The sequence below is a fragment of the Cannabis sativa genome, chromosome 3 (assembly GCF_029168945.1).
Source record: "Cannabis sativa cultivar Pink pepper isolate KNU-18-1 chromosome 3, ASM2916894v1, whole genome shotgun sequence".
Taxonomy (NCBI): Eukaryota; Viridiplantae; Streptophyta; class Magnoliopsida; order Rosales; family Cannabaceae; genus Cannabis; species Cannabis sativa.
In genome coordinates, this window is record NC_083603.1 from 6838131 (window position 1) to 6980816 (window position 142686).

A 142686-nucleotide genomic window follows, 5' to 3' on the forward strand; every position below is an offset into this window, starting at 1 on the left:
GCCAAAAGAATCCACTTTGCAACACCTTGGCAGCTGTTCTAGTTCCACTGAAGTGTCCCCCACATGGTAGAGCATGACAGTGATTAAGAATAGAGAACATCTCCTCTTCAGGCACGCATCTTCTTATTATCTGATCTGTACAGTGCTTGTAGAGGATTGGCTCTTCCCAGTAGTAATGTTTCACCTCAGAAAAGAATTTCTTTAGTTGTTGGCGAGATAGCTCAGGAGGAGTGATATTGGCAGCCAAGTAGTTAACATAATCAGCATACCATGGTACCATTAGGCTTTCCCTCACACTGAAGAGTTGTTCATCGGGAAACTGCTCATTTATTTGTACCTCTTTCGTATTCTGACTTTCTTCCAGCTCTAGTCTTGACAAGTGATCTGCCACCAGATTCTCAGTACCCTTCTTATCTTTTATGTCTAGATCAAATTCTTGCAAAAGAAGAACCCATCTAATTAGTCTTGGTTTGGCATCCTTCTTAGTCATCAAGTATTTGATTGCTGAGTGATCTGTATACACTATTACTTTATTGCCAATCAAGTAGGGTCGAAATTTGTCACATGCAAACACTATAGCCAGCATCTCTTTTTCTGTAGTAGCGTTGTTCAGTTGGGCATCATTCAAGGTTTTGCTTGCATAATAAATAGTTCTGAATACCTTGTCAACCCGTTGTCCCAAAACTGCTCCAATCGCATAATCACTTGCATCGCACATGATTTCAAAAGGTAATTCCCAGTTTGGTGTAGTCACAATCGGTGCTGAGATTAACTTATCCTTGAGAATCTGGAATGCTTCAAGACAATCTTTCCCAAATTCAAAAGGTACTCCACTAGCGAGAAGATTGGATAGCGGTTTGGCAACTTTGGAGAAGTCTTTGATAAATCTTCTATAGAACCCGGCATGACCCAAGAAGCTTCGAACTCCCTTAACTGAAACTGGAGGAGGCAAGTTCTCAATTGTAGATACTTTGGCTCTGTCAACCTCAATACCTTCTTTCGAGATTTTGTGTCCCAGCACTATTCCTTCTGTAACCATGAAATGGCACTTTTCCCAGTTTAACACCAAATTAAAGTCTTCACACCTTGTTAAAACCAATTCCAAGTTGCTTAAACATTGGTCAAACGATGAACCAAACACTGAAAAATCATCCATGAACACCTCGATGCACTTTTCTATCAAATCTGAAAATATGGCCATCATACACCTCTGAAATGTTGCTGGAGCATTACACAGCCCAAATGGCATTCGTCGAAAAGCAAAAGTACCATATGGACATGTGAATGTTGTTTTCTCTTGATCCTCCGGTGCTATAGCTATTTGGTGATACCCTGAGTACCCATCAAGGAAACAATAGTACTCTTGACCTGCCAACTTGTCTAACATCTGATCAATGAATGGGAGTGGAAAATGATCTTTTCTTGTGGCCTTGTTGAGTTTCCGGTAGTCAATGCAAATTCTCCATCCCGTGACAGTTCTGGTTGGGATGAGTTCATTCTTTTCATTCTTCACCACCGTCATCCCTCCTTTCTTTGGAACAACTTGGACTGGACTTACCCATTTACTATCTGAAATAGGATACGCTACCCCGGCATCTAACCACTTTAAGACTTCTTTTCTGACAACCTCCTTCATTGGTGGATTTAATCTTCTTTGAGCATCAATGGTAGGCTTCACTCCTTCCTCCATTAAGATTCTGTGCATTACAGTTGAAGGGCTGATCCCTTTAATATCTGCTAAAGTCCATCCAATGGCTTTTGTATGCTTCCTTAGAATCCGTAATAGCTTGTCTGTCTCTACAGAAGATAGGGAAGATGCCACAATAACAGGAAGTGTCTTATTTTCTCCCAAATATTCATACCTGAGATGCTCTGGTAGGACTTTTAACTCTAGTTGAGGAGGCTTTTCAGTAGATGGGGTAGGCTTTGTTGGTATGACTCCTAACTCTTCATAGTATTTTCTATTCAGCGGTCCATAAGAGTCAAGCCACAAAGCATACTCATAAGCTTCCTTACCGTCTTGTTCCACCACCTCCTCTTGTACCAAAGTTAGATTAAGAGGGTCTTCAGCATGCGTCTTTGTCTCCACCAACTGGTCCACCACATCAATTGCAAAACAGTTGTCACTAGCTGTAGGGTAGGTCATTGCTTTGAGCACATTAAATACAACTTCATCTCCTTGTACCCTCAACTTTAACTCTCCTTTCTGAACATCAATTAGTGCTTTCCCTGTTGCCAAGAAAGGTCTCCCCAGGATGATAGGAACATTGCTGTCTTCTTCCATATCCAGAACAATGAAGTCAGCTGGAAAGATGAACTTGTCAACTTTTACTAACACATCCTCAATGACTCCTCTAGATGAGCTAGTGATCGATCCGCCAATTGAAGAGTTACAGTAGTTGGCTTTGCTTCACCCAGTTGCAGTCTTTTAAACACTGACAAAGGCATTAAGTTTATACTGGCTCCCAAGTCACATAGTGCATTTATTCCTTCAATTTTTCCAATAGTACAAGGAATAGTGAAGCTCCCTAGATCTCTGAGTTTTGGAGGGAGTTTCTTCTGTAGAATAGCGCTACACTCTTCAGTTAGAGCCACTGTCTCATAATCTTCCATCTTCCTCTTCTTTGACAAAATTTCCTTCATAAACTTCACATAACTTGGCATCTGCTCTAGAGCTTCAGCAAAAGGAATGTTAATGTGAAGTCTTTTGAAGACTTCTAGAAACTTGGTGAACTGCTTGTCTAAGCTTGACTTTCTGAGCCTCTGAGGATAGGGTATTTTCACATGATGATCAATGCTAATAGGTGGAGACTGTTGTGGTAGTGCTGAGCTTTCAGTAGCCTTCTCTGATGTTGGTGTTGGTGTTTGCACTGGTTGAGCATTTATTTCTTCATCTACCTCAACTGGTTGTGGTAACTCAGGCCCATCATATTTCTTACCGCTCCTCAGGGTAATTGCTTTGCAGTTTTCTTTGGGATTGACTTCAGTTGTGCTAGGCAAATTTCCTTGAGGGCGGGTTGCTACCTGAGTTGCTAACTGGCCCATCTGAGTCTGCAGGTCTTTAATTGAAGATCTAGTTTCAGTCATAAACTGGAGCAGTAAATCTGTTTGCAAACTAGAATTTCCACCAGAGGCTTGTTGCTGATTAAACTGTTGGTTCTGATTTCTTTGCTGATAGAACTCACTATTTCTTCGGTTGTTACCCTGGTTGAACCCATAATTGTTGTTGTTGTTGTTCTGTGAAAAATTCCCAATGGCTTTAGCTTCATCCATTGGCAAATCATCCACATCTGCTTGACACTCCGAAAAGTGATGACTTCCTCCACATAACTCACAAACAATTTGGGCTTGTTTAGCTTGCCCTGCAATTATTTTTGTCAATGCCTCAACCTGAGCTGTTAACTTTGTGATGACATCAACTTCTAACACACCAGCTACCTTCTTAGATTGACTCCTTTCAGTTGGCCACTGGTGATTGTTTAGAGCCATCTCCTCCAATAGATCATACGCCTCATTAGCACTCTTTCTCATAAAAGCTCCGCCCGCTGCTGCATCTATTAGAGTTCTAGTATTACCAACCAGCCCGTTGTAGAAGTTGTGAACCAGCATCCACTTCTCTATACCATGATGAGGACACCTCCTGATCAGATCTTTAAACCTCTCCCAAGCCTCATGGAGAGATTCATTATCTTGTTGGCATAAATTATTGATTTCTCCTCTCAGCTTTGCAGACTTGGCTGGAGGAAAGAACTTTGACAAGAATTTTGTTGCCAGATCATTCCAGGTGGCAATAGAATTGGGTGGCAAGGAATTCAACCAACTATTGGCTCGTTCTTTGAGCGAGAATGGAAACAATCTCAGTCGAATGGCATCATCGCTAACTCCATTAACCTTAAAAGTTTTACAAAGTTCCATGAAGTTAGAGAGATGCAGATTAGGATCTTCAGAAGGGAGGCCACCAAACTGAACTGAAGACTGCACCATTTGAAGGATGGCATGTTTAATCTCGAAGTTGTTTGCATCCACTGCCAGTGGCCTGATACATGACTGCACTCCCGTTAGAGTAGGGAGAATGTAATCTCTCAAGCTACGGCCATTAGCTTGATCTTCCACGGCACCTCCATTATTACCGTTATTACCCCCATTGTTTCCAGCATTATTGTTCACATTGGCAGCCATGATTTCTGATGTTTCGGCGATTCTTTGAAACTCTTTCTTGCCTCTTGTTCTTTCGATTCCTCCTGCAAGTTTTCTCGATTTCAGGATCAACTGGTAATATGACTGCTTGTCCTTGACGGCGCATGCACTTAGGATTCCTGAAATAGATCAAGAAAATATTGCAAGAAAAAGGTTAGAAAAATCAGCAAGAGAAAATATACCAAAGTAGAAGTTAGTATAATTTTATGTAATATTAATCTTTAACAATTCCCCGGCAACGGCGCCAAAAACTTGTTGCTATATTTTATAAACGCTACGCAAGTATACGCAATCAAGTAGTAAATCTCACACAGGTGAGGTCGATCCCACAGGGAATTGGATTAAATACCACTAAATTATACTTATGATTCTATTCGGCAAATCGAAAGCAATTATGATTTAAAAACAGTAAAATATGAAAGAAATTCAGAAAACTTAATAACACAATTGAAAGTTGAGCAAGATGAGATAATAGGGAGGAGAATCCTGTTGTTTTTTACCCAAATCGTTAATGCTTAATTACTATCCTATTCTTGGAGTGAATGACAGATTATGAAATAACCTAGCTCCTTTCAGATCTTCTAGATTCTAAATCACATGTTATCTAATTAATTCCTTAATTAAACTAACATGAAATCAGCATTAAGTAATAATCTACTCGTCACATAAGTCATGCAAATACTTTCGTTTCACATAGAACATCGATTATCTTAATTTTAGCATTCTCAATTCTCACTTTTCAGATTTCAAATTGAGATCATAGAGCATGCACAAGGTGATCAATCTTAAACATGAAATTAAGAACAAATTAAGATAATTTCACACACAAGAATTGAGGAATGGTAATTAAACATTAACTAGGCAAAACATTAAACAACAATCATCATCCTCCCTAAATGGGAAATTTAGTTCAGAAACAAATCCATAACCATTCCTATAGCAATATTCAACATAAATAAATTAAAGAGGAATAAAGAAAAGAACTGTTGGTGGATGAATTCTGGATCTTCACTTCAATCTCTGTGCTCTTCCTGCCGCTCTCAGCTATATTTTAGGGTTTCTGATCGCTCTCCCTGACTTCCAATCGCAGTTTTCTATTTATAACTAAAATTTAGGGTTCGATGGACGAAAATGCCCCTGGTCCGTACGGGATCTCGCCGCGGCCAAGCTTCCTCTCGCCACGGCGAGATAATGGCAAAATAGGGTGCTCTTTGTATCTCTTAAATGGCCGCGGCGAGACACTTCATCGCCGCGGCGACTATAGCCTTGTAAAACTTCGAAATCTAGCCGCGGCCAAGTTGTGTTTAGCCGCGGCCAGATATGCACAATTACTCAAAAATTGTGTTTTCTTCGGCTCAGCACGTCTTTTATCGAATTTATGCACCCGAGACCTCTTTTATTCCAAAGAACCTGAAAACATAGAAAACAAGCGTAATTCCGTCCCAACACAGCGAAAAACGCACATAAATTAGATCCAAAACATAGGCTAAAAATAGCCTAACCCTTCCCACTTCGGATTGCACCAGTTTTTTCGACTGGTTTTCTGCAATGTGGTCTCGGCATGGTGGCAGTTTCATTGAAGAAATTCTGATGGTAAGTTGGTCCATTTGGAAAGCAAGAAATGACATTATTTGGAACAATCGTACAAGCTCTGCTGCTGCCATTGTTACTACAGCACATCAAACTTTAAACTAGTGGAAGTTTGCCCAGAGTTGCCGATTTGAACCTATACATTTGAACTCCAATTGCTATGGCAGTAACGATTCTTGGACAAAACCAGATGATGGCATGATCAAAGTTAATGTAGATGGAGCCACGTTTGAAACCAGCAACTCCTTTGGGACGGGCCTCATTGCTCGAGACTCAAAAGGGGCTGTCATTTTGGCCTCATCCACATTCTCTAATGGCTTTTCTAATGCTCATTTTGCTGAAATAATAAGCATTAAAGAAGCCTTAAGTTGGATAAAAGACTCTAATTTGTCTAACGTTGTCATAGAGACGGATTGCCTTACTGCTGTCCAAGCTTTGCAAAGTCAAGTTGATATGCCTTCAATGTTTGGAATTGTTGTAAAAGACTGCAAAGATTTACTGTCTTCTTTATTTAATGTAATTGTTTCTCATGTTAAGCGATCTGCTAATAAGGTTGCCCATTGTTTGGCTCGCGGCTCTTGTTTTTGGTCTGATCGTAAATTCTCGGAGAGTACTCTTCCTAGTACTCTCAAATCTATTGTGATTGCGGATTTGATTTAATAAAATTATCCATTCACATTTAAAAAAAAATTAAAAAAAAAATAAAGTGTATGTAACATTTCTCTCTTATAATAATATCACTTTTTTTTGTCATTAATTCAATGGAAACCATCTACTAATATTTTGAGATTCAACCACACACATGTAAAAAACACAATATATTCAAATAGTGATCAGAATTTGAGATTATTAAAATAATTTTTGCAGTAATATTTCAAATAATGTTTTTTTCCACACAGATTGTTTAGTACTGCTAGCTTATAATTTTCTAAAAATATCAATATCAATTTGGATAATAATAATAATAATAATAATAATAATAATAATAATAATAATAATAATAATAATAATAATAATCTAGTGTAGATTAGAAAATGCCAAATTCAAACAATAACAACACAAACGTTATTTTATTTATTTAAAATATTTTTTTCAACTTGAATTATTGTCAATATATATGAAATCAAGTGGTTGAATTCTGGTTGGGTTGTAAAGCAACAGACATGGTTTCTTCAGCCATTAAAAGAAAGAAAAAAAGTAAGTAATAGGACCCATAAAGATAACTAATTACACACCATGGTTAAAGATAAAGTATTAATATTTATATATGGAATATTTTTTAATGGGTATTATCCATGAATGATTACTAAACAAATTTAACTATAAATATTAACTTTAAAAATATCAAACTATCGAATTTTGATCTAATAACGAATAATTAAATCACAAATTTGAATTTCTATGCTTGATTTAACTACTTCATTAAAAAAAATATATCTCTTTTTATACTATATCTCAAAAAAAAAAATGTTCATACAAAAATGTTTAACTCAAACTGAATTTTTTCTTTTCTTATTTTTCTTTCTAAAAAGCTTTTTTTAATTTTTTTTTTTTTTACCGATAGAACAATCTCAGCCCATATGATATAAGAATGAGAGAATTTTTTTATTAGACAGAAAAATTAAGTATAAAAACTCAAAATTTTCTAATTTTACCGATTCATGAGTAATACCCATTAAAAGTGCACCCATATATATATTTATATATTGAGTTTCTTTTTCATTTTTTACCTAAAATTTTTTGTATAGAAATCTTATATATATATGTATAAGATGACTTTTTTTTTCTTCTTCTTAAAAGTACAATGTATGTAATATTTTTCAACTTATACATAAATGTAAAGTATATGAGAATGAGGCATAGATTATTGCTTGTGATGACATTAATTTAACCTATTGTATTAGGGCTGTACAAAAATTTTTGTAAACCGCCCAACCCGAATAACCCGCCCAAACCAAACCGACAAAACCGATAAAAAATACAAACCGACATAATTCGACAAAATTCTAAACCGCCCAATCAGTTAATTGGACGGGTTGAAAATTGACCCAAACCGCCCAATTAAACCCCCCAAACCGATTTAACCCGATTTTTACTTTCTTTTTTATTTTATATATATATATATTATATAATATATACATATAATAATATATAATATATATTAAGAAAAAAGTCCAAAACTCTAAAATTCTTTCTCAGTCCGCCTCTCTCTGGTTACCTTCATCTCAGCCCGCCTCTCTCGATCGTTACCTTCATCTCCAGATTTGGTTTTGCATTTGGATTTGGACAACTTTCATAGATTTATATATATATAGTTTGGATTTGGTAAACAAAGGTCGAGTTTTGGATATATGGAGTTGGATTTAGTGACATCATATGCGTGCCTTTTGGAAATCTTTCATTGTTTACACAAAGTATCTGCACGAATCTACAGTTTATACTTTATGGACACCCCAACTTCAAGTCTTTGATTTCTTAATTGTTGTTGAAGTTGTACATATATTTCATCTTAATAATAACATAACAATTTAGATAAACCCTTAATTATGAGCTGAAACCCAATATATTATATATGTAACATGAATGAAAAGAGGGCAAGAAATCAAGAGAAGTGCTTAAGCTACTAAACAGTCCCTTCTTTACTGTAGAAAGTTTTCTTAAGGATTCATTTATTTATAAAATATAAGTATACACATAAATAAAAACAATTACATACAAATAATAATATTACACTATGTTAATATTTTTAATAAAATTTAGATTTGGAATATTGCTAGTGGTTTTGAAACATATATGTCTAGCAAAAGAAATTAATTATAAAGGCAAGGTTTCTAGAGGTCTTTGTTTTGATTTAATAGTATCTTAAATACCTTTAAAGATGTGATATGAATTGAAAGGTTAGAAAATCGGTTCCTCTAAATTTCTTCTATGTTATGGGTCACTTTCACACTAAATATCACAACAAATTATAAATTATATTAAATGGGCTTCTTTTTATAATCAAGTTCTTTGACTCGGTCTAACCACATTAACGAATTCTGTTGGAAATATTGTGAATATTTTAACAAAATATATAAGTGTCTTAGTGTGTGTGAGTTGGAAAGAGTCCCACATGGGATATGAACCCTCATTGACAAGGGTATAAAGAGTGCAACTTTGGCATTTGGGTTTGGGCCCCAAGGGGTACCCAGTTTTGTGCGAATGGGTGAGGACACACACACTTGACCCACCACACACGCGCGCGCCGTCCGTCCGATCCGAGCCGGGTTGGTGTGACACAATATTATTTTTAATAAAATAATTATTTTTTATTTATTAATTTAATTAAGAAACGTATTTAATTAAACTGATTACTTAGTCGTATCAGTTAATGGGACACGTTCAAAGGACCAACTCACCCCACTTCAGAAAACGTTATTCTTCCCGTTATGTTTATTCAATCCATTCGCCTATATAATGCGATTGAACTGATGGGAAGAAAACATCTCTTTTTCGTATCAGAAAAATACAGTTTTTCATAAAATTAAAATTCCATCTGCGATATCAAATTTTTTGGGTGTATTCGACGGTGCTCTACAGTGCAGTGGGGTTCCGATACAGTGCAACGGCGGGCCATTTTATCCCAGGGACGGCCGCAATTTCGGCCTTGCACACTCACAGGCGGTGCGCGAACGTCTTAAAGAGAGCGACTTAGTCCGCGACTCAACCCAGAATTCTTCATTCGGTAATATCGTTCCTCTTTTATTTTGCTAGCAGTTTACTCAACAAATTCTCATTTTTATTTATTTATTGAACCAACTTTTTGAAAGAAAAATAAATTGGGGTTTATATATGGTATAGATTTATGCACAACTATTTTATGTTTATTTATTTATTTTGAATAATTACTTAAAGTTAATTATTAGTTATTTACAAATATGTTTAAAAAATTTAATGAAAGTGTAAATGAGAATCCTCCAAGGCCGAGAAGTTCAACCAACCAAAATCTGGGTAGAGGGCCTAAGGCAGATTCAATCCTCCAAAATATGTGACCCAAGACTAGAAATAATCTTCAAAATGATTTAAATTGGAGGGAGAATCGGGATGAAATTTTTTTCCCACCGCATAACAACCAACCGATCAATCTAAATAATTTCATCTCGAACTAGAGAGATAATTTTATGCTTAGCAGTCCAAGATTAGTCGATGACTACATAGGCCAGTCAACATGTAAGGGTGCAAGCCCAACTAGATCATCTTAAAAGCCTTATACAAAGCCTAACCAGTTTAAAACTCACCAATCTGGAGCTTAATAAGACTCGAGGTTCGCCATTCACTACACAGATCAATTCTCTCAATCTTCCGAGTTCAAAATATTGACTTTGAAGATATATATACATCGAGAAGGATGATCTATTATCTCACATCAAATATTTTGAGATACAGACGGATTTGAAGGGAGTAAAGGGTGATGTCAGGTGTCGAATATTCTCAGCAACGTTAGCAGAAGCCACCCAGCAATGGTATTTCTAGATAACTCATGGAACGCCTTTGCCTCATAGTTGTACACCTAATTATCCTCCTTTAGACAACTCCCCGCTCACCTTGAAGACCTGGATGAGATAAAAAAAAATTACTGAGAGAGCAATTGAAAGATTATATTAGTCGTTTTATGACAAAAGTAACTAAAGTTAAGGACCTAACTGAAGAAAGACGGTTGGCTGCACTCTCAGGAGGAAGAGAACGTAAAATTAATCAAAAGAGAAATCACAATTATTTTATGTTATTTACGTAACTAAAAAAATTAATTGATATTGCGTAAAAGATTTTCTAAGGATATATTTGTTTTTAATTTTAAATTATTGAGAAAAAAAGTACCATTTACAAAGTAATTACTAATTGTCATTCCTTAACGAAATGGGGAGACCTTTTTTATTCATTTCTCCTTAATTTCGTATGTTTGACAAAATGAATAAAAAAGAAAAAATGAGAATTATTATGTACATTTGATTATCATTACCTCATTATGATATATTTTACATTTTAGGGTTTATTTGGTAAGGAGTACACTCTATTGTATATTTATTTAGTACATTCTATTTGTATGGTATATTATTATAATTTAAATTATATTAATTTATATAAAATTACATGTAATATTAATTTTTATGGATACATAAATATATAATATTTTAATATAAATTAATATTTAACATAATATTATATAATAAAAATATAATATATAACTTAATATAATATAATATAATACAATATCATTTAATACAAGCAATTCATTATGCATACCTAATAAACTACCGTTTGAAATATTCAAAACCCAAAAAATCTTGTAAATTAACATTAAAACATTATATTAAAGATTCAATAAAAGAAACATTATATTAAAGAAGTTCATAACTAACCACGTAGGATAATACTTGACATCATCACTTCACATGCATCGACATTCCAGCTTAGTTTTTAAAATTCTAAATAATAATATAATAATAAAAGAAGAAAAATTATAAAACAGAAAAAAAAAAAAAAAACATAAATGCAGTGGCGGAATCAGACAAAGACTCGAGGAGGGGCCAAATAGGAAGGTCAAGCGAATTGTATTTTTACTTATTTTTCTTATAAAATAATAACAAAATTAGGCTATTTAAAAATTTTATAACCTTGAACTATTACAATGATCGTATCGTACCCCTTGAAATTTTTTTCGCTAAAACATGTCAATGTAGTTGATGTGTTATTGTCAACGCCACATATTTAATTTAAAATTTTAAAAAATTATTTTCTTATTAACTATAAATTATAGGATAAATACTATTTTGGATCCTCTACTTTGTAAAAGTTATCAATTAGACCATCTGTTTTGTTAAATAACAAAATAGACTCTATATTTTCTAAAATGGTAAAAATAGGATCTTAATAAACTCAATTTTTAACAATTTTATTTTTTAATATATCTAACTTTAAGATAATTTCTAATACGAACAGATACAGAAAATGTAACTAGATTTGTTATAACATCTTTAGATCAAATTATTATTAAGTTTTATTTTGACAAAAATCAATTCAGGGTCCTATTTGTACATTTTTCAAAAATACAGGGTCCATTTTGTAATTTAATAAAACATAGATTCCAATTAGTAACTTTTACAAAATACATGATCGTTTTTACCCTAAATTATATGAATAGAAATAAATTAATCTTAAATTTTCTTATTAATTATTGATAAGAAAAGAAATTTCTTAAATTTCAAAATATTTTCTATTTAAATTATACATGTGGCACTTATGTGACAATGACACACAAGTCTTATTACTATCTTATTAGTCACATTGGATAAAACTTATTAGAAGTCTTATATTTCAGCATTGTGACATAGTTCAAAGGGAATAGTAAATAAATTCAAAAGACGATTTGATAATTGTATTAATTTGAGGGACAAATCCTACACGTAGCCTTTAAATTAATATAAGAAATAGAATACACCTATACAACCCATATATAATAATACACATTTATTTATGTACATTGGGGTAAACTAAACTAACTATATTTCTTTAATAACTAAATTTAATTTTTATAAATTATATATATATATTAAAAATAATTCCCCAAAATATTAGGGGGGGCCATGGCCACCCCATGCCATAACATAGTTCCGCCACTGCATAAATGTTAGTCTACATGTTTAGTAGCATACGTGCATGTATAATAATAAATTTATTTATATATATATATTTATTTTTGGTGATGAGGTGCATGTAAGAAAAATTATAAACATATATACATGATTTTCTTATTCTAATTAATCGGACCAACTTCTCAGGAAGATAAATGCTTCTAGAATTTTTGAAAAATCAATACTTTCAAAGCTTCACTCATTTGTCAAAGGTGTGTTTGATAGATGCAAAATTATTTGATAATTAAACTATATAATATTTGGTATGAGAGTTATTAGGATTAAGATAACGTTTTCCATGAATAGCTGCACAATCATTTTTTTTTTTATGAGAAATGTTAATTAAGATATATTAAGTTATATACTTTTGGAAATTTATGTAGTTTTAATGGTTGTTCTAGTAAATTTTTTTATCTGTTTCAGTATTGTTAATCTTGTTTTTAACTAACGATGCTGAGTCAATTAAAACTATTAGAATGAAAAACAATAATTGAAAAAAATTAAGTATAAGAACACAGAGATTTATAAAGGTTCAGTCCTGTGATAATGGTATAATAACCTAATTCTTTTTTACTTGTATTATTTGTGAGAAAAAAAAATAAGAAGTTCTTGATCTCTCTCGAAAGCTTACAATTTTATAATGTAGGAATTCTAGAACAATTGATTTCAGATCCTTGAATAGTGAATGACTCCACTATTATTTATAGGGATGAATTTTATCAATTAGACTTCTCAAAATAACGGAAAACTTGTTTACTTTTCTAAAATAAATAAAACTAAAAGGGAAACTAGGATAATTAATTTCCACTTATTTCTTGTTGGTGTAAATTTATCCCACAATATCAAGGATGTGATTGTAATTTGGATGCCTGAACATTTATGGAAAGTATTTTTAAGGATATTCTAGCCGCATTTATCCTGGCTGGTGTATGCAAGCTGGTTGCGAGGTTGATGTTGGTCGTACGGTGGCATATACCCTGTTCGGATATTCCAGCTTATTACTCTGTAAATTAGTTGTTTCCGAGGAATAATCCACCCTGGTCAGCATGGCAAGGATGGTGTCATTCGTCCAAGTTAAAATTTCGTATTTTAATATTACCAATTTATTATTTAATTAATCAATTAATTAAATGCGAAATAATAAATATAGTACTGAAATAATTATTCTGTACGTAACTACATATAACACAACCAGGGCCGGCCCTGAGCATAGGCGGGCTAGGCTCGCGCCTAGGGCCCACTCATTTTAGGGGTCCAAATAAAAAAATTACCAGCAGCTAGTTCAGGACTCCATTTACAAGCCTCACGAATAATTTCATTACCCTCTTTTAAAAAATATACATATTTTTGTAATAATTTTTATAAATACTATTTATCTTTATAGCAAGGGCCCAAATTTTTTTTTTGCCTATAGCCCATTTTAACTCAGGGTCGGCCCTGAACACAGCTCTATAAACTACAGAATAAAACTAGAAAACAAACAGCGCATAAAAATAAAAACACACAAGATTTTTGTACGTGGTATCAACAATCTTTGCAGATTGTTACTAGTCCAAGGGGTCACGCCCAGAGATAAAATTCATTAGATAGATCTCAAAAATATAAATTAATTGACTTACGCATAAATAGACTCTCTCTTATTGTATGCCACAAGTTTGACGTATTCTACCTTCTAATTGAATCTTGTTGAAACTTCAAGTGCTCGAACTCCCTTCGATCTCCTTGAAGAGTGCTTATTTCCTCCCGAGGCAAAACTTGAAAAACTATCTTCCGATAGCTTGTAGAACCTTCTCCCAAGAGTAGAACTGTTGTTCTTCTTCTTTTGTAGATTTGATTACAGACTCAAGACAATACAAAATACATAAACATAGAGAGAGACGAACACTCTCTTCTCTACAAAGCAAAGACTATCTTTTTTAAAGATATGAGTGAAATACAAAGATGTGAAAGATGTACATGACCTAGCTGCTATAAGGTATATTTATAGTCAATATACACACCTTAATGTCAACTCATACACGGTCTGAAACAAGATCACATCTCACTTGAATACTTTCCTAAAATAATTCTTCTATTAGCCTAGAAATTTTCTATTCTATACCTACAGAATCGTGAGCAGTAAGTGCGACTTTTATTTTATAAAAAATGAAAGCCTTGCATGCTTCGGTTTTCTTCACAACAAATCTGATCAAACATTTTAGAAAACTCACAAAATATCAGATATACACAGCTGGATAGATAGATATTGGTTATCATCAAGCTTACCTTTTATGGCTCACTTTCCATATATAGAAAAGTTAGTCATATTTGTTTCTTTATATAATTCAATCAATACAAAAATATAGAAATCAAATAACAATTCAGTTGAAATTAAAGAATAAAATTATAAAATATTTTTATCAAATTAAAGATGCTCTCCTGTATCACCTAAATAAATACCATGTCACCTCGTGCATAATTTAGGACAACATGCATCTAGGAGAACTTTTTAGTCTATTTTTTTTTATGATCGCATACGTTGTAACTATTCAAGACTACTTTTAAATTTTAGAAAATTTCAGATAATTTATCGTGTTGAAAATAAAATTTAAACAACGATTTACCACATGTATAAGAAAAATAGTCACGTGTGTAATAAAATATATAAATTTTATTTTCAGCATTTAAACTACTTATAAATTTTTAAAAAATATATATGCGATCGTTAAAGAAAAAAAATAGATTAAAAAGTTAACTTGAATGGCGAAACAGATAAAAAATATACCGAAACACCCTTATAAGAATTGCACTATAGACTTATCCTATAATTTTTACACATAATGATTATTATCGTGCCTTTTCTTTTAACTAAAGATAGTTTCAAGTGAGAACCATATCACTTATTTGCTTATATATAATCAAGATTAATAGCGTAATTTAAGTATGTCACAATTATCATTTATATAAAATGTTTAACCACTCGAAAACTAATTATCAAGTAATATGGATATATGGAATGTTGGGACAAATTGAAACAGATCGATTTGATGAGGACAATAACTAATTAGGATTTGGATAGAGGGAAAAGTATTGGGTTGATTGGTTAAACACTCTAAATTAGTTAATGACTATAAAACATTTTTATTGTCAAGTTAACATACATATATATAATTAGAAAAAATATGTATAATTAGATTTGAAGTCTATTTAATAAAGTATTTTGTTTTCTCAGTGCTTTACTATATGTAGTTTAAACATACTATAAAATCATAGAAAGTGAAATTGGTAATTTTTTCTATCAATTTAAATATGTGATAAGATTCAATAACTAGAGAACATTTTTTTTTTTTGAGAAATAGACAAATTCTTAGTTGGTACATATAACATTTACAATGAGACAGAAGTACAATATATGATAAAATGAAAAAGAAAATCATAGAGTGAAAGCAAGTCAATTAGTCAATAAATAATTTATTATTGGGCACGAATAGTACTCATCACTTTCAATAAGTGAGGTTTTATAATTAGTTAATGATGATTTTTAAAAATTATCTTTTGAAGTTATATGAGATTTAATATCTAGTTACACCAATAATACCGAAACAACTTTTAGCATATATATTATGTTTGAAAAATATCATATCTATTATTTTTGAGCATTGCTATTGGACACTAGTAATACTTAACATCTTTAGACATGTCATCTTGCAATTGGCTAGCGATACTCTTTAAAAATTATTACATTAAATCATATGACACCCGATACTTAATTAGACTAATAATAGTAATAACTTAGAAAATATTAGACCCCACTCATACTTTTTACCATTTTTCAATTTTTCCTCTCTATTCTACTAGTAGTCTAGTACCACGTCTTAGCACGTAAAAGTCAAAGGTGTAAGTCCCTTAATACCTAATCAAATTCCATTTTCTTTCTTATATATATGTAATCCTTTTTAAAATTATAATATCTAGAAGAAAGGTCAATTACTCAAATGGGAAAACGATTATTAAATTAAACAATAAACTAAAGAAAAAGTCTTCCAAAATTAGTTGTAGTTGAGTTAAGATTCACCCAACTCCACTCCTTCCTTCCAAAAAAGTCAAAGGAATCTCTTCCAAACAAGACTAATAAATGTTCCCACACGCATACCAAGAATGTGACTTTGCTTTTGCAACTAACCCTTTCTCTCATTTGACTTAAATTTGTGTTTTTTTTTTCTTTATTTCTTTTTTGGTCTTTTTTTTTTTTTTTGAACATATTTTTGGTCTTTTTTGGTCTTTCATAAGAATTATATTGCCACTCAATATTGGAAGATTTCAATTAGACTTAGAAAGAAGAGTAAATAAAAGTTTGCATTTCAGCTAAAAAATTATAGGAGAACCATTTGTGGCAGTACAAGTACAACTTTTGTGTATAACTAAATGTTGCAAAATTTGATGCTTACACTTAATAAGGTCAACTAATGCAGAGAATATGTGTTGAATTAATCTTCTATGTATAAAAATAATGTAAATGCTTGGCTTCAAAGAGAGAGCTATGCTGTTTTTGTAGTGAAGTTGGTTCTCCAAATTCACATGGCAATGTTATCTACATTGGGGGTCTACCTACCTTGATGATTAAATTATTTGAAAACTTGGGTTTGTTTTGCTCATCTTTTCGAATGTACTCAATGTCATCCAAACGGTAGGTCAACAGGATATCGAGAATAGCTGAAAAAAGAGAAGAGAAAAATAATCATAGACAAGCTAATTGAGAGTTTGCTCTTGAACTAGTTACTAAAATATAAAGATTAATTTAGATTTATTTTCCATAATAACTTTAACATGTATTAACTTGTACCTAAAAATTTAAAGTTTGTTAATAATTTTCTCGGAACTATTGATTCAAAAACTTCCATCCAATTTTATTTAATTTTACTAACAGACATCTAACGTAGCGATTGTTTATATACTAAATTGTATCTCTTGAACTTTGACATGTACTAAATCATACCTACGAAATTATAATTTATGAAAACTACCTATTTGTTTTTTGTTTGATCGAATGTTACTTGCAGTATGCCAACAATCTGAGTTTTGTTTGTATACATACATCCATATCCATTCCAAGAGCATTTACCAAATTGCTCTTTATCTTGTGAAATAGAATGAGCATAAGAAGTACTCCTTCCATCTCCAAAAGCAACCTGAAAATGAGTTGCGCATAATTTAGTACCTGAGTTTGAATGTTGATGCAAAATTACATCAAAATGAAATCCAGACAAAAAATGGAGTCATATGACTTCTTATATTGTTTTAACAGGAAGAAGTGAATTTGTTTGTTTTTTCCTGTTGTGAAAACATCAGCAAAAGAACTAATCACAGATCAAACTTCAAAGTGAATCAGTACAATAAAACTAAAAACAATGAGCACAAACATTTCAATTGCTTGAACTTATTAAGAGATTTGCTCAATTACAAAGGGCTTTACAAACCAATCCGCACACCAAAACTTTGTCCACAGAATTTACAAAGCTCGAAGCTAATACTCTCCAAAATAGACTAAACAAAATGCCACCCAATGACACCTCATTCTATTGGAGATAGTGTCCATCTTTATATACTCAAGATCCCCAGTTTGATTATACATCTAATAAAATATCTCTAATAAAATATGATGTCAAAAATATGTAAAGATGTGAGCCTTTAAAAAAGACCTTGCCTTTAAAAAGGCCGGGAAAACCGTGGTAACAACTAAAAAGCAATAACTTAGAAATTTCTACCTTAAAAATAATAACAAAAACAAAATAGAAAAGACCAAACACTAAGACATAAAATTTTCAGTTATTTACTCACTCTCTCCTAAAGTCAAAAAAACAAAAAAAAGATGAGCCTGAAAACCTTTAGCTTGATCAACCAACCTAAGTTGCCACCCAAAACTTGACTCTCCCAAGCCCTGCTGTTGCTTCCTCCTAATCTTCAAAACTTTTTTTGTTTCTTTCCCACCACACAGCTCAAAAAACAGCAAAAATGGAACCAAAGTCCCATAACTATATATATATATATATATCATATTTTTATTCATCACATTTATTATCTGAATACGATCAGGGTGATATTTGCATAAAGTATTGGTATATACCTATTGTCAAATTAATTAAATACCTTTTATAAGACCTAATTAGATGGTAATATGGGAATAGTAATAAATATGTAACATATATTTGACAGTGTTGGTATTACAATATTGTATTGCTTCTTTGTAAAAGCCAAAGTTTAATTTGGTCAAGGATATTAAAACCCAACTGATTCAAAATTACTTTCATAAAGACACAAGGTCTTTAAGTAATTAAATTTGAATTATTTACAATTCTCATCAAATTGAATTGTAATTCAAGTGACTTAAAAATAAGTATCCTTCTAAAATAACTTTATGTCTCTAAAGAATACATGATCACCAACCATATAAACTATGTTCAATTTGATCTCATTGGGTATGTAGGCAACTTCATTGTTAAAATTAGGTATAATTACAAATCCTCAAAATCTTAAATGAGGTCATTTACCTCGTCAAATCCCAAATGAGGTCATTCACTTCAAAAATCCCAAGTGAGGTCATCTACCTCAAAATATCAAAGTGAGTTAATTCTCCACAAAGTTCTCAAAGATACAAAATCTTTTAACACACCTGAACTACGTTTGACTTGATTCTTAAAAAAGGGATACGTAGGCAACTTAGTTGCTAAGACTAAGTGCAATCGTCAATACTGGAAATTAGTATAATACACAAATCTTAAAATTCCATAAAAGGTCATTCACCTATGAATTTTTTCCAAAAATTTTCAGAAAGTGGTCATCTACCGAAATTCTTTAATTCAAATTATAAAATACCTCATTTTGAACTACAAATGACTTGATCCTTCATAAAGAAGATATGTAGGCAGCTCAGTTAATTAATTTTATTGAATTCAACAACAATTCCAAACTCACCCCAAATCTTCCCTAAATTATTTCAATTATGTAATATTATCGTAAATTGAAATCAAAAGGTGTGTCCTTTAAACAAAAGGATTGTAATTAAGATATTATTCTTATAATATTAAATGGGCCGAACTTAAATTAATTAAAATCTTATACTATAAATTTAGCATATATGAAATCATGTTTTACATTTATTTTAATATTCTAAATGTAAAATTTTTGCTTAACATGCACTTTTCTCAATTGTAACATTAAGTAGTGTGTTGCCTTTCAGCCTAGCATACAAAAGATTATCAGCTCATATGTGTAACATTATAGAAAAAAATTGAACAAATAGATTATAATCCATTTTCCAAACAACAATCATGCAGACTAGTTTAGAATGATGAGATGTATAAGCTGTTAGTTCATCTGTGTGACCGAATACATGTACAAGGAGAAGTGAAGAACACAATTTGCTTACTTCTCAAGATTAACAAAACAATCAGATATTTTCCTCTCAAGATTAGCATCAGTTACATTGAAGAAGTTTCAGTTAAACAATTACAATTCAAAATATTTTAGCTTTATCTAACATTTTTTTAATCTCCTCTTAACATTCATCTGGTAATCAAGGCATGACCAAATCTTTGTCAATCTTTTATTTCTTTACTTATAATGATTAGGTAAATAATATAAATAGACATCAGATTTTCATTTACTTATAATTTTTGTCAGCTTCTTCAAGTATTACAGTCACAGTTGCTTTAATATATTTACAGTTTTGATTGAAAATAATAGTAATAATAAAAGCACTGATTTTATTGAAAGAAAAAGAAATAAAAGTACAAAAATGTACCACTTCACCTCCAAAATCAGGGTGCAAATTCACTAATTCAATACATGCATGTAGTAATAAATTGAAGGTTGGCTTTTCTTTCACTTCTTCACTCCTCATGAGGCTGTTACAGATATAAAGTACATAATAATTTTATTGACTTGAAAAAAGGATCGAAATACAACCACCTAGTATCAAAGGGTCAATTTTATACTTGAGTAAACAATGGAGCCCAATGCTTTACTACTTGGGCATAAAAGAGGGTTAAACTCTTTACTACTTGAGCCTGGAAACAAGTCAAGAAAACATAGGTGACCCCTAGTTCTTCTAGTAGTGGATATTGTTCGACTTTTAATCCTCTACTGGTTGGCATGTTCAGCAGTTTTCTTCGCGAACGACGGGCCTGTGAGGCTTCGGAGCATTGGGGTTCCCTTGCTCATAGAAATTGCGAAATAAAGAGATTGCTTCTGATGCCCTTATTCCTCCATTGCATTTGAATCCCTTCCCTTGCATAACTCCACCGCCACCACCGGTAATGTGTGGTTCAGGGTTACTCGAGTGCAATGACAAAACGGATCCACATCCTCCGAATTTCTCATTTGCACATCCATAGAAAACTTCTTTTATGCCAAGAATTGACAAAGCACTAGCACACATGATACACGGCTCACATGTAACATAAAGCATACATTTTGAAAACTTTTCAGCTATTTCAAGCTTTGAATGTCCCATTTTCACCCACTGCTCAAGGAGAGAATCAATTGCTTCCATCTCTGCATGTCTTGTAGCATTTCGTGTCTCATTAGTTCGATTTCTTCCCAAGGCTACGACATTCCCATCTTCAACAAGGACACAACCAACAGGAACTTCAAGGCTGTCTAAGGCAAGTTTAGCCTGCTGTATAGCAAGGTCCATAAATGCAAGAGTTGTATCACAATACTTTTCTTCCTTTGTAGAAGATTCCATCTGAAAATTTTGAATTTTGAATTTTGGGGCTTCTGGATCTTCACTTATTTAAACTTTCATTTAAGTGCGAACCCAAAACATTGTCTTCTGCTTTCATGTATACTATAATTGATCTTTGGTCTTTCTCATAATGTAGAAATCTGTAAATGCTGAATATTCAGCTACATCATTATTCAATACAATATGAATTTGTGAATATAAGAGCTAGAGAAATATGCAAAAATCACTCATCTGTTCAAGAATTAGAGATATAAACAGAAATCAACAAGAGTTTGAGCACAGCAACCGATCAAAAACATCAAGTATAAACAGAAACAAATCACCCACCAACAATTTCAATGGCTTCAAAATCATAAATACCCAAACATTTTAAGGTTAGAACCATCACTCAATAGCAGAAAATCAAACTCTTTGAGAACCTATTATGTTATCACGCTAGCTTTGGACGAATCTAGTGATAATTTTAGCATACCTGAAGAAAACAAGGAGTGGAGACCGGAGAATGTGGAAGCCATCAATGCAAGAAAAATAATTGGTTGCACTTATAATAAAGATCTAAAGTTTATCATGAAATGAGCTGCTATTGAGTCAACTCTAATGATAGTATCAATAGCAAGAAAAATATAGATGAAAGTAAGTTCTAAATAACATTGAAACTCTAGTTTCCCAAATAAAGAGAGGAAAGCACTAAAGAATTTACTTTAAGTTCAGAATCAAACAGAATTTACTTTAATCCAGTATGGAATTAATACTCTATGGGCAAGGGCAAGCAACAGATCGAACATCACAAGACTTGAAAATTAAGTAACCATGTTGATCTAATGCCAAAACAAGGGTCAATGGAGAAGAAGAAAATAGAATGTAAAATACAAACATGTATTCAAATATCTAAATCACCTAGAAAAGGAAAACAAAATATTCATGCACATTAGTGTATATATATTTTATTACATAATAGCATATAAAGTGAGAAAACAAATTAAAAATAAACAAATAGTTACAGAGATTAATTAGTTTCCAAAAATTGTAGTTGTGCCTTGAAAGCAACAAACAATAAACAACTAGCAAAGTATTTATATAATACATCTTTTAATTGTACTAAAAATACAAAAGAGGCTAGTTATGCTTGTGAGTTTTTATTCCACAACACACTGTGTCTTAGAGACATTTTATCAAACAGTTCTTATGCATTATAACTCTAACCATTAGAATCTATAATTACTAATGAAAAGAAACAAATTATACACAAAAGTATATACAAACTACCAACCCATTAAATAAAATACTCATATACATATATGAAAACATGAATACCAATACAGAATTATATGTCAACAGTAATTCAAAATGAAAAACTTTAATAAGGTAAAGAAGACATGTTCCCAAAATCACAAATGATATCAACAAAGCAAAACTTATTCAATTAATCCCACAAAGCATTCAGAAGAAGGAAGAGAGACCTGTCATTGATCTGGTGACCAAGCCAAAAATAAAAGCAAATTGGAGAAAGAGAAATAAGTAAACAAAAAATAGCATTGAGGGTGGGGGCGAGACTTACGAGATTTGTTTGAGACCTGGGAATACCTTTCTTCTTCGGTCTCAACCAGCGGAGAAAAGTTGAGCAACGAACTCGAAATGAATATATCATAATAAAATTATTTTCGAGTAAATATTTTTGAAAAATTTTCACCTTCTCAAAATGGATATATTGATCACCCTTATCTGTTTGCCGAAAACTACGTTCAAACAGTGTGTTATACGTGTGATTATTTTATTTTACACGCGTATAAAATAGACTGTTTGAACATTATTTTCTATAATGTAAATTATTTCGAATTTCTTAATATTTTGTAGGATAGCTTAAATAGATATAACTTACATGAGCATAGAAACAAATTAGACTAAAAAATTTCTCTGGATGTCGAAACAAATTAAGAGTGAATCAGTACATTCATTTTAAACGTGCATTGTATAATCACCCAATAAGTATTTAAATATCCAATAATTAACCCAAAAAAAATTAAACAATTTAGGAGGAAGGAGAAAGGAGTGGCGGCGGCGGAGAAGGAGGTGGGGGTTTGATTTGATTGGTTAATATTATGTGGTTGAATAGTGTTGGAGCTAGATTCAATGGCAGTGCCGGTGGTGCTGTGAGTTCTTTCGTCAGATATTTCTAGAGAAAACGCGCCGAGAATGTGAGAAAAATCAATCGGAAGGTAAGTCCTCAAGAGGCTTCTTCCATTGCTCGCAATCTATACGATGTCATCAAGGAACATGGTCCACTCACCATCCCCAATGCTTGGGTTCACGCCAAGGTCCTCCCTTTCTTCTTCTTCTTCCTTGTATTTGTTGCTATCTGATCTCTGATGAGAATGCTTAAAACATTGTAATCATAGATACATATAACTTTTTCCATTTCTAATAATGTTTTCAAATTCGAACATGGTTCAATTTCAATATTGTCTATTTTAGCAGACTGGTGGATTTGGAAATATGTGTTCTTTGTTTGCTTCACTTGAGTTGACCAAGTATGATCATTTGTGTCTCTTATGAATAAAAATCATGACTTGCCGTTGCCCATTTGTGTCTCTTATGTTTTTTTGTCTACCACAAACCCAATTTGTTGTTTAGACTTGTTGAATATTAAGGGTGGGTAGTTTGTACTGTTTACTGTAAATGTTATTGTATTGATATGCTCTTATCAATTATGTGGTGCTTTGGTTTCTAGTCTATGCAGGGCACTTGTTTGTATGTGTATCCATTTGTAGTTTATGTCAGCTTCAGAAGTTGGGTGTAGATTTAGTTGATGTAATTAGTTTCTGTGTGATTCATCCCTTTTAGTTCAGAGTTAAACATTATAAAGTTTAAAGATGCAAATTGAAGATAAAAAGATGAAGAAAAAAGAAAAATGTTCTCATCCCTTTTAGTTATGTAACTATTTGCGTCTGTTTATTATTTCAGGATTCTGGTGTTGGTGTAATCAATAGCAAAACACATATGAAGCTGCTCCTGAAATGGATGAGGTGTGGAGCACTGGAGTTGGCTCAAGCAAGAAATTCTTGCTCTCTACTTTGCCTGAAGATTCGAAAGTTACTCAAATAAGGAGCGATATGGAAGTTAAAATCCAACACAAGAAGCCTTCTTCGAGTAAAGGGAAAAAGAAAACCAGATGAAAATTTTTAATCTGGGACTGCTTGCTGCTTTGATTCTACAATCTTAGGACATGGATGAAGTAATAAGATTATTTGTTGATTGTGATGTTAAGTTCAGTATTATATCATATGATGAGCCAAAGACTTTGGATCATCAAAATAATTTGTTGTTTTAGATTCCAACATATGACTAAAGATTCAAGTTTTTGTTTGTCAATTTTGTAGTTTTTCACAAAATTTATGCCAATTAATTCCCTTTTTTCCTTGAGAGAAAAATGTCTAAATGGAATGTGAATGCCATGGATAAAGCTCTAAATCTAATAATGTCAATTTTGAAAATACTGAATAAAATAGAGCTGAAATTGTGATTCTTTGATTGTACTATAATTAAGTCAATCAATCAAAACTAAATACTAGCTATTCATCTAAAAAATTAAAGGCATTTTGACAAAACACAAGAATAAGCATTGGATGGAGCCTTGAAAATATGAATGAGAGAGATTGTGAGGTAAGCAAGTAAAGACGACAGAGTCAATAAAAACCAATATAGGATGATATTGTAAGGTACCAGAACAAGAAAGGGACAAATATCATAATATTTAAGGAAGGCACAACACACTTGGATTGATCAGATTGTGCTCCTTTCCCACTTGCTGCAATCAAAAACACAATAGTCATCATCATGAGTTGTGCCAATCATGATCATGAATGCCTAGGTTGGGCAGCTACAGATCCATCTGGTATTGTTTCTCCTTACAAATTCAATCGCAGGTATCAATTGTTTTCTATCACTCTCTCTCAATATCCATTTTTTTCTTTCTTTTTTTAATATATTAAAACTGACAAGACAACAGGGCTGTTGGGAGTGAAGATGTCTCCATAACCATTACTCACTGTGGAATTTGTTATGCGGATGTAGTCTGGACCAGAAACAAACATGGAGATTCCAAATATCCTGTGGTGCCCGGGTAAGAAATAAAATAAAGATCTGATTTTGATTCCATTCATTTGACTATTTTAGTTTTTTACTGAATCTATCTGATTCTGAGGTTTTGGGTTTGGGTAGACATGAGATTGTTGGGGTTGTGAAATCTGTTGGGTCTGGTGTTAGTCGTTTCAAAGTAGGAGACCATGTTGGTGTTGGAACATACGTAAACTCTTGTAGAGATTGCCACTTCTGTAATCAAGGCCTTGAAAATAATTGCCAAAAGGGATCAGTTTACACTTTCAATCATGTTGATGCTGATGGCACCATCACCAAAGGAGGCTATTCTTCTTTCATTGTTGTCCATCAAAGGTACCTCAATTTTTATCTGTTGCAAAAATTCTCCCCAACTATGTAAATCCTTACAAATATCCCTCTCTAGTTGCATTTTTCTCATCTTTTAAAATTATTTTCTTATGTTGCTATAAGTTACTGGTGCACTATTTAATAACTTTAATACTTAAAATTTAATTATAGCTTTCAATAAAACACATGCATACTCTCATAATTCATCGTTAAACTGCTATTTATGTATTTATTTTTTGTCTGGACTCTTGAGTAGGACTAAATTAACGTTGTGTTACTGTTATATCAACAAATTGTTTAACGAAATGAGCAGAAGGCAACTGTAGGGAAATATTTGCAACAATTTTTATAGTTAAAGAAAAAATTTCGCAACAGAGAAAAACAAAAATCTACAAGGGTCATAGTTCGGAGGATTAATCCTATTTATTCTTAACATAATAATAATAATAATCTATGCTGACACCAAAATTGGTTGGGTAATAATCTTTGATCTTTGATCTCTGTCTCTATAGATACTGCTTCAAGATACCTGATAATTATCCTCTAGCCTCAGCAGCACCTCTTCTTTGTGCTGGAATAACTGTTTATGCTCCCATGATTCGCCATAAGATGAACCAACAACCCGGGAAATCATTCGGTGTCATTGGCCTTGGTGGTCTTGGACACATGGCTGTGAAGTTTGGAAAGGCATTCGGCTTGAATGTAACAGTTTTCAGCACAAGCATTTCCAAGAAAGAGGAAGCTTTGACTCTTCTTGGTGCAGACAAATTTGTATTATCATCTGACCAAGAACAGATGAAGGTATAGATAATATAAGAAGAGATGAAGTTGTTATGATCTTTATTCTGATTAAAGTTTGATTGTATCCAGGGTCTGGCCAATTCGTTTGACTTCATTATTGACACAGCATCTGGAGATCATCCATTTGATCCATACATGGCATTGTTGAAAACATATGGTGTCTTTGTCTTGGTGGGGTTCCCAAGTGAAATCAAACTAAGTCCTGTCAACCTTAATTTGGGTACTTAATACATCAGTGTCCTTATCAAATTCAGTAGTTTTTTTTGTCAGTTTTGTGTGTCCCAAATACTTATGTGTGGTGACATGAGACAGGTGATAAAACCCTTTGTGGGAGCACAGTAGGTGGCACAAGAGAGATACAAGAAATGTTGGACTTTTGTGCTGCTAAAGGAATACAACCCAATATAGAAGTGATTCCAATTCAGTATGCAAATGAAGCTCTCGAGAGGCTAATTAAAAGAGATGTCAAATATCGGTTTGTGATTGATATTAAAAACTCTATCAAATGAGACTCTGCTTGATACAACAGGGATCTCAAACCAATTCATAAACACTGTCAAGTGTCTTTAAGTGTTTTGGTTTAGATGAATTTAAGTAAAATAGTAATGGCATATTTTGTGTGAGTTGAGTTGGACTGAATTAGGGGGTGTTGTGTTGGTGATCTCAAAGACAATATAAACATACATAAAGTATACTATCTATCTATCTTTCTTTCTTTTACTTTTGAAATGTAATAGTAATGTAATGGAATAGGAATCGTAATGGTAATTAATTATAATATTTGGTTTGTTGTTAAAATGAGTATTGTAACTAAAATTATTGTGTTTGGTTTAGTATGAGAATGTAATGGAATAAAATGTATATTGACCAAAATATTCTTATTACTTTTATTTTTTGTAATTATAAAATATTTAAACAAAAAGTAAAATAGAGTTTTGAATTTCTTTTATTATATTTTTATTATAATACTATATTAATTTTGTAATGAATTATAATTGTAATGACCATTACAATAGTTTTTTGTTGTTATGAGATAACCGTTGTAATGGATTATAAAATTTAAAAAAGGAAAGCAAACAAAGTAATGGACATGTTGATTACTATTACAATTTCCATTCCTAATATCAGTCAATCCTAATATCAATATTCTTCGAAACTTTAATCCTTTTTTCATATATTTGAAGATAATATATATGCAAAATGAAAATAGTAGATTCTTGGTCTCTTATATCCATTATACAAGTTTACAACGATATTAGTATTAAATAATTGAAATTTAAATACTTTATTGACAAAATTATTAAGAAAGATCAACTATTTTTAAATATTATTAAAAATATATTAGGTAGAACTAAAAAGTAAGAAAGAATTATGGAATTTAACATTAATTGGACACAAAATTCGACAGGTAGTGTTGAACATCATTCATTCCCTTTCTGATGAGCCATAAGTTGAAATTGAATCCCACTAACAACCCAGAAAATGGGCAAAAAAAAAAAAAAAAAGAAAAGCAAAATCTAAAGCACAACAATGGTTGAGAGTTGAGATATACAATACAGGTAGTGCTGCTATGGCTGAAGCAAGTACTATCATCAAGTCTCCCTAAATTTTTTACATATTAATAAAGCAATTAATCCTCGGCCAGGACAATACTTTCAATCAATACACAATCACAAAAAACAAACCTGAGTGAAATCTCCAAACATCTAAGCAAAGCCATATGGGACACAAACGCCATCTCTTTGTAAACCAAGAGCATCTTCAAAGAAGGTTCAGAATCATGGGGTTCTATTTCAAAACCAATTAGTAATGAGTGGAGTAACCCATGTTCTTATATATGGCTTAGTACTTTTACATTTAATCCATGTGGGACAATGTTCTCCAATAGATGCAATCGGAGAAATGCAGGGAAACCAGTACCGGCGTCTTCCATCTCTATGCCCATCATCAATCATTGGAAGACCTTCCTGTACAATCAATTTTTTCCAAGGCTTGTAAGTCATATTGGTAAAAAAATCCAAGGTGTGAAAAAAAAACACTTATGATATTACCTTGAGTTTACTTATAGCTCTTAGGCAGTCATCTTCAGAGACAGCTTCTCGGTCAGTCCTTCGCCTCCTGCTTACGAAGCAGGTTGCAGAGTTCTTGTAAGTTGATCAAACCTCCATTGTGCCAAACAAATATCAACAATTTGAACACCTGTCTACCCAACACGACCATCCAACATATTAGTCTCAGCTTTACGTACAGTACACATTCTTAGTTAAATTAAAATCCATAAACACATTGGTATATATCTCCTTTAGAATTATATTTATTCAAATGTCTTGTTTATAATAGTATTATATTTTTCAATTAATTTGATAAGCAACTTTCAAGGAGAACTGAGCCAAAAGATTTTCCAATTACATTGGCACAAAAAGATTGAGCTGATTTGTTTCCAAAAGTTTGAATTATTACCACTAATCACCAACAATCTAAAATTAGAGATATGTTCTCTTTGAATTAATTTATTCATTAGGCTTATTTTTTTTTTTGTGTATTTGTATATTTATGCGATTTTTTTTTTTTTGATGAATTACTTTTTTTACAAATAAATATGTTTATATAAATTTAAATTTAAACTCTATATAAAATAATATTTTTTTTTAGAAATATAAAGCTACAGACTAATTTCATTAACAATCATCAATATAAAATTTAAACTCTATATTAAAAAATACCTTTTTTTTCTAGAAACATAAAACTACAGACTAATTTCATTAACAATCATCAATATAAATATTTAAGTATGAATAAATCAAAACAATTCAAAATCAGAACAAATAAATATTCAAGTATTTCATTAAATTCATAAATAAATAAATCAGAACAATTCAAAATCTCAAATCAAGAAAATTAAAAGTTTAGATTTATAATCTTTACAAATATGAAAAACTTAAATAGATCTATCTACCATTGTTATTGCCGTTGCTTATAGTCTCTCAAACCATCGACCTCTGTATTTTTTTCAGAAAGAACATCGACTTCTGTTGAATATGAGCAATGTGTCCTCTTAACACTTTTGAGGCATGCAAGACTTGATAAAATAGTAATAACAATTCAAGAACAATGCAGCAAAGAAATGAATAAATGAAAAAAAAAATGCAAAATTAAAAAAAATTCAAGAACAAGGCCCAAAACTGAACTAGAACAACCCATTAAAACCCTCAAAACCCATTGTATTGAAACCTATTCATAGAAGATATACATATACATATAAAATAAAAGAGCAAATTTGTTTTGGGTCTGTTGCTTTCGGTCGTCTGCGATCTCCATCTTCCCCTGCCATTAAAGTCGTCAAACATGATTTTGACTTGATTTGGGTAATATTGAGCATGCTTGCGATATAGAGTATATGCCAATTATAAATATTTCAGATCTGTAAATAAGGAGAAGAAAAAAAAAAGATGATTTTATGTTGATAACAATAACCAACAGGTTTATATGCAAAACAATATTCTCATATAACTCAATCACTCTTTCATTTTTCTTCATCGACACTTTAATTTTTTTCTCTCCAAATAATAACAATGTGTATATTATAGGTTTATATACACAATTATGATATTCTTAACAATTAGTTATATAAAACATATCGTTTATAAAATAATTTACAATTAGTTACTGAATTCTTAAACAAAAATCACTAGAACTTATATAAAGCTAATATTTACGTGGCTCGTCACGTAACTCTTATATTAATAAGTGTATTACAATTTAGAATAAAATTATTAATTTTATGTAAATAAATTTATAAAATATATGTATATATTTTATTGAGATATTATTATTATTATATAAAGGTATATTTTGTTAATAAGGGACTTAGAAAATGTATAATTAATTATAATTTAGAGGTTATTCTTATTTATAATTAGCTTAACTTGGGACTTGATTTTTTTTAATAACAAATTAAAGGTTTTTTTTTAATAAGCCACTAAGGCTAGCTTAGTGGTGAGAGAGGGATGTGAAAAGGGGAGAGGTCATGGGTTCAAATCCAAGACCTTTAAGCTATTAAGCTTATATATGATTGTAAAAGAATATTCTTAAATAGAGGTTCTACGTTATATATAACGAGTAAACATCTCGCACTTCACGACGAATATATAAAATATTTTAAATTATATATTAAAATAAATTGTGTATTTTAATTACTAAGAATTACATAATAAAATTTTAACTTTACTATTAAAAAATTTGTGACATAAATACTTAAAATATTAAATTTTTTGTTAATAAATACCAAAATTCGAAAAATAGTAGCATAAATCTTTTTTTTTTTTTTTTGATCAAGAAGGAACAATCTTCATTAATCACAAACTAATACAAAGCTATACAAGCCTAAAAAGGCAACAAACAAGAATTACAAAAAAATTCTTTCTATGTATCTTTTCTCATGGTCTTTTAAGTTCTTTCCTTTAGCTATATGTAATCTATAATACATTGTTTTTTTGATCTCTTGTATAATCTTTGAAGCTGTGCTCGAGAATTTGTTGAAGAAAGAGTTGTTCCTATTGTTCCAAATGAAGTAAATCACGGCTGCCATGGTAGCTACAAGAATCCGATGCTTTTTGTCCCTGTCGATCTGCAGCAGCCATTGTTTCCAGCTATGGAAACCAGTCGGCCAGACCTTAATTCCCAGCCAGTCGCTCACCATCTTCACCACCTGCTGTGAAAACCAGCAGTCAAAGAACAGGTGGGCATTGCTTTCTGGTGCATCCTCACAAACCGGGCAAAGAATATTGTCAAGCTTGATGTGAAACTGCTCAAACTTATCACGAGATAGCAATTGAGAGTTAATAGCTTGCCAAAATATAAACCTGTGCTTCAGCATGTTAATAGAACACCATATATGTTTGCTGTATTCGAAGAGGGTCTGAGGAATGCTACTGTTATACAACATAGCAACTTTGAACTTTGTGCCTGCCCCTGCTTTGTAGATGTCTTCCCGAGTGAACTTGTCCCTTAAATGACATAACTTCCTCCGATACCAACTAGTGTCACTCTTAAGTTCATACTCCCACCAGTTCTTGCTTTTTAAATAAATGGTATTGACCCATCTCACCCATAGGATATCCCTTTTGGAAGAGATGGCCCAAACATATTTAGCAAGAATAGCTTGATTCCACTTGATAACATCCTTGAAGCCAAGACCACCATAATTTTTTGGAAGACACACTTTCTCCCAAGAAGCCACATGAAGTTTACTTCTACTCCCATTCCAACCCCATAGGAACCCACGACAAAGTTTCTCAACCTCCCTTGTGACACTATGAGGCAAAATAAAAATACTCATCCAATAGTTTCGTAACCCAAGAAGGACAGAGTGAATGAGTTGAGCTCTACCGGCAAACGATAAATGCCTAGTAGCCCAAGTGTGAAGCCTTTGCTTGATTTTCTTGATAATCACACTACAATCCTCCGCTTTCCATTTAGTTGGTCTTAGAGGGACTCCCAAGTATTTAAGAGGATACTCACCTTCTTGAAGGGCCAGCTCTGTCATTATAGTTTTCTTTACATCCCCTTTCACACCACCAAAGTAAAGCTGAGATTTAGTGATATTAATGGTTAGACCAGATTCAGCACTAAATTCATCCAACACCCTCCTTATAACCTGAATGGAAGCAAGATCTCCTTTGCAAAATATCATCAAGTCATCCGCAAAACTCAGGTTAACAATCTTAACACTTTTACATAAGGGATGATACCTGAATTGTGGTTCATGGGCTGCTAGCATCAATCTTCTGGTCAAGTACTCCATAATTAGAACAAATAAGAGAGGAGATAGCGGGTCACCTTGTCTCAACCCCTTCTTGCCTTGGAAACTCCCTTGGACTCGCCCATTCATTAAGATGGAGTAGGAAGTCGATTTCAAACAAGTCATAACCCAAGAGATGAATCTGCCCGGGAGTTTGAATTCATTCAAAAGATTCTCCAAGAATTCCCAATTGACAGTATCATAAGCCTTGCTGATGTCCACCTTAATCGTGCATCTCGGTGATATGTTTTTCCTCTTATAATTCTTCAAGAGATCTTGAAGAATCATGACGTTGTGAGCTATAGATCTCCCTTGTACAAAAGCTCCTTGGTTCTGATTCACGATACCTGGAAGAACTTGAGAAAGTCTTGAACAAAGAAGCTTGGAAATACACTTGTATATGGTGGAACAGCAGGCAATAGGTCTATACTCCACTGCCCTAGTCGGGTTGTCAGTCTTGGGGATGAGTGTGATCATGGTAGCATAAATCTTTATTTATGGTTTAATTTTTATTCTGATGTGTGTTAAGTTTTGGGTTCGAATTTATTGTATGTGTTTTTAATGTTTGAGTTTTAGTGAATTACTAGGGTTCTAATGTTTGAGTTTGTGTTTATGAGATCTGTTTTTTTTTTTATTTATTTTTATAGATTGTGAGAACTTAAAATTTGATGTTGTTTCTATTAATTGAGATTGAAAGTTTAATTTTTCATACGAGAATTAAAGTTTGTCTTTTCGTTTCATTGATTGAAAAATATTATTAGTAGAAAGTTTATGGAATGAGAATTTTGAATATATAAAAATAAAATTGAAAAATAGCATTTAAATCGAGAATCAAAGTTTATTGTTAATCTCCTTACAAAAAAAAAAAAAAAAAATTTATTGTTAATCTCCTTACAACTATATTTGAGATCCAATGATTGTTTCCCTTTCTCCCAACCAATCCTGAGTATTAGTAGTTTAGGGTAAGATCCATTCACATAGAAATATTAATATTTTCAATGTTTCTTCTAAAGCATTTTTAAGAAAGCAATTAAACAAATAATTTAAAACTTACACATATATATGCAATTGCTGGTAGGCATAAATATATAAGCAATACAGCATATAGAAAAAATATAATTCAAAAACCCAGCTTTCTTTTTATGTTTTTGTCATTAAAATGCTTATAGAAATTATACTCAATATAGTTTTACTCTATCAGTTACAACATTAAAATTCCATCATATAATTAACCAAACAGCAATAGAGTCAATGCCCATTTTATTTCATCAATTGGTAAATGATTAAATTGAATCATTGTTTCAATGAAGTTATCATTGCTTAAAAAATTAAACTCATGTTGTATTGTGTTTCAACATCTGACCCAAATGGGGGTCTAAACTCCTAACTAATCAATGTTCCATTTTTTTTTAAAAAAAAAGTATATGAAGAAGAACACTATGCTTCCTCCTCATCACCACAGCTAACTGAAAAATGGCCAATCTTTTTTCCCTCAGATAACATCCGTTGTTTGTTAAGGTGTCGAGTCCTCGCTTTGTTGAGAGCTGAATTCGGCGACTTGAACATCCTCTTTTCACTGCTTGATAAACGATGTTCATATTTCTTAGGAGGAGTAAACCCGAAAACTTCATGAAGGAATTCATTTTCCTGCATGTGTTTCACAAATCCTTCCCCAAGAAAATGCTTCACAAAATTCAGTTGTATTAGTTCAGACCATGTAGATGTCTGCAATAGAGAATCACCACCAATTTTCACAGAAACTTCAGGGCAAGAGCCATTCTCAAAATACTCCACTATTTCATGAAACCGATTCCTCTGATTAGTAAGATCTTTCTTATTAGCACACCCTTTCCCCCCTGCCTCTGCTGAAAGGCTTCTTACTCGATTCATGATTTTCGCCTTCAATCCTTGTTGACTTGTTCCATAACTTCCTCCAATCTCAAAAATTAAAGCCAGTGCTTCACCAGCAGCAATCCTAACAATCCTATCTTCCTTGTCAAGGAGACTAGATAAATAAATTAGTGACTCTTCCCAATCTTTCGAATTATTAACCTTATTCCATCCAACATCTATAGTTGTAACAAGCAAAGACCATGCACCTACCATAGCACTTAGTGTAGCTCCTGAGGTTTTGGTGTCAAGTTGTACATTATTGGCCTTCAATTTTGGATGAACCACTTGCCACATAAGTTGCATCGATCGCTCTGTCTGCTCTGGCTCGCTCCCACCAACAAAAGTGATGATCGCCAAACACTTGAGTAATGCTATCTTTACAGTTTCGGAAGCAGACTTGTTAAGAGCCTGTGTCAATGGAGACATTGATTCTTCCAGTATTTCACCTGCATTATCTCCAAAACCAACACTCAAAGCCAACAACCCAATCATATGGGATGCCAAACATGTCTCCTTGGTAGATCCTCGTTTAAAGGAATTCAAACATTGATGCAGTAAAGTAACGAAATTCTTTTCCATAAACTGATGATGCAAACTGTTATTGAAAGCTACAATAATTGAGGACAGAGCATTTTCTCTAGTGGAACCCCTCTTCTCATACAAAGCATCAAGAGCTTCGTTGAGTAAACTATCATCATCAAATTCCACTTCTTCTTCGATCTCCATCACTGAAAAACGATCAGAACGAATAGTCATCGAAGAACTTACACTACTATTGTCGTCGTCGTCCTCCATATCCAGCATAGCTGCTCCCTTTTTCCGATGAGAATTGCGCTTTCCCATTGTTAACGGCTAGTAGAATATCTCTTGTGGTGATGCTGAGAATAAGAGATGGCTAAAATCGAGTCCAATGAAAGGAAATCTCAAACAAAGGAGTTCAAAATTCAGAAATGCAATGCAAGAGAGAAAGATTAACACTAAGGTTACAATCTGCAGACTGACACAAAATTACTCTTGTAAATAATCTGCATTGACAACCAAATCAAAATTTATTATCCAACACAAATGACATTAACAGTTTCACACAATTTAATTGCATATATATACACAGTGTGTCATGATTGATATTCCCATTTGTTCTTTTCTCAAGAAAAATTAAAAACCACCAAATAATACATACCAGCAAAGAATATGAATTCATCAAGAACAAAAAAGAGGGTTTTGAAAAATATAATTCAATCAAAATACACTAATTAGGTCTTTCTCTTTGGTAATCCAACCAGAAACATTGTATTACGGTTTCAGGTATATGAAATTTATGTATAAACAAAAATTAGAGATACCAAGAAAATATAAAAGTGTTCAAGAATTAGAGATATGTAAAAACAAAAACAATTTTAATGGCCTCAGAATCATGAATACCAATACAAACACAAACAATTTGAATTTTAGAATTATTACTTATTAATAGCAGGAAATTGAACCCTAATAACCTAATTGTTTGTTTTGTTGTCACGCTTTTCAATTGATACACAAATATAATAATTAGGAAACTAGAATTGAAATTGAAAGAGAGAGAATCAAACAAATAGCATAGATAATGAGATGATATAATTTTAAATTACATGAACAAATCATGGAGAGTGGAAAATGTGCATTCCATCAATTCTTGAAGAAGAAGAAGAAACTGGCCATAGATTCGTTAACAAGAAAGAGAAACCAAAAAAAAAAAAGGTATTTTCTTTTAAAAAAAAATGAATGTAATTACTTTTTATTTTTGACAAAATTTTTTTTCTAAATTTAATACCTTTCAAAACAGCAATTTCAGTTTAATTTATAGATTTTAATTAATTGAGTAAATTAAAAAACAATTTCTTTTTAAAGAGAAAATCAAGCTTCTTACCTTTTTTACTATCAAAGATGAGTATCAATTGAATGGGAAGTGTAAATGTGTAATGCGTTAAAGAACACTCTACCCTCTACAGCAACATTATTATTTGAATTACACTCTACACTCTATTTCTATTTATATTTATACATCATAAAGTGAAAAATTAGTTTCCTATTACTATCTGAATTACAAAATTTTTAATATATATGATTACATTTTTATGTTAACCATCTTATATTTTTTTTATCTATATTTCCTTTTTTAGAATCAATTGATTATAGTTAATTAATTATTAGTTTCCCATTTTTTTTTAGAATCAATTGATTATATTCTCCAAATAATTAATTGAATATTTAACAATACCTCTTTCAACAATTAATAATTATAAATAATTTTTTATATAAATTTCTACTATAATTATTTTAACAATTAAATCAATTAATAATAATATATAATATGAAATTTAATTTTTTTTTACCAAAATTAAACTTCTTTTTACACAAATTAGAATTCTCTTCTTATATAATAAATTTTTAAATGATATTAAATTATTTTTTTATAACTAGAAGAACTAAGTATGAGTTTTTCTATTCAAGTTTGAAGTTGTTTTGTTTTCTGGGAAACTTGACTTTATTTTTTGACTCGGGTTTGGTTTTTTGAGTAAATGACTCCTTATAAAAAAAAATGGAAGAGTTTAGCTATTTTTTTTTTTTTTGAAAAATACATTTAACTTATTTCACTTTTACTTTTTAAATATTTAAATAAAAAAACTAATAATTTTAAATTGAAGTTATAAGTATAATAAAATTTTAATTATGAAATTATACGTGTATAATTTTAAATTATAAAGAATTTTGCTATAAAAATTTTAATAATTCAAGGGCAAAATTTTTTTTTCTAAAAGATCCTTATTTAATAATAATTATGAAAAATTAATTAATAATTATAATTAATTTAATTTTAAAATATAATTAATCTTCATTAAAGTTTTAAAAGGAAATAAATTATTAAGTGACTATTAAGTTATAAGTTAATTATTATTTATTTTTATTTAATTTCTAATTTAATCACAACCATTCAATAATAATCTAATGGCTAAAAAAATGTAACATATTTAATGTAACCATTGAAACCTTCTCCATATATATATATATATTTAACAATTTAAATATTTAAAATTAGAAGATAAAAGATTCTACTTTTTTTTTTTAATTTTCAGATTTAAATGATAAAAAAAATATTTAGATTTGACACACAAATTTAATTTTAAATTTAAATAAAAAAAATATGGCGTATTTTCAATATATCCTAGTGAGTGATTTTGTAGGTACTAGATTCACCTAATTTATTACGTGCTCCTTTAGTACACCATATTGTGTTGGGTTGTAATGCAATATAAAGTATTGTAAGCATTAGTTATTTATTTTCTGTTAATTAGTTAGCTATTATGAGTTGTTGATTTTCTTGTTTTCTTGCTTACTCTTGTAAAAAATTTCTTCATATAAATAAAGTTCAGCTCTATTGTTTATGGCTAAGCTTTAAGTTTAGCCCACACCAAGATTGTCTCTATGCAGACCAAACAACGTTTGTTAAAGGTCGGTTGATAGCTGAGAACACGGCTGTTGCAAAGGAAATAGTTCACTCGAATAGGAAAAAACGAGGGAAGAAAGGTTTCATGATGATTAAACTTGATATGGAGAAGGCATATGATAAGATGAGCTGAAATTTCATCTTGGAAGTGCTGGAAATAATGAAATTCGACATAACCTTCATCAGGTGGGTAAAACTGTGCATTAAGGTTCAACGAATGGGGCTTCTGCTTAATGGCACTGTTCAGGGAGTCATCTTGCGATCCTGCGGTCTGCGTCAAGGCGACCCGTTATCTCCTGCTCTCTTCATCATAGCAGCGGATGTTCTGTCAAGGCTACTAATGGCAAAGAATGAGGTGGGTAAGATTGTGGGATTCAAATTCACAGGGGGGGCAGCTATTACCCATCTTATGTTCGCGGATGACATTATTTTGTTTGGAAAAGCATCAGTAAAAGAAGCTAACAATTTCCTTAAGTGCTTCGATGAGTATTGTGCTTGGTCTGGGCAAGCGGTAAACTATCAGAAGTCGACTGTTTATTTTACTCAGGGAGTTCCCAGTAATAAGGCGCAGGAGATTATGAACATCCTGGGAATGAAACGGATGAAAAATGACTCTATATACCTTGGGCTACCACTTTTTAGATCCTTCAAAAGATCTAAAGATCTCAACTTCCTGGTGGATAAAGTAATGCAGCGAGTAAAGAGTTGGAAAACAAGACTTCTTTCCAAGGCGGGTCGAGCTTGTCTCATTCAGTCGGTAGGTTCTTCCCTTGCTACCTATGTTGCAGCCTCGGATGTAATTCCAAAAACAATAGCTAGAAAAGTGGATAAGGAGTTGAGAGACTTCTGGTGGGGGGATACTGAGGCGAAAAAAACTTTTCACACTGTTGATTGGAGCTCCCTTTGTCAATCAAAAATGCGAGGGGGCCTCGGATTCAGAAAAATTGAAACTATCAACTCAGCCTTTATTCTTAAATGGGGTTGGAAAGCCCTAACCGATAAAGAGAGCGTCTGGGGAACAATTATCCAGAACAAATATCTAAATAACAGAAACTTCTTCGATGTGGAGATCAATAGCAGAGACTCAAGCTTCTGGAAATCGATCCTAAGGTCCAGGTCTCTTCTACTCAACCATGTTTGCAGAAAGATTGGTAATGGGAAAGAGACATCTATTTGGTTTGACCCGTGGGTGCCTTCCGCTAATAGAAGTCCCACACCGCTTTTGGATGCAACGCATGGAGTGGCATGGGTGAACCAATTTATAACTGAAGACGGTTGTTGGGATGAAGAGATGGTCAAAAAATGGTTCAACTGAGCTGATGCGAAAGCCATCCTTAACATTCAACTCCCGCAGGAAGATGTGAATGATGATTGGCTTTGGATGGGGGAACCAAATGGCCTGTTCTCAATTAAATCGGCTTGTCGATTTGTAAAAAGAGAAAACTTAGCTACCTCTGTCGACCCAAAATGGAAAATGATCTGGAACTCCAAGGTTCATCCGAGATTGAAGCTCATTTGGTGGCAAATGGAGAGGAATGCATTCCCAACTAGAGGGAAACTTGCTTGTGTCATGGAATTGAATACTATATGCTGCCCTGTTTGTGGAGAGGAGACCGAGACCTTTCTCCACCTAATGTGGAAACGTACTTATGCTAAAGCCCTATGGTTTAACTCTCCACTGGGATTACGAGTGGAACTGGTGGATGCTCATGACTGGGAGCAGTGGAAGAATTGGTTCTTAGAGGATACCAATAGACCATCACACATCATCTTCTTAGAGATTATGGTTACTGCACTTTGTGTAATGGAAGCTATGTGGAAAGAAAGAAACTCCATTGTCCATGGCCAATCAAAGAACTCGATATGGCAGGTATTATCCATCATAAATACAAAAATCAGGGAACAACTCCATGTAGTCTCCAATGAAGTGGAGGATTTCTGTGTTGGACTCCGCCTCCGGAGTCATGGCTTTGCTGCAATTGTGACGTTTCCTGTGATGATGAAGGAATGGTAGTAGCAACAGTGGTTCGTGATGACCAAGGAAGGATTGTTACCATCAAAACTGAGAGAAACCATCTAACAGACCCTTTAATTGGAGAAGCTGTTGCCGTTTGCATGGCTGCTGAATTGATGATAGACAAGAAGGTTGCGCACGTCGTATTCCAGAGTGACAACATTGAAACAGTCGAGGCATTCTCCAATGTGACTGGTAGGGATTGCAATTTCAAATTGGTGAACCTTAGAAGTCGCTTTCAACAGCTCTGCAAGGGATTACAGAACTGGGAAGTTGGACATGTACCGAGAAAATGCAACTTCATGGCTCACAACATTGCCAAATGGGCGCGGGAGAATAGTGCTACTGGGATCATTCTTTGCAGTGACCTGACTCATGATGTAACACCCTAACTATCTTAGGCGTATTACGTGATTTTTAAACGTACTGTGCAGCTCGTTGCTAATCAACGAGGTTTATGGAAAAACGTGATTGATTAAAATTTTGCTTTTTAATTAAACTTATAAACCATATTACAAAAGACTCGGGATCCCGATTATAAAAATATTTACAAAAAGGTTTAACTGTTTAACTGTTACATCAAAATAAAGTCGTCTAACGACCAGTTACAAAAATTCAGCCTTGCTGTCCCGAGGATCGTACGCTCCAGGCCTAACCGCCCCGACATGTACAATCTCATAAGCTCGCTCACGGTCCATCAGCTTTAGCCTTGCCTTTACCTACACATAAACGTAGATCTGTGAGTCGACAGACTCAGTAAGAAAAGCATAATAATACTCATACATAATACTAACTGTCGTGTCCAACACGATACTGAGTCCCGCTACTGCCATGTCCAACATGGTACTGAGCCACTACTGCCATGTCCAACATGGTGCGGGAGTTCCGAACGTTCATAGGGACGATTACTATTGACACGTAACAACTGATCGGTCGAGCCGGTCATACTCCGCCTTGGTCATACTCCACATGTACCGACGTGTTACTATATCCTCTGATCGGTCGAACCGGTCATACTCCGCCGCTGGTCATACTCCGGCTGTACTGACGGGATACGTCAATAGAACGGAACCACCAACCAAGTGTCGGCTGATCGGTCAAGCCCGGTCATACTCATTTCTTGGTCATACTCCGGCACATGCAGACGTGACGGGGTTGGATGGTTCGAAGCCAACATACAACTAATGTAATCTAATAGGCTTCCTACATGCACGCTAAACATGTAATCTACATATGCATACTGTTATACTAATCTTACACGGATTCGATTTCAGTGTGCGGTCAACCCGGGGCCCCGAAGCCGAGCGCGGCGGATTGCGCTCCTAAACCATAAAAATCACAACGCTATAAGTGACACGCTAAATCACTTCCCGGGGACTAAAACTAGGAACTAAAAGTTTCCCTATCGATAAAAAGCATGGCAATACCCCTAAAAACATAAAAACGAGGAAAACTAGGGTTCGGAAAAATTCCCCAACCGGTAGACCGGTTGCCCAACCGGAATTCGGTTACGGGAATGCTTGGACACCCATCCGGAATTCCGGTTGCACAACCGGAATTCCGGTTCCTCGTAGGAATTTTTCAAAAATTCCTAACTCGACCAAATCAAACCCAAATCAATCCAAACCTTCCAGACCTGTTCTATATGCCCCAAATAACCATTTAAAGGCAACAAATTCACCCAGAACTCACAGAGACAAAATTCACCATTAAAGACCAAGCTTTGAGTTCCAAAACTCAAACTTGGTTAAATCCACTAACATGCATCCAAACCTAGTTAATTCTACTCAAATAAGCTTGAAATAGCTTCTGAAATCAAACAAAAACCTCAACAATAACCCAGCAACAGATTCAATCAATACTCTTTGAAAATCAAACTTTTGCATAATAAACCTCTAGCATGCTCAACCTAGGAATCATACTTCACAAGAGCTTAATTACCAACTAAAAATCATGCTTTAAACCACAGAAAACATCAACAAAATACAAGAAGACAACCTCAATTAATCATGCATGCATCATCATTTTTCATCATTTTTTTCAAGAAATTACAACAAGAAAGGTTAGAGACTTTACCAAGGATTAGAAGAACACTTAGATTGGATGAAACTAGCTTGAAAATTGAAAGAAAACCAGCCCTTGAACCCCAAGCCTTCAGCCGAAAGAGAGAGAGAGAAAAGAGTGTGTTTTCCTTTTTTCAAAGTTTTTCTAAAATATGCTAAGTGTAAAATTTGAGAGAAAATAAAGTTTTAATGCATATAACACCTTATTTCAGCCAAAACAATTATTTAAAATAAACATTTAATCCATTTAATAAATCACATAAGACAAAATACTAATGGGGCAAAAAGACCATTTTGCCCCTCCACCATAAAATCATGGAAATCATACTAAAGGGGTATTTTTGGGAAATTCTAAATTCCCGGCCATTCCCGACATTCCCAATGTCTAACACCCGTCCCCAAACCACTAACATACTAAGTTGTGATTTCTACTGAGCCAAACGCCGAGTTCCAAAATACCGGACACCGGAAATGCAAAATATGAAAAACTACTGATAACATAATCATGCATTTCTGAATCCCATAAATAACAGCATAATAAATTATTTAAATAGCTATAAATAATTCCATAATTAATCATAAACAACTGCTAATTTCCAAATTAACTAAGCGAGCTTTACACATGAGGTGCTGAGTGATTATGTCGAATGGAACAAGCACGCAGGCTAAGATGGTGATGAAATATCTTTGTTCTGATTGTCTGGTTTTGATGATAGTTGATGTCTTAGTTTTTATAGTTTATTTTCTGCTGTAGTTTCAATTTCCTGGTGTTTTTGTATTTTCTATCCTGTAGACATTTTTCTTGGTTTTTATTTAATGAATTGGGGTGTCTAACACCCGCTCCTTCATCAAAAAAAAAAAAAAGATTGTCTCTATGCAAATTTTTTGTTCTTGGCTCTGCTATTTTTGTATCAATCACTTTTGAGTAGCGTCCATTAACTAAACTTTTGATATCCACATCGCAAGTGGCACCAAGGGTCATAGGTCACGATCTTGATGACATTCTATTCACAGGTGTTCCTCCTCCTCAACCCCATGTCACAAGCGCAATCAATCCCTCTTATTCTCAAAGAAAATGAAAATTATTAACTTATACTTTCTTGAATTTGATCCTCCATGATCGAGGGTATTTTGGAATTTGTGGCAAATTACCACACCTCCTACATTGTTTGGTGTTGTCTTGAACTTAAATTCTCGAGTCAAACCAAGGCTCATCGACTTTAGCTGAAAGGTCAATTTCTCAAATTCAAAAAGATAATCTTACCATTTCTGACTATGTCGATAAGGTTCAATCCATCTTTAATGCCTTGGCTATTGCTAGCTCCCCTATCAATAATCAAGATGATGATTAAGAATCACATTCATGTAATGAACATGAATTTTGATAATCAATTCTCTTACATAATCATGTCTTAGACTTATATGTCATCTTAGACTTTAGCTTATGCGGCTTCTCACAATACCATAATCTAATGATACATAAATCCGGAAATGTCTTCGGGATATCCCTTTGTCAATCAATCTCTATTGGTTTTCACTAATTCTATTAATATGATTTTTTTGGTAGTGTAAATTATATCTCTATTTCTGATAAGAAACTACTCTTTTTTAGTAACACTCAACTAATAGTATTAGTAGTTGTGATATTCTGAATTCTGTGTTATAGCTAATATTAAATTATTAGAGTTCATTAATTATTTAATTTTAGATCATGCTAGCTTGACATGGTTACATCATATGTGGTAGATACACCCTCAACAAACTAATATAATAACATTTGTATCCTTTTTTTTTTTCACTGCACTATAAATAATAGTTGTTCAAATGTGTATATATGTAAAATATTTTTTGGCAAGTTAGATGTCAAAATATTTTTTACTTTGTGGTAAGATTTATTTGCATTCATAACCGATTTTCTTACCTTGTTTATTCGATTTTTATTGCTCTTTTCTATGTTAGAAAAGATGCATTTTTCAGCTGAACTTTTCTTGTATGGAAATTTCTTGTAAGAGAAGCAATTCTTTTATAGAAAATTGGTTTTTAAAGGAAACTTAAATTATTACCTTTTTCCTTATTAAATTTGATTGTGTCTTGATACAATCAGAATATACAAACTGTTTATGGCAGGTATCAAGATTCAATACAAGATCGGACTCGTTTATGACAAGTTTCCTTTTCTGGTCTGATTTGCTGCGTCAGGATCCGTTTCTGATGCTGCAGATCAAGTTTATCTTAGGAAAGTTTTGTACAGCTGTAGATTCGATCTTGTGGCTGTCTCTAGAGTTTCTATGTTCTATAAATAGAACCTAGAGAGCAGCCATTCGAATCAACTCTTTTAGTATTCATTTTTTGTATTTTTCTTATTTCTGAGAATAGAGTTTTCTTTTTGTGAGAACTTAGTTGTTCATCTAGATTTTAGTATTTTTTTTATATCTATTCTTACTATGTCTTAGAGTTTGTTAGAACGACTTGACTGAACAAGAGAGTGGTGTTCGGGAGAAGACTTGTTCAAGCCTTACTTCGGGAGGAAGCACGCACACTTCAAAGACGAAGGGAGTTCGCTGTTCGGAAGTCAGATTCATAAAGTGCATTACAAAGGATTGCGACAATAATTTAGAGGGAATCTAAACTTGTATAAGTCAATTGTCTTTATAATTATTGATACTTTATTAATTGATTTCATTCTCTGAGCGTGGACCCGTGAACTAGGAGTGTTCGAAAGAACACTGATACCACGTACAAATCTCTTGCGTCAAGTGATTTAATTTTCTACAATTATTTTTATATTCTGTCTGTTTTGTTTTGTCGCTGTAAAACTGGTCTCTGCAGTAACAGAATTACATTCTGCTTTTGCAAACGTATACAATTTTACATTTTCATATATATTATTGACATTTGCAAAAACTTGGTTTTTCAATATATGATGATGCCAACAAGCTATTATCATAGTAAATTTGAGCCATCTTTTCATTACATAGTGATATAACATTGAACTGTAAGAGGAGTAGAACAAAGCAGTCATTTTAATTGAGGCTTACAATAGAAAACAGGCTAAGAAATTAGATAACAACCTTAACAAAAGGCATAACACCATGTCCTAAGAATGCAAATGGTTACAGAAAAAAAAAATTGATTCTTTTTATTTAATATAGCAGTAATAAAAAAACATGTAAAAAGTACAATACTTAATAATTCACAAAACCTCTCTCTTTGAAGAATTCAACAGTGTCCCTTAGACTCACTTCTAAAGGAATGAATTTAACCCCCAAACTTTTGGCTTTGTCCTTTGATACTTGGTGAGTTGGTACCTGCGGTTTCTCATCGGCACATCTGCACAGAATATCATGAATGTGAAATAAAACTAACCAAGAACATGAAAAGCCAGCCTTAAAATGCTATTGTATGTATAACAAGATGATGTTAAAAAATTAACGCACCCTTTACAAGTATTTAGAACTTTCTAATCATTTTGGTAATACTATAAAACTATTTAGAATCATATAGAGTTAATATTCATAAGGAAGTTTCAAGAAATTTTTTTTTTTTTTTTGAGAAGTTTCAAGAAAGTTTTAGTCTATAATAAAGTAAAATTCGACACAACATTCTAGCACAATAATCCACCACATCCTTGAGGAGTATAAAGTTTGTGGAGTCGAGTAACAGTTCTCAAGTGTGTTGCAAAGTGTCCAAAAGTGTGTTGTAGATATTTTTAGTAGTAAAATAAAAGTGTGAGTAACTGTTGAGAATCATGTGGTTTCATCTCAAAACTAATTAGCAATGAGTGGAGTAGCCCATGCTCTTCTATATGGCTTAATAATTCTCTACCATTTATTCTATGTTGGACAATTTCCACAACATTCTCCCTCTAGATGATGGCTACTTTTTGCTCATCAATCTTGAACCGTATCAGAGTGGATATGGTCACTATTTGTATAGGTGCGAATCAGATAGGATCACTTGCCCACAAGGGATATGGTTCTGATACTTTGTTGAGAATCATGGGGTTCCATCTCAAAACCAATTGGCAATGAGCAGAGTAGCTCATGTTTTTATATATGGCTCAATAATTCTCTACCATTTATTCTATGTGGAACAATGTCCACAACAGTAACTGGAGTATTGTGGTCTAATAAAAAATATTGAAGTCTTAATGTAATTACTTTTAATTATATTTTTCAGGTGTTGTAGTGTAATGTAACTTACATTTTAGGAATGGTCAAAGTTGGGTAAAGTTGTTGTAAAATGTTCATAAGCTCAGAGCTATGGACAACATGTCCAATTAGACAATATCTTCCACTAGCCGAAACAACTTCAAATGCTTGAATATGTGCTAATGCAACATCTCTAACATCAACAAATCTATAGATTCTGTTGGGAAAAGTTTGATCAACTCCTACATCCAAATGAACAAAAACTTATAGATTTGCCTTTAATATGTAATAACTTAGTAAAGAAGAATTAGATTCTAAAAAGTATACCATTTACTTGATTAAGAATATTTTTCACAGTAATGTTAAGAGTTGATTGTAAGGCAGGACCAATCACAACTCCTGGATTTATAGTCACCAAATCAATCCCATTCTCTTTTGCAAACTTCCAAGCACCCTCTTCAGCTAAAGTTTTTGCAAGTGCATACCAATCCTTAAACAACAAAAATGACTTAATTATATTATTATACTAGAAGATAATAATGTCATTTCTTCATTGTGGTAAATCTCACCTTCGATTTTTCGCAGAAATTAGTATCCGAAAACCAAGTTTCATCAGCTACAACATCTGGTGTGACAAGTCTCCCATTGGCAAAAACTGCTCTGCTTGAAGATGTAAAAACTACTCTCTTTACACAACCAGCTTTTGCACATGATTTCAGCACATTAAGCGTTCCCTTCACCGCAGGATCGATCAATTCGGCCTGAAATAGAACCTCTGTTAATATTCAAAACAAAAATATACAACCTGTCAAGTGGCGGACCCAAGATTTAAAGTGAGGGGGCGTAATTTTTTTATTTTTCAAGGCAAGGGCAAAATTAACTATTATACCAAAATTATGTTTATAAATATTATCTTTTATTAAAAATATATGTCGTAACTAACTGAAATGCATATATATTTTTTTCTAATTTTTTTTTTTTTTTAAGGAAAGCGACTTTCTCACCTCGTTTTTATGTGAGTCTTGTCATGGCTAAATTTTAATACTTTAGTTTATTATAACTTTTAAATAAGCAAATTATGAAACTAATTTTACCCAAATTTTCAATACTAAAGCAATAGATGAACCTGTGGATTATTCACTGAAACAAGAACAGGGGAAGCAGTGTGGAAAACACCTTCACATCCATCAACAACAGAATCAAAGGACCCTTCTTCTAATAAATTTGCTTTGAACAAGTGAAGCCTCTCCTTAGCTCCATCAAATGAAAGCAAGTGTTGCATTTTCTTTGAATCATCTGTATTGAAATTAATTAATATTCATTAACACAACCCAAAATGAAGCAATATCATGTTTTGAATTGAAAAATAGAATACAAACTGAGATCTCTAACAGTGGCTTTGACAGTGTAACCATGTTGGAGTAAGAGGTTGACAAGCCATGAAGCTATGTAGCCTGAACCACCACTCACACACACCACCTTCTCTATTCCACTCATCACTATCATCTAATTCTATGCAAACACATACCAAATGATAACACTTTATGAGCAATTTTACATATGGAGACATGACATGCATCATGCATGAATGTGACATTTTATTTGGTTGTATTTGTATTTCTTTATTATTATTATTATTATGAGTAAAGGGTAGCATGCATAATGCACCATGCATTAGAGATAATTAATTACGTGTTGTTTAGTAATGCATTAGTAAAATGGCGTGTATAATGGGTACACTACACATTTATCACAAGTATAGTAATATTTTTTTTCATCATATGCATGCTCTATTTTATTTTATTTTATTCTATAATGTAGATATTTCTCATCATATGAATTAAATGTTCATTTTGACAACTTAATTAACATAATTATCTTTTAAAAAAGATGTTTTTAGAATAAGAAAAGCACATTCCAAAAAAATGTTCCCATTCTTAAAAAGAAAAAAAAAAAAGGAAAAAACAAAACTTGACTTAATTAAAGCAAGCAACACTGCAACAGCCACTAGTAATATACTAAAAATCAATGCCAAGCAAAAACTTGTACTGCTTGGTCCAAAGAGTAAAGCAATACTTACTCAAAAACCAATACAGAGTGTATATCAAAACTCTTCATCTTTAGCTATTAATTCTGTTCTCCAACAAAAATCACAGAAACAAAGTTTGAGGAGCCTTAAGATATGGCCTGTTTGCGTCTAGAGGCGTTTCACATTAGGCTAATGTTGGGTTCGGACGATTATGAGTTTCTGTATAAACTTGCCCAACTTAAGTACTGGACAAGATGCAATTTGCCAAGCAGAAGATATTGTAGACGACATGTCGTTTCATTGCTCAACTTTTAAATTGAACTTGTGTTCTTGTACATCTCTGCAAGCAATACCATATCATATAATGAGTCCCAAATAACAGATTGCTTCCCTTTTAGAAAGGAAAAAAAATCACAAAAGAAACAAGTATTTTCATCTCACTAATGTCTGTATATATATTATGATGCTCATAAATAATAATATTGTGTTTATTAATATGCCTAATACAAGATAATGCTCAGGGTATCAAATTTCAGTTAAAGAATCAGAATTCAAAATGTTTCAGCTTTTTCCAACATTTCCCAATCTTCTCATTGTCCTTAGACTACCAAACAAGATATAGTTCAGCAAGAGTCAAACCAAACTTCACAAAATCAGTATGAAGGAAACAGGTTTTGAACTATAATATAACTCTAGATTCTAAAGCATATAACTACGGCTTCAAATGATTATAAGATTAAGCAAGTTCAGATCAACCTATTGCTCAAATCTCAATTGTGCAATTACTGTCAAAGATCCAATAACCAACAAAAAGTCATGAGAAGATCCATCTTGGAATTGAAGCACATTAACTTGCATAAAAAATTTAAAAAGGACCATGACATTGATATTATCATTTACTAATGCATTTCTGTCACCATTATAAATATCAATCAAAGAACATACGAATGGAAATAAAAAATGCAGATTTCAAAGCAATAAAAGTGCAAAGACGTACCGCTAGAGTCCATTCCATCTAATATGAACTTGAGGCTGACTGCTGAGGGATGCAACAAATCTTCTTGTAGTACTCTTCTTCCTTCCATTCATACTTTGCTTCCAACAAAGAGCAACCACATATGATAAAACTTTCAAAAGAAGGTGGCAATGAACTTTCAAAAGAGGGCGGCAGCCCTTTTACTGGAAGTTCCTGCAAGTTGGGGGAGCCATAGATGTGCAGTTCTTTCAAGGATGTGAGCTCTTGAAACCCTTTGTCGTCTAAGGTTTCAAGACAAGCAACACCGTCAATTTTAAGGAAGTTAAGACTTGTGGGCAGCAATCCTTGCTCTAGAAAGGACACCATATCTTCACCTTTATACCATCCAAAATCAAAGCTTATCAGATTGGGAAGTGCTTGCAAATTCCAATTCTTTCGAGATGCAATCACCTTGTCACAGTGTTTAACGGTGAGCTCACGCAAACTAAGAGGCAACCCTAATCTCGGAAGAGACTCTAACTCTGGACAATCATAGATAACTAGTTCTTGTAGAGAAGGGAGGAGAGTGGACAGTTTCTCAGGGAGAAACCTTAATTTGCTGCAATCTGAGAGCTCCAATTGAGTCAGAATTGGACAATGGAGGTTGCTATCAGGTAATAATGTGAAGTTGGGGCAGCCATAGATAGAGAGAGTTGATAGAGAAGTTACAGGGCTATGAAATTGTGAGAAAGACTCCACATTTTCACAGTTCTCAATTTCAACCTTCTTGATGTTGGGAAAGGAATCTATATGAAGCAATTCGAAGGAGCTGGAAAAATTTTCAATTGAAAGTTGTTGGAGGGATTCATATTTGTAGGGTGGTAAAAATTCTATGTTGTCACAATCTCTGATAAATAGGCTTCTCAAGTTGGTAGGAACACACCTTTTATCAAAATTTTGAAGACCATAGCATGATTTGAATCCTGCAAGCTTCTCACACATGTCGATTTTCACTTTACTGACATTCGGCATCATTGGAAGCGAAGAAACAAGCTCTGGGCATTTAAAAATATCAAGCTCTATTAACGACGGTAAGAGGTAAGGCAAATCTCCCGTGAGGCTTTGACACATGCTTATTACAAGTGATTTTAGCTTTGGGAAAGCTTGAACATTTTCTTTTGGCATTGACCATTCCTTCCACTTTGACATTCCTCTCAATTCCAAGATTTCCAATGATGGAAATGGTGTAGAAGTTGTCCCATAAAACTCAAGACCTACAGTCCCCATTGCATCACAGTGTTCAATCCAAAGAGTTTCAAGAGCAGGTAACTGCCCAAGTGGTGGCAAACTACAAAGCCTAGGACAGTTGATGTCAAGATATCTCAAACTAATGAGATGATGGAAATTTTTGGGGAGCTTGGTGAGATCCTTGCAGCCAAGTAACTTTAATGTCTGTAAATTGAACAGATTGGAAAAAGATTTGGGCAACTCTTTGATTGAAGTGTACGAGACATCCACGTAGCGAAGGTGCTTTAATTCACCTACTGACTTAGGCAATTCACTGACATGTATATATCCCTTTAGAGATAAAAATCTCAAACGCTTCAACTTCAACAAATCTTCCAACACGAATTGCTGCAATTTGCTCGCTTCGTATAACAATGAGACAATAGGCAGAAATGTACGCAAAGGAATTGGTTTAGAAACTGACTTGAATATCTCATGGAAATCTTTATGCCCATCTATGGCAATGTGTCGTGTTCGCTTTATCAATTCAATTTCGTACGACTTGTTTATCTCTAAGTGAATAAACTTTTTTCTAGAGACAACATTAGCTAAATCAACCATAAGATCATGCATCACAAAATGATCTTTTTTATGATCCAAAGGTTGAAAAAATGATCTTGACACTAAATCTTTAAAATACTCACATCCTACCTCTTCTCTTGTACTCGAGTACTCCAATAAATTATCTACCATCCACAACGAGACCAACTCATCCTTTGTAAATGCATAACCTTTGGGAAACATAGAACAATAAACAAAGCAACGCTTTAAGTATAAAGGAAGATAATAATAACTTAACCTCAAAGCTGGAAGAATATTTTCTCCTCCAATTGGCAAATCCAATATATCACTCTTGGCAATTCTCTCCCATTGCTTAACATCCGTAAAACACAACAGACTCGCAAGCGCTTTCACAGCTAACGGTAAGCCTTTGCATTTCTTAACAATTTCTTTGCCAATTTTTTCCAACTCTGAATCCATACTAAATTCTTCATTGCGAGATACAACTTTTACAAACAACTTCAAGCATGCTACTTCATTCAACTCATTAAGATGACGAACTTCAGTTGTTCCAATCACAGATGCAACTTTACGACTTCTTGTTGTGACGATTATTTTGCTACCTTGAGCTCCAACTTTGAAAATCATCCTCATTGTATCCCAAAAATCATATTGTTCACACCAAACATCATCCAAAATTACCAAGAACTTCTTTTCCTTCAACCTTTCTTGTATCCTCTCTTGCATCACATTCAAATTCTCAACAGTACAAGCATCTCTAGTCACTGCTTCAAGAACAGTTTTCGTTACTTTACAAACATCAAACTCATCCGAAACACAAACCCATGCCTTGAGTTCAAAATGTTTCTTAACTTCATCATCATTATAAACAGCTTGAGCAAGAGCAGTTTTACCAATCCCACCCAAACCCACAATTGGAATCACACAAATCTTTTCACTACCCACCTCATCAAACATCAAAATTTCTTTCAAATTTTTCTTTTCATCATCTCTACCATAAAATTCATAATCATCTATGGATGATACTGAAGGTGGTCTCTTTGATTGGATTTTCTCAACACTCTTTTGCAAATTAAGGATGTACTTTTGTTTCTCAAAATTCTCCAACCTCTCAAGAATCTTCTCCATACCAATCTTCCTATCTCTATCAATTAAGTTGAAATTAGATAAGAACTTTCTTACTTTGGTTTTATACTGTTCATCCACCTTGAGTTTGAGAGCATCATATTCAATTTCATCAAAGAGATCCTCAGCATCTTCCACAGCATCTTGAAGCTTTTCCAGCCACTCCTCCACTCTAGGGTTTCTCATCTGTTTCTGATCTGCATCACCAAGTACCTCAGCAAGAGAGAGAAACATTGTCTTGAGCTTCTCAAGAAGACTATCAAAACCAGAATCTTTCTTTCCCCTTAAGAAGCTTGTCACTTCAGAAGAAGTGATCTTCTTCAGGAGAAACTCAACTGAAGCAGAGATAACAGGTCCAACCACCAATTCTACAGCCATGGATGATTCTCCTCCTCACTAGCTCAATTGATTTAAGAGAAAAAACAGATGAAAAGTAATGAGAAAATAAATCAAAGAAGAAAAGGAAAAGACTTACAGCTGGATAAGTTTGACAAATACAAGTTTTCATATACACAATTACCAAAAATATCTGCAAAATAATTGAATTACCCAATATATCCTCCACATCTCAAAAATTTCCGCCATAGCAACCAAGCTCCACCTCCATCGCTACATCAACACTACACGTCCGTAATCATAATTGAATGTACGTGTGACTTTTCTCTATTTCCTTTCTGAATTTAAATTAGTTTCCATCTTTAGATCTTGTTTCTCTTTCGTCTTCTAAATTTGTTTTAGTTTCTCTCTCCTTCAATCATCTAAACTATGTACAAATGTACAAGTTTGTGTGTATTTGTTGGGATGATTCTATGAAAGTATAATGCTTTTTAAGTGTTTGTTGAAATAACTCACAGAAGAAAGTTCTGTGACTATTTGTGTATACATTAAAATCCAAAAATTTAGTGAATTAGATATGACTGACTGACTGATACTGTGTGTTCGTTTATATATATATATATATATATATATATATATATATTGTGTTGGGATGCTTCTTAATGATTGATATGTTCTTGAGAAATATTGAAACAATTCTTGAAAGAGTTGTTGATCTTTAACAAAATAGAGATTTGATTGAAGTTACACTACTGAAACAACTCAACTCTCTTCTATGGCAGATCACAAAAACTTAACTATGCTCTTAAAGTATGAAGTTTGAGCCCCTACTCTTCTTGCTGATTTTGTTTTCGCCTTGTTTTCTGGAAAGGTTTTCGTTTTTCTGTAACTGAAGTTTGGTAGCTCCTCTTTATGTATGAGATGATTCCCAAGTCCTAATGTTGGTGAAAAAACATAGGCAGTGAATGAAGAATTATGAATAGAGAATGTCATTATATAGTGCCACAACTAGGAGATGTCTCCTACTTTTAGAGAAATGCAAGAACATGAAAGACCTGAAGCAAGCTCATGCATCAATCATCACAACCGGTCTAGGCAGTAATAACTTTGCTTTGAGCAGAGTCTTGGACTTTTGCTCAAAACCACATCATGGCAATCCTTTTCATGCTTGGAAAATCTTCCAACACATTCAAAACCCCACCATTTGTATTTGGAATACCATCTTGAAAGCTTTCTTACTCCACAATGAACTCATTCAAACTATACTTGTGTATAGAAACTTGTTACAGAGTGGGATAGTCCCAGACAATTATACTCTCCCTTATGTGTTAAAGGCTTGTTCTAGGCTGAAAAGTGTTCATCTTGGGGAGTCAGTTCATGGGCATGGCATGAAATTGGGTCTAGTATTTGATTTATTTGTGGGGAACTCTTTGATTGTCATGTACTGTGAGTTTCGTAACATGGAAGGTGCACGATACGTGTTTGATGAAATGTCTAGCCTTAGTGTGGTTTCATGGACGGTCATGATTTTTGGGTATGCAAAGGTAGGGGAAGTTGACAATGCAAGACTGTTCTTTGATGTGGCTCCTGTGAGAGATAAGGGGATATGGGGGGCAATGATTTCGGGGTATGTTCAGAATGCTTGTTTTAAGGAAGGTCTTCACTTGTTTCGTTTGATGCAACTCACTGACATAGAGCCTGATGAGGCCATCTTTGTGAGCATTCTTTCTGGTTGTGCTCATTTGGGAGCTTTCGATTTTGGGATATGGATCCACAGGTATTTGGATCGTCTTGGTTTGCCCTTAAGTATTCGGTTGAGTACAGGTCTTATAGACATGTATGCTAAGTGTGGGAATTTGGATTTAGCTAAGAGGATTTTTCATGAGATGCCACAGAAAGACACTGTTTGCTGGAATGCCATGATTTCGGCAATGGCAATCAATGGAGATGGAGAAGCTGCACTCGAACTATTTCGAGATATGGAGAAGACAGGCGTTCAACCAGACGACATCACCTTTATAGCCATTTTTACTGCTTGTAGCTATTCAGGTATGGCATATGAAGGCTTGAGGATGTTTGAGAAAATGCGTGGTGTGTACAGAATTGAACCCAAAACTGAGCACTATGGATGTATGGTAGATCTTCTTAGTAGAGCAGGGCACTTTGAAGAAGCAAAACAAATAATTCAAAGAGTGATCATTTCAACTAACCCCTCTGAAGAGAAAGTAGCTTGGAGGGCATTTCTTAGTGCTTGCTGTACTCATGGGCAGACTCAACTTGCTGAGCTTGCCTTTGGAAAGCTCTTGGAGTTAGAGAGTGGAAGTGGATTTTATGTTCTACTCTCGAACTTGTACGCTTCTGTTGGAAAAGATAGTGATGCTAGAAGAGTGAGGAAGCTGATGAAACATAGAGGAGTTGAAAAGTTACCGGGATGTAGCTTGATTGAGATCGAAGGTGGAGTTCATGAGTTCGTTGCAGGAGGAAAGATGGATCCATGAATGGAAGAAATTCACTTGGTTTTGGAGCTTAAATAAGCATTTAATTATCTAACATACTATTGTATAATGTGGCTCTTGTTTTCGTTTGAGTAGATCTCCATTGGCTGGTTCACAATTTTGCATAATGATCACAAACATCTTTCTCTATGTTTATTTGGTTGAGTGTAATAACTTAGGAGTGAAAAATCAACATTATAAGATTAGATACAGTGCATGTTGCAAACAACCCCCAATAAGCTCATCATAGAAATTTGCCTGAGGGTGGAATCAAAGGGTACCCCAAAAGGGTGTCCCATACCCAAAGAACCAGCCAACTAGAATCCACTCGAGCCTTTGGAATGCGGATGATTGGGCCACAAAGGGTGGTTTGGTGAAGATTAATTCGAGCAAGGCACCCTTCACAACCTCATACAGAAACTTCAATGCTTGTGTTATGATCTCTGCCTCATCTTCTTGTGCTTCAATTTCATCAAACTCTCAAACTAATTCAAATTCATGGCTCAACCAAGAGTTGAACTATACTGGTGAGCAATAGCTCAATTGGGTTCAGAAGAATTACTTGATCTACAATTACTACTCTGATTCTTACAGATTTCCCTCTAGAATGCAACTTGGCCTAAACAAAAGATGACATAATAAAGAAAATGATTGCACTTAGTAAATTATACCAATATTATAATTCTTTTATTCTTTTTATCCACGTCTAATAAATAAATTCATTTGATATTCAAGTTACTGTCAAAAATATAATATATACAATGTACACAAAATTATCTTGTTTCACTCAAAGCTGCTCATGAAGTATATTAGATATAGTGCATTACTGACACTAAGCAAAATTGCAGCCCCCAATAAGCTCCTCATAGAAAGTTGCCAAACAGTAATATGAAAAAAATTTCAATCTTGCAAGATAACAAATTTCATTAATACATTCCTAATAAATTTTTTCAGGAATTCCCTATAAAAAAATATACAATATTTTAGCAATGGCTTGCTTTCATTACTTTATGACTTGCGCTTGACAAAGTTGTATTTTACATTCTTTGGTAAAAGATAAATCACTAAACTGAATTTTCAAGAAAACAAAAATTAGGTAGATATATCTCAACTAAACAAGAAAGTCTGCATCAGAAAGTTCAAGAACTTTGTGGAGACCAACTGGGTTTACACCCGATCGAAATGAGTTTCCTTCAATGTACCTATAAGAAACAATTAGCAGATAAATTTTCAGTTCCCTGCAAAATTTAATGAATTGCAGTATCATTTGAAGATTTGATTGTTAAGAACTCACATTTCTTTCAAGAATGGGTGTTTATAGAAGGCATCAGGAATCCTTCCGGAGAACTGGTTGTGATCCAAATACCTTAAACCAAATAAAAGAAATATTAAGTTTTTCACTATATGCTTTAGCTCCCAACTGACTGAACCAGTTGCATTTGTAGACCATCCATATGAAATGTTGCCAAGCAAAAAACAAAACTTACAGATGAGTTAATCTAGGAATGCGAGCAAGCTCGGATGGTATTACCCCAGACATCTTGTTGTAGGACAGGTACCTGTAGCCATGAAACATTCAATTTAATAAACTAAACAGATGGATTGTAGTAAACATTTCCTATCAATGAAGATGTTTTTTACTTCTCTGAGAAAGAAGAACCATCTAAGGCAATAGGCAACTTACAAAATTTCCAAGTTGGTCAAGTTTGCAAGCTGTGATGGAATTCCTCCAGTAAAATAATTGTTATTCAAGTAGCTGCACATCATAAGTACAAATAAAGTTTCTTTATTTTGTGGAAAAAACTTTCACAGAATAAATTGTAAAGGATTAAACCATTTGGATAAACTCACATGTTGCGAAGAGCTGGAAAACAACCTTCAATCCGAATAAGTTCTCTTATAGTGCCCACCAAGTGATTGTTACCAACATCCCTATAAAGAAATAGCATTGTAGTGTAAGGCATTAGGATTCAGGTACAAATGCTTGATCTACAAAATGTGCTCAAAGATGGAAGTTTACAAGTGTTGAAGCTTTTGTAGGGTCCCTAGTTCTGCTGGAATCCGCCCAATAAGGCGATTTTCATGCAGATAGAGATAGCGGAGCTCTGGAAGGTTAGCGAGTTCTTTAGGAATTTCCCCTTTGAAGTTGTTGAAGCTCAGATATCTGAAAAGTATGTCCATCAAATAAAGATCAACTATAAGCAAGTAGCTCTGATAGAAACAGATACATAAATCTCTAAATTTATCATGAGAAAGCTAGACTACTCACAAATGCGTTAGGCTCTTCAGCTCACCGATTTCAGGGGGAATAACATCCTGTAGTTTATTCCATCGCAAATTACTGAAAGAAACATACAAATTAGCAAGTCTAGAACAGAATAAAAAGTGAGTGTGTCAGCATCAATTATTACTGATTAATTGACATAAGGCACCAACCATCTAGATAAAACTACAAGAAATTGCAATACTCAAGAGGCTAAAATAAAGAGTGTAGGGCATACAGTATCTTGAGGCGCTTCAACCGTCCGATTTGAGGAGGAATAGGCCCTGTCAACTTGTTGTTATGGAGATCCCTGTCATAGAGTACCATGATCACACAAATTATGAACATTTTGAATCAATAATGTAATAAAATATGAGACATAACTTTCAGTTCTTAGCTGCATTCAATTTTATCAAAGCCAAAACTACTAATTCAACTCTGCTGTTACTAAATCATAGAACTTCAGCAGCAAAAGTATTAAAAGGGCAAATTTCGTGTTAATTAAACAAGACTTCTGAGAAGCTAGATTTGATCAATATCACTCATAAAACATAAATTCAACTTTAACTTTGAAAGCAATCAAAAGAAAGAAAACCAGAAAAAAGGGTTTATGATGGATCTTACAGCCTAGTGAGGTCGAGTAGATTAGTCACAGCAGTAGGAAAAGGTCCCACGATCGAAACTGCATACACTTCCCTGCAAGCAACCAATTGAAAGAACCGTCTTAAATTCAAAACCCATCACTTTATTTCCAAATAAAGACAAAAACAAAAGAGAAATTGAGAAATTAACGAAATGGGTCTATCAAGATTTTCAAAGCTTCATAAAAAAAATACTTACAACTCAGTAACAACTCGGTAATCCCCCTGAGTAGAGCATGTGACCCCAGACCAAGGTGGAAGATCGCCATCGCCACAAGGATCGTCTCCAATCCAAGCATACACCACTCTCCATCCGAGTGAAGCTTTAATCTCATTCAAAGCTTTCACTGCCCAAAAAACAAAACAAAACAAAATCAGACCCAAAAAAAGATAGAGCAAACCGACACCAAAATAGAGATCGGAGGAAGCTCACCGTCGCGTTTGAGGGTTTTGGCGTGGATAAGAAGAGGGAATGCAAGGATCAGAATAAATGTCGGAATCAGAAAACGCAGCCCCATAGTTTATGGGGTTGCAGAAACAGAAACAGATCCTTTTGTTGTTGGAAATTGGATTGAAAAATGAAATTTTGGTATTCTGAATCTCGGATTTTGTGGAAATGGCGAAGGTGATGATGAGCGAGAGAGATCGAGTGAGGGTGAGAGGGAATCGTGGAAGAGAGGAGAGTGAGTGAGTAGGCAGAGAGAAATGAGTGTGAAATTGAGATGAGATGAGAGAGAGCTGGATCGATCGAGAGAGAGAGAGAGAGTGAAGATTTTATTTAATTGAGAAAATAAAAACAAACTTATTATTAGTCAAACAGCTGAGTTGTTTATGTGAATGTAAGTGTGCATTTAATTATCTTCTTTGATAAATTTAATACACACTAAATACACCATTTACCTAAATACAAAACGCGTCTCTACTTAATTATTCATATTGTATGCTTGTATATGGGTCGGGTTTTTTTGACACCAAACGAAACCGGCATGAGATTGGAAGGTACGAAAAAAAAATATAAATTTAAGCATGCACGACATGATATTATAAATTGACAAGATATGACATGATATGAAAAATATATCTTTAAACACGACACGGTACGAAAAACACGAAAAACATCACACGTAAACACAAATAAACTAGCTCGAAAAACACAATACAAAACTAAAAAATACGATACGACATATTAAAATTTTTTATAATTTATTATTAATAATAATAAAATATGAATTTATTAATTATAAATAAATTTAAATAATAATAAAATTTAAATATTTATAAGTAAATATTCAACTATATTAATAATTTTTTTATATGATTATCTGTAAAATATTATTTAAAAGTTATATTTATATAACTAAAGCTTTAAAATATACCTATAATTTGATAATTATAAAAATGTATATATATATATATATGAAAAAGTAAAATATAAATTTAAGCTCAAATATAAAAATAGATTGACCTGTTTAAGAAATATGGGTTGGCACGAGCAAACCACGGCACACATTCGAGCATGGCACGAATATCGGGCTTACAGGCTGTGCCAGGCCTAACTTTTTAAAATGTTGGCATGACACGGCACGACTCATATTTTATTGTGCCACGACACAACCTGTTTTTTGAAATACAGGATAAATACAAGTCGAGTCAGCACGACATGCACGAACTTACAGCACTAGTGTACATTATTTACCTAAATACATCATACATCGCCTCTCGATATGTATTGTATTTCGTTCAATTAAGTATCTAATCTAATACAATTTAATTTAGAAGGATGCTAAAAGATATTAATAGTATTTAATTCTGTGTATATATTAATTAAATTAACTATCAGGTTCTATATAATTTAATTTAATAATTATTATGAAATATTACTTACCATTCTCAAAAGTGCAACTCATAGTGATATTATGTTGGAGGGTATTGGGAAGTTTTTGGGCAAAAAAAATCTAATTGGTGAAAAAAAAGAAGCCTTTCTGTTAAAGAAGTTTTTTTAGGTTTAGGTGGGGGAATTAGGCGTGGCCCTACTATCCCACCTTTGAGCATACCCTACAATAGGAATTACTTATCTTTTATAGCAAATACTCTTTTATTTAATAACTATTATAGAATATTGGTAACTATTTGTAAGATACCATCAAAAAATAATGTTAAATACTTTTTTTTTTATTAGTGTCTAATAACAATATTCATGTTTATAAAATACTCAAATTGGATTAGATTAAAAAATCCAATTAATTGGATGTATTTATTTATAAAAATTAATTATTAAAATGCTCATGTTCATAAATATATAAACTTCAAAAAATCTAAATACAATGCTCACGAACAATATTAATTTTTTTTTTTTCAGTTTTTTCATTTTTACATTTTAAAGCAGTTTATTTTTATATTATTACAGAAATTAACATAACAATTAACAGAACAACTTAAATCAGAATCCACAAGAACAATTAAATTAAAAAAAAAAATACATGAAATAATTTCTCTTAATTCATTTTTTTTTGTTAATTGAGAATTTAAAAAAAGCATTTTTTTCATTTTTTTTTTACATTTTTACGAAATCTACGTAAAAAAAACTAATATAGAAACTCCTATTGCAACAAAAAAAAAAATATTTTAATATTAAAAAAATCATATTTCAAAAAAAAAAAAAAAAAAAAGAATAACTCCACCAAATCCAATACTCCTAGTATTGTGAATTAGTACCAACCAACTAGAGAAGGTGTTCATTCCACGAGTTTCATCTTCTTCATTGTTAAGCCAGTGGGGTATTCAATCAAGAATGACTGTAAAAAGAGGGGTTTTTTTAATTGATTCTGATACAGAGTTTTAGAAAAGGCAATACAATCCAACTGTTCAATTGAAAATTCCCCAAGTCTGTGTTTTCCAACTCCAATGGTGTTCAAATCTCTTCCCTGTTACTCCTCTGCTGTTGCTGCTGCAAAGGACCTATCTTTATCAGTCTCCTCAAACCATAAACTCTCCTCCCTTTTTATGCCACGGAAAACACCAAATAAACCCCAAACCCCTCAAAATAACAAAACAAAACCCACTTCTTCAAATCCCATAAACACTTCGGGATCCTTACTACAAAACTTACTCAACCGCAACTCAGGTAATGTTTCTCTCTCTGAATTGCGTTTATGCTTTGATGAGATGATTCGCATGAACCCCACTCCTCCAGTGTCTTCATTTGATCCTTTGATTGTTGTTTTAGCTAAGAATAAGCACTACTCTGATGTTTTCAAGCTTTATAATTGGATAAACTCAAATGGGTTGTTCCCTAGTTTCAGAATGATCAATGTTTTGCTTAATTGCTTTTGTAATTTAAATCGGGTTTCTGATGGTTTTGTGGCACTGGGAATCATGATAAGGAGGGGTTATAATCCAAATATTGTGACTTATACATCTTTAGTTAAAGGGTTGTGTTTGGAGAATAAGATTATTGAGGCAATTAGCTTATTTAAGAAGATTTTCAAGTTGGGGTGTAAGCCCAATGCTGTCACCTTTGGTACTCTGATTAATGGGTTGTGTAGGACTGGAAATACAACTATTGCACTCGAGTTACATGAACAAATGGCTAGTGGGAAAGATCATGGAGATGGTTTTAAGTGCACACCGGATCTAGTTTGGTATGGGGCTATCATTGATGGGCTTTCTAAGGAAGGGTTGATAGAAAAGGCGAAAGAACTGTTCTTGGAAATGAAAGCTAATGGGATTTGTCCTGATGTTGTTGTTTATAACTCTTTGATGCATGGTTTGTGTCACACAGAAAAATGGGAAGAGGCCAAAGCTTTGTTTAATGAAATGACAGATCAAGATGTGCAGCCTGATGTAGTGACTTTTACTGCGTGGATCGATGTGCTTTCCAAGGCGGGAAAGATGAAAGAAGCTTATGATGTGCTAGAAATGATGACTGAGAGAGGTCACCATCCTAATGTAATCACTTACAACACTTTGTTAGATCGCTTGTGTCATATTGGTAGGCTTAGTCAAGCCAAGAAGTTATTTCTTTCCTTCCCAGCTAAAGGGTTTGAACCTGATTTGTTTAGCTACACGATTTTGATTCGTGGACTTTGCAAGAAATGGAAGACCAGTGAAGCTTTGAGTCTCTTTAGGGAAATGACTGCTAAGGGAGTTAGGCCAACTGTAGTAACATACAATACTTTAATATGTGGTCTCTTCCATACTGGAAACATTGATGATGCCCGTAAACTGTTCAGTGAGATGCAAGTTCATCATCTTGTACCAAATGCAAGTACTTATGCTGTGTTTTTGAGTGGACTGTGCAAGAACAAGCATGTTTCAGAGGCGTTGGAAGTTTTTCATAGTCTTAAATGTTCTGAGTTTGAGCTGAATGTTCAAATTTTCAATACTCTCATCGATGGATTGTGTAAATCAGAAAAGTTTGAGATTGCTTGGGAGCTATATCAGGGATTTATCAAGAGAGGCCTGGTGCCTAATGTTGTGACATATTCAATCTTGATTCATGCGCTTTGTGAAAATGGAGATTTCGAAAAAGCAAATGGTATGTTTCTTGAAATGGAACAAAAAGGTTGTGCCCCGAATTTAGTCACATATAGCACACTGATGCATGCTTTCATAAAAAACAATGAGATTTCAAAAGTGGTTGAACTTCTTCATAAAATGGCAGAGAAAAATGTGCCGCCAGATGCTTCTACATTCGCCATTGTGATAGACGTACTATCAAAGGATGAAAAGTATCGTCAATGTCTAAGTTTGCTTCCAACATTTCCTGTTCAGAAGCAATGGAAAGTTGAAACGATTAGTCTCAAGTCAGAGGCATGAGTTTTAGTTTACAATGTTTTTTTTGAAATGTTGTGGATCTTGACCAATTTTAAGATCTGTAACCGGAAGCTACATAGTATGAAGGGTGGAAAAACAGCTCAACTCAAGATTCTTGTGATTAAGGAAATTGATTTTGTATGGACCTAGCTGCAATGAATCTCTAGACTCAGCTGAATAGTTTATCAATGCATGTAACACTTCATTTTCTTTCAATCCTCTTTGTTTTCTTTCTCCTACCATATATTAATTGTATATAGTAGAGGTTAATATCGATAGAATCATTGCTTGTTATGCTATCATCATTCTTTTTATAAAGATCATTCTCTTGTTGTCTAATTCTGTATAATACTACATCTTTTTCTTGCATTATGATTCCTTGAAAGAAAATACAGATTGCAGATTTGAAGAAGAAAAAGAATGAAGAACCCCATATAGTAAGGACTTTATTATAGCAAAGTCTTTAACTTGTCATTGGACTGATGCACCCTTATAATAGTAGCATATACAAGTATAGAATGGTATATGGGTCATTGATAAGCAAGACAATCACTAAGCTGTTATTTTTCTTCTTGTTAACAGCTGTATTTTTATTGTTTCTGTTTTAACAGTAATAAATTTCTGTTATAACATTTGTTAAGTTGTTAAACTGATTGTTCAACAAAGGATTTGTTGCCTCCAAAGCTGATAATTCTCTCTTCACACATGGTTCTGGTCCTAATCAATTCATTCTCTTAGTATATGTGGACAACATCTTGTTGACAGGTCCTAACAGCATTCATATCTCTAACTTCATTGCTGATTTGCATAAAGTTTTTGTTGTCAAAGACCTTGGCCATTGGACTATTTTCTTGGTGTTGAGATTTGTCGAACTACTTCTGGAATGCATCTTTCCCAGTGTAAATACACTGCTGATCTCCTTGCAAAGCTGCATATGGAGGGTGCAAAGGCTAGTCCTAGTCCGACCAGTTCCTCCCACTTCTTGTCTTTACAACATGGCGAGCCTTTTCCTGACAACACACTATATTGGAGCACTTTAGGTGCTCTACAATATCTTACATTGATTCGGCCCGATGCTGCATTTATTATCAATAAAGTAAGTCAATTTATTCATGCTCCAACATATATTTATTGATGTAGAAAATAATGAATCGAATTGTGTATGTATTTCATAGAATAGTACATATTTATATACAAAGCTAGAAGACTAAATGGGAAACTACTAAAATACAAGTTTTCTTAATTTCTTTACAACTATTATATTAACACTCTCCCTCAAGCTGGAGCATAGATATTAATCATGCCCAGCTTGTTACAAAGATAATCAACCCGCACCCCATTTAAAGCCTTTGTAAAAATATCTCCTAGTTGTTCTCCGGTCTTCATATATCCTGTGGAGATCAGACCTTGTTGAATTTTCTCGCGAACAAAATAACAATCAATCTCAATGTGCTTAGTTCGCTCGTGAAATACACTCACGGGTTGCGACCCATGAAAGAGGGCGCCGCGGCCCGCCCCTCTGTTGCAGCGAAAATATCATCTTTTTTCTCACGTGGGCTTGGTGTGGCTTCCTAATTCAAAGCTGAATAGAATTTTCAGCATGTGCGTTTTTCTATCTTTTTAGTTCCTCAATGGCTATATAAGGAGTGAATTTCAGTTGATTTCGTCAAGCAATTGGGAAGGAAATAAATAGCAGAATACGGAGTACGAATTTCAGAGATCAACGACAATACTAAAGTCATTCTTCAGAGGGTTTTCAACATTCTTTTCTTCTCTATCTTCTTCTCTTTTCTTAAATTAATATGTGTGATTTTGCTTCCATAAACCTGAGTAGCTAAACATTTAACTAGGGTCTAGATGTATATTGTTTGACATTATTTTATGGTTTTAATATGATTTATTTTTTCTCAGTTTCTATGTATTCTATTTCATTCGTACTTAATTACTTTTAATTGTCTGGCCATCAATTAATTGCTTTATGATTTTGATGCGAGATCTGAGAAGTGAGTGTCAATTATGTTATAGTTAAATAGAACTGAATTTCGATATAGAACGAGAGTACCTGTATGGTTTAGATAGCTTATAGAGTTTCTGTGTTTAATGCATGTTGCATGTTAAATTTATCACGAGAGTAAAAAATTTACATGTAATTGGAATTCATATATCTGAGAAGACTATAAATTACATTAGTAAACCTGCTATTGCATAGAAATTGGTAATAGGAAGATAATCATATTAGGCCATAATCAATAGATACAATTGAAATCGAAAGCCCTAACATTTATTGACTGTTAATTTCCTTTATTAATCTACTTACTTCTTACTTTCACTATTTTTCTTATTTTAATTTTCTCTCAAATTCTTATTCAACCAAATAGAAGTAGAAGTTTAATTTTAAAGTACTTAACTACAATCCCTGTGGGATCGATCTCACTCTTAGTGAGTCTATTACTTGTTACGACATGTACACTTGCGTGTTGAAATTACCACAACAACACACCCTATACTTTCATCAATATGCAATTCGAATTTCTAAGGAGGTAAGTTTGAATACAATTGGAAGTTCAACTTAATAATCTTTGAACTGTATATCCACCAAATATTTCTCCATCCTTATCAGTTCACAAGATCTTTAATTACTTACCTTAAAGTTTCTCAACAATACTAGAAATTCATTAAATTTTTCAAACATTTCAAATTTCTTTGCATAAGGTAAATATCTAGAGTGATTGTTTTAAGAATTTAACGATAACTCATATCCACCCCTAAATGTACATCTATATTTTCAAATACAGATGATTCTACTTTCAAGTGGATATTGGCATATTTTCTCTTTGTAGTTGTGGTCTTTTTGATGACTTAGTTTTAGTTATAAGAAAGAGTTCTTAGAATAGTCCAAGTGGTTTTTGGTCACAGAATACAAAACTCATAATCCATACATTAACATACAGTTCGGATCTATTTTTAGAAAATGAATATTAACAACTTGTGAAAGTCATACTGTATAGTCCAATGTATTCTTGGAAATTGAAATTTAAATTTCTATTTGGAATCTAAAATTTAAAGTCAAAGACTTATATTTATACCAAATATTCAATGACTAATTATTCTTTCTTAGATCACCACTACTAATCTAACTCTAAGTTTAAATTGTCTCTAGTAAGCATATATAAGTAGGAAATTTTCTAAGATCGAGGATTTATATCATTTCAGGATAGAACATCTGAAATATAGTCATCTGCGCCATTTAATTTCATAGAAGAAAATAGAATGACATCATAAGCAAATTATTTATAATCCTTCTGTCCAATGATATACTTTCTAAGTAATTTCTTAATGAAAAACTAAGAGGAAAAATAAAGGATAATTTTAATTAAAATAATAATCCAACAATGTCCCGTTTAGGCAAGAGTCAAAGTTATTCATATTTTATAAACTTTTTCATTATTTCATATTGTAAACACTAGTTTAAGTTGTCATCTTTGGATGATTCAACTAGATGTTGCTAATGTCGCTGTAACTGAAGAAGAAAAGTTTAGAGAGCCGGAGTCATATGAGGAGGCATACCAATATTCCAAGCGGCTTGAAGCTATGAAAGAAGAAATATTTGCTCTAGAGAAGAATCAGACTTGGGAGCTGGTGCCAAAGCCAAAGATAGTGAAACCCATTTCGTGCAAATGAGTATACAAGGTAAAAACTCGTCCTAATGGTAAAATTGAGAGATACAAGGCTCGATTAGTTACTCAAGGATTCTCTCAATAGTATGGGCTAGATTATGACGACACATTTAGCCCAGACGCTAAGATTACAACAGTACAGGTTCTGTTAGCACTTGCAGCTAGTAAAGACTGGAGGCTATGGTAGATGGATGTGAAGAATGCCTTTCCAAATGGAGAACTTGATCGAGAGATATACATGGTAAAATCAAGAGGATTTGAGGATAGGGCTTATCCAAATTATGTTTGTAAACTAGAATAGACACTCTATGGTTTGAAGCAGGCTCCGAGAGCATGGTAGGATAAGATTGCTGAGTTCTTAGTGGAGAGCAATTATGTCATGGCACATGCAGATTCAAGCTTATTCATCAAAATAAAAGAAGCAGAGATCGCAGTTGTTCTTGTATATGTTGATGACCTTATCATTACTGGTGATGATAAAGCAAAGATTCGTCAAACAAAGGAGAACTTGTCAGTTTGCTTTCAAATGAAGGAGCTTGGATAATTGAAACATTTTCTTGGATTAGAAGTCGACTGGACTGAGGAAGGTTTATTTTTTAGTCAACAAAAATATACTAAAGACTTATTGCAAAGGTTTGGAATGCTCGAGTGGAAGTCCATCTCACGACCTATGGAAGCTAATGCTAAGCTATGTGCTCATGCTGAGAAGGACTTGCAAGATAGAGCAATGTATCAGCAACTTGTAGGTAGTCTAGGCTACCTTACATTAACTCGACTAGATATTTCTTATGCAGTGGGAGTAGTGAGCTGATATATGCAACATCCAAAGAAGCCTCATTTGGATGCTGTTCGACGAATGTTGAGGTACGTCAAAAATACCATTAACTATGGTCTCTTCTATAACAAAAGTGATGAGGTTAAGATTGTTGGATACTACGATGCAGATTATATATGTTGGAGATCATGATACCCGACGGTCAACTACTGGGTATGTTTTCAAGTTTGGATCTGGAGTAGTGTCTTGGTGTAGCAAAAGGTAACCAATAGTGTCTTTATCAACCACAGAACCAGAGTACAGAGCAACAGTAATGACAACTCAAGAGAGTACATGGTTAATACAGCTGATGAAAGATCTACACCAATCTACAGATTATGTAGTGCCACTTTATTGTGATAACCAGCCTGCTATTCGCTTAGCAGAAAATTTAGTGTTTCATGCTCGAACAAAGTATGTGGAGGTGCATTATCATTTTTTAAGAAAAAAAAGTACTCCAAGAAGAGCTACAGATGTACTAAATAAAAAGCGAAGACCAAGTAGCTGACCTGTTCACAAAAGAACTTAACACAACAAAATTTCAAAAACTCAGAGAACAACTCAATATGAAAAGTCTATGTTGAGGGGGAGTATTAATTATTCACCACTGCCTTTCTAGTCTTCTAGATGATTCTAGCATATACACTAAAAATGTGGTAACATTTCAAGAAACTTTTTAAGAAAATAATTACTAGAAAATTCTAGAGTTAGCTTACAAAACTCATTGTAATATTGTATCTAGAAAATCTAGTAAAAAATATCAACCGACATTACCATGTATATATATACATGGACTTTAAGTCTCTAAAGAATGCAAGTATTATAGGTGTGTTTAAAAGCATTCATAGAGGTGTCTTAAGTGAGTGAGTCTAATTTAAGAATTTCTAAGAGTGTGTCTAAGTACTTTAAATAATTTAAGTGTGAGTATCTAATAAAATAAGAGTGAGAGCTTCGTGTGTAGTGTGATTAAGAAAAGTATTAAAATTTTAGTGTAATTATTTTTGCAATAATAAAAATAATTATGTTTTCACGTGTTGTCCTACAGAATTTACTTCTTACTTTGGTTTTGACAGGTTGTGACTTTGCTTCAACCTTGAGTTTGAGAGCATCATATTCTTATTGGTATATAATTTCAAATAAATCATTAGGGGCTCGTTTGGAACGCCGTATTAAGTCGTATTGTTGCTGTTTAATCATTTTTTTTTTGCTGTTTGATCATATATTTTTTAAAAAGTTTTAGTCAGCTCCTCCATTATTTGCTTTGCTCCTATGAATCTGTAATTTCATACTTTATTCTTCATGGGGTTTGCCAAAAGATATTGAAACATATCCAATTATTGAAGCTGGATTTATAACGTGTGTGCTAGTTACTATGTGGTTAATCTGATCTAGATCTTGATATAACTATGGAAGTGTGAAGTGTCATTTGTCAAATTCAGTACTCTGGTATGTTATGTTATGTAGGTGTGCTTTCAAGTTTGAACAGTTTTCTTCTTTAACTTCTTCAATGATTCATAGTTTTGTCTTCCTTTCAAGTCTCTTAGTTGTAATTGTACTCTATTGGCTTGGATTTCACTTGCTGGGTGAGCCTGTGCGAAGAATACTTAACTAGCCAAAATATGTGGTAATCTGATGTCCTCATTAAATTATTTTCTATATGCTCTGCACCCCAAATTTTCTTGGCTGTGTTATGTTTCTACAGGAATTTTGATTATGGGCACCAAGAGTCAGTTTGGTACAACTATTTCAAAGTAATGTAGGTTGAGATATTCAAATAATATTTATAATGTCATATTTATTTACAAATTCACATATACTTAAATAGATTTCAATATAAACATTGTATCTATTTAATTAAAAACAACAGTATATGTTTTTATTTGAGCCTTTAGGTTCTCTGTTTCGGGCATTAGCCTTAAAAAAATTATCATCAACAAAAATATTGTACATATTTTTTTTTGTTGTCAAGAACAAAAATACTATATTAATTGTTAGTATATTATTCCAAAAAAAAAAAAAATTGTTAGTATTGTTAAGATTCTAATTTTAAAGTTAATAATATTATAATCTAGTTTACTATAATCACAATATATTTTTAATAAAAAAATATTGGGTAATTAAAAAAAATAATTTTTTTTAGACTATAATGCATGTTAAATGGCCTGAAGGCCTTCTTGAACTTCATTCAAGATGGAAGTTCCCAAAAGTTACCAAACAAGAGTCAAACCAAACTTCACAAAATCAGTATTAAACAAATGCTATCTATCATTGGAAATAAGATACTGAAGATTCTAAAACAAATAACTATGGTTTAAGCAAGTTTTTCAGATCAATGTATTGCTCCAACCATAATTGTAGGATACACATTGCATCTCAAAAGGTTATGCAATTACTATCTAACGTCCAATAACTGGAAAAAATGACACCAATGAAGTGAAACAAGATGCTGTATCAACCTTGATCTATTCCATCACAAAACATTGTATTGAATCTTCTTTACTCAAAAATCTCAGGTATAATAAGTGGAGGACACCATCTTCAATACCTTATCCAGGGAGCTTTTCTTTAAACACATAATGCTTGAAAATCACGCTGCGATATGCGACGAAAATTGTACTATATTTAGCACAACAAATTCACTTTGTGATAAAATTGTAAGTAGTTAATTTCTGTTAAAGTTGTTAGTTGGTAACTTGGTAGTTGGTTACCTGCACCTGCTGAAGATCTATCAATCTTGTTGACGACAACAAGTAAAACTTTCTTTAAAACAACTCTTGTTTGTGGCATTGGACAATCCACATAATCTACCTGCAAAAGGAAAACCTCTTCTACTTTAATAATGTATAGAACAATGCAAATCAATGATTATATGAATGGTACACATAACAATAATTGAAATACATTTTACAAAAGGTGGTAAGGCGTACCGATTCAGAAATCTCCCCGAAATTGGAGTGTCCACATGTAAAATGGACTGAAGGCTCACTTCACTCATGCTGCTGTGACTGATTGAAATACACATACAAATATATGCATAAGAGAATTAGGGTGCTGTGAAACAATAGTGCTTTGGGCCCAAACCAGCTAAAGGATTGCTTGTGTGGAGTGATGAGCTCTTGATGCTGACTCCTTATGGTTACTTGAGGCTGAGTGATGCAAGAAATCTTCTTAGAGGAGGAGTAAGAGTTTTCTTCCTCCCACTCATAGTTTTCTTCCAGCAAAGGGCAATTATAAATTTTGAAACTTTCAAAAGAGGGTGGCAGTGAACCTTCGAAAGAGGGTGGCAGTCCTTTCACTGGAAGTGTCTGCAAGTTGGGGCAGTTAGACACGTGTAGTTCTTTCAAGGATGTGAGCTCTTGAAACCCCCCATTGTCATTTAAGGTTTTAAGACAAGCAATGTCATTAATTTTAAGGGAGATAAGACTAGTTGGCAGGAACCCTTGCTCTAGAAAGGAAACCATATCTTCACCTCTATAGCCTCCAAATTCTAAGCTTATCAGATTGGGAAGTGTTTCCAAATTCCAATTCTTTCGAGATGCAATTACCTTGTCACAACGTTCAATGCGAAGCTCACACAAACTGAGAGGCAACCCAAATTTAGGAAGTGATTCTAACTCTGGACAATCATCAATAACTAGTTGTTGTAGAGAAGGTAGGAGAATAGGCAGTTTCTCAGGGAGAAACCTTAATTTGCAGCAATTTAAGAGCTTGAGTTGAGTCAGAATTGGGCAAAGGAAGTTGTTATCAGGTAATAATGTGAAGTTAGGACAATTATAGAAAGAGAGAAAAGATAAAGAGTTTATGGGGCTATTGAATTGGGAGAAAGATTCTACATTTTCACAATTTAAAATTTGGACATATTTGATGTTGGGAAAGGAATCTATATTAAGCAATTCGAATGAGTTGGAAGAATTTTCAATTGAAAGATATTGGAGAAATTCATACCTATAGGGTGGTAAGAATTCTAAATTACCGCAATGGCCCACATTTAGGTCTCTCAAGTTGGCAAGAACATACCTGTGATCACTATTGCTTGATTTGAATCCTGGAAGCTTCTTACAGCACGAGATTCTTATTTTAGTGACATTGGGCATCATTGGGAGCGAAGAACCAAGCTCTGGGCAATCATAAATATTAAGCTCTGTCAAAAAGGGTAAATGATAAGGCAAATTGCCCGTGAGGCCTTGACACATACTTATAACTAATGATTTTAGCTTTGGGAAGGCTACAACATTTGGTTCAGGCATTGACCATTCCTTCCAGTTCGACATTTGTGTAAATTCCAAGGTTTCCAATGATGCAAATGGTGTAGAAGTAGTCCCATAAAACTCAAGACTCACTGTCTCTATTGTATGGCACTTTCCAATCCAAAGAGTTTTGAGAGATGGTAACTGCCCGAGTGGTGGCAAAGTACAGAGTTTATAACATTCTATGTTGAGATATCTCAAACTTATGAGATGATAGAAATTTTTAGGGAACTTTGTGAGAGTCTCACACTGAAGTATGTTTAATGTCTGTAAATTGTACAACATGCAAAAGGACTTGGGCAACTCTTTGACTGAAGTTTGAGAGAGATCCAAGTAGCGAAGGTGCTTTAATTCACCTATTGATTTAGGCAATTCATCGACACAACAAAAACCTTTTAGAGACAAAAATCTCAAACGCTTCAACTTCAACAAATCTTTCAACACATGTTGAGCAAATTCGTTTGAAGTGTAGATAAATGGCCCAACAGGCAAAATTGTACGCATACAAGTTCCTTTAGAAATTGACTTGAATAGCTCATCGATGTCACAACTCTCTAGGGGAACTGTAACGTGTCGTGTTTGCTTCATCAATTCAATTTCATAAAACTTATTTCTCTCCATTTGAATAAACTTCTTTCTAGATACAAAATTAGCCAAATCAACCATAAGGTCATGCATGATGAAACGAAATGCATGAACGTTTGAATGTTGAAAAAAAGATCGTGAAACTAAATCACTAAAATACTCATATCCCACTTCTTCTCTTGTTCTATTTCCATTTGAATGCTCCAATAAATTATCTACCATCCAAAGCCTAACCAACTCATCTATCCTAAATTCATAGTCTTTAGGAAAGAGGGAACAATAAACAAAACATCGTTTTAAATGTGATGGAAGATAATGGTAACTCAATCTCAAAGCTGGAAGAATATTTTCTTCTCCAACTGGCAAATCCAATACATTACACTTTGCTATTCTCTCCCATTGTGTTACATCTGTAAAGCACAAGAGGCTTGCAAGGACTTTCACAGCTAAAGGCAAGCCTTTGCATTTCCTAACAATGTCTTTGCCAATTCTTTCAGAGTATGGATCCATAAAAAATTCTTCATTGCGAGATACAATCTTCACAAATAACTTCAAGCAAGCTTCCTCCTTCAAGTTCTTAAGATGGTGAAATCCAGTTGTTCCCATTATGGATCCCATGATAGACACAACTTTAGAACTTCTTGTTGTGACAATTATCTTACTACCTTGAGCCCCCACTCTAAAAATCATCTTCATTGCATTCCAAAATTCATATTTTTCACACCAAACATCATCCAAAATTATCAAGAACTTCTTTTCCTTCAACCTTTTTTGTATGTTCTCTTGCAGCACAATCAAGTTCTCAACAGCACAAGTATTTCTAGTTATTGCTTCATGAACATTTCTCATTACCTTACAAATATCAAACTCATCTGACACACAAACCCATGTCTTGAGTTCAAAATGTTTGTTAACTTCATCATCATTATAAACAGCTTGAGTCAAAGTAGTTTTACCAATCCCACCCAAGCCCACTATTGGAATCACACGTATCTTTTCACTATCCACTTCATTAGACAACAACATTCCCTTCAAACTTTTCTTTTCATCATCTCTACCAAAAAATTCAGAATCATCTATGGTTGACATTGAAGGTGGTCTATGTGTCATGATCTTCTCAACGCCCTCTTGTAGATTAAGGATGTCTTTCTGTTTTTCAAAAGTTTCAAACCTCTCAAGAAGCTTCTCCATTTCTGTCTTCCTGTCAAGATCAGTTGAGTCAAAATTAGAGAGGAATTTACTTACTTTGGTTTTGACTGACTTTGTTTCCACCTTGACTTTGAGAGCATCATATTCAATTTCATCAAAGAGATCCTCTGCATCTTCAACAACATCTTGAAGCTTGTCCAGCCACTTCTGAACTATGGGGTCCCTCATCTGTTTCTGATCTGCATCATTGAGCACTTTTGCAAGAGAGAGGAACGTAGTCTCTAGTTTGTCGAGAATCCTATCGAAACCAGAGTCTTTCTTTCCCCTTAAGAAGCTAGCCACATCAGAAGAAGCAATCTTCTTCAGCAGAAACTCAACGGAAAAAGAGACAACAGGTCCTACCACCAACTCAGCCATTGTTCCCCTCCTCACCAGTTCAGTTGCAAGTACAGTAAATATGATTCTCCGAATGTAAATCAGCAATGGCAATAATGAGAGAAACAAAACAAAATCACAGTTTCTTAAGAGGAAACAAAAACAATGCTTTGAAAAGTAATATATAATTATAAACTATAACATGAGCATGTGCATGTGACCGTTACTCGTAAGCTGCGAGATTAACATGTGCCTTTAGATGCTTTTCCCACATATGTATATACTAGATATTCTAAGTATATGTTAATTTTATTTTAGTTTTTATTTTTTTTAATATCATAATTTTAAAATTAATAATATTCAATGTAGTGATAATCAATGAAATAATAGTGATTTAAATAAAAACAAAAATTACTATTATACTTTGTAATAGTAATTAAAAAAAATTATTATTCGTCTTAAATTTATCTTCGGAATTAATAAAAATGCTCATTTGATTAAACTATTAAAACATTTAAATTTAATTTAAAATAATATTTAGAATTAGTTAATTTGAAAATAATTTTTAATAAAAAATAAATAATATGAACAAATTTATTATTAATTACAACACTTTAAGTGAATTAAACATAGATGCTGACCTTTTACGTGCAATATTTTTTTTATTTACAAAAAAGTCACCCAATAACTTTTCACAAACTAAGAATTCTGTTATATAGCACATTTTATATAGAATAGATACATAATACATATACATATATATGTATTGAGAATTGCTAAAAGGCATCATCACTGGTCTCATATAACTTAAGAAAATAACTTTTAGGCAATATCGCTAACCAATCATAAGGCGCCACCTATAGAAGGTGATGGGCACCGCCCAATAACAATCTCTTATGTATTGATGCAAAAGCGGAAAAACTCTACTCCAACACCAATGAAAATAAAATTATATAGTATATTGTTTGGCTGCTTTGGAATTGGAGTTTATAAGTTGTGGCCAAGAATAAAAAATTATACATGCCTTGGAAAATGAAAGACTGTTGTATTATAAAATAATATAATATCATAAAGTACAAGGTAAATTTATTACTCTATTCGTAAATATGAATTATGAAATGACAAAATTTTATTGGAAAATTATTTTATATATTAATTTTAATTTTTTTAAATTTACGGTTTGAGTTGATTTTGTGGTTTTTATGTGGGTTACTATGCAAATTTTAGTTGCTCTGTTGATTGTTATGTGAGTTACTATATAAATTTTCGTAAAAATACAAAAAAAAAAAAATTGTTTTGAAATGTAAAAATAAAAAAATCTCAATTTTATTAGTCTTAACCCTTAAACAGAACTAACTTATTAGAATTTTTAGGACTTATAAGAAACATGAAAAAGACTTATAGTTCATTCTAGCAATAATTATAAATAAACATTGTCTTATTATTATTATTTTCGATAAAGAAAAACAAATTTTATTAATCAACTGGACATATTAAAAACAAACAAATCAGCAAAGGCTATAAAAAAAGCCTCCGAAAAAACACTCATTTCACTCAATTTGAGATTCGAGTAATTAGTTCTTGTTCATAGAAGTTCATCTTTTTTTTCCTTTTAACACTATACAATATGTAATGCATCATATTAGGTCGTATTGTATTGTATTGTATTATATCGAATTGTATTTTATACAATATTTTTATGTAAAACTATATGTGGTATTAACTTTTATGTACACCTAAATATATAATATTTTAGTATAAATTAAAGTTTAACATAGTTTTATATAAAAATATGATATACAATCCAATTCAATATAATACAATACAATACAATACGACCTAATACGGCGTTCCAAACGAGCCCTTTATTTCTTTCACTATGTACTCAAGTGTATAAGAAGAATCCTTATGGAAGCATTTATTTCGGTTGAGCTAAATACCATGCGCTGCAATAATTGCATTTACTACAGAAGCCAAATGACCTGATCTTGTGCTATTAATCTAGATTTTCCAAGGACAAGCTTGAAAACTCAACCAATACAATATAAAACTCATTGAAGAATCATTACCAACTCTCTAGAATTTTCTTGAGAATAACTAGATAAATCTATCATTTTGGGTCAAATCTATTATTATTAAATTAATTAAAAATAGTTAAGTCCTCTGAAAGCTTTAAGAATATTTTAGTAACACAATTAGGTAGAATTTTTTAGAATATTATAGTTGGTTTTTTAGTAGTATAAATAGAGACCTTGGGTCCTCAAGTTGTGCATCCAACAAGAGTGTTTCAAAGTGTGCCTAAAAGAGTTAGAGTGTAAACAAAATGTCCCAAAATGTGAGTTATATACAAGTGCATTATAAAGGTGTGTAGAAATAAATAAAAGTGTGAGTGCTTGGTGTGTTGTTGTCAAGATAAAGTGTTGAAGTCATGGTGTAATTATTTTCTCAATAATAAAGTAATTACAATTTTCTCGTATTGTCCAACAAGTGGTATCAGAGCCGAATTGAGTTTGTTCTGAAAGAGTCTTTTGTTGAGTTTCTTAGAGTGATCGTGTGTGGTTTAGTACTATAGAGCTTGCACGATGGATGACCTTCAAGTGGTTGGCAGAATTAAGAAACTTAACAACTAAATTACAACATGTGGTTGATGCACATGGGGGTATATCTACAAGGCCAAGACTTGTGGGATATCATTGGTGGCAATAAAGTCACACAACCTGAGGAGGCAACCACTTTGAAGAAATGGAAGATTAAAGCGGACAAAGCCATGTTAGCAATTTGGACCACAATCAAAGATGAAATGTTAGAGTACATCAGGTCGGCGAAGACACTGAAGTAAGCGTGGGATACTTTTGCATCATTGTTCACCAAGAAGAATGATACAAGATTGCAGCATCTGGAGAACGAGCTTCTCTCATTCAGGTAGTGCGACACGAAAATTAACTAATACTTCATCAAGATAAAAAAAAATTGTCGTGAAATCTCTGCATTTGACTCTACTGTTGGTATGTCAGATACTAAAATTAGAAAAATTATTATTCATGGATTAATGCTAGAATTTAGAACTTTTATTGCTGCAATACAAGGTTGGCTAAGCCAACCATCTCTTGGTAAAATAGAAAACTTGTTAGCTGACCAAGAAGCGTTAGCTAAGCAAACATCTGGAGTCTTATTAAAGAGTGATGAAGAAGCACTCTTTAGTGGTTATAAGAAAGGTCGATCTCGACCACATGCTAGCAAAAAATTTAAGAAAAATGATGACAAGGATAGTCATCATAGAAGCTCCCACACCGGGGGAGCTCAAAAGAAAAACAACCAGCATGGCCAGTCAAAGAATAATAATAAATTTGATGGGAAATGCTATAACTGTAGAAAGTATGGTTACATGGCTAGAAATTGTCAATTCAAGAAGAAAATTGCAGAATGTAATGCAACCACATCAAATGCAGAAAAGACAAGTGACAAAGAATGGGACGCAGAAGCATCTTTTACTGTGGAGGAAGAAGAATTAGCTCTAGCAGCTACTGTTCCAGGAAAGATCGACTACAATGATGATTGGATAGTCGACTCTGGCTGCTCAAATCATATGACTAGAGATGAAGAGAAGATGAGACAAGATCGAGTACAAAGGTGGTCGTGTAGTAGTGACGACCAACAACTCAAGACTACCGATTGCTCACATCGGCAAAACAACAATCATGTCGAGATTCAGCCCAAAAGAAGTTTCACTCCAACATGTCTATCATGTACCTGGGATGAAGAAAAACTTACTATCATTGGTGCAGCTTACCGTATCAAGCCACCATGTCGTATTCGGTCCTCAAGATGTCAAGATCTACCAAGATCTTGAAATATCTGGAACAACAATGATGAGAGAATGACGCTTAGAGTCTGTCTATGTAATGTGAGCAGAGTCAACTTATGTAGACAAGACTCGAAAGAACGAAACAATAAATTTGTGGCATGCAAGGTTAGGACATGTCAGTTATCACAAACTCAATGTGATGATGAATAAGTCTATGGTGAAAGGTCTTCGTCAACTCGAGGTCTGAATAGAGACCGTATGTGGTGGCTGCCAATACGGTAAGGCGCATCAATTACCGTATGAAGATTCAAAGTTTAAAGCCAAAGCACCATTGGAATTGGTCCATTCTAACATGTTTAGGCAAGTCAAACAACTATCAATCAGTGGCATGCAGTACATGGTTACATTAATTGATGAATTCTCAAGATATGTATGGGTTTTTTTTATGAAAGAAAAATTTGAAATATTTTCTAAGTTTAAAAAATTCAAAGAAATAGCGGAAGGAGAAGTTGGCAAGAAAATCCAATGCCTTCGAATAGATAACGGTGGCGAATATACCTCAGATGAATTTTTCTGAGTATCTTCGAGAATGTCACATATGTCATCAATTCATGTGTGCAAATAAGCCACAATAGAATAGAGTAGCAGAGACGAAGAATCACCACCTTGTAAAGACATGTCGAAGCATGCTACGTGCGAAGAATATTCCAAGAAGATTTTGGGCCGAAAGTATGAAGACAACAGCTCATGCGATCAATAGACTTCCCCAAGAAAAGTTAGGTTTTGTTTCACCTTTTGAAAAAATGTGGGGTTGTAAACTTGCAGTAAGTCACTTTTAAATATTTGGTTGTGTGTGAGCCATCTACGTAGAAAATTTGACAAGAAGGCGATACCTCGTCCATGGAATCCTTGTCGATTCTTCTCCTCGTTCCTTTTATCTTAGGCATCTCATTTCTTTCCATAGGCATACATTGCAGTCTAACATGCTTTCTAACTTTAGGGGACCGAGAATCAGTCTCTTGAGGCATAGGCATAGGCGGGATAGGGATAGGGCTTTGTTTGCTTTAACATAGGGCTAAAAAAAGCTCTACGTTTTCTTGTGTTGAGAGCTTCTCATTCTCTTATAGAAGTATATCTTTGTGGGATACGACAGCCAACGGAAAGGGTGGAGATGTTGCGACTCTACAATTGGAAAGTGTTATACATCAAGGAATGTGATCTTAGATGAGGCATCATCATGGTGGTCATCGTAAAAGGAAGCATTACTAAATTCTAAAGAAATGGAAAACAATTTGCGAAAAAATTGGGGAGCAAATTGTTGAGTTACCTCTAACTCGAGATATAGATGAAGAAGAAAAAACTGAGGATGATGCACTTCAGAATCCATGGCAAACAGGTGTGCATCAAAGAGTAGAAGATAGTCAACCAGATGCAGTAAGTCCACAACTTCAGAGATCAACAAGAATGCGAAAGCCGAATCCCAAATATGCTAATGCTGTTGTAACTGAAGAAGAAAAGTTCAGAGCGCCAGAGTCATATGAAGAGGCATACTAGAACTCCAAGTGACTAGAAACTATGAAAGAAGAAATAAGCGTGCTAGCAAAGAATCAGACTTGGGAGTTAGTGCCAAAGCTGAAGGAAGTGAAACTCATTTGATGCAAATGGGTATACAGGGTAAAAACTCGTCCCGATGGTTCAATTGAAAAATACAAGGCTCAGTTAGTAGCTCAAGGATTCTCTCAATAGTATGGGCTAGATTATGATGAGACATTTAGCTCAGTTGCTAAGATTACAACAGTGCGAGTTCTGTTAGCACTTGTAGCCAGTAAAGATTGGAGGCTATGACAGATGGATGTGAAGAACGCCTTTCTACATAAAGAACTGGATCGAGAGATACACATGGTGCAACCAAGAGGATTTGAGGATAGAACACATCCCGACTATGTTTCCAAACTGTAAAAGAAACTCTATGGATTAAAGCACAACAATTTCCTAACATCCATAAAGCACAGCAGACTTCCAAGTGCTTTCACAGCCAATGGCAAGCCTTTGCATTTCCTAACAATTTCTTTGCCAAATTTTTTCGAGTTTGACTCCATAGTAAATCCTTTATTGCGAGCTATAATCTTTACAAACAACTTCAAGCAAGCTTCTTCCTTCAACTCATTAAGATGGTGAAATCTAGTTGTTCCCATGATAGATGCAACTTAATGACGTCGTGTTGTAACGATTATCTTACTATTTATCCCAAAAATCATTGTTAGCACCAAACATCATCGAAAATTACCAAGAACTTCTTTTCCTTCAACCTTTCTTGTATCTTCTCTTACATCACATTCAAGTTCTCAACACTACAAGCATCTCTAGTTATTGCTTCAAGGACATTTTTTGTTACTTTACAAACATCAAACTCATCTGACACACAAACCCATGTCTTGTGTTCAAAATACTTGTTAACTTCATCATCATTATAAACAGCTTGAGCTAAAGTAGTTTTACCAATTCCACCCAAGCCCACTGTGTACCATCCATCTCATCTGACAACACCATTCCTTTCAAACATTTCTTTTCATCATCTCTTCTCTACCAAAAAATTCAGAATCATCTATGGTTGACATTGAAGGTGGTCTCTGTGTCAACATGTTCTCAACACCCTCTTGTGGATCAAGAATGTCCCTCTGTTTTTCAAAAGTTTCAAACCTCTCAAGAAGCTTCTCCATTTCTGTCTTCCTATCAAGATCAGTTGAGTCAAATTTAGAGAAGAATTTACTTACTTTGGCTTTGGACTTTGGACTTTGCTTCTAGCTTGAATTTGAGAGCATCATATTCAATTTCGTCAAAAAGATCCTCTGCATCTTCAACAACATCTTGAAGCTTATCAAGCCACTTCTCAATGATGGGGTCCCTCATCTGCTTCTGATCTGCATCACTAAGCACCTTAGCAAGAGAAAGGAATGTAGTCTCCAGTTTATCGAGAAAGCCTATCGAAATCAGAGTCTTTCTTTCCCCTTAAGAAGCTGGCTACATCAGAATAAGCAATCTTCTTCATCAGAAACTCAAAGGAAAAAGAGACAACAAGTCCTACCACCAACTCAGCCATGGCTCTCCTCCTCACTAGTTCAATAGCAAGTACAGTAGAAGATTCTGGGAATGTCAATCAGCAATGGCAATACTGAAAGAAACAACCAGAGTATGAAAACAAAATCAGTTTCTTAAGATGAAACAAAAACATAGGTTTGAACAATAATATATGAAAACATGTGCACCCACGTACATGTGCCTGTTAAGCTGCGAGATTAACATGTGTCTTTAAATGCTTTTCCCACACACAAACACTAATATTGAAAATCTATTCGTAAATATGAATTATGTAATGGCAAAAATTTATTAGTCTAACTCTTAAACAGAATTAATTTATATATATATCTTTATATATTAAAAGTGCCTATCTAACGGCATTTCTTGGTTTAACAGAATATACTTTACAAATAAAAGAATATTCTGTTAAATTTAACCCCAAAAGCTTTTAACGCCGTTAACTTTAACTTTAACTTTAACGCCATTCCGTTAACCATTCTTCTCTTTCACGCTATTTTCAATTGGTCCCAATTAGAATTTTACTCTCAATTCCAATCGAGTTAAACTCAGAATCTGGCGATCGATTAAACTCAGAATTTTACCTTTTTTTTCTATTTTTATGCATCTTTTTCTCACTACTGGCACTATCAACCCACTATTTTATCGTCCTCCTCCATAGGCGGCAACTTTATTGATTTCGGCACCAATAACTTTCTTGGAAGGGTTTCGCGAGTCGATCACCTTGCCTATGGCTGAGATTTCGACAACCGGTCAACCGGCGCCCACCGACCGGTTGTTAAATGGAAGAATCCCGGTTGATTATTTTGGTGAGTTGATAGTCTCTTGATTATTTTCTATTTAGTTAGTGAGAATAATGGTAAAAAATGTTAATTTTTATCTATCAGAAACGATGCATTTTTCTTCTTTTTTTTTGCTATTTCTTTTTCTCTTCAATAATATATGTCCCTTATAAATTCAATGTTGCAGAAGGATGGTTCTCTGAAGCTTCTATAAACAGGCAGGATAATATATATCATATATAATTGTATATGAAGAATTTAGATAAATGGGTTTATTTAAAATTCCATTAGGTAGATAGTGAGGTTTTGAGAGCTTCCATCTTGGGCAATGGCACCTTTAGATTTCACTCATAATGCGATTCTTAACTATCTTAAGCACATAAGAAGAAACTGGCTTGAAGAACATTCTGCCTCTGCCACCCAGTAACTATCTTTCTCTACACATTATGCATTTTAAATTAACATGTTTTGACATAATTTTAGAGTTTATAATTTAGAAAACAATGAATCTTGGCATCCATACAATATATGTGTGTTTGTTTGTATTTATGTCATGCAACAACTCTATCGTTTCACTGTTTGCTTACCCTTTTTATCTGGTAAGTGATCTCAGTTCTAGCTTTTCCTCTCTCATTCCATTTGTTTGTTACTTTACTAGCTTCTTATCTTGTGGCTTTGGTATCATTTATAGTGGAGTCAAAGTCCTAGAAAGAGTGTTCTTATTTTGATTCAAACAGTGACTAATTGCTTGTTGCAAGTGAAAGAAAAGATATTGCAACTTGGACAACCATGGTTGCTCTGCTCGGTGTGCTTTCCTTTGTAATGGGTCCTGTTCAAATCATTAAGCTATTTATAGGGCTGCTTTTTCTTTTCTTTATGGTTAATACAGTTGCTTTTACTTTGGATGAAAATTTCTCTTGTTTTTCAATTCTGATACCTTCCAAATACAAATTTGTCATGTGGTTGGACTTGGTCACTTACTTGCATTACTATGTGGCCACGAGGACAAACTTCCATGGTTATTGAAAATGAATACACATACATAAATAATATACATTTTGTTTTAGTACTAAACTACCTCTCTGATTATCAATGTGTTGCTTAGGTACTTAGGTTTATTAATTTTTTGTTTAAGCAAAAAACAGTTATATATGTTGTAGGTGGTATATGATTTCCATTAGTATAATATAAATAGTCAATCAATATGAATATATAAATTTTTACTACTGCTAATTTTATCTAAGTTCAATCTAAACAATAAAAAATGTTGAGCAATTCAATCGATTCTTTCAACTGAGGTTAAAAAAAAAAGGTAGAGTGAAATGTAGCAGAGGAAAAGGGATGGTGTTGGCCCATTCAATGGGTAAGATGCCTTCTGGTAATATCTTAACTTTCACTTTGTTATTTAGTATTTATAGGTATTATATTGCTTTTTTTCTTTTTTGTTCTAAAAATCTCAACTTAATGCTCGATTTGAGTTTGTTAGTGAAAAGGCTTATTTCCTTAATCTAATTTCTTAACTTCTCTTAATTTAGTTGACGATTCACTCAAATGGTTGTTTTTATGTGTTTCTTAATTTGTATTGACTTTGAACTAAACATAACATCACTTACAAATTGTATCATTTCTTAACTGTGAATTAGGGAGTGACTACTTACTGATTGTTTTTGAGTTATTATCAATTGTCACTCTGTAGATAGCCACTGGTTGAGATTCCATTATATCTTAGATATAGTTTTTAATATCTTTATTGAATTAGTGCTTCGTAATCACTCCCACTTGTTGCGGAAATGGGTCCAAGAGCTTTCTTATTGATGAAAAAGTATAATCTTATTTTTCTTATAAGCATCTCAACGATTATACCAAGTTTTATAAAAAGAATTTAAAATACATACATTTGAACTATTTTTGGTTCTTAATTTTCATCTTTATTTTTTATTACTTATCTTTATTTTTGATACTGGGTGAAATTTTGTTAGTTTAGATCTCCATCTCTGTGTACTACTCTGTATTCTTTGATTAAGAATGTGAAAGTACATTTGATTTAATTCATCTATTATTCTTTTGCTGAGAAATTCAATTAATCTATTATTGCTTTTACTTTTATTTTTTATTGTTTGAAAATTTAAGGTTTTAATTTCATTGTAGAAGTTAAAGAGATGATAAAACGAAGAATATGCAAAGAATGAGGACCTTCAAAAGATTAAACTGACATCATCACTGCTATTTTTGGGACACTGTAAGTTTGAAATAACCCACTTGGATTTGGTCATGATTTTGATTACTGCCTTTTTGGAATCCCATATCTGATACAAATTTCAATTGACTTTCTAAGTGATTATTATTTGGCTCTTGAGTAAATTTTTAGTGGCAAGTGGTCCGAGAAGGCAAGTGTTTATAGTTTTAGAATTCTTGTCTTTTAAGTAGTATGTGGAAGAAAGAACAATTCTTCCAATAAAAGTCCAAACCCCTGTTGTGCAGATGGTAAGCTCTTTGTTTCAAACATAGGTTAAAGACGGTCATAAATAATGTGATAAAGACCATTATGTAAAGGTTTGGAGCCATTATGGAAGCAGTACACTTGGTGAATTAGTTGATCCAAGCCTAGGAGGTAATTATTTGAAGTTGGTGAATTAGTTGTCATCATTAGTTTTGTTGTGTTATGTGATTCTTCACCATAATAGCATGAAGGGAAGAACATGTATATGACTGCTTATGATTTCAGACTATCTTTCCAAAATACAAAGTTATATAACTATGTTTTTCTTATTATTCCTTTTTAATACAAAATATTGTTCACTTAAATTAATGAATTTTATTAATATAGAATACAGTTTAAGCTCTTTAAGATCGAAAGAATAAAATTGAGCTCATGTAAACAATGGTTATAAGAGAGTTGGTAGTGGTCCCTCATTTTACTGGAATCATTTCTCATATTTTTGAGCTGGTGGCTTATAGATTTAACTCTTAGCTCTTGCAGGGCTATAGCTCCAGGAGTTGTTTTAGATTCGTATGAGGCTTTTAAACATGGATCATACTTTTAAAGAAAAGAATTCACAAGGAAGTGTCTAATTTATCTGTATTTGTTTAAGGCACACAAGAATTCTTAAATATATATATATATATATATATATAAATTCTTAAATTCTTAAATATATGTATTTTTGTTGCATTGCCTATGAGCAAAAAGAAACGTCACTTTATCTCTTTTTGTCTTGTTTGTTGATTTGTTTTGCTTAATCAATTCTTGAGAAGCGTTTTTTTTAATTATTAAAACAATACATTTAGAAAATTTTGTACTTTATTTTTTTTTTTTAATTAAGAAACTTAAGACATTGATTTAGCTTAAATTTCATATAGATTCATTTTGCTTTTATTATATTTAAACTAATTTAATTTTTATCTTTTAAAACTTTACACAATCTAAATTTATTTCTTTAAATTTTACACAATCGATTACTTTTTTCTTAAAAGAAAAAATTACTACTATGCTTTCTACTATTATCACTCTATATTAAACATTATCTATTTAAAATTTACAAACAATATTTTTTTAGCATATATATAACCTTAAAAAAAACTAAGTATACGTGACTTGGCACGTAACTTCAATCTAGTATATAAATATATATGTATTAAATCTGATGAGAACCCACCTCAGAGAATACAAACCAGTAGCAAATAACAAAACACAGCAGCAAAACAAAATAGCAGAACAAATAGAATAGTAACATATGAATTAAGGGAAAACTTGAGACAAAAGTCTCTTACAATGGCAGAGAGCAAAGGCTCTCCATGATGCAGAGATTTCACTCCATAGCCGGATCCCAACACTCACACACACTCACTACAAAAAGCAGCACACCCTTATAATTACAAATACACCACCACAAAGCCACCAAACAAAATATTTATCCAATGACCAAGCTCAATCATGAGGATAAACAGAACTAATTCAGACTTTTTAGGACGGAACATAAAAAAAACTTTATAGCACTCATTTGTAGCAATAGTTTTTTTTTTTTTGTTTTGAAATGAGAAAGGGTCCTCTCCTCTTAGACCGGACCCACCCTGGTATATATTGAAAAGCCTCACTTGTAGCCGATGCAGAAGAAAACCATGGTTACAATTTAAACAAAACAACTAGGTCTAAGACAAATAACACTCTCCAATGTTGATCCAAATAAACTAATCATAACCTCTTACTGCCATTACAAAATTGTTTGTAATTATTTTCCACCCTCAGCATGAATCAAAAAAAGAACAGGTCCTCAAAATGTTTAGCTCTAAAGACCTAAGCAGCTGTCCATAACTTAACTCTCTCCCACACATCTGCTTCTGAATTAGCAACCTCTTCAAAAATTCTGACATTTCTTTCTAACCACACAACTCAGATTGTTGCTAAGATCGTCGTTGGCCATAGCTTTGTTCTACGTTTACTGCCAATTAGTTTAGAAACTATTATTTGTGATACGGAATTTGGCATTACCCAAGACAACTCGAACTTCACTAACACATTGATCCTCACTAACACATTGATCCATAAACGTCGAATGAATTTGCACTCCAAAAACAAATGTCCAACATCTTCGTCGCCGCTGCCTTTGCTGTGGATCATCTAAGGCACATTAGCATGGCGTACTTCTCCTGTTCGAATCGGGGTTTGAAACCAAACTTCTCTTCAAAAGGATAGATGGGGCGATTCAGGTGAGATCCAATGTAGATCCAACTTTCTATTCACTAGTGGGATCCGGGAGGGACCACCACGTCTCCTCTCTTCTCGAGAATCCAGGAACAGATCCAGTGGAGACGGGGTGGGGCCTGTAGCTCAGAGGATTAGAGCACGTGGCTACGAACCACAGTGTTGGGGGTTCGAATCCCTCCTCGCCCACAACTGGCCAAAAAGGGAAGGACCCTTCCCTTCGGGGGTAGGAAAATCATGATCGGGATTGCGGACCCAAAGCTATGGAATTTGGGCGTGGGTCTTTTGTCGAAATGGAATGGCCTTACTCACACACCAACCAGGGAAAATGTAGAGGAAATATTATTCTTATTGATTTAGATTTATTCATCAATATTGATATGTTTCTATGTATTTTTTTCTTTTTAGTTTTTCTAAAATTCTTCATATAAGTCCAATTTATTTATGTGAGTCTTTCTCGTAGAAACTTCAGCTGCATCAAGCAAATCTTCCCAAATTAGTTATAGTTGGATTAAGATTCATTAATCTCTTCCAAACAAGACCAGTAATGTCCCACAACCCTTTTTCTCAATTAACTTAAATTTGGCTTTTCTCTTTTTTCCATTTTTTATCAAATACAAAGAACACTAAAAGAAAGTTTGCATTACAGCTCAAAAAAAATATAGGTGAAGTAACTCACCTTTACAATAATGAACCATTTGTGGCAGTACAAACTCTGATTATTGATACCTGTCTTACATTTTTGTATATAACCAAATGTTGCAAAATTTGTTACTTACCCTTTTGAGTTTTGATGCCTACAGGTGTTTTGGATCAAACATTAAACTTAAAAAGAGGTCAATTGATGCAGAGACAAAATGGGTTGAATCTATCTGCTATCTATAAAAAATAATAACTATGAGGCTTCTTTGCAGTGAAGCCTGTTCTGCAGATTCACATGATGTATTATCTACATTGGTGTCTATCTTGATTTCTTTGAGAACTTGGGGTTTTTGCACATACGAATGCTTGAAGGCGTTACTTCCACCAGTTCATCTTCTTGAATGTACTCGATGCAGTCATCAAGACTGTAGGTCAGCGGGGTATCGAGAATGACTACAAAAAAGAGAACAAAACAGGGTAATAAGAGGCGATCGAATTGAAAGTTTGAACTTGAACTAGATCAATAAACGATAAGAATGATTCATGAAAGCTACCTGTTTGTTCTTTGTTTGATCGAATGTTAGTCGCAGCCTTTTTCTTGCAGACATTTAGGGACAAATCCCCGGGCCTTTGATGAATGCCAATAATCTGACCTTTGTAGACATCCATTCCAGGAGCAATGAACATTTGTCCTCTATCTTGTGAACTAGAAAGGGCATAAGAAGTGCTTGTTCCCTCTTCGAAAGCAACCTGAAAACAAATGTTTTTAACACGAATTAGAGAATTGAGTTGTTAACAGTAAAGAAACCGAGCATTGAAAAGAAATTACCAGTGAGCCCAAATCCCGAGTACTAATATCACCAGCCCATGCTCCATAGCTATCGAAAATTGTGTTGAGGATTGCAGTACCGCGAGAAGCTGTTAGAATTGCATTTCGTAGACCGAGAAGACCACGGGTTGGGATTTTGTATTTAAGCAGCGTGGTGCCTTCCGACCTAGCACATGAAAGATCACATTATCAGCTCATATGTAACACTAAAACAAACTCGGTATAAAGAGAAGTGAAGAAGACGATTTCTTACCCAACCCCTTGCATATCAAACATCTGACCTCGCCTTTTTCCAAGAAGTTCAACCACTGCTCCCATGTGTACTTCTGGCACTTCCACAGTGGCAATCTGCAACCAATACCATTAGCATAAGAACAGGTATAAAATAGTTTCTTCTACTAGTAAAGCAAACAGGGATATGGTGACATTACCTCAAATGGCTCCAACACTTTGTCATTTACAACTTTGTTGATAACTTTGGGAGGTCCAACCATGAATTCATATCCTTCCCTTCGCCTAGAGGAATGGCGAAAATTTAGAGAATTGCATGAGAATAAAATGAAAAGAGCAAGACACAACATGTATATATACTTACATGTTTTCAATCAATATTGTAATATGTAGGGTACCACGTCCACTAACAATGAATGTATCTGCTGTTTCTCCATCTTCAACTTTCATAGCCAAATTACGCTCAAGCTCACGGTATAGTCGGTCACGCAAGTTCCTACTAGTGACATACTTTCCCTGTAAAGTAATGAAGAAATTTCTGGCCATCAGTTAAGTTTACAAACACAAATTACTGACACATTGCAAGATCAATCAGGCTAGAAGTAAGATAAATGAGTATTTTTTTGAAAAGAAAATCATTGATTGGACAAACTTTTTCTATAGACTGTATAAAGATTAGCTTCGATAATGGTGTCTGTACTTTCACCTCCCGATTTGATTGCATAAAGATACTCTTTGTACTTTGTAAAACTTACCTCACGACCAACAAACGGTGAAGTGTTAATGGAAAACGCCATTTTAACTGTCGGTTCTTCCACCTTAATGGCAGGTAATGGCTTCCCAGATGATTTATCAGCTATTGTCTCCCCAATCTGAACAATCAATTCAATTCAGTGTCATGATAATAAGATCATGTAATAATTTCATCTAACAAACTCTGTTAAGAAGTAATAAAAGTATCTAAGAAAGAAAGAAAAAATAGAGAATTTATGTAACAATTTCAATTAAACAAAAGTAATTACAGAAAATCGTCACCTGAATATCGTTGATTCCACAAACAGCACAGATGTCACCCGCTTCCACGCTTTCTACAGGAGCCCTTAAGAATTTGTCATAAACAAAAAGCTCACTTACTCTTGCAAATCTGCAAGAATCTTCTGAGGTACATACCTAGTCGAAATTCAAACCATGAGAAAAGGGAGAATTGAATGTTTCTTTTCTATGAAAAAATTAAATGCATTCATACAAAGCCATAATAATATATATTCTTAAAGAAAATGGCATGATGTTCACAAATAACACAAATATTTTAATCCAAGTTTTAAGCATGTATCGGTATGGAAATAAGAACTATTGCAACGAGAAGAAGATTAACAGGAAATTACATCTCACCTTCACTTCCATTCCTTTCTTAAGAGCCCCAGCATGCAAGCGCCCAATAGCTATCCGTCCTTTATGTTCATCGTACTCGATATTTGTTACCTAAAATATTTGAACAGCAATAAAATACAAGAGATTATAATATGGATGCACTGAAGAAACTATAAGAAAAATTATCAATGATTAAGACAAGCATACTGGCTTCATCCAAGTTTTGTTAAGTGTCAAACCAAACTTCACAAATTCAGTATATTGGAAAAGCTATCTATTAATGGAATTTAGATATTATTTGGATTATAATATACTCAAGATTCTAAAACAAATGACTATGGCTTCAAATGTTTATAGTAGCGATGGAGGAAAGTGTTTTCAACAAATTTGATAAGAAACTTTTTTTTTCTTCAATATTTTCTTTCTTTGTATATGTTTATAAGTGTTCTAAATCTCACAAAATTAAACTATACTTCAGTTTTAATTTTTCTAGAAAAAGATTATATATTTATTTTTTTCAATCCAAACATGGGAAAATGGAACCGTTGGAATTCTTTTTCCTTTCCCTCTTAAAATCCAAGGCGGGAACAAAGCCGAAAGGTCTTGGGATTACTACTAAACATCAAAAGACAGATGAGGTAAACGCGGGTTGGCCTACTCTCATTTTCTAATGATCAGGTCTAGTCCCTGTAAACATATCAAAAACTAATGCTTCATTGTTTTGTTCCTCGCACTAATCAACAGTAATAGTTTGTTGCTAATAATCTTTGTTCGTAAATCAGAGCTTGCATTTAAAAAATTATTTAGGCAAAGATTCAAAAGATATAGAAGGGCAAAGTCTTACAAGCATTTGCAGGGCACCATCTTCAATACGTGGTCCAGGGATGCATCTTATTATAGTCTCGAAAAGTGGCCCCAGATCTTCAGCCAAATTTTCAGGAGACAAACCTGCTTTTCCTTTAATGCCACTTGCATATATTGCTTGAAAATCACACTGCACATTAACATGAAATGGGAAATTGGTGACATAGAGGAATCACAGAACTTCAAAAGATGAACACAATTATGATAAATCTGTGGTGAAAGTGTCCATTTTAGCTGCTCATGCTTCTCAGGAATTTACATCATTTTTCTTAATACATGGTTTATCTTTACAGTATGTAGTAAATAAACAAAATGTGTTACCCTTTTGGCAAATTATCCTCAAATGAAAGATCACTCGCATGCATCAAATTTATTGGGAACTCAGAATATTTGAAAGGAAAAAGGATATTTTTACCTGTTCATCTGTTGCATTAAGTTCAATGAAAAGTTCAAAAGTGGAATTAATGACAAAATCCGGTCGAGCTGAAGGCCTATCAATCTTGTTGACAACAACAACAACAGCATGACCAAACTCTAAAGCTTTCTTCAAAACAAATCTTGTCTGTGGCATTGGACCCTCCACAGAATCTACCTACAAAAAGGAAAAGCACATTTGTACTTTAACATTAGACCATCAAATAAACCAACTAGTTCATAAGAAGATACATATTGGAATTGGAGCACATTAGCAGTACATACAAAATTCTAAAAGAGAATTAAACTTGAGGCTGTGTCAACAACAGATTAGTGTCTATAACAAAGAAGCTATCATTTACTAATGCATTTGTCATCACTCTTTATAATAATGAAGGAAATGAAATAGTTCAAATAGAGATTGATTTACCACTAGAAGAATCCCTTCCACCATATTAAGAATACGCTCCACTTCACCTCCAAAATCAGAATGTCCAGGAGTATCAATGATATTAATTTTTGTATCTTTATACATAATAGAAGTATTCTTGCTAAGAATTGTAATTCCCCTTTCCCTCTCTATATCATTTGAGTCCATTATCCTTTCTTGCACAAATTGGTTATCACGAAACACCTGCAAAAACACAGAATAGGAACTTAATAAGATTAATCTCATCATCTTATCCAATGAATGTGATAACTTTCATAAAAACAACATATTATTTGACTAACCTTTGATTGTTTCAACATAGCATCAACCAAAGTTGTCTTTCCATGATCAACATGAGCAACAATTGCTATGTTTCTTATATCACTTCTTCTCTTCAACTGACTCTTCTTCTCTGAAACAACCAAATACCCATTACAGGAAAATTATTTTAACAAAATATTAGTATCAGAATTTGACCAAACAAAAAAAGTTGGCGGAATTACCAGTGGCTGCTTCAGTAGCTTCAGAAACCGAACACTTGATTGGTTTTCTGCTGATTGAATTCCCAGAACGAAATTTAAGAGCAGTTTTGGCGGTTGAAAATGAATGAGGGACTGAGCTATTAGAAGAAGATAAGCTGAGACCAAAGAGTTGCTTGGAGAGTGGAACAGCAGAAGAAGAAGAAGAAATGGTTCTAGTATTAGGGTTGGGAATAGAGAAGGAGGAACAAGAGCAACTGTTGAAGCCAATCGCCATTTCCATAGCTCCACTCACTCTCTCAGAGTTGCTGAAACTGAGAGAAAATATAGATAGAGAGATAAAAGAGGGAGAGACAATGGATTTGGCAAATGAGGCTCGTATTAGAGCTCTCTCTAAGCAACAAATATAGGCATGTATTTGGGGGGTTTATTCCTTGGAAGGTCCTCTTATCTCCACGTAGTTGTATAGAGACGAGTCCACTTGGTGGGCCATAGTGAAAATAAAAATCGAACCTTTTTGAAGTATTAAAGAAGAATTTTTGATAAAGAAAAACTGGGAACTCATCAATGGTTACCGTTTGTTCCACCAGTGCCTTATGGGTTCCCGCCATTACTGTACCTCAACAACCTTTCCCTCCATTGAAATCAAGAATACCCAGTTGCAGTTCTAGACTTTTCTCTTCGAATAAAGTGATAAATGGCAAGACTTTAAAGGTTGAGGAAGTTAAAGATTGTGAGACCCTTCTTATCAATGACTGGCCTCAGCTTATTCAGTCCTCAATTGGGTCTAAGAATCTCTATCTGGGTCGGACGATTCATGGATTCTTAGTGAAAAAGGGTAACCAAAATGACACCTTTGAAGGGAATAATCTAGTGAACATGTACTCGAAATTGAAGAGATTGGATGATGCACAGAGAGTGTTTGATGAAATGTCTGTTAGGAATATCATTACTTGGACTTCTCTAATGAAGGGGTACTCGGAAGGTGGCGATACCGAATCTGTTTTTCGGATTGCAAATGACATGTTTTGTTCTGGAGAGAAGTTCAATGAGCATACTTGCTCGGTGATTTTACAGGCGTGTAATTCGCCTGAGGGCCGGAAAAATGGGGAACAGGTCCACTGTTTCGCCATAAAAAGTGGGCTTGATGGGAATGTTACTGTGGGAACCTCTTTGATTTCTATGTACTCAAAAGGTGGCTGCTTGAGTGATGCTGAGAAAGTGTTTAATGGCATAGATAACAAAGATGTTAGGTGTTTAAACTATATGATTTTGGAATATGGGAAGTTGGGATGTGGAGAAAAGGCAATGTGGGTGTTTATCCATCTTTTGAGTTCTGGTTTGGTTCCAAGTGAGTATACATATGCTAATATAATAAGTGCTTGCAGTGGAGATATTGGTGCAAATGAAGGCAAGCAGTTACATGGACTTTCTGTTAAGTATGGTGTTGTGGGTGAAAGTCCAATTGGAAATGCACTAATAACCATGTATGGAAAACATGGAATGGTTGAAGAGTTTGAGAGGATGTTTGTCACAATGGATGACAGGAATTTGATTTCTTGGACTGCAATTTTGACAGCACATCTTAGAAATGGCAATGCAGATAAGGCGCTTGATGTTTTCTCGGAAACACTTGCCCTTGGTTTAGCTTGTGATTCTGTTTCTCTGTCTATTATGCTTGATGGCTGCTCAGAATGGAGAAGCCTTGAGTTTGGGGCCCAAATCCATGGGTTGGTAATTAAGTTTGGTTACTTATCTGATGTCAAAATAGGGACTGCTTTAACTGATATGTATACCAAGTGTGGTGACCTTCAGTCAGCCAAAAAGCTTTTTAGTAAACTTTCAAATAGAACTACTGCCTTATTCAATGCAATTCTAGTTGGATTCATGGAATCATATGAGGATGATGAAGTTAATCCAATGGTCTTATTCAGTCAACTAAGATTCGAAGGTCTTCAGCCAGATTTCGTAACTTTTTCGCGGCTTCTAAGTTTATCAGCTGACCAAGCAAGCTTACTAGTGGGGAAGAGCCTCCATGCTTACACCATTAAAACGGGATATGAAGCCGATTTGACTGTAAGTAATGCTCTAATTACCATGTATGCAAAATGCGGTAGCATTGAAGAAGCGCATAAAACGTTTAGCAGAATGAAAAGCATGGATTCTATATCTTGGAATGCCATAATTTCTGCATATGCTCTTCATGGACATGGCAAAAGAGCAGTTTTTCTTTTCGAAGATATGAAGAGAGAAGGATTCTACCCTGATCAGATCACAACATTGGCTATTCTTCAAGCTTGCAGTTACTCTGGATTATTGGAAACTGGGCTATCCTTGTTTAGTGAAATGGAGCCAAAGTATGGGATTAGGCCAGTAGTTGAACACTTTGCTTGTATGGTTGATCTTTTGGGTCGTGCAGGACGATTCCCAGAAGCCGTGGATTTCATCAAAAGTAGCCCTTTTACAGACTCAACTCTGCTTTGGAGAACTTTAGTGAATGTATGCAAGTTACATGGTGAAATGGAATTTGGTATGTTAGCATCAAAATGTTTGCTTGACTTGAAACCAGAAGAGGCAGGGTCATACATACTTGTTTCGAATATGTTTGCTGGAGGAGGAATGTTGGATGAGGCTGCAGATGTTAGAACTGTTATGAATGATTTGAAACTTAGCAAAGAACCAGGCTGTAGTTGGATTGAAGTTCATGATAAAGTTCATTATTTCGCAGCAAGCGATATGAACCACCCAAAGAGTAAGGAAATTTATGCAGAACTTGATTTATTAAGGGATGAAATGCAAAGACATCAAAGTAGTAGTGACTTTCAACCAATTTTGTAAGACTTGTAGATTCACCAGTTATGACAAAAGGAGTACATTTAAGGTTGATACAATAGCAGAATTTTTGAGTTGATGTAAATACAATACAACTTCTAAGCAAGCAATATTGTCATATGAATGAATATCAGTACAAATTGTCAATTTTATTGGTAATGAGGTTTTTATTTACATGCTTTCTTGGGATTCAAACTCTACTTGAGAATGAACTCAGCTGAAGTGGTTGAAAATTGCCTTTATTACTGACCATAATCTTCCTAAAGAATGAGTTTTTCATTTATAACCTTTGTTTCTTCTTTGTTTGTACTAGAAGAAAAAACAGAACACAACAGGACAAAACCAAACAAAACAGAAGCCCCAAGTAGGATAGGCCTAGGAATCTTGGATAGTAGTTGGAGAAGTCCATAAAACCCAAACCATTCATTCTTATGGTAGTCCATTCCCCAATTAAGCCCGTCTGCATTTTGAACCACATATTTGGGTGGTACTGCATATAAACCACCACTCCTCTCTCTTCTTTAGAGCATTACAATTAGATACTATAATTGCTACTATGGTAGATTTATTGTATTAAATAACAAATAATACTTTATTTAGATAAAATATTGTATTGTATTAATTATTATGATTATAAATTTTAATAGAATATGAATTATATTATTTATTACACAACAAATAATCTGTATTAATTTATATTATAATAATTACAATAGGTTCAGGGTTGGGACCCTGAACCTAGACTTAGACCTCGAACCCAAACTTGAAGCCGCACCTGAACCTCAGACCCGAACTTAAACTCAGTCTTAGACCTGGGCCCGGGGTTAGAGTCGAGTTTATGGTAAAAATAATATAATTTTACACAAGTTATCGATAAAAATTAATGCCAAATTTAGTATTATATTAAATAATATTGCTGCAATCTAATATAATTAAACACAATACAATAATTAACAACGTACTAAACGAGTTTTAAGTAAGTGGTAGTACTTTATGAGTTTGTAGGTGGTTAATGGTTTATCCTTACCTTCCTATACCATGAGTGTCTTTTTAGTCCCTCTTGAAATTTGTAAAGACATTGATCGCCTCATGGGAAGATTCTGGTGGCATTCTAAAGCTTCTCAAGGAGGTGGTATTCATTGGAAAAGCTGGGATAAGTTGTGTCTTCATAAGCATAAAGGTGGTTTGGGCTTTCGGAATCTGAGGGATTTTAACTTATCCATGTTGGGTAAACAAGGTTGGCGGCTATTAACCAATCCGACTTCGCTGGTGGCACGTGTTTTTCAAGCTAGATACTATCCTCATGGTTCTTTCCTTGATGCTGAATTGGGAGCTAATCCGAGTTATGCGTGGCGAAGTTTATTTGAAGCTCAGGATGTGGTCAAATTGGGTGCTAAATGGCGAGTGGGTTTGGGTGCCTCAATTTCTGTGCTTCACCAGCCGTGGCTCCCTTCTGAGGATAATCCTTATGTGATCTCTTCTCATGAGGCTCTTCAGAGTTGTTCTGTCTCTAATCTTCTTCAGCCTGATCGGATGTGTTGGGATATGGAGCTCTTAGAGGACCTATTTGATTCCAGAGATGTGGAGCTCATTTGTAAAATTCCTCTGCCTGCATTGCCAGAAACTGATACTTGGTATTGGTCGTTTGAGAAATTTGGTGGCTATTCGGTAAGAAATGCCTATCGTGCTTTGCAAGTGCGAAATGGAAGATGGAATGCACAGGATAATTCTGGCTTTTGGCGAAAGTTTTGGTATTTGAAACTTCCTCCTAAAGTTAAGAATTTGCTTTGGAGAGCTCTTACTGATTGTCTTCCAACTCTAGTCTCGCTTCAAACTAAGCGGGTTCATGTTTATAGTGTTTGTTCTTTGTGTAATTTTGAACCTGAAACCACTTTCCATCTCATGGTCGGCTGTTCTTTTACCAAAGCTTGTGTGGAGCGCGGGTTGGGGCTGGTTATTAATAATGGGGAGGAGGATTTTGGTGCCTGGTTTGAAGCTTTCTGTCATTCTCATTTGACTGAGAATATTGAGAAGTTGGCAATGATTCTTTGGAGTGTTTGGGGGGCCCGTAATGATCTAGTCTGGAATGATAAGGCTATTTCTGTGGAAAGAGTTGTTTCATCTGCAATTACTTACCTTGATCTTTGGAAATCTGCTCAAAATAGTAATGGAGGAGCTTCGTCTTCTTCTAGTCAGCTTCGTGCTGGTACTGAGCACTAGATTAAACCATCTTTGGGAGAGTTGAAGGTTAATTGTGATGCTGCTCTGTTTTCAGGAGAAAGGAGTCATGGTTTGGGTTGGATTGTCAGGGATCATGCTGGTCTGTGTGTTGCTGCGGCTGCTGTCAAACACCGAGGAGATATTGATCCTGTTGTTGCTGAGGCGCTGTCCATGAAGGAGGCTTTGAGTTGGATTAAGTCCTGTTGGGAAGATAGCAGGACTGTTGAGGGCTTGTGTCCTACAGCGGTTTTATTGGAGTCAGATTGTCTTGTGTTGGTTAATGCTATTAATAGCAAGAGCCATATTCTGTCTCCTCTTGGTCTTATTGTTTCGGATTGTATTTCTCTTATACAATCCTTTTCTAGTTTTGATATTTCAGTTCAGTTTGTTAAACGATCTGGGAACCAAGCGGCTAACTGGTTAGCTCGTTCTTCTGGTTCATGTCCTGATCGTATTTCCAGTAGGGGGTCTGTCCCTTCTGGTTTGGAAGCTATTTTGTTAGCTGATTTGCTTTAATGAAAGTTGCAATCTTTGTTTCAAAATATATATATATATATATATGAGATTCGATATTCAATTACATTAATAATTGTACAATGCTTACTTATTTCTTTATTGTTGAAATGTTAATGTATAATAATTTGGCCATTTGAAATATATATGATTTAGGTTTTTTTTTTATAAATACTATTTTAGATTCCATGTTTTGCAAAAGTTACTAACTGGACCCTCTGTTTTGTTAAATGACAAAATGGACCCTATATTTTCTAAAAATGGTAAAAATAAGACCACGAGCTCAATTTTTCAGTAATTTTATTTTTTAAAATAACCAACTTTAAGATAATTTTTAACACGAACAAATAGAAAATGTAACCAGTTTTGTCATAATATCTCTTGATCATATTATTATTAAGTTTTATTTTGACAAAAAATCACTTCAGTGTCCTATTTGTAGAATTTTAGAAAATACAGGGTTCATTTTGTCATTTAACAAAACAAAAAGTCCAATTAGTAACTTTTGCAAAATACAGGGTCCAACATCTCTAAATCAGATTATTATTGAGTTTTATTTTGACAAAAAATCAGTTCAGGATTCTATTTGTACAATTTTGAAAAATACAAGATCTATTTTGTCATTTAACAAAATAAAGGGTCCAATTGGTAACTTTAACAAAATATAGAATTGGAAATGGTATTTACACTTTTTTTTTTTCGTTTCTGCTAATTTCATGATGGTTATTATTCAATTATTTTAAAAAAAAAATATTATCGTTAATAAAATAAGGTAAAAGAGTAATATAGATTTTTGGCCCCATTATTTGGATATTTAAGTGTAAAAACAAATCCAAATTCATTTGCAAACTCAGTGCTCTCTCTTTGAGGCCCCTTAATGGAAAGGCTTTCAACCTATTGGTTTTGATATTATAGAATTACCAAAAGAATCAAAAAGATCTCACCTGAAAAAAGAAGACCAAATAAACAATTAAACTTGAAAACACCTTGAATTCCAACTCTATAAGAAAGAGCTTAGATATTTTATTCAATGAGGTAGATATGAATTATATATTGTATATTCTTTACACATACTATGTCATGTTTCATTCAAAATATTTTATTATTAGGTTTAAGGTAGGAAAACAAGTATGTGTTGATTTAAAGTTGGGTGTTGGTATGTTAGAAACACAATATAATTCAAAGTGGAGTAGGAGCTTTGCTTTGTTTTGTTTAGAGAATTAATAATCTAATGGCTGTATTTTTATCAAACAAATAATATTGTTTTGCACCTTTGCAAGGAGATCTTTCAAAAATCTTTCCTTTTTTTAGGTTGAATTATTATTATTTTTCCTCTACCACTGTTTTTAAGGATCTTCTTAGAAAGTTTATAAAATTTGTAACCAATAGTTATAATACAGTTGTGATTATGATGAGAGAAATGTTAAAAGATACTCATGGTGGCTAACACTTATAATGTGTAATATTATTATTGGTGCAGCTTAATATCGGGTTTCATTTACTTTACTTTAATAAATATTATTAAAAAATTACTAACAAATAATACGGTGATACTTTATCGTAGTACTAAACACCATGAGTACGTCATAACTCTTATGATTAAGAACGTGAAACTATTTGATTTTTTCTTTTTTAATTAGTTTTTCATTTTAACAGAAAGGGGAGGATGGGCTCACCAGGCCGTGCCCACGAATATTTGCCAAGACCCTTTTAGACAGATCGTATATCACATGAGCCACTAAGCACCAGGTGCATGAATGTTCTTGAAATAGATGTCAAAAATGGCTAACTTGATAGATATTATCCTCACATTTAAAACGTCGAACTTAGGGTTGTTTACAAAGTATCTAATCTAATTTAATTCGTAGGATCCAATCCAATTTAATCTGCAAAATATGGATATATGTACTTGCGCGAATCGAATTTGATTGAAAAATCTAAAATCCGTACTTGTGTGGATTGGATATTGATCGACCTCAAAAAGTAACTGATCTAATATAATCTGCACTTAATTATATATATTTTTAAAAAATAATAATATATAATATATATTAATTTTCTAATAATATTATAAAGATACAAATTGGAGCTTCTGACACAATATTTTTCTGTAATTACCATATCGTGAGAAATAAAAACTCAAAGTATACGTAGCTCAATTACTGTCGCGATACAGGGAGTGCACTACTATAAATTCAATGTGTCTCTCTTATAATTACTTAACTACTTATTCATCTAGCGAGCGAGTGTGGCTTAGAAGTCTAGTCTAGATTTCTAAGTCACCATTTTGGTACTTTCATTTAGAGTCACATCTCAAGAAATTTACCAACAAGATGGTTGTAAAACGTTCTATAAGTGTTGACAGACAGACTCCAATAGATGGCCAAACAACTGAGAGCATGCCAGTTGTTGAGATGGGAACTGAGACTGCTCTTGCGCCCTAGATACCAAGAGCAAGCCTCGAAACCAACTCAATACCTTGTCCTCCAAGGCCACTGAATGCTCCTAGGACTAGCACCAACGACCAGATCCCACCTGGGGAGCCTTATGTGGAGATTGATGACCCTGAGGAGGCCATCATCGAGTTTCTCAACTCAGCCAAACTGTGGCTGACCTGCAACAACAACTGCAAGACTCTCTCGATAAGCAACTGAAGGAACATTGAAAGCCAACGTATTGAGCAGGAACAGCGGAGGGATAACATGTCTCAACGGATTAGCGAAGCTTATCGCTCTAATTGCAGAACTACTTCCATAGAGGTTTTTTCAAGTTGGTGTCGACCAACTAGTCACGTGGTAATTAATGCTCAAGGCAAAATCCTTAATGCTCGAAATACCACCACACATGGAAATTGAGCAAGCACTAAGCAAAATCCAGCGTGGAGACTTCTCAAAGGGAAAGTACCTTCGAGCAAGAGCCCAAAATGACTCAAGCTCGTGGGATCCAACCAATGGGCCCTCCACTTGATGTTGAACGACCTCACAACGATGAGAGAACCAACATGACTCCTCCACCAAGTCCTTCTCAACGTTCTCATGAAACAAGGCCCCAAGACACTACGAATGGAAAGGGACTTGCTACTCAAACTAAAGGAGGTAGCAGGGGACGCTACTTCAAAACTGAAGGCTACAAAATTTGGCAGGTAAGGACCAATGAACCACTTCATACTCAAAAGTACTTTCGAGATGAAAGAGGAGAATTGTATCGTTACTTTGCTTGTGGCACCAATGGCCAACTGTACGAGTACTTCCCTCGAGTACATGGAGAGGAATTAATCCTAAGCGACCAATTCGATTCTCTTCGTACTTGTGATCCTGCTGAAAACTACTTTGAGGGAAGTAGCAACTACAATGCTCCAAATGAACACTCCCACAGCGGGTCATCTTGAGAAGATCCATAGCTCATTCTGGAGGCCTCACTAGAGTTGCTTTCACGACCCCGTGGTCAGGAGACAACGACAAGACCTAGGTCGACCAGAGTATAAGATCAACCTGGAAGACCAAGAAACCTGCATGACCTCTTAATCAAGAAGAGAACGGTGGATGGGGAACTTTTAGAGAAGACCCTACTTGGGTAATAGAAGCTCTGATTGGGACACAGACCACCACCCATAAGGTCAACCGAGCATAATTCGACACCTTTGCAGCTTTGAGTTTTGCAAGATTTGCCTTGAAGAAAAGAAAACTATATCAATATAAAGTGTAAATTATTAGAAATATACATAAATTTTGAAAAGAAAATAAAAGTACAACAAAATATAACACATAAAAAGTAAAATATTGAAATATAAAATAAGATAACAAAATTAAACAGTGTATGATATAATAAACAAATCAACACATATATAATATATATACAGGTGTTGCTCCAGAATTCGCCCAAAATACGTGGACCAGTCGAGAGGGGACACGTGGATCAGATAACTTGAAAAGATTTGCTAAGTCTTTTTATGCCACTAGGAAGCGCTATTAGCATGGGTCCCGGAGGAGACACCCGGAGTACAAGGTACTCCAGGAAGCTAGTATAGCATGAAGGCTCTCCGGGATGTGTCAGGTCTCTCCCGAGAAATCAAGTCGCATTTAATGCTGCATGGGAGGAAGCGTGTTGGGACTGTAACACGCAATAAAGTCTGACGGCACAACCCCCGAACAGCAGCGCTACAGTAATGATCATTTAAGTCTAGCGACGGCTACTCTGCGAAGAGTCACGTCAATCACAAGACAAAAAGGACATTCTCCATAAAAACCCTACAGCACCTAGGGATTTGACCATGCATCACCCATGGTATATTCATCGGAAATGCCCAACTTTATGGATACTTACAGACACATGTGTAAGAACAATTCTAGGGATTACCCCACCAAAACACTATAAATACCCCCTTTAAGCTCATTTAATGGGGTCAAGAATCTTGGTTGCAAAAGAGCAAGAAGAGAAAAAACTCACCAAGAACATTCTCTGTATTTAAGAGAAAAACATTCTCTCAAGTGTAGAATCTGTATTAAATACATCCATTAATAGCAGTGGCTCGTGGACTAAGGCTCATTAACGCCCCAACCACGTAAAAAATCTTCATCTCACTTTCTTACAGCTCATTATTATAATTATATTTTAATAGTTGCCGAAAACCTCGGTCAACAACAGGCATCTATATAGATATATATATGTAGGGATATGATTTTGTCCCGAGATGTACTTTCACGGAATGTATTCCGTGGTACATTAGATGGGTCTCGGGGTACAATATTAAATGAGTGTCAGGGTACGTTTTTACTTTTTAACCCTAATTACCCCTAGATCAATTTCAGCTGTCAGATCAAATAACTCCCTTATCTAACGGCTGCCGTACATCACGGATTACACACCGTGAAAGTATAATAACGGGACAAAATCATATCCCTATATATGTATAAGTACAGACACATATTGTATAAATATTCATTACAAAATAAATAAATAAATAAATAAAATGACTAGCTCAAATGTATTTCAGTCAGATAAGTATATATATGTATGCATATATATTTAGCATATTATGATTTTGAAACAATTCAAAATCAGATCTAACAAACATTATTATACCTTAATTAGAGACTCATGCTGATAAGATACTATAAAATATTATAATTCAGAAAAGAAAATAGATAAGATATGCGAATTTTTTTAAAATTAAGAAATTAAAAAAAATATTAATTATAATTAATAATAAATAAAAAAAATAACATCTATAAATTTATTAATATTTATAAATATATTACATTATTTTGAATTAATAGCTATAAATGTACTATCTTTATATATTTGGAAAATGTGCACTAGATTGTTACATCTAGTTGGGAAGAATCCATATCCTCTCTAGCTGGATTAACATAGAGGAGAATTGTATCGTTACTTTGCTTGTGGCACCAATGGCCAACTGTACGAGTACTTCCCTCGAGTACATGGAGAGGAATTAATCCTAAGCGACCAATTCGATTCTCTTCGTACTTGTGATCCTGCTGAAAACTACTTTGAGGGAAGTAGCAACTACAATGCTCCAAATGAACACTCCCACAGCGGGTCATCTTGAGAAGATCCATAGCTCATTCTGGAGGCCTCACTAGAGTTGCTTTCACGACCCCGTGGTCAGGAGACAACGACAAGACCTAGGTCGACCAGAGTATAAGATCAACCTGGAAGACCAAGAAACCTGCATGACCTCTTAATCAAGAAGAGAACGGTGGATGGGGAACTTTTAGAGAAGACCCTACTTGGGTAATAGAAGCTCTGATTGGGACACAGACCACCACCCATAAGGTCAACCGAGCATAATTCGACACCTTTGCAGCTTTGAGTTTTGCAAGATTTGCCTTGAAGAAAAGAAAACTATATCAATATAAAGTGTAAATTATTAGAAATATACATAAATTTTGAAAAGAAAATAAAAGTACAACAAAATATAACACATAAAAAGTAAAATATTGAAATATAAAATAAGATAACAAAATTAAACAGTGTATGATATAATAAACAAATCAACACATATATAATATATATACAGGTGTTGCTCCAGAATTCGCCCAAAATACGTGGACCAGTCGAGAGGGGACACGTGGATCAGATAACTTGAAAAGATTTGCTAAGTCTTTTTATGCCACTAGGAAGCGCTATTAGCATGGGTCCCGGAGGAGACACCCGGAGTACAAGGTACTCCAGGAAGCTAGTATAGCATGAAGGCTCTCCGGGATGTGTCAGGTCTCTCCCGAGAAATCAAGTCGCATTTAATGCTGCATGGGAGGAAGCGTGTTGGGACTGTAACACGCAATAAAGTCTGACGGCACAACCCCCGAACAGCAGCGCTACAGTAATGATCATTTAAGTCTAGCGACGGCTACTCTGCGAAGAGTCACGTCAATCACAAGACAAAAAGGACATTCTCCATAAAAACCCTACAGCACCTAGGGATTTGACCATGCATCACCCATGGTATATTCATCGGAAATGCCCAACTTTATGGATACTTACAGACACATGTGTAAGAACAATTCTAGGGATTACCCCACCAAAACACTATAAATACCCCCTTTAAGCTCATTTAATGGGGTCAAGAATCTTGGTTGCAAAAGAGCAAGAAGAGAAAAAACTCACCAAGAACATTCTCTGTATTTAAGAGAAAAACATTCTCTCAAGTGTAGAATCTGTATTAAATACATCCATTAATAGCAGTGGCTCGTGGACTAAGGCTCATTAACGCCCCAACCACGTAAAAAATCTTCATCTCACTTTCTTACAGCTCATTATTATAATTATATTTTAATAGTTGCCGAAAACCTCGGTCAACAACAGGCATCTATATAGATATATATATGTAGGGATATGATTTTGTCCCGAGATGTACTTTCACGGAATGTATTCCGTGGTACATTAGATGGGTCTCGGGGTACAATATTAAATGAGTGTCAGGGTACGTTTTTACTTTTTAACCCTAATTACCCCTAGATCAATTTCAGCTGTCAGATCAAATAACTCCCTTATCTAATCGGTAGTACATCACGGATTACACACCGTGAAAGTATAATAACGGGACAAAATCATATCCCTATATATGTATAAGTACAGACACATATTGTATAAATATTCATTACAAAATAAATAAATAAATAAATAAAATGACTAGCTCAAATGTATTTCAGTCAGATAAGTATATATATGTATGCATATATATTTAGCATATTATGATTTTGAAACATCAGATCTAACAAACATTATTATACCTTAATTAGAGACTCATGCTGATAAGATACTATAAAATATTATAATTCAGAAAAGAAAATAGATAAGATATGCGAATTTTTTTAAAATTAAGAAATTAAAAAAAATATTAATTATAATTAATAATAAATAAAAAAAATAACATCTATAAATTTATTAATATTTATAAATATATTACATTATTTTGAATTAATAGCTATAAATGTACTATCTTTATATATTTGGAAAATGTGCACTAGATTGTTACATCTAGTTGGGAAGAATCCATATCCTCTCTAGCTGGATTAACATAGAGGAGAATTGTATCGTTACTTTGCTTGTGGCACCAATGGCCAACTGTACGAGTACTTCCCTCGAGTACATGGAGAGGAATTAATCCTAAGCGACCAATTCGATTCTCTTCGTACTTGTGATCCTGCTGAAAACTACTTTGAGGGAAGTAGCAACTACAATGCTCCAAATGAACACTCCCACAGCGGGTCATCTTGAGAAGATCCATAGCTCATTCTGGAGGCCTCACTAGAGTTGCTTTCACGACCCCGTGGTCAGGAGACAACGACAAGACCTAGGTCGACCAGAGTATAAGATCAACCTGGAAGACCAAGAAACCTGCATGACCTCTTAATCAAGAAGAGAACGGTGGATGGGGAACTTTTAGAGAAGACCCTACTTGGGTAATAGAAGCTCTGATTGGGACACAGACCACCACCCATAAGGTCAACCGAGCATAATTCGACACCTTTGCAGCTTTGAGTTTTGCAAGATTTGCCTTGAAGAAAAGAAAACTATATCAATATAAAGTGTAAATTATTAGAAATATACATAAATTTTGAAAAGAAAATAAAAGTACAACAAAATATAACACATAAAAAGTAAAATATTGAAATATAAAATAAGATAACAAAATTAAACAGTGTATGATATAATAAACAAATCAACACATATATAATATATATACAGGTGTTGCTCCAGAATTCGCCCAAAATACGTGGACCAGTCGAGAGGGGACACGTGGATCAGATAACTTGAAAAGATTTGCTAAGTCTTTTTATGCCACTAGGAAGCGCTATTAGCATGGGTCCCGGAGGAGACACCCGGAGTACAAGGTACTCCAGGAAGCTAGTATAGCATGAAGGCTCTCCGGGATGTGTCAGGTCTCTCCCGAGAAATCAAGTCGCATTTAATGCTGCATGGGAGGAAGCGTGTTGGGACTGTAACACGCAATAAAGTCTGACGGCACAACCCCCGAACGAGCGGCGCTACAGTAATGATCATTTAAGTCTAGCGACGGCTACTCTGCGAAGAGTCACGTCAATCACAAGACAAAAAGGACATTCTCCATAAAAACCCTACAGCACCTAGGGATTTGACCATGCATCACCCATGGTATATTCATCGGAAATGCCCAACTTTATGGATACTTACAGACACATGTGTAAGAACAATTCTAGGGATTACCCCACCAAAACACTATAAATACCCCCTTTAAGCTCATTTAATGGGGTCAAGAATCTTGGTTGCAAAAGAGCAAGAAGAGAAAAAACTCACCAAGAACATTCTCTGTATTTAAGAGAAAAACATTCTCTCAAGTGTAGAATCTGTATTAAATACATCCATTAATAGCAGTGGCTCGTGGACTAAGGCTCATTAACGCCCCAACCACGTAAAAAATCTTCATCTCACTTTCTTACAGCTCATTATTATAATTATATTTTAATAGTTGCCGAAAACCTCGGTCAACAACAGGCATCTATATAGATATATATATGTAGGGATATGATTTTGTCTCGAGATGTACTTTCACGGAATGTATTCCGTGGTACATTAGATGGGTCTCGGGGTACAATATTAAATGAGTGTCAGGGTACGTTTTTACTTTTTAACCCTAATTACCCCTAGATCAATTTCAGCTGTCAGATCAAATAACTCCCTTATCTAACGGCTGCCGTACATCACGGATTACACACCGTGAAAGTATAATAACGGGACAAAATCATATCCCTATATATGTATAAGTACAGACACATATTGTATAAATATTCATTACAAAATAAATAAATAAATAAATAAAATGACTAGCTCAAATGTATTTCAGTCAGATAAGTATATATATGTATGCATATATATTTAGCATATTATGATTTTGAAACAATTCAAAATCAGATCTAACAAACATTATTATACCTTAATTAGAGACTCATGCTGATAAGATACTATAAAATATTATAATTTAGAAAAGAAAATAGATAAGATATGCGAATTTTTTTAAAATTAAGAAATTAAAAAAAATATTAATTATAATTAATAAAAAATAAAAAAAATAACATCTATAAATTTATTAATATTTATAAATATATTACATTATTTTGAATTAATAGCTATAAATGTACTATCTTTATATATTTGGAAAATGTGCACTAGATTGTTACATCTAGTTGGGAAGAATCCATATCCTCTCTAGCTGGATTAACATAGAATTTTTTTTCTTATAGTAATTGAGTTGTGGTTAAGGAATAGGTAATATAGTTGGGAATCAATCACACTCCAAATTTTTGTCATATAATAACAATAATAATATAACAAACAAAAACAAATTACTTATGAACTTTTTTTTTCTTCAAATTTTGTCTTTGTTATGGATTTTTTACCTATAAAAATGCTTTCATTATTGGAATAAGTGCATCGCAATTCTTGCCAATAAATTAGCAAAAGCCGTTCTTGGTGGCTTTTTCTTTATTTCACTATCTTTCAATCTTTAATTTGCATCATTATTCAAACATGAATCTCAATTTATATTCTCCATTAATAATAGGAATATTTTTACCCTATTAATTATAACAAAAAAAAATAAATAAATCATTTGAGATTAAAAGTCAGATTAAAAAATTATTTAATAAATTATTTTCTACTAAAAATATATTCAATTATTTATTATATATTATAAAAAATAAGAATATTCAAGGAAAAAATATTTAAAATAAATAATATTTGAATTTTATATTTGTAATTTTGTTTTTAAAAGTATTTCATATTTATATGTTTTATTTTTATTAAGGAAATTGACGACAAAATTACTTTAACTTTATATTTTTTAACACATAACTACAAAAATTAAAATTTTGGTGACAAAATTACCTAAACTCCCTTTTTGTTAGCTATTTACCCATTCCATTCAAAAAATTATCTTAAGTACCATGTTGGACATGTCACAGTATACACAAGTGTACACATATCAAATTTTTAGTGGTCCACGTAATTTTAATTATTAAAATATTATAAAACATATTTTAAAATTACAAAAAAATATTTTATTTTATTTTTTTGTTCTTTCTTTTTTTTTTTCTTCTCCTTTTTCTTTTTTTGCCTAAACAAAATAGACCCTAATTTATTATTTATTTTTAATATTTAATGTATTTTTCTTTTCATATTTTGTAATAATTTTGAAAATATTTCTATAAAAGATAAAAAAGGGAAAAAAAAATTAATTTTGTAATAAAAAGAAAAGAAAAGGGGAAAAAAAAAAGAAAGAATATTTTTTATAATTATTTTTTTTTTCTTATTTTCTAAATTTTTAAATATTTAAAATTATCTTATAATAATTAATATTACGTGAACTACTAAAAAATTATCATGTGTACACTGTGGTATATCCACCATGGCAGCTAACATAGTCTTTTGGACGGAAGGAGTAAATAGCTAACGAAATGGAGTTAGGGTAGTTTTGTCATCAAAATTTTAATTTTTGTGATTAAGTATTAAAAAATGTAAAGTTCAAGTAGTTTTGTCACCAATATCCTTTTTTATTATTAACTAACAACATTAACTGAAAATTTCCTATAAACTACACTTTTTTTTTACAAGTTATAGATATATAATTTAAAAATATTATAAATTATTTTATCAAATGCTTATAAATTTTTGAGTCTTTTTTTTATTTTATTTTTACACTTCAAAACAGTTTGTTTTTTTATATATATATTTTTATGAAATTTTACATAAAAACCCCCATAGTAACTAATACAGCAACTTAAATCGTAATCAAAATCCACACAGCAACCCAAACCACTGGAGAAACTACTAGAAATATCATAACCGTAAATTTGAAAAAAAGAATTAAAATTTAGAATATGAGGTAATTTTTCTAAATTTATATTATGGGAAAAATAATTAAAAATTGTATATAACATAATTTTTAATATATTTATAATTTTAATAAATTAAATTATAACATTCTCATTATTATAATAGAATCTTAACATTATTTTAAAATTTATAATTTACCAAACACTAGTTTAGCTTTTTTTCTACAATTGTGTTATAACTGTATTTTTTCACAACACAGCTACGGTTGCTTTTTCCTATAATATAACTGTACTAAACTAACCCTAACTTGGTTAGGTGCGTGTAAGAGCATGAAAAGAATCTCAGTGTATAACTCAAAGCATGAATATATATATATATATATATATATATATATATATAATGTTTTTTTGCAAAAAATTATAACAAACAGGATGGAATGTTTTGCACAAACGAAAAAAACAAAAAATATTAATAATGATGGCTGAATTTTATGTAGTCTTTTGGTGAATCAAATTTTCTTATTTGTTTCATATGGCAACTTTAATTATTATAGTTAGTATTTCTTTAGTTGATTGTATATACATTGATGAATGATTATTATTTACTTATTTATTTATTTATTTTGCAAATATATGAACGCGAAGACGGTTTCCCTTCTATTTATTTAATTTGAGAATTAATTTGTATTAATTTAATTTAGATTGAGAAATATTAAAGGACACTCTCAGTGTTTAAGCACTCTTATAAAATATAATTTTACTATTTTTATAATTTAATATCAGATCCATTTATTTTAATTTAATAAATATTATAGAGAATCGCTAACTTCAATTTAAAATTACTCGTACATGCATAATTAAGCCACCACTCCTAATTCTAATTAATAACAACTATACAAAAGTAGCTAAATATTATTGCTTTAATTGGATTGATGATCATGCAGTCATTACTAAAACTAAAACCATTAACCTAATTATAATATATATTCCTTCAAAATTTCCAGCACACGTACAATTCCAAATTTCAAACACTAACAAAGGATATCATTAATTACTCAATTCAACAACACTCACTCATCAATAATTTCACTACACAACACAAAGTACTCACACTTAAATTTCTTTCTATAATCTGATCCATCACAAGGCACTTTTTTTAAAAGGGAAAGTGCCCTTTATGGGGCACTAGTACTAGCTAAAATTATTTGTCCCCAAAATATTATATTTTTCATATATATTTTTGGGGTTCTAATTGGTATAAAAATAGAACGATAATTAATTAATAGTACTAGAAGAAGGAGCGTTTGACTGGTGCTCTTCCAACGGCTCTCATCAAGTTTGATATTTCAAGAACCCTAGCCACTTTGGTACCTCTTTTGGCCTCGGCCGAAGCTCTTCTTTCTTCTGCTTTTCTACGAGCTTTCGCTACATCATTTTGCATCTTTTCTAGGGCTCTTACTCTTTTCTCCTCTAGTTTCCTCTACACACCCAAAAGAAAAAGTAATTAAGGAAAAAAATATCAATTATTGATTTTATTTGGTTGATGATGATCATGCATTCATTACTAAAACTAAAAACATTAATATATAATTAGTGTCAATTGTTTGTTGAGTGGAGCAATATATCAATGATAGTTGACCAATAAAGAGGATAAATCATTAAAATAAGATTAGAAGAGCTTTCATCAAGTAATATTTAGTGCTTAATAACTAGTTCACACCTAACTAAATATAAACATGTTACCAATCAACAAACGTAATAATGAAAAATCACATATAGTAAATTTAAACCAACATTATTCACTTTTGCACGTACAAATTTCAAAATGCAACCGTAACAAAAATATATATCATCACTATCCCAACTCTTTTATAGCTACAATATTTTGTTGTTGACTTATGAGCTTTTTGAGGCGAATTACAAGTTATTTATGAACTCATTTCATTTTAGTACAGTGTCAAAATAGTAAATATGGTGTATATATATATATATATATATATTTATACACACAAACAACCCAACTTTTCATATACTATTTCCCTAAATTCGATGTGAATATCATTATCACAATCATTACAAAGACAGAAGATCAGTACCACACGTACATATATATATATATAATCTTACAATTAACATAATTAAAGGATTATCTCATTTACATTTTTTTTTTTTGATTTCTTCATAGTTTCTATACGAATTGCTATAATCCCATAATTAATTAAGCATAGGAGATAATCACAACAAATTATACTCAAATTAACAACCAATTATGGCAAATAAAACAAGATTAATTAGTAAGTTTTTTCTGAAATTAATTAAAAGTAAGAAATATATAAAATACCTCAACTTTTTTCATCCAAGAAGTAGCCATTTGAACTTGTTCATTCTCCCACCCATTAATAACAGCATCTTCCCTCTTAAACCGATTATTAATCTTAGCCACTTTAGCGTTTTGCCAAGCCGAAATTTTCGACTCAACTTCCTCCTTCTTCACTACCTCAACCGACGTAACAACCCGATCGTCTCCGCCGCTAATTTCGCCCGAGCTAGGCGGCGCCGCCAAATCCCGCCGTCGATTCGGAGACGAAACCGGATTATTGTTATTATAGTTATCTGGTACGATCGCCAAGGGATTGGTTTCCACCTCCTCATCTTCTCCAATCCTCCCCAAATTGTTGTTGTTATTCGTATTGTTTCCTGTCGTTTGCCCCAAATCGATGTCGTTTTGGCTCCCGTCGATGGTGGAGCCGGCTAACACCAGCGCGCTGAATTCTCGGCTCATACTCGTGAAATTCTCGCTCAGAGCTCCGATTTCGCTTCCCAACGAAGTCGACGATGATCGGTGACTGCTCGTCTCCCAGGCGGCAGTCTGATCTCTTCGGCGACCGGCGGCGCGAATTCCCGGCGGTAGAGGTAACGGCGCGTGAGGTGGAGTCAGCGCGTGGATATCTCGAAACTCTTCTTCTTGATCATCATGATCATCGCTTCGATTGTGGTTATTATTAGTGCTTGTGCTGGCTGTTTGATCGATATTGTTGGTCAGCATAGTATGGAATTTATATGGTGAAGGTGTTTGTTTCTCGGGAAAATAGTGTGTGGAAAACAAGAGAAAAGGGGAAAGAGATTAGGCATAATAATATGGGTTTATACTTTGACTAGAGTGAAGAGAAGTGTAGTGTAATATTATCAACCACAAACATTTTTTTTTTTTTATTTTGAAAAAAAAAAAGAGAGAGAGTTCAAGAAAGCTTTAGTTGTTTTAATTTTTCTTTCACTCTAAATTAAGTGAGTTATTATAAGCCTTAAGAATAATAATTAATTAATTATTTTTGTTAAACAAGATGTAGGAGCTTTAATAGGGTTTTTTTATTTCTTATTATGATCAAGTCCTCAAACTTTTAGTCATTTTCTTTACTTGGCCCACTTTCATAATCATATATTGTCTTATTATATCTTTGATAATTAGTAATTACTCACATATATTAAATGTTGTATAAATAGAGAAATGTTGCTATTACTATATAGCTATTATAGCTAATAATGGTAAAAAATTGTAGATATATAATGACATAATTTGTCGGTGTAATTTTCATTTTTCTCAAAAATTTGTGTGTATAGATGTTGAAACCTGTCATAATCGATGTTAATATTACTATATAAATTTCATGTATATGTACCTATAATATATATAGATATGTTCTGTATTAATTTGTTACTTGTACTCATGATAATAATAAGTGGACCTAAGATTATTGTACGTATATATATATGGGTATGCTCTTAATGGGTATTACCCATGTATGGGTATTTTATTTTTGACCATTGGATCAAATATCTAATGGTTGATATTTATAATCATTAATTAAATATTAAAAAATTAATATTTCCTATTTTGTTATTCTCTATATTCCTAAAATAGATAAAACTATTAATAGAAATAAAAAATTTATAAATGGAATTGTTATTTAAAAAATAAAACACAACTAAAAAATTAACAAACTATTTTTTTTTATCATTTTAAAGATTAAAAAGAAAAAAAAATGTATATTTATCTTTTTAAAAAATTTCTTCATACTAGAATTCTAAATTGTATTATTGAAAATAAAAAAATAATAATTTTAAGATTTAAACTGTAATGCACATAAAATGTATAAGATTTTTTTTTAAACCTAAAATCTTTAATTTTATAATAATTAACAATTATTTATATGTTTTTATTTTTTTTTAAAATACTTGAGCTTACCAAATCTATAAGAACAAAACCAATGAAGAAAATTTTAACAAAAAGAAAATGAAGGAAGAAAAAAGTATCATAAACATTATTGAATAATGGCAATTGCCAACACAAGAATTTCAGCACAAAAAATTATATTTGACCCCTAGACAAGATTATCATCTTCCAATCCTAAAAATATAAATAATGAACAACACCTCATTAGTTATTCTAGGAGAATGATTCATGGTAATATCAAAAAAATCATTTGGATGGTAATAATATTTTAGCCTAAGTAAGAACTAAGAAGTATTGTAGCATTTTATTTTTAAGAATATAAATAATATTAAGACAATTGGATTCCACAATCAAGCTCCTATTCTTCTAATAAAAAAAACACATTAGTATACATGTAAATGATTTTTAGTTTTACAATAATAAATTATTAATAAACTCATAATTTCATAAAATAATAAAGTAGTAATTTTAATTAATTTTTAAAAATAATTTATAATTTTTTTTTCTTCAAATTATTAGTTGTAATTATTATTTTCAATTTTATAAAAAATAAATATAATTTTTTTTTTAAAAAAAAATAATTTTTAGAAACTTTCCATAAAAGGTTATTGGATTATTACCTTATTAATTTTTTTTTAGTTCCCATCAATGGGTATTACCCATTAAGAAGTGTTCCATATATATATATATACTAGCAAAAAGCTCACACGTATACTAAATTTTATGTTAGGTTTTTTTTATGTTATTTGAAAGTGATGCGATTAAAAATTAAAGAAGAAATATTATTAGTTATTAGGTGAAATTATTATTGTGTGTATCTAAATATTATAGTTTATAATGTTGTCAATTAAAAGTGAACTCCGAATGCAATATATTAGTGTTTAAGAAAGCTTAATGATTTAAATATGTTTTTAAGTTAATCCAAAAATAAACTAAAAATTGATGTTCCAATACTTAAAGAAACATTACTTAAATGGGTGTAAAATTAAAAATGAATCTCTAAATTGTTGATAATTGAAGATAGCATTAGTCTAAAAATTGTAGATAAGAAAACTAATGATAGTCATTGGTGGATTTCAATTTTTATTTTCTTCGATAGAGACAATGGTGTAATTTTTGTATTTTGTACTTTTTATTCTAGCTAGGTCCGCATATATCTGGATTATCCATTTTTTCTTTGATAAATTGAATATGGTAGTGTCGACAAAGCGGCAGTGTTCCTACGAACATTGATGTATTTTCATTTAAGATGATTAGACATGGTGTGCATAATTTATTTAATTAAAAAATCAACTTATGAAAGGCATGTAAAACTATTTTATTTTTTAAAAACTACACCTCTGCAGTATATTTCATTAGTTTGGCAGCAGTACACAAAAATATTTTTTCCACAATATTAGCGAACATGACAGCAAATAGGCTTTTTGTATTGTTATCAAGTTCAACATATGCTATAGCACTGTAAAATGCATATTAAGATTGTTAGTATATTTTTTAATTTTAACTTAATTTCAATAATATCATAAGTTTTTTGTAATATACCGTGGTGTAGGAAATCCTTCTTGCCCGCATGTTGGCTTGTACGTAGGATTTTTTCATCGCGATTGTATAAATCAATTTTTTTATGACATGCGTCACATGACATGTAATAAAAATTCTGGAGACTATCAGTTATTTTTATTGCCGCCTCAATCCAAAAATATTTTTTCTACATCCAAATCAAATGGTGTTAATAATAGTAAGATATTGCAACAAAAGTTTTATAAAGTAAATATTGTAGTAGTTTTTACCTCATTCAGTTGCAGATTTTTCATCAACTCTGAAATTTGGATGTTAGTGACTATTTCGTGTAATCCAACAAACGATTTTGGAGAAGATTCATATGTCAAGCAGTTTGCTATTGCGTTTTTAATTTCTGTTTCGTTACTCTCCGCCCTTAAAATAGAGTAAGTATTACAATTATTATAAATATAGTATACAAAAATTTAATTTTTTTTTGTAAAATGTGTAGCTATAATAATATGTGTATTTGATTTTATGAGTATTACCATTCCTTCAGTGCTTCTGCCTCGGGGAGTTGAGGATTGATTTTGAAGGTACTCGTGTCGCGTGACGATATAGACAGCCCTAAATCAAAATGTATGTGTTAATTGAATTTTTAAATTTTTGCTTTTAAATATAAGTAGTTTAATTAATGCAATAACCTCTCTTGGTTTGAACAATTAGTTTTGATCCCAATATTATGGGTCTGTCTTCGATTACTTCTGCTATTTGTAAGTATTCATCATGGACTTTATGCCCCCACATCGTCAAACATACTGGTTTGAAGCTACAACTTTGTAAAGAAATAAAAAAATGTATTAGCATAAATATTGTTAAATAGTATTTAATATATCGCAATAAAAATGAACACAATGGTATATTTATAGTGGTAGATTAAATGTATAGTTTACCTTTCATCAATTAAATATATCTCTTGAATTGTATGTGGTCCATAGGGAGTGTTGATTCTTTTGGTGGATTCATTTTGAGAGCAATAGCCAAAATATCTAATAAATTGAAATATTAAATAGTTAGTCAATGAGGAATATATATTTATGAAAATCAAATTGTAAATGCCTAGGTTTGCTGAATTCTTTAGGTGTATGCAGGTCTCGCTAAACGGAATGAAATCATAGTTTGGTGCTGATATCTGGTTGTCTTCTTTTGGATTTCTTCGATTTCTATTCTTGAGTTCACTGTCCAAGAATATTTCTGTTTGGAGGTGACGGTGGAGGCTGAGGAACGGCTTCGTGTGGTGGTGTAGAATAGAGAAAGCTCGAGCTTTGGTGGTCCAATTGATTTAGGCGATTAATTAGTGTACTTTGTATGTTTACTGCTCAAAACATCTAACATTTATTTGAATGTGTTTCCTCCTATTATGAGGGATCATTACAGGCTTTCCATATCTTGCCTTTTTTTATTGCACACCAGAGGAATATTCGTACATGAATTCAGTGCGCCTTTCATATTTCTGTTATTCTTATGTTCTCAAAAGATTTTGAGTTTTCATTTATTGCAAATTAAGTTTATATGAGGTCCTTTTAGTTGATACATGTGGTGCATCTTCATGGGTATCGTGTCTAGTGGATGTTCCAGAGGAGGTGAAATCATGTTGTAAACCTTTTCTTAAACTTGAATCTCTAAAATTGTACAACTTGCTGAAATTAAAGAATATCTACCCAAAATCCCTGTCCTTTCCATGTCTCAAATCAATTGATGTAAGTGGTTGTGAAGAGCTAAAGAAACTTCCAATAAATTCTACTGTGACTAAAATCCGACCTGATTTGAGGATAAGGGGAAGTGAATCTTGGCAGAAATATTCCTGCCCTATTTTTTATGCGATTGATGAATAAACTACATATTCCTTCCATCTAATATATTATGATTATAAAGAAGGTTATAATAATAATGATGGTCCTGACCTGTTTTCTTTTGAATATTATGATTAATTAACCGTTAATTAATTATGTACGTAACGAACCAGCTATATTAATGATAAACTTAATTGTTTTATATTTCTAATTGGGGCACTACGTAAGCGTAGAAATTAATAATGCATATAACCCAAAGCGATTCTTCGCCTTGACTACAGAAGCTTCACTCTCCGTATCAAATCGGTTGTTTTCTTTTTAACTTTATTTTTGCCCTCGTGTTTTATAAAAAGAAAATATCAGTTCAAATATTAATGAGATTTGTTTTATTATTATTTTATTATATATAAATAATATTTTATTGTTTTATTAAATAAAAATAAAAAGTCACCCATGAAATTCTCATAAACCAAGAATTCAGTTATATAGGCACACTTTATATAGAATAGACATATATGAAGACAAGTTTTGAGTAAGGATGCACACTGAACGAAGAATTGGCAGAGAGTCTTTCTCACGTTTATATTAATCTTCTTAAGAATTTTATTCTTCGTCCTCACTTTATTCTTATATATATCTCATCGAGAATAAGATGGAGAGTCTCTTACTAGAACGAATACGCAGTGGAAGATCTCTTAATATCCAAATAAAATTTATATTAAAAATTTAAATATTTAAAAATATTAAATGATATAAAAATTAAAATATTTACATTATTTATTATTTAATATACTAACTATAATTCAATAATTTATTTTTTTAAAAAAAAAATTACAAAGATAACATATAAATAAAATATAAAATACTATCAAAACGATAAATAAAATATTAAACGGATCCTTATTGGAGTAGAGAGTAGTCTGTTCTCCTTTACTTTAATATTTGAAGACAAAAAATAATTTTCGTTCCCGTCTATTCTCCATTTAGATGAGAATATCTATCCCATTATGGCCGAATCCGGTAAAGCCGTATTTCAATAAAGAAAATGTACATCGTTAGGTTTTAATGTAGGACTGATTTTTATTTATGGTATTTATTTAGTAAAATTATAATTAATTAATTGAGTTGTATAATTATTTATGCACATAATTTCAAGAAAACTGAATCTCACTTAAATTGAGCTTCCATTTCCTAAAATGGTGTAAATCCATATATAGATGAGTTGTTATGAACTTGTGATTGTATAATTTTATTTTAAAATCTGATAAAGAGAACATATTTAGGTGTTGGATTATATATGTAATCATCTTTGTAATATTTTGGGCGATTTTCAATCTATATATGGATATATGGATTGGATGGGGTCATGTAGTCCTCGTAATAACTATAGTCTATATATAGTCACTAGCTACTTGGATTTAATATATAAAATTAATGAACTTGTACTATATATATATTGAATGTGTTTTTGGATCAGTCTCTCTTTTTTATTATCCATTTGTCATGAGATATATTAACATATATAATACATATAAATAAGCCTTAAATATATTAATTTTGTATAAAAGGATTGATTAAGTGAAATTTCAGGTAATATTTCCTTATTTTTGTTGTGAAAGGTGGTGGAATATAGCAAAGAATGTAACATGTGAAACGCTGTGGTTTAGAATTTGGAAATGACGTTACTTAAAAATTTGAAAAATTGCCTATAGTTTGAAAAGCAAAATACTAGATTTGATATTCAACATTAAATTACACATCAATTAATATCACCCCTTAATATAAATTGGAAACATATGTTGTCACTATTAACAACTAATTACATGGTTCTTTTTTTCTTAATTTAGAAAAGCTTTGTCGATCATTAAAAACTTCAATTACAATAGTAGCAATACAATCAAGATATCCAAGATACATACCAAATCTTATGAACACATTTGTCATCAAAGTTAACTTAGCTATGGAATTGAGCAATGCCATTAATAGATGCCAGCAAAAGTAATTAAAAACAAAATATCATTACAAATTAAAATCATATCTCTAACAATAATAAATAAATATGATTTATCCTAGTGCTCGCTCACCAATATTCTAAAATAAAAAGAAACTCATGAGCCATTCTTAAAATTTTCAAAATAATTTTTATTTTTTTCATTTTATTTTATATTAAAAAAAAAAGCAAAAAATATCATAAAAAAATGTAAATTTTTTGATTAGCAGTACGACATTGGAGCACTCGTGTCCCATCAGAGTATGTAAAATAATTCTAATGGGACGTTTAGTATGAAATTTAGATTTGATGAGAATTAATGAGAATGTAAAATTTAAATTAAATCTGAATGACAAGGGTTTATGTTTCCATGTAAGTCTGTAGTAATGTTAATCATCTTAAACAAATGGATTTCATATTTCCGCTAAGTCTATTCTAATTTTACTTTTTCCAACTCAAATTTATATAACAAATGCTCCATTAAGTATTGTTTGGTTAAAATGAGTGCAACCATAACTAGAATAAGAATGATATTTCAATACTTTAAAATAAAATTAAATAAAATAATAAAATAAAAATTGTTTCTTTTCTAATATTTTATTCTATTTTATTCACTTTATATATTTACTATTCTATTTTTATATGTAACTCAACAATGAATAGTGTAGTAGCTAAATGTTTTTCATATTTATTTAATATATTTTTTGTTGACTTTAAAATATGTTTATAAATATATAATATTTTATTAATTTATGTATTATAAATTTCATATTTAAAAGATGTAAAAAAATTGAATAAAGAAGTTAATATATGATATATATATTTAAAAAATTAAATTGATAAAATAGATAAAAAAAAAAAATGAAAGATGTAAAATAGAGATGTTTTACCTTGTGAGTGCTCTATAAGGTGTCAAATTCAAATCACACTTTTATGTCAATATAAAAAAACAAAAGAACATAAACTTAAACCTAATCTTGAAAAAAATATTGACCCTTGGAATTATATAACAGTTTACTTTAGGCTTAAATGGAATCTTAAAAAAAACGTATGAAGAGTCATACAAAACAAAAGTGAAACAATTAAAAAATAAATAAAGAGGTATGAAATGAAAGTTGGTTTATTTATTTATATTAGATTATTGCGTTACGTGCATATACGTATACTTAGTTATATTTTTAATTTTTATTTTTGTAATATGTATTTTTAAAATTTTATAAATTAAAAAAAAAAACACTTATTAAATCATTAAAATAAATATATTAATATTATATATTAAACAATATTTATTAATATTATATATTGAACATACTTCTAATATTAAAATAACAATAAAAAATAATAATATTACAAATAATATATTAATATTTATATATATTTAAATTAGGGTTTTTTTATTTTTACACTTTAAAACAGTTGTTTTTTTTTTTTGCATTTTTACGGAAAATCGTATAGAAACTTCTATTGCAACTAGCGCTGCAACCACTTTAGAAACTGAAACCGTTAATTTGAAAATATATATATGAGGTAATTCACCTTTAAATTATTTTAAAATTAGTATAAATTGAATTATTTTAAAATAAATAATATTAATATTTATATATTTATACCATATTAATACAATTAAATTTAATAGAAGATATTAATATTTTTTAAAAAAATATTTTGTTAAACTAATAGATATTAAATATACATATTTTTTATATAAAAATATATATATAACAAAAAATTAGACTTTTTTTGCTAAATAACAAGAAATTAGACTTGTTAATCTAATTCTTATTTTTTTTTTTCTTTTTCTGAGGAATAAATTGTTAATTTAAAAGGGTGTCGGCCGAAGAAAAGCATTATGCGAAGATAGAGCCCACCAAGGTTAGGTAATATTGATGTAAATAATTATTAATCTCACTAAACACACGCGTCGCACAGTAGAACATCCTGTTGTCCATGACACGTGGCACAAATCAACAGGCTCAGTGGAATCCATGGAAGAACCTACGTATGTTCCCTCCATGCAACTGCTGACGTAACATTTATATGGTGCCACGTGTACGGTCCATTGATAGATTCTTATCCAAGGTTTTCAAGATGCTCACGTCTCACGTGATAATAATAATAATATGTATTAAAAGACTAATCTCGTTTAATAATATCTTTCTCTTTTAACATGACATACCATCGAAAGCTTAATTAATTACGATAATAATTTGATTAATTTAGTTAGATTATATAAAAGATTTTGGGATGTAACCAATTAGAAATGAACACGTGGATATGTGATAATTGTGATGTAATGGAAGTATTAGAGCCAAAGTGGTATGTGACAAGTGTCCACTAATTAAGATTAAGAAAACCAAAAGCTTTGGGATACAGTTGTGTAGCCAATCTTAATTGGATATTGGGTTTTGAGTGAGAATGACCTATTGATAAATGTTAATTGTTATCCATCATCATCAACTATAGTGGTGGTCACAATGTTTAATTATTATATAAATAACATTATTATTGTTTTTATTTCTTGTTCAAGAGCATATTGTATTATTTATTTATTTTTTCTTTTAAAAGAAAAAAATTTCATTAAGGTTAAAAGGAGAACGAAATCCAAACACTCAAATAGTAGCCAAGTTACACAAATTCTATAAGAAAATGATCGAACAAACAGTTAACCACACTGATTACAAAGAACCAAAAGCTCAAAACACGAATAAAAATGATAAACTCTGGCAAAGGCCATAACAGTATTACATAATAAACTTAACTATTATAGTAGAAATTAAAGTTACACATTACTAAATCAAATAAATCCTTAACTAGAGATTTGAGAGAACCCCGAAAGCGAACACGAAAAGAAGCAAGCTGAATTAAGAGCACTTTAAGGTGGTATACAGTTATATATTGGTATAATTTAATATTGAGTCCTACATGTATTTTAATTTAATGAATAATATAAAAAATCACTAATCACTCACAATGCGTTACATTAGTATAGTATTAATCACCTAATACACTAATACCTAATAACAATATTCTAATTTTTAACATGCATGGTAGGTAGAACTAAGGTATATAGCATCTTGCATTAACATAACAATCTCAATCCTAGACTAGTTAGGCACTTATTCATTAACCAACAACAATAATAATAATAATAATAATAATAATAATAATAATAAATATATACACTACAAGAATTATGGTCAATACCAACGCCACTATTACCAACGCCTAAAAGTCCTCATTAAAAATGAAGGTATCAATAACGACATTTGAATGTCGTTGGGAAAGCTTTTCAATTTTTTTTTTTTTTAAAAAAAAATAATTAAAATATTTTCAATAACGACAATGTCGTTATTGAAAAAATATTCAATAACGACATTGTCGTTGGGAATGTGGGGGAGGTTTTTGAAAAGGAGCCGTTAATTTGGGCGGCAATTTTCCCCCCAAAATTGTCCCCAACGACATGCCCCAACGACTATGTCGTTGGGGGCAGACTGACACGTTGCAGTGTCAGTCTGCCACCAACGACATAGTCGTTGGGGCATGTCGTTGGGGACATTTCTGTATAAAAAAAAAAATTAAGCAGAAACCCTCATTTCATCACCGCCTCATCTCGCCTCTCTCCCCAAATATCAGTCCATTTCCTCTCATATCTCGCCGGCGTTGGTCTCACAGCAGCTGCAGCAACCATCTCTCAGCCCTCTCTCTTGGTAACGCCGGCCTTAATCTTCCACTATTCAACCTGCTTCTTCTTCGTCTTCTGTTTTGACTTCAAGCCCTAAAGTTGTAGTGACCAGAGCGTGGTAAAAATGGAAAGCTCATCAATGCCCTGGTGATTCTCCTATTCCTTTTTTCATTTCTTCTTTTGTTATCGCAGTTGGATTATATTTTCTTCCAGGTTTTCGTCTTATGCGATTCTAGGACCAGTGTTCGCAAGCTTTTCCATGATTAGGGTTTTGTATTGTGTGCTTTGGATCAAAAATGATTAAAAGCTTTGAACCACATCGGTCTCCTTATTGTATTGGAGTTGCTTTTTTTTGCATATCTGTTTCTCGGTTCATGCATGTGAAGTTTCCAGATTAGGTGTTTGATCAAATGTTAAGCTGAATGCACATTCCCAGTGTTATCGTTTATCTGTTGAATTCCGTTTTGTTTCTTTTTTTTTGTTGTTGTGCGTTTCTATATTCTTATACTGACTTTTTTGTATTATTTTTTTTTAAAAAGTGGGTATCTACATTCAAAGTTTTGGGTAGCTTGATTTTTATATAAGTGGTTTTATATTTTTATACTGACTTTAGGGCTTGAAGTCAAAAATTTGCAGCTGCAGCAAATTTTTGGGTAGCTTGATTTTTATATAAGTGGTTTTATATTTTGATTTTGTGTACCTTTTAACTGCTCTGTTCATCTTTTGTTTTTTTTTTTTTTCGTTTTAGTTTTTATATAAGTGGTTTTATATTTTTTTTTTTTCATTTCTATATGATTCAAACAATGAATCTGAGTTGTTGCTATTTTTCCAGCACCGCCTGAAGTTACGTCCCACCGCCCTGAAGCGTCGCGCGTCAGCTCAGCCCACACCGGTCTCTCCTCCGCCTGAAGCTTCATCAGCATACCACAGCGGCAATTTTTGAGGTATACCCTCATTTTGATTATGCATATATTGTTTTATATGTTTTTATAATCTGATATAAATTTGTTGTTGGGAAAGTATTTATATGTTTAAATAAATTTTTTTGTTTAAGTGTTTGTATTTATTTTAGATATATGTTTAAATATATATGTATTTGAGATATATTTATGTGTTTTTGACAATGTATGTATTGTTTTAAGTTATTGTAATTTTATTTCTTTTTAATATATCTGTAAAATATAATCTGATTTTTATTTCTTTTTAATATAGATTTTTAGAAAAAGTTCAGATTCATTGTTTGAATCATATAGAAATGAAGGGTGAAAATAGAGAAAAAGAGTGGGTGGGCTGTTGTGTTTGATTTGTGATTGTGAAAATCCATGAAAATCACTATTTTTGTGATTTGGGTCGTAGTATGCACACAAAGAAAATTTCTGACTTCCCAAACAATGCCTTATGGCTTTGCCTGTCGTAAATGAATTCATATTTCTTGTTATAGACTAGAAATATATAATATAAGAACTGCACTATATATATAATATACATAGATAAAAGTAGTTATAAAATGAAATTAAGGCAAAACCCCATCCATACTTGAAAGAAAGTATTTCCACAAACTCCGTGTCAATCTGAATTTACACAACCATAAAGTATATAAATTAATAAACAAAATAAGATTATTATATATATATATATTTATATACAAGTAAGCAATAATATATATATTTACATATATTAGCCTTTTGATCAAGTAATAATAATGTGTAGAGTATAATTAATTAAAAAAAATCAGCTTTTTTTTTATAATTAAAGTAAAAAAATATTGTATACCTCGTCAGCAGTTCCAGTAGGGAACTTCCACATACCCTTCAACGTCTTTCCTATCTTTTCCTTTACAACTAACACCTAACACAATAAAAATTTCATTAATAAGTAAAAGTTTAGAAATGAAATTTGTATTTTGTTTAAAAAATAATAATAAATAATTAAATATTTAATAAATAACTTTTATTTTTTTTTTGAATCAATAAATAACTTTTATTAGTTGAGAATAGATAATTAATAATTGAAAAAGTAATGAATTTAATATTGAATAAATTCTTACAATAAAAAAATTTAATAAATATTTATATTAATAAAAAAATATAATATTTTATTAGTTAAAAATATTTTTAAATAAAAGAATTTCGGTAAATTGTTGAGATAATAAAAATTTTGTTATTTTAATAATTTATAATAAGTTAATAATTTTTTATAAAACTAGTACCAAGTTATCTTAAATAACTTTAATTAGTTGAATATAAATAATTAATAATTGAATAAGTGATAAATTTTATAATTAATAAATCCTTGTAATAAAAAAAATTAACAAATAATTTGATAAATACTATAATATTTAATGTAAGTATAGATTAAAATAAAAGTTAAAAATTTTTTCATAAAATGACATAAGATTATCCTTAGTTCAACTACACAATCAAAATTACCAAATTCGTGTGATAGTAGTCAATTTGATTATAATGTAGTCAACTTAAATTTTTTGGTAGATGGCAATCGATAAGACTTGGGTGACCATGAGAAATCGTAAGGATCCAGCTTACTGGGAAGGTCTCCAAGTCTTTATGGAACTTGCGTCTAAACACAAGGATTGTGACGGAAGAATTTTCTGTCCTTGTGTTAAATGCAAGAATACTAGATTGCATCCTTTGAATACTGTGGAGGCACACATCTTTACAAAGGGTTTCGAGAGCAGCTATGAGAGGTGGATTTACCATGGAGAGCCAGATGAACCTGTCGAGGCTAACATCAATGTCGATGCGGATGAGATGGCTGGTGTAATTGAAGATTTCTTCCCTCCTATAGATGACGACGAAAGAGCTGGTGATGATGAAATGCAGAGGGGTCAGTATTATGATGACATGTTTGAGGAGATTGAGGCACAGTTGTATCCTGGTTGCGATTGGATATCCTCCCTCAACTTTATAGCAAAGTTGATGCACTTGAAAAATTTGGGAAAAATACCAAATTATATCTTTGATGAATTGTTGAAGTTGTTGAAGTTTGCATTTCCGAAGGAGAATAAAATTCCTGCAACACACTATGAGGCGAAGAAGAAATTAGGAAAATTAGGATTAGGGTACGAATCAATCCACGTGTGCGTGAACAATTGTTGTTTGTTTCACAATGAGCATGCCTCGAAAGATTTTTGCCCGGTGTGCGGGACCAGTAGATGGATTAATGAGGAGACAAGCGGAAAAAAAGTAGCGCATAAAGTGATGCGCTACTTTCCGCTGACTCCTCGATTGAAAAGATTATACAGTTCAAGACATACATCCAAAGAGATGGTATGGCATCGTACTGGTCGTGTGAGAGAAAATGGTGTTATGCGTCATCCTGTTGATTCTGCCGCGTGGAAAGACTTTGACTCCAGACATCCTGATTTTGCAAGAGATCCTCGGAATGTTCGCCTAGGCTTAGCTGCTGATGGATTTAATCCTTTTGGCAACATGAGCCTCTCGTATAGTATGTGGCCTGTAGTGTTGGTGAATTACAATTTGCCACCTTGGATGTGTATGAAGGATAACAATTTCATGTTGAGTCTCCTTATTCCCGGACCGAAGTCACCCGGTAAGGACATGGATGTCTTTTTAAGGCCATTGGTGGACGAGCTGAACGCATTGTGGACTCAGGGTGTTGAAACAAGAGATGCTACAACCAACTCAATGTTCAACATGCGCGCAGCTCTTCTTTGGACAATTAATGATTTTCCTGCCCGTAGTAGCTTGTCCGGATGGAGTGGACAGGGATATAAAGCCTGTCCTACTTGCAACGAGGATACTACTTCTATTCGAGTGATTGGTAAGACATCTTATGTTGGTCATAGACGTTTCTTGCCATCCAATCATCGTATGAGAAAAGACCGTGAATTTGATGGAAATGTTGAGAAGAGACCTCCGCCAAGACGATTTACTTGTTCTGAAATATTAGAACAAGTGAATGCTCTATCTGAACGTGCTCCGGGGAAACGAAAAAGAGGCGACACTGAAAATAACTGGAGGAAAAAAAGTATTTTTTATGAACTTGAGTATTGGAGTGCAAATGAGTTGAAACACAACATCGATGTTATGCATGTTGAGAAGAATGTTTGTGATAGTATCCTTGGCACTCTTTTGGATAATGACAAGTCTAAAGACACCACTAATGCAAGACAAGATTTGAAAAATATGAGAATTCGTCAATCCTTATGGATTTTCGAAGATGCTCGTAAAAGATTGCTAAAACCACATGCCCCTTATGTGTTAACTGCTAATGATAAGCAATTGTTTTGTAAATTTTTGAAGGACGTTAAATTGCCAGATGGATTTTGTTCGAACTTGAAGAAGAAAGTAACTAATGACAATATTGTTGGATTGAAATCCCATGATTGTCATGTTATAATGCAAAGGTTACTTCCAGTTTGTATTGGCAAGTTTTTGTCGAAGGAAGTATCAAGCACCATTATAGAATTGTGCAATTTTTTCAGAATTTTATGTTCAAGGACATTGAACGTAAAAGACATGGAGAAGGCCCAGGGAGACCTTATTCACATTTTGTGCAAAATGGAGAGAATTTATCCTCCAGCGTTTTTTGATATCATGATACATTTGGTGATCCATTTACCCGAGGAAGCCATATTGGGCGGGCCAGTTTTTATGAGGTGGATGTACCCTTTTGAGAGGTATATGAAAAAGTTGAAAAATTATGTTAGGAACAAAGCAAGGCCGGAAGGATCTATTGCTGAAGGATACGTTATAGATGAGGCTTTGACATTTTGTTCCATGTACTTCAAAGGTGTGCATACAAAATTCAACTGTCCTGAGCGCAATGAAGATGCTCCTAGTGTATCTCGCTATTTAACAGTGTATAAATCTCAATGTCGTCCACTCGGTAAGCAAACAATAACAACTCTCGATGAAAAGACTCGCAAAAGAGCTGAGTGGTACATATTGCAGAATTCTAGCGAGATCGACCCTTATATGACGTAAGTTAATCAAAATTATTACATAATGCTTAATGAATAATTTATATTATTCTATCTAGCTAAATTTGTAATAATTTTTTTTTCTTTTAATAGAGAGCACCTTGAAATAATCGCACAAAGGGACCCGAATGCCAACCATAATCTTTTACACAAAAAAGAATTTCCTTCGTGGTTTCATAAGAAGGTGTGCACGTATTCCTTTTCGTACTATTTACTTAATCTAAATTATCAACTCTCTCAAATCTTGATTGTTATGCGTGCTTTTTCAGATTTTTGATTTGTATAAGCTCGGGTCTTTAGAACACAGTGATGAATTGCTAGCTTTAGCAGCTGGCTCTGATCTCGTTGTGTATTCATATCCGGCATGTATAGTGAATGGAGTTCGATTTGTTGTACACAGTCGAGATAAAGACCGTAATACTCAAAATAGTGGGGTGTCCGTTGCAGGGACAGAAGGTTTTGACTATTTTGGGGAACTTCAAGAAATATTGCATTTGTCCTTTAGTGGAGCATATTCAGTTGTATTATTTCGGTGTAAGTGGTTCAACACAGATCCGAGAAAGAAAAAAATCATTATCGAAAATAATATCACTAGCATAAATGTTAGTGGTGTATGGTACAAAGATGATCCGTACATTCTTGCCAGTCAAGCTAAGCAAGTTTTCTTTGTGGATGATCTAGTTAGAGGTCGTAATTGGAGAGTTGTTCATAATGTCCATCACCGCCAAGTTTGGGAAAATATTTTGGATGCTTCTAATGAGACAGATGATGTTGATGTTGTACATGACACAAACTCATCAAATTTTACACTATCAGTGGATTTGGGGGAGTTGAATGTCCAACGAACTAATGATTCTCCAACAATTGTGGATGTCCCTCAAAGTTCTGAGATAGTTGCAAATGTTGATGATAGTAGGGATGATGAAGATGAAGAAATTGCAGAAGACCTGGAGGATGATTTGCTTATTGATCATCTTGAAGATGAAATTGAAGAAGTGCCTGCAACAAATTTGCATTTCATTAGTGATGATGATTGTGAATAATAGATTTTAGTACTGTTTGTATTGATGAGTAGTTATATTTTTTTAATCCTTTTGTCTCAACAAATTATTGTAAAAGAACAAATTTAAGAGTTAATGAGTTGTTCGTATTCTCTTAAGTAAGGACTCATATGATTTTATTATTCTATTTTTAGCATAAAATGTCAGCAGATGTTGCTAACTATCATGGTGGAGATGGTGGCGGGGATGACCCATTAGATCCTACTAGGGTACCGACTGCGTGCGAGGCTTCAGGTATTTTTGTTATTTTTCTATCTAAGTGTTTAATTTTTTAATTCAACTATTCACACATATACATTTTTGATGGCAACATAGGTGGTGACTCGAGAAAAGGTCGTGGGAGGAATGTATTAGTAAAGTTAGAAGAGAGAAGAAAAAACTCTACTGGCCCGTTGCCATTAGAAGTTGACAGTGTCTCGAACAAAATAGTAGGCTTGGAGAGTAAAGCTTTTCCTCGATTGGTAGGGCGAGAGGTTGCACTGCATGTGCCTGGACATCATCCAAGTTGGGCAAATGTCCCAGAGCAGTACGAACACCTCATCTTAACCAAGCTTCGGGTAAATAATTATTAATTTATCTACACTAATAAATGTGATTATTACCATGTTATTTTAATTTATTTTTGTCATATGCAGCATTATTACCAGTTGGACAGTCATCCAAAGTTAGTAGCTATTTCGATAGCTGAGATGGCCGAGAAGTACAAAACACGAAAGAATATTAGATTGCAACACTTCAGAGAATATTACAAAAACCCAGAAGACTTTGAAAATGCAGTGAAGAACCCTCCCAATGAACTTAATGAAGACCAATGGCGACTAATATGTGAATTGTTCACAACTCCTGATTTCATTCAACGGTCGAAGCAAAACTCTATCAATCGACAGAAGATGAAATTCTCTTCAACAACAAAATGGCTCGTAACTATGGCTGAGATTCTTCGTCAAAAAGTAAGTTAATATATTAAATTTCTATTTTACAAAGTTTACTTTATATATAATTTTCTAACAAGTTATATTTATCAGCAAGGAAAGGGTTACATTGAGACTTGGAAAGAATGTCATACTAAGAAAGACACCAACACCTTCATCAATGAGGCTGCCAAAAATAAATATGTAAGATATATAAAATAATAACTTTTAAATATTTTCAAATAATTGTAATTTTGCTTGATTTCTAACTTATTTTGTATTATAGGAAGAGATGTTGACAACTCGAAATAGTGCCCCTGAATCTTCACAAGTTTCAGAACTTGAGATTCTTCGGAAAACACTTGGAGAGAGGCGTGGCCATCAACGAGGAGTGGGTCGCAAGTTGAAAGGCCAATCATCAGGACGACGCTCACAACCTGCAACTGCTGATCAACCGGACTTACGGGAAACAGTTGTTGAGTTACAGAAACAAATACAGACGTTGACTCAACAAATGTCACGTGAACGTCGGGAACCAATGGATGTTGAGATGAATGATGCAGCTCCAACCCAACCCATACGTCCTCAACCGTCTCGCTCTCAAATGGGTTTTAACCCAATGGGTTTTCAGCAGCCGCATCAGACTCCTACTTCGTTTCAGCAACTGCTACAACAGCCTCTGCTACAACAACCTCTTGTTCCTTCGCCTGGAATGTTAAGTCCTGAGCAATTTCACAGTCAAATGTACCAGTCATACTTGCAGTTTGTGTTTCAGTCGCCAAACAATTCGCAAATATTGTTGAATATGATGACTCAGTCGCCTCAGACGTCTCATGTGTCAGAGCCTCGGATGTCACAGATGCCGCAAAATGTTCAGATGTCGACACAAGGGCAGCAATACCAGAACACATCGCAGACGATGCCGACACAACCATGGGAGCAGACATCTCAAATGATGCCGACACATCTAGGACAACAGACTTCTCAGATGATGCCGACACAACAAGGGCAGCAGACATCTCAAATGATGCCGACACTACATGGGCAGCAGACATCTCACATGATGACCAGCTCGCAAATGCCGCCATACTACCCACAGATGCCGGATGTTCCTGGGTCGGATGTTCCTCGAGATGCTAGTGATGAGGACGATGCTACTACAAACTTCTTTTAGAATATCTATTTTAATTTTACGAACTATCGGTCTAATATGTTTGTTAATATTTTATGAACACTAATTTATATTTAGGTCGGCAGTACTATAATGTTTATGACTTACTCTTATTGTAATATTAGTGACTTTAAATATTTTCTTTTTGTTGATTTTATATCTTAATTAATTCAATAATTTTATATATTAATTAATTAAATAATTAAAATTAAAATTAAAATTAAAATTAATAATTTTAATATAATAATATATATAAATAATTAATTACAAATAATTTAATATAATTTTTTATTTTTTTTTCGTAGAAGATCTTCAATAACGACATTGTCGTTATTGATATTATTATCAATAACGACAATGTCGTTGTTGATGCACTCAGAATTAAAAAAAAAAACAAAACAAATATTATTCCCAAAGACATTGTCGTTGGGATTAATTTTTATTCCCAACGACTTAAAAAGTCGTTGTTAATAATCGTTTTTCCCAACGAAGTATTCCCAACGACTTTTTACCAACGAAATGTCCTCATTAATGCGCAATACTGACGAAAACATGGGTTTTTACCAACGAAATTTGTCCTCAGTAATGCTCATTTTTCTTGTAGTGATAGGACTAAATATAATTTGTTCTGACTAAATATATTTTTAGTGACAATACTTGTTGTGATTAAAATTAAATTAGTCACAACTTGTAATTAAATATTATATTTTAATCACAAATAATATTTTGTTGTGACTAAAAGTCTCATTTAGTTATAAAAAAATTATACTATTGTGATTAAAAAATTATTATTAAAAATAATAATTTTTTATAGTGTGCAACAAAATAAATTCGTATCTACCAACAATAAAGATAAAAATATAGGGCATTTTACAAAAATACTGCATTTGGGGTAATTGTTTTCAATTTTACTGCCACACGGCAGAATTAACATTTATACTGTCCTCCCTTTTTTTTTTTTTCTTTTATACTGTCAACAACAAAACAAAAGTATGAGGCCTCCATCTTTGACAATCACAGACATAACCACCACAACAACACCAGGACACCGGAAAATAACCATTAATTCCGACAAGAATAAACAAAAGCAGTAAAATCGACGTCAATAAATAATCATGGCAAAACAACGGTAAAACAACACTAAAACAATCAAACAAAACAAAAGAAAAAAATGATTAAAAAAAACAAACAATCTGCTGCACAACCTCAACACCAGATGCAAAATCAACTATATTTGCAAGTCTATTCCTAGAAAATTATAAAAAAAAAACTACTAAAACAACACTGAAACAACACAAAAACAAATGAAGCAAATATAACTACTTAGAAAAATATAAAAGAAACACACACCTCAAAACTCTCTTGTGAGTGAGCTCGTCAAATATATTTATAGGAGAACCAAAAGAAAAAAACCACAAAAATAGCCAAAGAGAACGAAGAAGAAATGTATTTATAGCCTCCATCTTCCACACTCACAGACATAACCATCACAACAACACGAGAACACCCAGAAAATACCTATTAATTCCAGCGAGATGGAGCAAGGGCAGTGAAATCGACATCAAATAAATAAATCATGAAAAACAACAGTAAAACAATACTAAAACAATAGTAAAACAAAAAAAAAAACAATAAAAGAAAAAAATGATCAAAAATTAACTATGTTGTGCACATCCTCAATACTAAATGCACTATATTTGCAAGAAAAGTTCTAGAAAATTAGAACAAAAAAAAACCACACTAACTCTTATATTTTCAAAAAAAAACATAACTAAGAACTTCAAAAAAATTAAAAAAAAAAAAAAAGAATAAGAAAAGAAAAGAAGATGAAGAAGAAGAAGAAGAACTAAACATGAAAAAAATAATAAAAATCATGAAAAACAACAGTAGAACAATACTAAAACAACGGTAAAGATGAAGAAAAAAAAACTTGAAGAAGAAGATGAATATTAGAACATGGGGGTGAGATTTATTTGAAAAGCTATAAGATAAAGATGATGAAGAAGATGAATAGTGAGAAATGGGAGTGAGATTTTTAAATCTATTTAAATAAAAAAAAAGAATGAGACATGGGGTGTGATTTTTAAATTTATTTAAATAAAAGAAAAAGTAAAACATGTCACTTTTATGACACATCCCATCAAACTTTTCATCAAAATAATAATTATTAAATTATCTCAAAAAATAATAATTATTAAATATTAAAAATAATAAATAATAACTTTTATATCCATTAAAATAAAAAATTAAATAAATAATTGAGCTCTTGTCCCAATCAATCTAAAAAAAAACAAAACAATAACATAAAATTGAAAATTGTTGGCAGCCGAAAAAGAAAAAAAAAAAAAAAGTTGGCAGCCGAAAAAAAAAAAAAAAACAGTACAAAAGTTATTTTTAGAGTGTAACAGTATAAAAAAAAGAAAATGGGAAAACACAGTAAACTGTGTAAATTTCCCAAAATATACATATACAAATATATTAATTAAGTGATTAAGATTTTTTTTTTTATTTTGTCTTCTTATTCTTAGATGGTAGTGATGTCATACATATATATATGATTGTAATTGTCATATATTTACAACTACAAGACATGACATTTTTTTTTTTAAGTTATCGAGTGAAACCGCGTTTTGAGTCATATAACATGTGTCAAGTTTTTCTATTGAATTCATGTAATATATACATAATACATTGCTAGCTTACAACAATATATTTCCAATATTTGCTATAACTTACTATAGGAAATATTTGTGTGATTTTTTCGGCGATAATGTCAATTTTCGATAATTTTTTTAGTACCGGGAACAATTCTAGCGATTTTTTTGGCGCTGCCAGCAACTCCGACAACTTTTTCGACACCAGCAGCTACTTCGATTATTTTGGCACCGACAGCAAACTCTAGCGATCACTATAATTTCATTTGTTTTATTTTTTTAAAAAAAAAATATAAAGAGAATTTTAATATTTTTTAAGATAATTCAAAGTGACATATCTCTGGTAAGTTTTAAATTTTAAATGTCATATTTTTCCTATTAAATTTTCTAACCATATTTATATTTATGTAAATAAATCTTTTTTTTCATATCTATATAAATAGTTGTAATGAAAACATAAAACAGATTAGGAAATAAATAAGAGTGGAATAAGTCTCACTCTGAGCTTAAGTATATGATTATATTGGGCTGGGATAAGGTTCTGCCAATTAGTGTATAGTTTGGGTTTTTTTTTTTTTTTTTTTTTTTTTTTTTTTTATTTAAGCATTTATATATTACAACCATGTTTTATCTGAGACTCGAACTCAAGACCTCCAACACACACCCACCTATGGCCACTTGAGCTAGCCTCAAGTGGTTGTATAGTTTGGGTTTAGACCCATTTGCCTACTACCTAGAAAATCAGGTTAATATTTTATGACATTATAGAAATTTTATATATTTTTACAATTTTTCTAATTTTATTTACAGAAAATAAGGTTATTTTATGTATTTTTATGTTGTACTCTTGTTAATTTGTTGTTATTTTTAGTTATATGTATGTTATTTTTTATTGTTTTGTTATTGTTTGCATATTCTTTTTGTTGTTTTTATATAATTTTCTTGTTATTTTCATTATTTATCGTAAAAATATAATATATATATATATATATATATACTTGAACGTAAAAATGTAAAAATTTTACAAAAAATAGTACTTTATATAATTATCCCAATATTTTATTAGGATTTCATCTTGAAGTGGACCTATGGCTCATTGAATGTTTCTATAATTTGATATAAAAAATTTAAACAAAATACCTAAAATTATAATTTTTTTTTTACATTTTTACAGCTTGGTATTTTTTAGAAGAAAAATAATATTATTTTCATATTGCCATAATATCTATTCTATATAAAGCGTGCCTATATAACTAAAATTCTTGGTTTATGAGAAATTTATGGGTGACTTTTTATTTTTATTTAATAAAATAATAATAAAACAAATCCTATTAATATTTGAACTGATATTAAATAAAATATTATTTATTATAATAAAATAATAATAAAACAATTCCTATTAATATTTAAACTGATATTAAATATCGCATTGATAAATTTTATCAATCATGATTCTCAATCAAAGCTTGATGGAGCCATTAGCTATGGCAGTGACGAGTAAGGCTTTGGGAAATAATGATTGGGTTGAGGATAACTCTAAACTCGATTTTGCGGGAAACTTTAGAGCTCAAGACTTTTCTTCTTCCTTGGATAAACTTTATCACATTCCTTTGGGGATTCCGCCTCTTCGAACCGATCAAAGACACGGTATGAGTTCTACATATGAATGTAAAGAACTTTGTTAGTTCCATTTTTGGCATATTTAATTGACAAAAATATTTTATTATTCATTGCATATTTTCGGCTGGTATACATTAATATGGTTTCCTATTTGGTGTATTCAAACTTGAAAGGAAAGTTGTCTAGCTTTCCTATTTTTGGAAAAAAGGTAAAAATGGTAAGTTTGGTTACCCATTTCGTTTTTATCTAACCAGCTGTGTAATCTGATCTTGTGTTGAGTTTCCCATTTTCTTAGATCAGGTTTCTTGAAGAGAAAACTGGAGCTAGACTTTCCTTTTCTATAAAAGGAAAGTTGTAGTTACTGCCCACGATTCTGTAGGTACAGAAACGGAAATTCTGACGATTGAAGAATTATTTTAGGGAAGTTTCTAGTGGGTTGAGGTCTTGTTCAGACCGAATGTAAGCTGTCTATGAGATGTATATTCATTATAAATACATCTTATAGTAGCTAGGTTTTGTATCTCTTTCATACACTTAGAATTGCTTTTATATCTTAAGGAAAGAGTGTCTTTGTTTAGTACCTCTCTTGGTACCTCTCTTGTATCTTTGAATTTCATTCATATCTTTAGAAAAGAGAGTCTTTGATTTGTAGAGAAGAGTTGTTCTACTCTTACTCTGTTTATTTGTTGTTTGTATTGTCTTGAGTCTGTATTCAAGTCTACAACGAAGAAGAACATCAGTGCACCTTCGGGAGAAGGGTATTTATAAGCTTTCGGGAGATTGCTTTTGAAGTCTTGCATCGGGAGGATACAAGCACACAACCTTCGGGAGATGGTTGTATAGGCTTTCGGGAGATAGCCTTTAAGCCTTGAATCGGGAGGATTCAAGCACTCTTCAAGGTGATCGAAGGGAGTTCGAGCTCTTGGAGTTTTATCAAGATTCGGTTAGTAGGTGGAATACATCAAGCTTGCGGCATACAATAAGAGGGAGTCTATTTATGCATAAGTCAATTACTTTGTATTTTTGATACCGATCTAATGAATCTTATCTCTGGGCGTAGCCCCGTGGACTAGTAACAATCTGAAAGGATTGTTGAAACCACGTACAAAAATCTTGTGTGTTTTTACTTTTATGCCTTTGTTTGTTTTTACGGGTTTCTGCAGGTTACAGAGTTGCATTACGTAACTACGTAAAATCGTTTTCGCATACCGGTTTATTATTCCGCATTTAATTAATCATTTAATTAAATAATCAAACTGGGAATATTAAAATACGGAATTTCAATTGGTATCAGAGCAAGTCACTAAATTCTTAGTGAGATCTTGAGGTTATTCCGTTTAACTTGTTTTGTGTGAGATGTCTTTGTTTGCAGAAGGAAGCTCTATCTCTCGACCTCCTCTGTTAAATGAGTCGAATTATACTTATTGGAAGGTGAGGATGAGAGCATTCATCAAATCGCAAGATGAGAAGGCATGGAGAGCTATTCTTACAGGTTGGTCTCAACCTACTGAAAATGATGAAAAAGGTAATACTCAGGTAAAATCTGAACTCAGTTGGACCACTGAAGATGAAAAATTATCTGGTTATAATAATAAAGCTTTACATGCTATTTTTAATGGTGTTGGTGAAGGTTTTATTAAATTAATCTCATCTTGTGAATCTGCAAAGGAAGCATGGGAAATCCTTCAAATTCAATTTGAAGGTACTCCTGATGTAAAGAGATCACGATTTACCATGTTGCAAACTAGATTAGATGAATTGAGAATGTCAGATACTGAAACTTTAAATGATTTTTATGAAAGATTATCTGATATTTCTAATGAGTTCTTTGCCTTGGGAGAAAAATTAGATGAATCTGTCTTGGTTCGAAAAATTGTTCGAGTTCTTCCTGACAGGTTTGATACAAAATTGCTTGCAATGGAAGAGGCAAAAGACTTTGGCAAAATGAAGGTTGAGGAACTTATGGGATCTTTAAGAACTTTTGAGTTGAATCAACAGATCAAGAAAAAGAGTAAGCAAAGTCTCTCGAATGAGAAAATCAATGGTAATGCTTTCAATGATTCTGAAATTATTGTTTCTGATGATGAAAATGATGATGAAATGGCCTTGTTAGCAAAAAATTTCCAAAGATACATGAAATCTGTTGGAAATAAAATGAACTTTTCAAAGAACTCAAATGGTAACATTTCAAGTAACAATCCCTCTAAACCTTTTTCATCTAACAAAAGTATTCGTTGCAGAGAATGTGAAGGGTATGGTCATATTCAATCTGAATGTGCCAATACCTTAAAGAAAAATAAAAAGGGATTGAATGTTACTTGGAGTGATGATTTTGAAAGTAGTGAAGATGAAAAAGAAAAAGTTGCTCTAACAAGTGTTTTGTCAAGAAATTTGCAGGAAAAAGGAAAATTCATGTGCATGAATAATACCTCGATCGATGACAACAAGGAAGAATCTAAATTCGAATCAGATGAGTCAGAAATTGATGAGAATTCTATGGTTGAATCCTACAAGGTAATATTTGGTAAGTTGATGGAAAAATGTGCTGAAAATCGCTCCCTGGTTAAAGATAATAAAGTCTTGTGTAACAACATTAATGAGTTGGAAGATAAACTTAAATGTTGTGAATCTGAACTATCTTTAAAAGAGTCTAAAATTATTTCTTTAACCAAGGAACTTGATAACATTAAAAAGAATGTGAAAATGCTAAATCCAGGTTCCACCATCTTTGAAAAAATTCAAAAATCTGGCCAAACCAATCATGTTGGTCTGGGTTATGTTTCTAATCAACCTAATTCTAATACCACTTTTGTTAAATCTAATAGTTTTGTTTCTAGAAGAACTATTTCTACCTCGCAGGTTTCTGTCTCTACAGCAAAGCACTCTGTCATTACGTAAAAGAAGCACCACGGTAAGTTTGACAATTCTAAAGGGAATGGAAGACGTTTCATCCCTATTTGCCATTTTTGTGGGAGAAAAGGTCACATTCGACCTAAATGCATCACTATGCAAAACATGTTTAAATCTAATTACCTTGGAAATAAACATGTTTTACAAAAACAAAAATGGGTTGTCAAAAATAAATGCTTGGTAGGTTCTTCTTGTTTTAAAACTATTGCTACTAACATGTGGTACTTTGATAGTGGGTGTTCTAGACACATGACAGGTGAAAAAGAATATCTTGAGAACATCAGACCAATGCTGTGTGAAGAAGTTACTTTTGGTAACGGTCTTGTTGGAAAAGTCATAGGGATAGGAACTCTCAATTTCGAAGGGCTTCCTAGATTGAAGAATGTCATGTTGGTTGATGGACTAAAAGCTAATCTTCTTAGCATTAGTCAAATTTGTTATCAGGGTTATACTGTGAGCTTTGATAGTAATCATTGTTATGTGTATAATATTCTTGGTGAAATTGTCTTGCAAGGGTTCAGATCTAATGATAACTGTTACACCATCACTACCTATGCTACTTGTCACTCTGTTATTGACACCACTGATTTATGCCATGAAAAACTTGGTCATATTCATTTTAAAAATCTGAGGAGATTGTCTAATGCAGGAATTGTTCGAGGATTACCTAAATTAGGTAAGGAGTCCTTGGAAAATGTAGACCATGTCAGCTTGGTAAGCAACTGAAAATTTCTCATAAGAGTGTTTCTGATGTGAATACTTCCAGAGTTCTCGAACTCCTACATATGGACTTAATGGGTCCAATCCAGGTTGAAAGCTTGAATGGTAAGAGGTATATTTTTATGTGTGTTGATGATTTCTCTTGGTTTTCATGGGTAGAATTTTTTAGAGAAAACATTGATACTTTTGATGTTCTTAAGTATCTTTGCTTGAAATTGAAAGTTCAAAAAGATTGCAACATTGGTAAGATAGTTCGTGGTAAGAGTAATCATGAAAAAGATTTTGAAAAAACTGTGTATGGTAAATTCTGTAAATCTTATGGTATTTTTCATAATCTTTCTGCTCCTAAAATCCCACAACAAAATGGAGCGATTAAGGATTCCCACCTTCTTGATCATGTTTTAGACAAGGCTTTGTATGGCATGAAACAAGCACCCCGTGCTTGGTATGAGCATCTATCTGAGTTTTTACACTCTCATGGTTATAGAAAAGGAAATGTTATTAAAACACAGTTCATCACGCACATTCAATTTGATATTATTCTTTCATATGTTGATGATCTTGTTTTTGGAACTACTTATAACTCTGAAGTGCAGGTTTTTGTTTCCCAAATGCAAAAGGAGTTCGAAATGAGTATGGTAGGTGAACTCACTTATTTTCTCGGTCTTCAAGTGAAGCAATCAGATGAGGGAACTTTTGTCCCTCAAAGCAAGTATGCAAAGAATTTGGTGAAAAAGTTTGGTCTTGAGAAAGCCAAACATACCAACACTCCCATGAGCACAACTTTGAAATTAAGCAAAGATGAACAAGGAGTAAAGGTAGATCAAACTTTGTATCGAAGTATGATAGGTAGTTTGCTTTATCTTACTGCTAGTCGTCTTGACATTTGTTATAGTGTTGGTGTTTGTGCACGATATCAGGCAAATCCCCTGGAATCCCATCTTTCTGTTGTGAAAAGAATCATTCGCTATGTAAATAGCACTATTGATTTTGGGATTTGGTTTTCAAAAGACACTAATTCTAACCTTGTTTGCTTTAGTGATGCTGATTGGGCAGGTAATGCAGATGATAGAAAAAGTACTAGTGGTGGATGTTTCTATCTTGGAAACAATCTGGTTTCATGGCATAGCAAGAAGCAAAACTCAATCTCTCTGTCCACAGCTGAGGCTGAGTACATTGCGGCGGGTAGTTGTTGTACCCAATTGTTATGGATGAAACAAATGATGGCTGATTATGGGTTTGATTTGAAAACTTTAACCATCTTCTGTGATAACACTAGTGCTATAAACATTTCTAAGAATCCTGTTCAACACTCTCGCACAAAGCACATAGACATTTGTCATCACTTTATTAGAGAGCTTGTGGAAAATAAAATTCTTGTCTTAGAATATGTTGCAACTAGCAAACAAATTGCAGATATTTTTACTAAGGCTCTTGACTCGATCCGATTTATTTCTCTAAGGAAATCCTTAGGGGTTTGTACTGTTTAATGCTTTGGTTTTTCATAATCCTTGATATTTGAGTTGTCTTAGAGTTCATAATGTCTTGTCTTTGTCCTAGAAGAAAATTTCAACCTTATAAGAATTTCATTCATTCTTTTATTGCTAATGTTGTAATGTTATGATGTCATACAGGTTTGTCAGGAAAATTGTCCACTCCTCACAGGAATATTCAGGTTCATCAAACAGTGTTATGTAAGCTACCATTTTCGAATAATGTTGTTCAAAAACTGTGTGTTCAAGCTCCATTGGATGAATAGAGCTACCTATCTCAATGTGTGAAAGCCATCTCTGAGTAAGTTGGAACTATGTAATTAGGAGTTATGTAGAAGATATGCTACCATTGAAAAGGGCTACCATTGAGGTAGTGTGACAGCGTCTCCTATGGGTACAATTTATCAGAAAAAGTCTTTTTGACAAATTGGGCAATGTTCCCTGCTTACACTTTCACACACTAATGCTTGACACAGTTTGTGGTAAAATTTGTTTATTCTCGAAAATGGTGTTATAAAGCTATTACATACTGTTTGATGTGCTTTAATATTCTTGGTGATGGAGTCAATTTTTCCTTTGAACCGGTATGACCTCATTCTATTACTTCATTAGTTTGATAAAATAATCTCAGATTATTCTTATGAGTTTGATTTTTTCATCAGGGACAAAGACAAATGGACATTGTGAATTCTAGTTGCAAAAATATCAAGGTTATTTTATTTTTCTGTCTATTAATCAAAAATTAAAAAAAAAAAAAAAGGTTCGTGATCGAGTTGTCAAGTGAGCTTTGTTAAAATTTTTTGTTATTTTTTTGTTATGTTTCATTATGTTCTTAGACACAATTTTTGCTCTTAAGTGATGATTAGTGCTTTTTGTGTCTTTGTGTGTTCAATTGTTCTTTATTTGCAATTTTTCTTTGGGGGGCATTTTTTGAAAAAATAAAAGAAAAAGGGGTTTTTTTCGAATCCTTGTACATTTTTTTCTTTTAGTTTTTCATTTTATGGAAACATGTTTTAATTGTATTTATTTATTTAGAATGTTTTCTTTATTTGTGGAGATTTGGTTTTTTTGGTGTGTATAGGAAACTTGTACTTAAATAATTAATTATTTTTTGTTTCCTTTTTGGTGGAAATTTCGGTTTTGGTAAGGGTTTTAAATTCTTAGATTTTGTGGGGATTTTTTGGTTTCCTTTTTCCATTTAAGGAAACATTGACCAAATTTTGAAAAACCTTTTTTGGTTTCCTTTTTTCCTCTCCCCACGTGGTGATTAAGGTAAGTAAGTTACTTTCCTTTTTCCATTTTCTTTTTTATTGGGTAATTAAAATTGAAATGCTATATATGTTCAACCACCCATTCACCCACGATCACCACTCTCTTCTCTTTTCATTTTTTTTTCTCAAAGGTCTAACTTTTTTCAAAGTGTAAGAGTGCTTGTGTTCTAGGGTTTTTAAAGGAAAATGGCCAAAACTAAGAATGCCCAACCGTCCAAGAAGCCCTCTCGTGGCTCTGCCTCTGCTTCTCCGGTCACCCCGCCTGCGCCGCCTGCACCAGCAACCTGAGCTTCTGGTTCGTCTTCTGCTCCGACGAAGTCTGCCAAGAAATCGAAGACCCAAGCTCGAAAATCAGTGGCAAATTTTTCTTCTCCTCTTGTTGGTGCCTCTCCTATTGCTTCTTCAACACCTGGGTTGGGTGATCATGATGAATTCCATTCATCCGATCACACTTTGTCAAAGTCCTCTTCTTTGAATGGTGCTCCTAATGTCGACCAAACTTTGGTGGCCTTGCCCACCGTGAGTTCTCGAACAAGGTCCAAGGTTGCCACTCCTAAAAAACCTGAAGTGGTTAAACCTAAAATTGCATCCAAAGGGAAAAAGGTGGTTTCTTCATCTTCGAAGGCCAAAAATCTCAAGGAGAATCCCCCTTCGGTCTCTTCCTCGGATTCTGAACCAGAAGAAAGTGAGGAGGATCATGATTCAGAGGGCTTGTCCGAGAAAGTGAGGAGGATCATGATTCAGAGGGCTTGTCCGATTCAAGTGAAGAATTTGTGCCCAAAGATCTTCCTGCTGTTGATGATTCTGGATCCGAGAGTGAAGAACCAGAAACTGAGCCTGTCACTACAGAACCTGTTCCAGTCCCTCCTGCTGTTCCAAAGAAGGACAAAGGAAAAAGGCCCATTGTCTCTCCAAATCTTGTTCTTCCACAGAAAAGAAAGAGGCCCTCTGGTATTTCTCTTGATAACTTCAAGCCCCACTCTCATTATTTTTGTTATAATGATCATGCTAGAGATATGAAATTCTATGAGAATAGGAATTTTACTGTGGAGAAAAATTTTAATGTTATTGCTCATAAGCCTTTTGGAGTGTATAACATGTTGAAAGAAAGACAATGGGTAGCTACCTTGATCGGTTTTGATGGGTATGTGGATAGAATTGTGAAGGAATTTTATGCTAACATCACTGATGAGTTTCTCGATGAGGACTCTTTCATGTTTGGCAAAGTTTTTGTCAGAGGATACTGGTATTCCTTTACTGTGAAGGATGTTGCTGAGGCTCTCAATTTGCCTATGGGAATTGAGCCAACTGATGTGGAGTTTGATTGTCAAAAGGTGTTCGGTTATCTCTCCAGTGATAATGAAATTGAACTCTCCGACACCATGCATATGTCTCAACTCACCTATCAACATGCTGCTCTCATGAGGTTTGCCCTATCCAATTGGTTTCCTTGCTCCAATCTGGTAAATGTTCCAAATGAACTTGCTTTCTTTTTGTATAAAGTTTCAATTGGTACTAAAATTGATTTGGCTTTGTTCATGTTTTTTTGTCATCTTTGGCTCCTTGATAGACAAAAAGGGGGAGTAGTACTTATTCTTTTTTGGATTTTGTGTTACAACTCTGGATCCTTGTTTTTAGGGGGAGTTGTCTTGTTTGTGGTTTGTGCACTTTTCCGTTGAAAAAGTTGCTGTGTTTTTCGGTTTGCAAGCTTTTCCGTCCAAAAAAAGTTATATTGTTTTATGTGTTAGAGAGCTTTCATGCAGGGGGAGTATTTTCTATACTCTTGTATCTTTAAAAAGCTATTTGCTTTGGTTTCTAACACTTGATGCAGGTTTTCTCATAATAAAATGTTTTGTCAATCAAAGTGCCAAAGGGGGAGATTGTTAGTTCCATTTTTGGCATATTTAATTGACAAAAATATTTTATTATTCATTGCATATTTTCGGCTGGTATACATTAATATGGTTTCCTATTTGGTGTATTCAAACTTGAAAGGAAAGTTGTCTAGCTTTCCTATTTTTGGAAAAAAGGTAAAAATGGTAAGTTTGGTTACCCATTTCGTTTTTATCTAACCAGCTGTGTAATCTGATCTTGTGTTGAGTTTCCCATTTTCTTAGATCATGTTTCTTGAAGAGAAAACCGGAGCTAGACTTTCCTTTTCTATAAAAGGAAAGTTGTAGTTACTGCCCACGATTCTGTAGGTACAGAAACGGAAATTCCTGGACTGATTGAAGAATTATTTTAGGGAAGTTTCTAGTGGGTTGAGGTCTTGTTCAGACCGAATGTAAGCTGTCTATGAGATGTATATTCATTATAAATACATCTTATAGTAGCTAGGTTTTGTATCTCTTTCATACACTTAGAATTGCTTTTATATCTTAAGGAAAGAGTGTCTTTGTTTAGTACCTCTCTTGGTACCTCTCTTGTATCTTTGAATTTCATTCATATCTTTAGAAAAGAGAGTCTTTGATTTGTAGAGAAGAGTTGTTCTACTCTTACTCTGTTTATTTGTTGTTTGTATTGTCTTGAGTCTGTATTCAAGTCTACAACGAAGAAGAACATCAGTGCACCTTCGGGAGAAGGGTATTTATAAGCTTTCGGGAGATTGCTTTTGAAGTCTTGCATCGGGAGGATACAAGCACGCAACCTTCGGGAGATGGTTGTATAGGCTTTCGGGAGATAGCCTTTAAGCCTTGAATCGGGAGGATTCAAGCACTCTTCAAGGTGATCGAAGGGAGTTCGAGCTCTTGGAGTTTTATCAAGATTCGGTTAGTAGGTGGAATACATCAAGCTTGCGGCATACAATAAGAGGGAGTCTATTTATGCATAAGTCAATTACTTTGTATTTTTGATACCGATCTAATGAATCTTATCTCTGGGCGTGGCCCCGTGGACTAGTAACAATCTGAAAGGATTGTTGAAACCACGTACAAAAATCTTGTGTGTTTTACTTTTATGCACTGTTTGTT

General features: G+C 32.9%; 16 protein-coding genes, 1 long non-coding RNA gene, 1 other non-coding gene and 1 pseudogene across 29 annotated transcripts; 10 read left to right on the forward strand and 9 right to left on the reverse strand.

Moving 5' to 3' along the window:
- The first annotated feature begins 3619 nt into the window (after positions 1-3619).
- Positions 3620-3726, forward strand: LOC133036357 (small nucleolar RNA R71). The gene has a single exon (XR_009687014.1). It is a non-coding gene; the product is annotated as a small nucleolar RNA R71 (small nucleolar RNA).
- A 16528-nt stretch (positions 3727-20254) lies between these two features.
- LOC115711703 (tRNA-specific adenosine deaminase TAD2-like) lies at positions 20255-22870 on the reverse strand. Of its 4 annotated transcripts, none has more exons than XM_030640086.2 (2): positions 22742-22870; positions 20255-21332 (listed from the first exon to the last, which is right to left on the reverse strand). In XM_030640086.2, the coding sequence occupies exon 2, from the start codon at positions 21181-21183 to the stop codon at positions 20593-20595; it is 591 nt and encodes a 196-aa protein (XP_030495946.2). In that variant the 5' UTR covers positions 21184-21332; positions 22742-22870; the 3' UTR covers positions 20255-20592. The 4 variants fall into 4 exon arrangements, with proteins under 4 accessions (XP_030495946.2, XP_030495949.2, XP_030495948.2 ...); XM_030640089.2 differs by having other exon boundaries at positions 20255-21323; positions 22742-22862; XM_030640088.2 differs by having other exon boundaries at positions 20255-21344; positions 22742-22852.
- A 310-nt stretch (positions 22871-23180) lies between these two features.
- LOC115711297 (uncharacterized) lies at positions 23181-24598 on the forward strand (annotated as a pseudogene).
- Positions 24599-24776: 178 nt separating this feature from the next.
- LOC115711295 (probable cinnamyl alcohol dehydrogenase 1) lies at positions 24777-27147 on the forward strand. The gene is made up of 6 exons (XM_030639631.2): positions 24777-25106; positions 25190-25303; positions 25402-25632; positions 26139-26427; positions 26497-26647; positions 26740-27147. Exons 1-6 carry the CDS (start codon positions 25018-25020, stop codon positions 26934-26936), a joined length of 1071 nt encoding a protein of 356 aa, XP_030495491.2. The 5' UTR covers positions 24777-25017; the 3' UTR covers positions 26937-27147.
- Positions 27148-33472: 6325 nt separating this feature from the next.
- On the reverse strand, positions 33473-36128 carry LOC115709872 (uncharacterized). 5 transcript variants are annotated; one of them, XM_061111590.1, is made up of 2 exons: positions 36024-36128; positions 33473-35145 (listed from the first exon to the last, which is right to left on the reverse strand). In XM_061111590.1, the coding sequence occupies exon 2, from the start codon at positions 34961-34963 to the stop codon at positions 33665-33667; it is 1299 nt and encodes a 432-aa protein (XP_060967573.1). In that variant the 5' UTR covers positions 34964-35145; positions 36024-36128; the 3' UTR covers positions 33473-33664. The 5 variants fall into 5 exon arrangements, with proteins under 5 accessions (XP_060967573.1, XP_030493974.2, XP_060967574.1 ...); XM_030638114.2 differs by having other exon boundaries at positions 33473-34998; positions 36024-36081; XM_061111591.1 differs by lacking the exon at positions 36024-36128 and adding an exon at positions 35746-35928 and having other exon boundaries at positions 33473-35117.
- A 1285-nt stretch (positions 36129-37413) lies between these two features.
- Positions 37414-42574, forward strand: LOC133035407 (uncharacterized). Its single transcript, XM_061111279.1, has 2 exons — positions 37414-39995; positions 42306-42574. The coding sequence occupies exon 1, from the start codon at positions 37762-37764 to the stop codon at positions 38914-38916; it is 1155 nt and encodes a 384-aa protein (XP_060967262.1). The 5' UTR covers positions 37414-37761; the 3' UTR covers positions 38917-39995; positions 42306-42574.
- A 2044-nt stretch (positions 42575-44618) lies between these two features.
- On the reverse strand, positions 44619-48048 carry LOC115709873 (phenylacetaldehyde reductase). Of its 2 annotated transcripts, XM_030638115.2 has the most exons (7): positions 47910-48031; positions 47209-47341; positions 46956-47125; positions 46399-46590; positions 46157-46319; positions 45882-46071; positions 44619-45008 (listed from the first exon to the last, which is right to left on the reverse strand). In XM_030638115.2, exons 2-7 carry the CDS (start codon positions 47333-47335, stop codon positions 44864-44866), a joined length of 987 nt encoding a protein of 328 aa, XP_030493975.2. In that variant the 5' UTR covers positions 47336-47341; positions 47910-48031; the 3' UTR covers positions 44619-44863. The 2 variants fall into 2 exon arrangements, with proteins under 2 accessions (XP_030493975.2, XP_030493976.2); XM_030638116.2 differs by lacking the exon at positions 47209-47341 and having other exon boundaries at positions 47910-48048.
- On the reverse strand, positions 47813-52433 carry LOC115709877 (putative disease resistance RPP13-like protein 1). 2 transcript variants are annotated; one of them, XM_061111592.1, is made up of 3 exons: positions 52297-52433; positions 48856-52143; positions 47813-48198 (listed from the first exon to the last, which is right to left on the reverse strand). In XM_061111592.1, exon 2 carries the CDS (start codon positions 52123-52125, stop codon positions 48874-48876), a length of 3252 nt encoding a protein of 1083 aa, XP_060967575.1. In that variant the 5' UTR covers positions 52126-52143; positions 52297-52433; the 3' UTR covers positions 47813-48198; positions 48856-48873. The 2 variants fall into 2 exon arrangements, with proteins under 2 accessions (XP_060967575.1, XP_060967576.1); XM_061111593.1 differs by having other exon boundaries at positions 52268-52407.
- Positions 52263-55136, forward strand: LOC115709875 (pentatricopeptide repeat-containing protein At2g20540). Of its 2 annotated transcripts, none has more exons than XM_030638118.2 (2): positions 52263-52393; positions 52866-55136. In XM_030638118.2, exon 2 carries the CDS (start codon positions 53070-53072, stop codon positions 54579-54581), a length of 1512 nt encoding a protein of 503 aa, XP_030493978.2. In that variant the 5' UTR covers positions 52263-52393; positions 52866-53069; the 3' UTR covers positions 54582-55136. The 2 variants fall into 2 exon arrangements, with proteins under 2 accessions (XP_030493978.2, XP_060967577.1); XM_061111594.1 differs by having other exon boundaries at positions 52287-52393; positions 52955-55136.
- A 331-nt stretch (positions 55137-55467) lies between these two features.
- Positions 55468-58382, reverse strand: LOC115711526 (probable leucine-rich repeat receptor-like protein kinase At1g35710). The gene is made up of 11 exons (XM_030639879.2): positions 57916-58382; positions 57682-57829; positions 57466-57537; positions 57080-57151; positions 56848-56919; positions 56599-56742; positions 56430-56510; positions 56263-56334; positions 56066-56137; positions 55873-55944; positions 55468-55780 (listed from the first exon to the last, which is right to left on the reverse strand). The coding sequence occupies exons 1-11, from the start codon at positions 57998-58000 to the stop codon at positions 55690-55692; spliced, it is 981 nt and encodes a 326-aa protein (XP_030495739.1). The 5' UTR covers positions 58001-58382; the 3' UTR covers positions 55468-55689.
- A 1796-nt stretch (positions 58383-60178) lies between these two features.
- LOC115709874 (putative pentatricopeptide repeat-containing protein At1g12700, mitochondrial) lies at positions 60179-62636 on the forward strand. The gene has a single exon (XM_030638117.2). The coding sequence runs from the start codon at positions 60387-60389 to the stop codon at positions 62298-62300; it is 1914 nt and encodes a 637-aa protein (XP_030493977.2). The 5' UTR covers positions 60179-60386; the 3' UTR covers positions 62301-62636.
- A 6459-nt stretch (positions 62637-69095) lies between these two features.
- Positions 69096-71184, reverse strand: LOC133035408 (putative disease resistance protein At3g14460). The gene is made up of 2 exons (XM_061111280.1): positions 69716-71184; positions 69096-69596 (listed from the first exon to the last, which is right to left on the reverse strand). The coding sequence occupies exon 1, from the start codon at positions 71057-71059 to the stop codon at positions 69776-69778; it is 1284 nt and encodes a 427-aa protein (XP_060967263.1). The 5' UTR covers positions 71060-71184; the 3' UTR covers positions 69096-69596; positions 69716-69775.
- A 95-nt stretch (positions 71185-71279) lies between these two features.
- On the reverse strand, positions 71280-73186 carry LOC115711037 (putative disease resistance RPP13-like protein 1). Its single transcript, XM_061112313.1, has 2 exons — positions 71392-73186; positions 71280-71302 (listed from the first exon to the last, which is right to left on the reverse strand). The coding sequence occupies exons 1-2, from the start codon at positions 73184-73186 to the stop codon at positions 71280-71282; spliced, it is 1818 nt and encodes a 605-aa protein (XP_060968296.1).
- A 7183-nt stretch (positions 73187-80369) lies between these two features.
- On the forward strand, positions 80370-83437 carry LOC133035592 (uncharacterized). 2 transcript variants are annotated; one of them, XR_009686736.1, is made up of 3 exons: positions 80370-80854; positions 81015-81250; positions 82976-83437. It is a non-coding gene; the product is annotated as an uncharacterized LOC133035592 (long non-coding RNA). The 2 variants fall into 2 exon arrangements; XR_009686735.1 differs by having other exon boundaries at positions 80383-80854; positions 81015-83066; positions 83163-83437.
- A 2789-nt stretch (positions 83438-86226) lies between these two features.
- LOC115708836 (putative elongation factor TypA-like SVR3, chloroplastic) lies at positions 86227-91087 on the reverse strand. Its single transcript, XM_030636856.2, has 14 exons — positions 90814-91087; positions 90613-90722; positions 90311-90514; positions 89882-90058; positions 89447-89596; positions 88624-88713; positions 88267-88401; positions 87987-88103; positions 87596-87747; positions 87432-87516; positions 87254-87348; positions 87001-87166; positions 86726-86921; positions 86227-86624 (listed from the first exon to the last, which is right to left on the reverse strand). The coding sequence occupies exons 1-14, from the start codon at positions 91070-91072 to the stop codon at positions 86491-86493; spliced, it is 2070 nt and encodes a 689-aa protein (XP_030492716.1). The 5' UTR covers positions 91073-91087; the 3' UTR covers positions 86227-86490.
- Positions 91088-91356: 269 nt separating this feature from the next.
- On the forward strand, positions 91357-93780 carry LOC115708835 (pentatricopeptide repeat-containing protein At2g33680). Its single transcript, XM_030636855.2, has one exon. It carries the CDS (start codon positions 91357-91359, stop codon positions 93625-93627), a length of 2271 nt encoding a protein of 756 aa, XP_030492715.2. The 3' UTR covers positions 93628-93780.
- A 14872-nt stretch (positions 93781-108652) lies between these two features.
- On the reverse strand, positions 108653-111031 carry LOC115709911 (remorin 4.1). The gene is made up of 2 exons (XM_030638167.2): positions 110029-111031; positions 108653-109167 (listed from the first exon to the last, which is right to left on the reverse strand). Exons 1-2 carry the CDS (start codon positions 110731-110733, stop codon positions 108976-108978), a joined length of 897 nt encoding a protein of 298 aa, XP_030494027.2. The 5' UTR covers positions 110734-111031; the 3' UTR covers positions 108653-108975.
- Positions 111032-123432: 12401 nt separating this feature from the next.
- LOC133035876 (uncharacterized) lies at positions 123433-126949 on the forward strand. Its single transcript, XM_061112314.1, has 3 exons — positions 123433-125906; positions 126000-126090; positions 126176-126949. The coding sequence occupies exons 1-3, from the start codon at positions 123433-123435 to the stop codon at positions 126947-126949; spliced, it is 3339 nt and encodes a 1112-aa protein (XP_060968297.1).
- Positions 126950-127107: 158 nt separating this feature from the next.
- Positions 127108-129199, forward strand: LOC115713701 (uncharacterized). The gene is made up of 5 exons (XM_030642181.2): positions 127108-127201; positions 127283-127524; positions 127603-127917; positions 127993-128082; positions 128165-129199. Exons 1-5 carry the CDS (start codon positions 127108-127110, stop codon positions 129050-129052), a joined length of 1629 nt encoding a protein of 542 aa, XP_030498041.2. The 3' UTR covers positions 129053-129199.
- The last annotated feature ends 13487 nt before the right edge of the window (positions 129200-142686 follow it).

Bases quoted from the DNA above. Each gene is read 5' to 3' on its own strand.
- LOC115711526 (XM_030639879.2), bottom strand. From the start codon at position 58,000: ATGGGGCTGCGTTTTCTGATTCCGACATTTATTCTGATCCTTGCATTC. The intron at 56,920-57,079 runs GTATGCCCTACA...TGTTTCTTTCAG, and splicing joins TTGAAGCGCCTCAAGATACT to TAATTTGCGATGGAATAAAC. The intron at 55,945-56,065 runs GTAAGTTTTGTT...ATTTGGTTTAAG, and splicing joins ATTCCTAGATTAACTCATCT to GTATTTGGATCACAACCAGT.
- LOC115709877 (XM_061111592.1), bottom strand. From the start codon at position 52,125: ATGGCTGTAGAATTGGTGGTTGGACCTGTTATCTCTGCTTCAGTTGAG.
- LOC115708836 (XM_030636856.2), bottom strand. From the start codon at position 91,072: ATGGAAATGGCGATTGGCTTCAACAGTTGCTCTTGTTCCTCCTTCTCT. The intron at 90,515-90,612 runs GTTAGTCAAATA...GTGTTTTTGCAG, and splicing joins CTATGTTGAAACAATCAAAG to GTGTTTCGTGATAACCAATT. The intron at 86,922-87,000 runs GTAATTTCTTTT...ATTTGTTTTCAG, and splicing joins CTCGGGATTTGGGCTCACTG to GTTGCTTTCGAAGAGGGAAC.
- LOC115709872 (XM_061111590.1), bottom strand. From the start codon at position 34,963: ATGGGAAAGCGCAATTCTCATCGGAAAAAGGGAGCAGCTATGCTGGAT.
- LOC133035408 (XM_061111280.1), bottom strand. From the start codon at position 71,059: ATGTCGAACTGGAAGGAATGGTCAATGCCTGAACCAAATGTTGTAGCC.
- LOC115711037 (XM_061112313.1), bottom strand. From the start codon at position 73,186: ATGGCTGAGTTGGTGGTAGGACCTGTTGTCTCTTTTTCCGTTGAGTTT. The intron at 71,303-71,391 runs GTGAATTAAAGC...TACAATTTACAG, and splicing joins TGAATTGCCTAAATCAATAG to ACATTAAACATACTTCAGTG.
- LOC115708835 (XM_030636855.2), top strand. From the start codon at position 91,357: ATGGTTACCGTTTGTTCCACCAGTGCCTTATGGGTTCCCGCCATTACT.
- LOC115709911 (XM_030638167.2), bottom strand. From the start codon at position 110,733: ATGCTGACCAACAATATCGATCAAACAGCCAGCACAAGCACTAATAAT. The intron at 109,168-110,028 runs GTATTTTATATA...TTGGGTGTGTAG, and splicing joins CTTGGATGAAAAAAGTTGAG to AGGAAACTAGAGGAGAAAAG.
- LOC115711295 (XM_030639631.2), top strand. From the start codon at position 25,018: ATGAGTTGTGCCAATCATGATCATGAATGCCTAGGTTGGGCAGCTACA. The intron at 25,304-25,401 runs GTAAGAAATAAA...GGGTTTGGGTAG, and splicing joins AAATATCCTGTGGTGCCCGG to ACATGAGATTGTTGGGGTTG. The intron at 26,428-26,496 runs GTATAGATAATA...GATTGTATCCAG, and splicing joins CTGACCAAGAACAGATGAAG to GGTCTGGCCAATTCGTTTGA.
- LOC133035876 (XM_061112314.1), top strand. From the start codon at position 123,433: ATGGCAATCGATAAGACTTGGGTGACCATGAGAAATCGTAAGGATCCA. The intron at 125,907-125,999 runs GTAAGTTAATCA...TTCTTTTAATAG, and splicing joins GAGATCGACCCTTATATGAC to AGAGCACCTTGAAATAATCG. The intron at 126,091-126,175 runs GTGTGCACGTAT...GTGCTTTTTCAG, and splicing joins CTTCGTGGTTTCATAAGAAG to ATTTTTGATTTGTATAAGCT.
- LOC115711703 (XM_030640086.2), bottom strand. From the start codon at position 21,183: ATGGAATCTTCTACAAAGGAAGAAAAGTATTGTGATACAACTCTTGCA.
- LOC115713701 (XM_030642181.2), top strand. From the start codon at position 127,108: ATGTCAGCAGATGTTGCTAACTATCATGGTGGAGATGGTGGCGGGGAT. The intron at 127,202-127,282 runs GTATTTTTGTTA...ATGGCAACATAG, and splicing joins GACTGCGTGCGAGGCTTCAG to GTGGTGACTCGAGAAAAGGT. The intron at 127,525-127,602 runs GTAAATAATTAT...TGTCATATGCAG, and splicing joins TCATCTTAACCAAGCTTCGG to CATTATTACCAGTTGGACAG.
- LOC115709874 (XM_030638117.2), top strand. From the start codon at position 60,387: ATGGTGTTCAAATCTCTTCCCTGTTACTCCTCTGCTGTTGCTGCTGCA.
- LOC115709875 (XM_030638118.2), top strand. From the start codon at position 53,070: ATGTCATTATATAGTGCCACAACTAGGAGATGTCTCCTACTTTTAGAG.
- LOC133035407 (XM_061111279.1), top strand. From the start codon at position 37,762: ATGAAATTCGACATAACCTTCATCAGGTGGGTAAAACTGTGCATTAAG.
- LOC115709873 (XM_030638115.2), bottom strand. From the start codon at position 47,335: ATGATAGTGATGAGTGGAATAGAGAAGGTGGTGTGTGTGAGTGGTGGT. The intron at 46,591-46,955 runs GTTCATCTATTG...GTTCTATTTCAG, and splicing joins TTTCAGTGAATAATCCACAG to GCCGAATTGATCGATCCTGC. The intron at 45,009-45,881 runs GTAAGTTACATT...TATTCTGTGCAG, and splicing joins ACTTTGACCATTCCTAAAAT to ATGTGCCGATGAGAAACCGC.